The sequence below is a fragment of the Hordeum vulgare genome, chromosome 1H (assembly GCF_904849725.1).
Source record: "Hordeum vulgare subsp. vulgare chromosome 1H, MorexV3_pseudomolecules_assembly, whole genome shotgun sequence".
In the NCBI taxonomy this organism is placed as follows: domain Eukaryota; kingdom Viridiplantae; phylum Streptophyta; class Magnoliopsida; order Poales; family Poaceae; genus Hordeum; species Hordeum vulgare.
In genome coordinates this window covers 278,415,201-278,559,379 of record NC_058518.1, presented here as the reverse complement: position 1 = coordinate 278,559,379, position 144,179 = coordinate 278,415,201, and the positions used below count along the sequence as shown (strand labels likewise).

General features: G+C 44.9%; 1 protein-coding gene across 4 annotated transcripts; it reads left to right on the top strand.

Annotated features, from left to right (window-relative positions):
- The first annotated feature begins 141,415 nt into the window (after window positions 1-141,415).
- On the top strand, window positions 141,416-143,029 carry LOC123409615 (protein G1-like5). Of its 4 annotated transcripts, none has more exons than XM_045102490.1 (2): window positions 141,416-141,664; window positions 142,010-143,029. In XM_045102490.1, the coding sequence occupies exon 2, from the start codon at window positions 142,014-142,016 to the stop codon at window positions 142,632-142,634; it is 621 nt and encodes a 206-aa protein (XP_044958425.1). In that variant the 5' UTR covers window positions 141,416-141,664; window positions 142,010-142,013; the 3' UTR covers window positions 142,635-143,029. The 4 variants fall into 4 exon arrangements, with proteins under 4 accessions (XP_044958425.1, XP_044958420.1, XP_044958408.1 ...); XM_045102485.1 differs by having other exon boundaries at window positions 141,416-141,765; XM_045102473.1 differs by having other exon boundaries at window positions 141,417-141,755.
- The last annotated feature ends 1,150 nt before the right edge of the window (window positions 143,030-144,179 follow it).

Genomic DNA, 144,179 nt, shown 5'->3' with positions numbered 1-144,179 from the left:
GGCGCACTATAGGTGTGCCACTATTATCACGCCACTACTAATAAATAGTAATGGCGCACCCCTGGTGCACCGTTGTTAATATACATAACAGTGGCGCACCACCTGGTGCGCCATTACAATCCAGACACTAATGGCGCACCACCTGGTGCGCCACTAAAGTGGAATTTGGTGCGCCACTACTATGAATATTAGGATTTTTTTTGCTTTTCTGATATTTGCACAGGTTACAAAATACATTATAGCACAGAATATAAACAGCACAACATATAAACAGCTGATTTATCGAATACAATAGAAGATTAGTCTCCGAATACAATTCAACATATTAGTCTCCGAATTCAAAATAGCGAACAAAATTAGAGCATTACAAGTCTCGAGACCGCGAGTAGCGAGTTTGTCTTCACATTACAAGTCGATATCTAAACTACCATCACGTAGAAGAGGGTTGCGGTCATGATGAGCATCATCATGATGAAACTGATCTTCATCCGGTTCCTCCTTCGCTCCCTCCTCTCTCCCGCTAGATAGCACACGTATCTAGCTTCCGCCTCCGCCCTAGTGGTGTACCCTTTGTAACTGTTACCGCTGAAACGGTGAACCTGTCTCCGACACTCCTCCCAGTCATCGTAGACTCCGGAACCTCACCCTTGTACACGACATACGACAGCATCTCTATGCACTAGACAAACAAAACGTTAGTAGCAATTCACAGATAATATATAAGCAATATATAAGTATGCAACAAAAGGATCGGAAGAGAAAAGCAACACATTAATAGCACGATTCATGGTCCTACTAATAAATAGCATCGACTACATATAAGTTGAACGACTGTCCAAACTAAAGAGATATACAAGTTCATTAAAGTTTAATTACAACATGAGCTAATCGATATTTCAGAACTACATAGCATCAGTACTTTCGACTCGACTCTGGGACCAGAGCATGGATGAAGCCGCCGTCTTTCGTGATGGTCATGAATGTGCAGTAGTTGTGAGCCTGCATTTGTAGCGTTGTGTCAATTTCACTGTTGGACGGTTGACAGTTAAGGTAGAACTTCCCCGATCTAGGAAGGACATCTTGATAGATGATTTCCGCATACACCGACTGGATGCAAAAGAATTCTTGTCTGATGTCCTCGTCCTGGATTGCCGACAAGCGTGCGGCCCATTCTTTGAGATCATTTGGTAGCATACGGTTATGCTGGTCCCGTACGATCGCCCGCATGTGATGAAGGGCATAGTAGGCATCCTTCTGACTGCCAGGCGGCTGCCTGGCGCACGAGAACATTGTTATGTGGGTGAACACGTGCTTGTCGTACCTAACAATTGGCCTCCTGAAGGTGCCTCCAGATTTGGTGTAGCTGGGGAGGACATCATCAAGAACTTTCTTGATATTTGTGTAGTCTTTCTTCGACTGACGGTCCGAGTCGAAATATGTGGCCATGGAATATTTCGGGCTTAAGAGGATGAGTGTGCAATGTGTGTCACTGCACAAAACACGAATTTTAGAAAAAAAAGAACGATCGAAATCTAAGAAATCATATGTTACGGGGCGATGAGGGGATGACTTACTCGGAATAATAAGGCATGAGGAAGTTATCCTTAGCTGCGTATGCCAGAATGACGCCTTCAAGGTATGAACTCGCGACTTGCCGGTCCCCAGCGCTGCCCAAGAGCTAGGCACGCATGTAGAAGGGGTCGATTATCACGATGTCCGGGGTCTTGTCTCTAATGATCCGCATCTCCATACTGAGCGAAAATAGCCGAATGAAGGTGTAGTGCAGCGGATAAAGGTTAAGCATAGCGAAGATGTCATCAAACCGCAGGACGATCATATGCCCAATGGTGCTATCAACAAAGCCCTGGCCCTCTAGCACCTTGGCCACGAAAACCGGGTATGTCACATCATTCTCGGAGAGATGCCGCTTCTCCATATAAAGAACGGCTTCATGCAGACACCGCATAGCACCGGTTGCAGCATTGAGCAGATTAGTTGGTAGCATTGGCCTACCTGCCACATGCACCCTCCTCTCAATATCCTTAGATATTGGTGGCCCGTCCTGAGCACGGATCGTACTCGGTGCCGGCTGGCTCGCACCCTTGTTATTTTTTCTTTTCCGTCCCTTCTGCTTCTTCTGTTGTAATGGGATCGAGTTCTACTCAGAGACCACCTTCTTGAGTGTGTTAGGGCTGATAATATTTCGCACCTCGGCTATTCGAGTCTCGGTGAAGGCGGCAGCTGGAGGCGTCTCCTGAGAACTGAACAAACGACGCCTGTTGCAATTGGGTTTCTCCGCGGTACCAGCTAGATCGCCATTGTCTTTTGCAGGGTTGGGTTCTTGAGAAGGAGGCCCGAACAATTTGTCACCGTACCCATGTTCGTTGATGTACTTATCGACGTTGGAAAATGTATCGTCGTCATCGTCCGGATCCTGTGCCATATGCATGTCCGGATCAGCTGACGGCGGTAGCGTTGCGGCGGTCTTGCCATGGCTTGGCGCAGGCACGACTGGCGGTGTTGTCTGTGGGGTGGTGTCCCCCGCCCCCAAACGAATCTGGCTCTTCGGCCAAAGCATGGACCCATTTAAGCAGGCGCTGAGGGTCATCACATCATCTTCGTCCGCCCCAGGGGGTCGATACGGAGATAACAAGTCATCGCAGCCCCGCAGCACCCGAACCAGTTGAACCCTATACACGGTGGGTGGCGTCGCATTACCATGGAACACGCGGTTGCCCGGTTCAACGATTTCGGCCTTGGCGACAATGATCAACTCGCCGTCCACAAAGTGCAGGAGAGTGCATGGAACGTTGACACCACCCTGCAAAAACATGTGGAGCGTCAGGGATGCCCAGTCAAAGGCAAGGAGATGAAGTCATCGGCCGAGGCTTAGTAACTGTGATGGCGTCGAGCTCGGCTAATGTCGAGACACCGCCAACGGCGGGCGTGCAAGTGATGGAGGGGCCACTTGCTGCCGAGGTGTCGGCCGGCGTATTCTTCCCACACACGGGTGCATTAATATCCAATACCGGCGCCGACGCCGGAGGCACCTGCAATGCCGCCTCCGTCGGAGACACCGATGTTGGCGCGTTGTGCGAGTTGCTGCCCGTGAAGCTGGGAATCGGGGGCGGCCCATGTTGGCCGCCCGCAATCAACCCCTATAGCCCCTCAAGCAAGGAAGGCATAATGGCGGTGATCGTCGCTCCCAGTTGGTCCCACACTTGCTCTTCGACTATCTCTAGAATCCGCGCCACTTGTGCCTTGAGTCCTTTAACCTCGCGCTCCTGGCTTTCCGAGCTGGTCTTTCTCTCCTTTTGCCCAACCTTATAGTATTCCGACCATTTTGTGGACAAGCCTTCGCCGGCCACACGACCAGCTGACGATGGCTTACTGAGCTTATCTTTGTGTTTCATTACGTTCAACGCCCTATTTAAAGTGGTGTCCCAAGCGGTAGACGGGGAGCTCTGAGACCCCGCGCTACTGCTTTCAGTTTCCTGCGGAAGGAACGTGAACCATTTAGAAATTTGGCTTCATTAATTAGAATGCAACCATATGGAGCTAATTACGCGGGGGTGTATTTCTTACTAGAACACGCTCAAGCTCCTTCACCTTCGGATCCGTGGTAAGCTCCTTTGTTACCGGGTCCACCTTGTATCGGGCCCTGACATAGTTCATGGTCTGCTTTTCGTGGTATTTATCGAAGAGGGGCGGTAGGCCTTGCTCGGCACGCTCTGCGTCCTCCTTGTCCCATTTAGGTTCCGCCACTCTGTAACCACCGGGACCGAGTTTGTGGACCCCTAAGTTCAAGTCCCGCATATCTTTCCCCCACTGACTTGATTCTACGGATGTGTTGCTCTCACACTTGATCTTGAACTCCAGGTAGTCAGCTTCGCTGATTGAAGGATTTGTCTCCTTGATCTTCTCATAACTATCACCTCTTAGAATCCTTCTCTTCACCGAGGCTCTCCAAGTAGCCAGGGCCGTGCTCAACTTAGTGAGGGCGACATTGTTCACTTTATTCCCTGAGAGGCGTGTGTTTGCGACATCACCGGGGAACTTGTATCGTTCGTGCAGCTTCGTGAAGGGGAGGTTGCGCAAATTCGCTCGGACTTGATGCCTTAGGTTCTCGGTGTTGATCGAGACGGTGCTCCAGAGAATGCACCCGAGTTGTCTCGCGTACCCACCGACTAATTCTTTGGGCGCCGTTGGATGCCCACTGGAGGACACTTCAGTAAATTCCTCCTTGATGGTGCCGAGCACGTTCGGGCGCCGGTCCTTCCGTTGCTTCTTCGGTTGGCTTCCATCTGTGCGTTCGCTGCCATCATCAGTGGTGGCATCCCCGGCGGCACCATCAGTGGTGTAATCCCCGACGCCACTAGGGGTTCTGTAGTCGGGATCGGTGTCTTCCGCAGCGTCCTCATAGCGGTGAGGTTCTTCCTCCAGCTCCTGGGACAGCTCCCAGAATGGCTTGCCCAAACCGCCGGCCTCATCGTTGTTGGTCATGTTCGCTCTAAATAGGAAAAAGGCTACTAGAGTTATTGGATGAGATCAGGGTAGTATCTGTTCTTCTCAGATTTAGAGAAAAACTGAGAATAAAACATGCAAATTGATATGATGAAGATGAAGATTTGGGAGCAGAGCTTAGGTTGGAGTGATGAGAGTGTTGTTATCATTTCCTAGCTCACTGCCTTATCCATTATTTGGGCTTAGGAGACATGGGGACAAACAGATGTGTGGGTTTGCACACTCATACTTGGCTTGGAGAACAGAAGGGTAGATCTTGTGTCTACAATTATCAATTAGCAGGAAAGGCAAATGGACGTTGAATTCCCTTCTTTTTGAAAAATGGACGCTTAGAAATATTTGCTTTGTAGAAATAACGTTGTCTCTAAATGTTGATTAATTTTTGTTTCGATTGAGAATCGGGCACCTTCTAGGTCAAGAAAATTGGGCATGACCTTTGCTAATTTTCTTGACCTAGCAGTGCCCCATTCTCAACTAAAACGGAAATTAATCAACATTCCAGGAGATAGGGGTAACCTTCAGAACACAACCAGTAAGTTCAAAAGGTGATACCCACCGAAATAAGCAGTAAGCTCATTATATATAGATGATAACCACCAGATGATTGATGTTTGTTGTGTATCCCTTGCAACGGCGCCAGAAATAGTTGTGTCGACGGCACCAGGAATCCTTCAGCTATGGCTACGCCTTAAGGGACTTCCTAGGCAAGTATGCAAAGGATTTCCCCCGTGGTCTTGGAGCCTTGCATTGGTGTCCCCTCGAAGCGGAAAGGGTGATGTAGCACAGCGACAGTAAGTATTTCCCTCAGTTTGAGAACCAAGGTATCAATCCGGCGGAAGAGTATCTCAAGATCCTGCACAAACACAAAAGCTTGCACCCAACGCTATGAAGGGGTTGTCAATCCCTTATAGATTGTTTGCCAAGTGAGAACTGAAAGCAACAAAGTAACAAAGCAAAGTAAAAGCGGAGATGTAAACGATGGATGTGAATAGACCCGGGGGCCGTAGTGTTTACTAGTGGCTTCTCTCATGAAAGCAAGTAGGCGGTGGGTGAACAAATTACTGTCGAGCAATTGATAGAACTGTGTAGAGTCGTGACGATATCTATGAAATGATTATTTCTATAGGCATCACGTCCGAAACAAGTAGACCGATACTTTGTGCATCTACTACTATTACTCCACACGTCGACCGCTATCCAGCATGCATCTAGTGTATTAAGTCCATAAGAATAGAGTAACGCCTTAAGCAAGATGACATGATGTAGAGGGATAATCTCAAACCAATGATAAAAACCCCATCTTTTTACCCTTGATGGCAACTGCTTGATGTGTGCCTTGCTGCCCCTACTGTCACTGGGAAAGGTCACCACATGGCAGAACCCAAAACCAAGCATTTCTCCCATTGCAAGAATCATAGATCTAGTTGGCCAAACAAAACCCAAGACTTGGAGAGACTTACAAGGATATCAAATCATGCATATAAGAAATCAGCAAAGACTCAAATATATATCATAGATAATCTGATCACAAGTCCACAATTCATCGGATCTCGACAAACACACCGCCAAAGAAGATTACATCGGATAGATCTCCATGAAGACCATGGAGAACTTTGTATTGAAGATCCAAGAGAGAGAAGAAGCCATCTAGCTACTAACTACGGACCCGTAGGTCTGAAGTGAACTACTCATGAGTCATTGGAGGCGCGATGATGTTGATGAAGAAGCCCTCCAACTCCAAAGTCCCCTCTGGCAGGGTGCCGGGAAGGGTCTCCAGATGAGATCTCGCGGAAACGGAAGCTTGCGGCGGCGGAAAAGTATTTTCGATGCTCCCCTGATTTTTTTGCGGAATATTTGGGAATTTATAGGCCAAAGACCTAGGTCAGGGGGCGGCCAGGGAGGCCACAAGCCTGCCCACCGCCGCCACCCCCTGGTGGCGGAGTGGGGGCTTGTGGGCTCCCTGGAGCCCACCTGGCTTGGCCCAGAAGCCCCCTGGACTTCTTCCGTTCGGGATAAAATCATTTCGGGGTTTTTCTTCCGTTTGGACTCCATTCCAAAATTAGATCTGAAAAGAGTCAAAAACACGGAAAAAAACGGAACTGGCACTTGGCACTGAATTAATAAGTTAGTCCCAAACAAGATATAAAAAGGTACACAAAACATATAACAAAGGCAAGATAACAGCGTGAAAACATCAAAAATTATAGATACGCTTGAGACGTATCAATCATCCCCAAGCTTAACTCCTGCTCGTCCTCGAGTAGGGAAGTGATAAGAATGTATTTTTGATGCTTTCATGCTACCTAGCATAGGTGTCCTTTGTAATTCCTCTTATGTGACGTGAATGCTCAGATCCATTAGATTCAAAACAATAGTTTGCTATTGACATGGAAACAATAATAATTCAAGCAAACTAGCAAAGTAATCATGAACTTTCAAAATAACAAGGCCAAAAGAAAGTTATCCCTACAAAAGCATATAGTCTGGCTATGCTCTATCATCATTGCACAACGAGTTTAAATCATTCACAACCCCGGTATTGGCCAAGTAATTGTTTCACACCTTTACTTTCTCAAACATTTTCAACTCTCACGCAATACATGAGCGTGAGCCATGGTTATTGTTGGAATTATGCCCTAGAGGCAATAATAAATAGAGTTATTACTATAATTCCTGTATCAAGATAATCGTTTATTATCCATGCTATAATTGTATTGAATGAAGACTTATATACATGTGTGGATACATAGACAAAACACTGTCCCTAGCAAGCCTCTAGTTGTCTAGCCAGTTGATCAAAGATAGTCAGTGTCTTCTGATTATGAACAAGGTGTTGTTGTTGATAACTGGATCACGTCATTAGGAGAATCACGTGATGGACTAGACCCAAACTAATAGACGTAGCATGTTGATCGTGTCATTTTATTGCTACTGTTTTCTACGTGTCAAGTATTTATTCCTATGACCATGAGATCGTGTAACTTACTAACACCGGAGGAATACTTTGTGTGTATGAAACGTCGCAACGTAACTGGGTGACTATAAAGATGCTCTACAGGTATCTCCTAAGGTGTTCGTTAAGTTAGTATGGATCGAGACTGGGATTTGTCACTCCGTGTGACGGAGAGGTATCTCGGGGCCCACTCGGTAATACAACATCACACACAAGCCTTGCAAGCAATGTGACTTAGCGTAAGTTACGGGATCTTGTATTACGGAACGAGTAAATAGACTTGCCGGTGAACGAGATTGAAATAGGTATGCGGATACTGACGATCGAATCTCGGGCAAGTAACATACCGAAGGACAAAGGGAATGACATACGGGATTATATGAATCCTTGGCACTGAGGTTCAAACGATAAGATCTTCGTAGAATATGTAGGATCCAATATGGGCATCCAGGTCCCGCTATTGGATATTGACCGAGGAGTCTCTCGGGTCATGTCTACATAGTTCTCGAACCCGCAGGGTCTGCACACTTAAGGTTCGACGTTGTTTTATGCGTATTTGAGTTATATGGTTGGTTACCGAATGTTGTTCGGAGTCCCGGATGAGATCACGGACGTCACGAGGGTTTCCGGAATGGTCCGGAAACGAAGATTGATATATAGGATGACCTCATTTGATTACCGGAAGGTTTTCGGAGTTACCGGGAATGTACCGGGAATGACGAATGAGTTCCAGGAGTTCACCGGGGGGGCAACCCACCCCGGGGAAGCCCATAGGCCTTGAGGGTGGCGCACCAGCCCTTAGTGGGCTGGTGGGACAACCCAAGAAGTCCCTATGCGCCATAGGAAGAAAATCAAAGAGAAAAAAAAAGAAGAGGTGGGAAAAGGGGGAAGGACTCCTCCTTCCAAACCTAGCTGGACTCGGTTTGGAAGGGGAGGGTTGCCCCCCTTGGCTCGGCCGAACCCCTTGGGGGTCCTTGGACACCAAGTCAAGGCTCCCCCTCTCCCCCCCCTATATATACGGAGGTTTTAGGGCTGATTTGAGACAACTTTGCCACGGCAGCCCGACCACATATCTCCACGGTTTTACCTCTCGATCGCGTTTCTGCGGAGCTCGGGCGGAGCCCTGCTGAGATAAGATCACCACCAACCTCCGGAGCGCCGTCACGCTGCCGGAGAACTCATCTACCTCTCCGTCTCTCTTGCTGGATCAAGAAGGCCGAGATCATCGTCGAGCTGTACGTGTGCTGAACGCGGAGGTGACGTCCGTTCGGCACTAGATCGTGGGACTGATCGCGGGACGGTTCGCGGGGCGGATCGAGGGACGTGAGGACGTTCCACTACATCAACCGCGTTCACTAACGCTTCTGCTGTGCGGTCTACAAGGGTACATAGATCGAACATCCCCTCTCGTAGATGGACATGACCATGATAGGTCTTCGTGCGCGTAGGAAATTTTTTGTTTCCCATGCGACGTTCCTCAACATTGGCATCATGAGCTAGGTTCATGCGTAGATGTCTTCTCGAGTAGAACACAAAAGTTTTTGTGGGCGGTGATGTGCGTTTTGCTGCCCTCCTTAGTCTTTTCTTGATTCCGCGGTATTGTTCGATTGAAGCGGCTTGGACCGACATTACTCGTACGCTTACGAGAGACTGGTTTCATCGCTACGAGTAACCCCGTTGCTCAAAGATGGCTGGCAAGTGTCAGTTTCTCCAACTTTAGTTGAATCGGAATTGACCTAGGAGGTCCTTGGATGAGGTTAAATAGCAACTCATATATCTCCGTTGTGGTGTTTGCGTAAGTAAGATGCGATCCTACTAGATACCCATGGTCACCACGTAAAACATGCAACAACAAAATTAGAGGACGTCTAACTTGTTTTTGCAGGGTATGCTTGTGATGTGATATGGCCAACGATGTGATGTGATATATTGGATGTATGAGATGATCATGTTGTATTAGATAATATCGACTTGCACGTCGATGGTACGGCAACCGGCAGGAGCCATAGGGTTGTCTTTAAACTAACGTTTGTGCTTGCAGATGCGTTTACTATTTTGCTAGGATGTAGCTTTAGTAGTAATAGCATGAGTAGCACGACAACCCCGATGGCGACACGTTGATGGAGATCATGGTGTGGCGCCGGTGACAAGAAGATCGTGCCGGTGCTTTGGTGATGGAGATCAAGGAGCACGTGATGATGGCCATATCATGTCACTTATGAATTGCATGTGATGTTAATCCTTTTATGCACCTTATTTTTCTTAGAACGACAGTAGCATTATGAGGTGATCTCTCACTAAAATTTCAAGACGAAATTGTGTTCTCCCCGACTGTGCACCGTTGCTACAGTTCGTCGTTTCGAGACACCACGTGATGATCGGGTGTGATAGACTCAACGTTCACATACAACGGGTGCAAAACAGTTGCGCACGCGGAACACTCGGGTTAAGCTTGACGAGCCTAGCATGTGCAGACATGGCCTCGGAACACATGAGACCGAAAGGTCGATCATGAATCATATAGATGATATGATTAGCATAGGGATGCTTACCACTGAAACTATACTCAACTCACGTGATGATCGGACTTGAGCTAGTGTAAGTGGATCATGAACCACTCAAGTGACTAGAGAGATGTAATTTTTGAGTGGGAGTTTAGCGAGTAATTTGATTAAGTTAAACTCTAATTATCTTGAACATAGTTTAAGTCCAATTTGAATATATTTGTGTTGTAGATCATGGCTCACGGGACAGTCACCCTGAATTTTAATTCGTTCCTAGAGAAAGCTAAGTTGAAAGATGATGGAAGCAACTTTGTAGACTGGGCTCGTAATCTTAAACTAATCTAACAAGCTGGGAAGAAGGATTATGTCCTTAATGCTGCGCTAAGAGATGAACCACCCGCTACGGCTGACCAGGATGTTAAGAACGCTTGGTTAGCACGTAAGGAGGACTACTCAGTAGTTCAATGTGCAGTCTTGTATGGCTTCGAACCGAGACTTCAACGTCGCTTTGAGCGTCATGGAGCATTTGAGATGTTCCAGGAGTTGAATTTTATCTTTCAGAAGAACGCCCGGATCAAGAGGTATGAGACCTCCGATAAATTCTATGCTTGCAAGATGGAGGAGAACTCGTCTGTCAGTGAACATGTGCTCAAAATGTCTGGGTACCCAAACCTTCTAGCTGAGCTGGGGATTGAACTCCCGCAAGAGGCTATCACTGAAAGAATCTTTCAATCACTGCCGACAAGCTATAAAGGCTTTGTGTTGAACTACAACATGCCAGGGATGAACAAGTCACCCGGCGAGTTGTTTGTGATGCTAAAAGTCGCAGAGTCTGAACTCCGTAAAGAGCATCAAGTGTTGATGGTGAATAAGACCACTAGTTTCAAGAGAAACGGCAAAGGCAAGAAGGGTAATTCAAAGAAGAGCGGCAAGCCTGTTGCCAATCCGACGAAGAAACCCAAAGCTGGACCTAAGCCTGAAACAAAGTGTTACTATTGCAAGGGTATGGGTCACTGGAAGCGCAATTGCCCCAAGTATGTGGCTGATAAGAAGGCGGCCAAAGAAAAATCAGGTATATTTGATATACATGTTATTGATGTGTACTTAACCGGCTGTCGTAGTAGTGCCTGGGTATTCGATACCGGTTCTGTTGCTCATATTTGCAACTCGAAACAGGAATTGCGGAATAGACGAAGGCTCGCGAAAGATGAAGTGACGATGCGCGTAGGAAATGGTTCCAAGGTTGATGCAATCGCCATCGGCACAGTTTCACTGCAGTTACCATCAGGATTAGTTATGAACTTGAATCATTGTTATTTAGTGCCTGCGTTGAGCATGAATATTATATCTGGATCTTGTTTATTGCGAGACGGTTACTCTTTTAAGTCAGAGAATAATGGTTGTTCTATTTCTATGAGTAACATCTTTTATGGTCATGCACCCAATGTGAGAGGATTGTTCATATTGAATCTTGATAGTGATACCCACATACATAACATTGAGACCAAAAGAGTTAGAGTTAACAATGATAGCGCCATATTTTTGTGGCACTGCCGCTTAGGTCATATTGGTGTAAAGCGCATGAAGAAACTCCATGCCGATGGACTTTTGGAGTCACTTGACTTTGATTCACTTGAGACGTGCGAACCATGCCTCATGGGCAAGGTGACTAAAACTCCGTTCTCTGGAACAATGGAGCGTGCAAGTGACTTGTTGGAAATCATACATACCGATGTGTGCGGTCCAATGAGCGTGGAGGCACGCGGCGGATATCGTTATTTTCTCACCTTCACTAACGATTTGAGTAGATATGGTTATGTCTACTTAATGAAGCACAAGTCTGAAACATTTGAAAAGTTCAAGCAATTTCAGAGTGACGTTGAAAATCATCGTAACAAGAAGATCAAGTTCCTACGGTCTGACCGTGGGGGTGAATATCTGAGTTTCGAGTTTGGTGCTCACTTAAGACAATGTGGAATTGTTTCACAGTTGACACCGCCTGGAACACCACAGCGTAATGGTGTGTCCGAACGTCGTAATCGTACTTTATTAGAGATGGTGCGATCTATGATGTCTCTTACCGATTTGCCGTTATCGTTTTGGGGTTATGCATTAGAAATAGCTGCATTCACATTAAATAGGGCACCATCAAAATCCGTTGAGACGACACCATATGAACTGTGGTATGGCAAAAGGCCAAAGTTGTCGTTTCTTAAAGTTTGGGGATGTGATGCTTATGTCAAAAAGCTTCAGCCTGAAAAGCTGGAACCCAAAGCGGAAAAGTGCATCTTCATAGGTTACCCAAAAGAGACAGTTGGGTACACCTTCTATCTCAAATCCGAGGGCAAAGTGTTTGTTGCTAAAAACGGAGCTTTTCTCGAGAAGGAGTTTCTCTCGAGAGAATTGAGTGGGAGGAAGATAGAACTTGATGAGGTTGTCGAACCTCTCATCCCTCTAGATGGTGGCGCAGGGCAAGGGGAAACGTCTGTCGTTGTGACGCCGGTTGAGGAGGAAGTTAATGATGATGATCATGAAACTCCGGTTCAAGTTTCTGTCGAACCACGCAGGTCGACGAGACCACGTGCTGCTCCAGAGTGGTACGGTAATCCCGTCTTATCAATCATGTTGTTAGACAACAATGAACCTGCAAATTATGAAGAAGCAATGGTGGGCCCAGATTCCAGCAAATGGCTAGAAGCCATGGAGTCCGAGATAGGATCCATGTATGAGAACAAAGTGTGTACTTTGGAAGTACTACCTAAGGGCCGCAAGGCTATTCAGAACAAATGGATCTTTAAGAGGAAGACGGACGCTGACGGCAATGTGACCGTTTATAAAGCTCGACTTGTGGCAAAGGGTTTTTCACAAGTTCAAGGAGTTGACTACGATGAGACATTCTCACCCATAGCGATGCTTAAGTCCGTCAGAATCATGTTAGCAATAGCTGCATTTTTCGATTATGAAATCTGGCAGATGGATGTCAAAACGGCGTTCCTTAACGGTTTCCTTAAGGAAGAGTTGTATATGATGCAACCCGAAGGTTTTGTCGATCCTAAGAATGCTAACAAAGTGTGCAAGCTCCAGCGATCCATTTATGGACTGGTGCAAGCATCTCGGAGTTGGAACAAATGCTTTGATGAGGTGATCAAAGCATTTGGGTTTATACAAGTGGTTGGAGAATCTTGTATTTACAAGAAAGTGAGTGGGAGCTCTGTGGCGTTTCTAATATTATATGTGGATGACATATTGCTGATCGGAAACAACGTAGAGTTTTTGGAGAGCATAAAGGATTACTTGAATAAAAGTTTCTTTATGAAGGACCTAAGAGAAGCTGCTTACATTCTAGGCATTAAGATCTACATGGATAGATCAAAACGCGTGATAGGACTTTCACAAAGCACATACCTTGATAAAGTTTTGAAGAGGTTCAAAATGGAACAGTCCAAGAAAGGGTTCTTGCCAGTTTTACAAGGTACGAGATTGAGTAAGACTCAGTGCCCAGCAACTGATGAGGATAGAGAGCATATGAGCACCGTACCCTATGTTTCAGCCATAGGTTCTATCATGTATGCAATGTTGTGCACTAGACCGGACGTTAGCCTGGCCATAAGTATGGCAGGTAGGTTCCAGAATAATCCAGGAGTGGATCACTGGACGGCGGTCAAGAATATCCTGAAGTACGTGAAAAGGACTAAGGAGATGTTTCTCGTGTATGGAGGTGACGAAGAGCTCGCCATAAAAGGTTACGTCGATGCAAGCTTTGACACAGATCCGGATGACTCTAAGTCGCAAACCGGATACGTATTTATTCTTAATGGGGGTGCGGTAAGCTGGTGCAGTTCCAGGCAGAGCGTCGTAGCAGATTCTACATGTGAAGCGGAGTACATGGCTGCCTCGGAGGTGTCTAAGGAGGGTGTCTGGATGAAGCAGTTCATGACGGATCTTGGAGTGGTGCCAAGCGCACTGAATCCAATAACCTTGTTTTGTGACAACACGGGTGCCATTGCCCTAGCAAAGGAACCACGGTTTCACAAGAAGTCCAGACACATCAAACGACGCTTCAACCTCATCCGCGACTACGTCGAAGGGGAGGACGTAAATATATGCAAAGTGCACACGGATCTGAATGTAGCAGACCCGCTGACTAAACCTCTTCCACGGGCAAAGCATGATCAACACCAGAACTGTATGGGTATTAGATTTATTACAATGTAATTCGCATGATGATGTGAGGGCTAGATTATTGACTCTAGTGCAAGTGGGAGACTGTTGGAATTATGCCCTAGAGGCAATAATAAATAGAGTTATTATTATAATTCCTCTATCAAGATAATCGTTTATTATCCATGCTATAATTGTATAGAATGAAGACTTATATACATGTGTGGATACATAGACAAAACACTGTCCCTAGCAAGCCTCTAGTTGGCTAGCCAGTTGATCAAAGATAGTCAGTGTCTTCTGATTATGAACAAGGTGTTGTTGTTGATAACTGGATCACGTCATTAGGAGAATCACGTGATGGACTAGACCCAAACTAATAGACGTAGCATGTTGATCGTGTCATTTTGTTGCTACTATTTTCTGCGTGTCAAGTATTTGTTCCTATGACCATGAGATCATATAACTCACTGACACCGGAGGAATACTTTGTGTGTATCAAACGTCGCAACGTAACTGGGTGACTATAAAGATGCTCTACAGGTATCTCCGAAGGTGTTCGTTGAGTTAGTATGGATCGAGACTGGGATTTGTCACTCCGTGTGACGGAGAGGTATCTCGGGGCCCACTCGGTAATACAACATCACACACAAGCCTTGCAAGCAATGTGACTTAGTGTAAGTTACGGGATCTTGTATTACAGAATGAGTAAAGAGACTTGCCGGCAAACGAGATTGAAAGAGGTATGCGGATACTGACGATCGAATCTCGGGCAAGTAACATACCGAAGGACAAAGGGAATGACATACGGGATTATATGAATCCTTGGCACGGATGTTCAAACGATAAGATCTTCGTAGAATATGTAGGATCCAATATGGGCATCCAGGTCCTGCTATTGGATATTGACCGAGGAGTCTCTCGGGTTATGTCTACATAGTTCTCGAACCCGCAGGGTCTGCACACTTAAGGTTCGACGTTGTTTTATGCGTATTTGAGTTATATGGTTGGTTACCGAATGTTGTTCGGAGTCCCGGATGAGATCACGGATGTCACGAGGGTTTCCGGAATGGTCCGGAAACGAAGATTGATATATAGGATGACCTCATTTGATTACCGGAAGGTTTTCGGAGTTACCGGGAATGTACTGGGAATGACGAATGGGTTCCGGGAGTTCACCGGGGGGGGGGGGGGCAACCCACCCCGGGGAAGCCCATAGGCCTTGAGGGTGGCGTACCAGCCCTTAGTGGGATGGTGGGACAACCCAAGAAGTCCCTATGCGCCATAGGAAGAAAATCAAAGAGAAATAAAAAGATGAGGTGGGAAAAGGGGGAAGGACTCCTCCTTCCAAACCTAGCTGGACTCGGTTTGGAAGGGGAGGGTTGCCCCCCTTGGCTCGGCCGAACCCCTTGGGGGTCCTTGGACACCAAGGCAAGGCTCCCCCTCTCCCCCCTATATATACGGAGGTTTTAGGGCTGATTTGAGACAACTTTGCCACGGCAGCCCGACCACATATCTCCACGGTTTTACCTCTAGATCACGTTTCTGCGGAGCTCGGGCGGAGCCCTGCTGAGATAAGATCACCACCAACCTCCGGAGCGCCGTCACGCTGCCGGAGAACTCATCTACCTCTCCGTATCTCTTGCTGGATCAAGAAGGCCGAGATCATCGTCGAGCTGTACGTGTGCTGAACGCGGAGGTGACGTCCGTTCGGCACTAGATCGTGGGACTGATCGCGGGACGGTTCGCGGGGCGGATCGAGGGACGTGAGGACGTTCCACTACATCAACCGCGTTCACTAACGCTTCTGTTGTGCGGTCTACAAGGGTACGTAGATCGAACATCCCCTCTCGTAGATGGACATCACCATGATAGGTCTTCGTGCGCGTAGGAAATTTTTTGTTTCCCATGCGGCGTTCCTCAACAGTTATAACACTATAGATGGTGTGGAATGTGGTGGGGGTTGCAAGACAAAAAGGAGAAGATAGTCACATTAACTAGGCATATCAATGAGCTGTGGAGATGCTCTTCAATAGATATCAATGTGAATGAGTAGGGATTGCCATACAAATGATGCACTAGAGCTGCGAGTATGTGAAAGCTCTTAAATAAAACTAGTGGGTGTGCATCCAACTTGCTTGCTCACGAAGACCTAAGGCAATTTTGAGGAAGCCTATCATTGGAATATACAAGCCAAGTTATATAATGAGAATTTCCCACTAGCTATATGGTGGTGACAAAACGAGAGACTCTCAATCATGAAGATCATGGTGTTCCAAATGCACAAGTCTGGAAAAAGTGGTAGCATTGTCCCTTCTATCTTTTTCTCTCATTTTTTTTATTTTGGTGGGCTCTTTGGCCTCTTTTTTTTATGGGCTTATTTGGCCTCTTTTATTTCCTCACATGGGACAATGATCCAATAATGATGATCATCACACTTTCAACTCAAAACTTAGAGCAACTATGACTCTACATGGAATGCCTTTGGTAGTGTACCGTGGCAATGATCTAGCATGGCATAGACATCAATGGAAACATCATGCTAGCTATCTTACGATCATGCAAAGGCAAAGTAGACGTGGTGGCACATGTCACGGTGGTAGTTGCATGGCAATATATCTCTGAATGACTTTAAAAAAGCCATAGTAGGTAGGTATGGTGGCTGTTTTGAGGGGGGCTAATGGTGGGTTTTGTGCACCGGCGAAAATTCTACGACACTACGAAGATAGTGATGGTGGAAGGTGAAAGTGCATCTAAATCATGGACTCAACATTAGTCATGAAGAACTCATATACTTGTTGCAAAAGTTTTATTAGTAATCGAAACAAAGCATTCGACGCATACTCCTAGGGGAAGGGTTGGTAGGTATAAACCATCGCGCAATCCCGACCGCCGCGCAAAGGATGACAATCAATAGACTAATCATGCTCAGATTTCATCACATAGCGGTTCACCATACGTGCATGCTTCGGGAATCACTAACTTCAACGCAAGTATTTCTAGATCCACAACACCTTACTAGCATGACTTCAATATTACCATAACCACAACTCAAAACTAATTGAGATGAATCAAACTTCTCTAACTATTCAATGCACATGAAGGTGGAAGTTTTCGTACCCCTTTGGATAACTACCCCTTTTGAGACTACTTTCAAAGCATAGATCAACTACCAAGCCACGCGCCGCTGTGCTCTAAAAGATATAAGTGAAGCACATAGAGCAAAAGTATCTAGCTCAAAAGATATAAGTGAAGAACATGTGAGCTGAATTGTCTTCCAAAAGATATAAGTGAAGCTCGACAAAATCACGGTGAGTGCATGTATCTCTCTCTAGGTGTGCAGCAAGGATGATTTTGACAAAAAAAAAGACTCCTACGATACAAGACGCTGCAAGCAAAAACACATAACATGTGGTGGATAAAAATATAGCCCCAAGTAACGTTACCGGTGGATTGAAGACGAGAGAGGGGATGCATTCCCGGGGCATCCCCAAGCTTAGGCTTTTACGGCATCCTTGAATCTCTTGGGGTGCCTTGGGCATCCCCAAGCTTGAGCTCTTGCCACTCTTTATCTCTTTGTCCATAAGAACTTCACCCAAAACTTGAAAACTTCACAACACGAAAGTTAAACAGAAACTCGTGATAACATTAGTACAAGAAAGCAAACCACCACTTCCTTAGTTACTGTAGAAAACTTAAATTCTACTTGTGCTGATGTTGGGTTACTGTACTTTCAATCTTCCATGGCTAATACCCCCCGATACTATCCATAGTTTCATCAAAATAAGCAACCAACACAAAAAAAACAGAATCTGTTAACAGGAGACCAGTCTGTAGCAATCTGTATGTTTCGTATACCTCTGGTACTTCAAAAATTCTGAAAATTTGCGACAGTCTGAAGAATTTGCGTAGAAATCAGCAGCACAAATAATCAAATCAAAAGGTCTTACATAAAAAACATGAAAATTCTTTTCGTGAGCAGAAAGTTTCTGTCTTTTCCAGCGTGACCAAACGATCATCCTCAAGACTAATCATAACGGTTTTGCTTGGCACAAACGCAAAAAGAAACACAAAAAACACAATCATAACAGAATTATTAAAGTGTGGAAAACAAAAAACAGAAAGAAAAAGGATAGATTCGTTGGGTCGCCTCCCAACAAGCGCTTTTGTTTAACGCCCTTAGCTTGGCGAAAGTGATGGAATCACGTATAGTCATCTTTGGTGCTCAAATCATAGGTAGCCCTCATCATAGATTCATAAGGCAATCTTATTTTCTTTCTAGGAAAATGCTCCATGCCCTTATTTAAGGGAAATTGAAATCTAATGTTCCCTTCCTTCATATCGATGATAGAACCAATAGTCCTTAGGAAAGGTGTACCAAGAATAATGGGACATGAAGGATTGCAATCTATGTCAAGTACAATGAAATCCACGGGTACATATTTCTTATTTTCAACAATAAGAACATCATCGATCCTCCCCATGGGTTTCTTGACATTAGAATCGGCAAGATGAAAATTAAGAGAACACTCTTCAATCTCATGAAAACCAAGAATATCACATAAAGACTTTGGAATCGCGGAAACACTAGCACCCAAATCACACAAAGCATTGCACTCATAGTTTTTTATCTTGATTTTGATAGTAGGTTCCCACTCATCATGAAGTTTTCTAGGTATTGAGACATCTAGTTCGAGCTTCTCTTCAAGAGATTTTATCATAGCATCTACGATAGGCGCGGTAAAGGCTTTGCTTTGGATATAAGCATGTGGAGAGTTTGCAATGGATTGCATCAAAGAAATGCATTCAAACAAGGAGCAATTATCATAATTGAATTCCTTGAAATCCAAGGTGGGAGTTTCATTACTACCCAAAATTTTGACTTCTTCTACTCCACTCTCCACACCTTTATCATCAAGATAGGTGGACTCCGAATCATTGGGGCGTTTTTCAACCAAAGTGGATTCCTATCCAGCCCCTCCATAAGTAGGTTTGACATGCGAAAACAAAGATTCAAGAGGAGACACACCGAGCACTTTAAGATCTTTGTGATTTGCATCACTAGAACGCACCCTTTTAAACCATTCATGTCTACCGCGAATTTGGGCGGTTCTTTCTTTGCTCTCATTCATGGAGATACGCATAGCTTTCAAAGTTTCATCCAAGTTGATCTTGGGAGGAGCGCATCTAACTTTCAAAGCATCAGTATCACAAGACATCCTATCAACGCTCTTAGCCAAATCGTCTATTTTGAGTAGTTTTTCCTCAGTGGACGCATTGAAAATCTTTTGAGAGTTGATGAACTCTTTGATATTACTCTCTAGATCAGTTGGTAATTTGTTATGATTTCCATAAGTGTTGCCATAGGAATTGCCATAATTGTTAGAGTTACTAGGAAAAGGCCTAGGAACATAGTTTCCTCTAAAAGCATTGTTGTTGCCAAAATTGTTCCTACCAACAAAATTCACGTCCAAACTAGCGTTGCTACTCTCAATCAAATAAGATAGTGCATGTCATTAGGATCTACGGTAGCGTTTCTACTAGCAACCAAATTCATCAACTCGTCCATGTTAGCACTAAGCGAGTTAATCTCTTCTATAGCGTTGTAACATCCCAAAATTATAAATTTTGGAATGTTAATATAATTATTAGATTGATTGTTTGTTTGTTTGCTTGAGTGATTGAAACTTGTGTGAAATTTGAAACTTTTTAAAACTTGCGAATGAGAGGGAATAAAATGACTTTCCCCTTCTCCGGTGAATTCAAATTCAATCTTTTAAAAGCAAAGAGAGAAGATGACATGACTTCTTCAACTATAAAGAATTTGAACGGAGATATTTGCATTGAATTCTTTTGCATTTCCATTCGTTTTCTTCGTACAAGAAATGCCGGGAAATACATTCTAGAGAGGAGGAACATGACCCTCGAACCCACGGGCAATTTGAAAGTTATTTGAACCCCAAAACTTAGAGGGCCATTTGAAAATTATTTGCAAAAGAAAATAAACCTTTTAGGCAATTTTGTGAAAATAATTTTTTCTGAAGTTTTTATTTTTGCCGTGGAAAAATGCCCATCATTTATATTTTATTTTTATGATAATTTAGTATATAAAAACTCTTTATTCCGAATTGATTTGATTTCCTTTTTATCGTTTTAGTTTCCTAGTTTTAAAAATAGGAAAGGAATCGTTTTTATTAGGAAACTCCAGGTGGCCCATTAAGACTTTCCTATTCTGGCCCAACAAAGATCATCTTCTTCCTCTATTCTCTTCTTCACGTCACAGGAACTTGCCTTCCATGGACAGAGGATCTCCACCTCCGGGATTCGCGACGTACCTTCCCTCCCAGCGCCTGCCGTCGCCTCTATAAGAACCCCCATGAACTCCTCGTTCCATTCCTGTTGAAACCATCCCCTCTCCTCGCCTCTAGCTCGCGCGCCACCCTCGCCGGAGTCGGTCACCAGTGAGCTCGCCGTGCACCTCCACATCGCCCCTGCAGTCCTCCTACACCTCGCTGCACCTCCCCTCCCTGCCGAGCCCACCCCTCCACCCTTCGGCCCCCCTCCACCACCCCTTCCGTCGGCACGCCACCCCTCCACCTCGCTGCACTCCCTCCCCATCACCACGACCAGGAGCAGCCAGGAGCTTTTCCTCCCGTCGCCCCCCCTGCAGGCCCTCCCTCCACCTCGCCTCCCTCCCCTCCCTGGAGCCCCACCGCCCCCTGCCACCCCACCCCCTCGCCGGCGACCCCACCCTCCCCGGAGCTCCACCACGACCCAGCCACCATCGGCCATTGCCAGCACGGGAGCTTCCCAGCCACGGTAAGGCTCTCTCCTTTCTTTTTTTTTCTTTTACTTGTTTTGCTTTTTTTGTATTACCGTTAGATTTAGATCCCACGGTGTAGATTAGAGTAACTTACCCTTTCGGTTTTTAAACAAAAACCACTGGTTTTTATTTACTTAACTTTTAGCCAGTAAGTTTTAGTTAGATTTCCGCCATCCGCTGTTTAGCCTATGCAGCAAACACCCTTAGCCAATCAGTGGGCGCCACGTGTCTGTAGCAATTATTCTCTTTTTCTGTCTAGTTCCAAAAACAGCAAAGTTTCTGTATTGTTTTGGCCATAACTTTTGATCCCGAAGTCCAATGATAGTAATTCTTTTTCCAGTAGCTCAAAAATTTCCTGTAGTTTTTAAAAATATATAATTTGTCTATGTTTGAAATTTTCAAATATAAGTCAGATCAGATTTAGTTTAAACCTTGTTTTTCCTATTCCAGGAGTTTAAAAATAGCTTTTAATTTGATTCCTTTTGGTACTGATCACTAGTGATCTTATTTTTAAGTGGTAAGAATGTCAGATATGTTTGAGTATTTTAGCTCACTGTTTCTTGTGAAACAATTTATGTTTCACCTCTTTTAGGATTTTGGCTAATTCCTTTTCTATCTTTGTTTTAAAATATTTTCTTTATTATTTCAGAAACATTATTGTTTTGTTTATGTTAGTTAAACATTAGTTTTGCAACAAGTTTTTATTTTAATTTTATTTGTTTTCCTGAAATCAATTCTAGTTCCTTAGTAACTTGCAATTGGTTTCACCACTGTTTCAAATCCCGTTTGGGAATACTTTCAAAAGGTTTTGTGACAAATACCTTATTTTATCTTAGTTAGATTTATATCTTAGTTCCTTGTTATTATTTTCTGTTGGACAAAAATCATTTAGTGCTTGATGTAGTAGAGGACTCCCTAGTCTTATTTGAAGTTTCTTTCGAAATTCCTATTCGCTCTCTCTTTTGTTTTGATTGCTAGAATGATTGCTAGTATGAGTGCTTATGTGAATGATATGTTTGCTATATAGATTTCATCGGAGAGTGACGAGTAGTCTATCAAGTTATTTCTCGAGAAATTCTTCTTCGTCAACATCACCAGGCAAGTCACTTTGATCATACTATCACCTATGTTTTATGCATCATAGTTCTACCCTCCTATGCCCAATTGCATGCTGCCTAGGTACTTGGAATTTTTAGTATAAGTTGTAGTATCTTGTGGTAGTCACACAACAACCCCGATACTTGGCCCCGGGACGACGATTTCTTAATGCTATGCTTGAGTAGATGGGTTTTCGGTTGAGTGCATAACACGAGTGATGTGAGGTTGATTAAATAATCAAGACCGGTTAAGACAAGATTTTCAAGACCTCGGACGCAATGCAACTCTGGGTGCAGGACGGTTGATCGGCTCCCTGGAGAACCCAGTGGATGCCCGGGATGCTGGGGACGGCCATGACATCCTGCGGAAAGCTTCACCCAGGCTCGAAGAGACGGACGGGGACTTCAAGACTCAAGGCTTACCTGCACAGCCACAAGTCATTATGGGCTCTGGCTTGGTTGGACAACGCGGCGACTCTGGACAGGCGGTGCTAGCAGATGTAGAAGAACGGTAGGAATGGATGGGCACCGACAGGGATTTAGAGGGACCCGTTGAAAGACCATGTTTTGATCATCCGGTCTTCAAACACATTGAAGTGCGAGGACATACTCGGAGGCGATCAAATCTTGTGGGGAACGTGTGCAAAACTCTGCAGAGTACTCAAACCTAATCGATTAGCCGTGTCCACGGTCATGGATAACTTGAGACAAAGGAAACTGAAGTTATCTGGATTTCTCAACACCATTAAATATATTTGATGAGGGTAATTATTGACAACTCGGGTACGAGAACTGGTTGGCGGAACCATCTCGTTAACAACAAACAACGTAGTAACATTTTGCTTTTAGCCCTCTCTTGTTGTAGGAGAAAAATTTGCTTTACGCTAAAACTTACAACCCCACCTGCCATATATGCATATAGTATAGATGACATTTTACCCCTCTCTTATGTGACTTGCCGGCATATTCAATATGCTGACCTACACGGCTGCAACGTCTTATGTTGCAGATATTTTTCTTCGACGAGTAAGAGTACGATTCAGGGTTATGGTCTACACTCAACTTGCCGTTGGTGTTTATTGGGACTCCACTCCCTTGACTGCTTCCGTTGAAATATTTAAGGTATATATCAGTTTTACGCTTTTTTACATGTGATTGCACTTTGATATATACATTGATATATACATTGATGTATTGTGTGTGCCAGCATACTGATCCAGGGATGGCACAGAAACACAGAGGCTTGACTCGTTTTGAGTCGGGTCGCTACAAGCGTGCACCTTTTTGCTAGTAGGCGACCTTTCAGTGTGCCACTAAGAGTAGTTTGTCATGATATTTTCTAGGAATTTTGTAGCGTCTCCTAACGTGATTTCCATGAAAGTTCCACCTGAGGCGGAGTCCAAGATATTGCGAGTAGCGAAATTCAATCCAGCATAAAAGATTTGTATAATCATCCACAAACTCAAGCCATGAGCAAGACAATTTCTAATCATAAGCTTCATCCTCTCCCAAGATTGTGCAACCTGTTCATGATCAAGCTGCTTGAAATTCATGATATCGTTACGTAAGGAGATGATCTTAGCCGGCAGAAAATACTTGGATATGTAAGCATCTTTGCACCTATCCCAAGAATCAATACTATTTTTAGGCAAAGAAGAAAACCAAGTTTTTGCGCGATCTCGCAACGAGAAAGGAAAAAAGTTTCAACTTAATCACGTCATTATCCACATCTCTTTTATTTTGCATATCACAAAGCTCAATGAAGGTATTGAGATGGGATGCAGCATCTTCACTAGGAAGGCCATAGAATTGCTCTTTCATAACAAGATTCAGCAGAGCTGCGTTGATTTCATACGATTCCGCACTAGTGGCGGGAGCAATCGGAGTACTAATGAAATCATTATTATTAGTGCTCGAGAAGTCGCAAAGTTTGGTGTTTTCAGACATGATGTCTTCAACAAACAAACAAGCACACAAGCAAGCAAGAAACAGGCAAAGGAAAACGGCAAGGGAAAAAGAAAACGGCGAAGGAGAAAGGCGGATGAAAACGGCAAATGTGAAGTGAGGGAGAGGAAAACGAGAGGCAACTGGCAACAAAAGTAAATGCAAGAGAAGAGTTTGTGAGACCTACTTGGATAGATCTTGATTTCTCCTCCCCGGCAACGCCGCCAGAAATACTTCTCATGTTTGTTGTGTATCCCTTGCAACGGTGCCAGAAATAGTTGTGTCGACGGCACGAGTAAGCCTTCAGCTACGGCAACGCCTTAAGGGACTTCCTAGGAAAGTATGTAAAGGATTTCCCCCGTGGCCTTGGAGCCTTGAGTTGGTGTTCCCTCGAAGCGGAAAGGGTGATGTAGCACAACGACGGTAAGTATCTCCCTCAGTTTGAGAACCAAGGTATCAATCCAGCGGAAGAGTATCTCAAGATCCTGAACAAACACAAAAGCTTGCACCCAACGCTATGAAGGGGTTGTCAATCCCTTATAGATTGTTTTCCAAGTGATAACTGAAAGCAACAAAGTAACAAAGCAAATTAAAAGCGGAGATGTAAACGATGGATGTGAATAGACTCGGGGGTCGTAGTGTTTACTAGTGGCTTCTCTCATGAAAGCAAGTAGACGGTGGGTGAACAAATTACCGTCGAGCAATTGATAGCACTGTGCAGAGTCGGGATGATATCTATGCAATGATTATTTCTATAGGCATCACGTCCGAAACAAGTAGACCGATACTTTCTGCATCTACTACTATTACTCCACACGTCGACCGCTATCGAGCATGCATCTAGTGTATTAAGTCCATAAGAACAGAGTAATGCCTTAAGCAAGATGTCATGATGTAGAGGGATAATCTCAAACCAATGATAAAAACCCCATATTTTTACCCTTGATGGCAACTGCTTGATGTGTGCCTTGTTGCCCCTACTGTCACTGGGAAAGGTCACCACATGGGAGAACCCAAATCCAAGCACTTCTCCCATTGCAAGAATCATAGATCTAGTTGGCCAAACAAAACCCAAGACTCAGAGAGACTTACAAGGATATCAAATCATGCATATAAGAAATCAGCAAAGACTCAAATATATATCATAGATAATCTGATCACAAGTCCACAATTCATCGGATTTTGACTAACACACCGCCAAAGAAGATTACATCGGATAGATCTCAATGAAGATCATGGAGAACTTTGTATTGAAGATCCAAGAGAGAGAAGAAGCCATCTAGCTACTAAAAACGGACCCGTAGGTCTGAAGTGAACTACTCACGAGTCATTGGAGGGGCGATGATGATGATGAAGAAGCCCTCCAACTCCAAAGTCCCCTCCAGCATGGTGCCGGGAAGGGTCTCCAGATGAGATCTCGCGGAAAAGGAAGCTTGCGGCGGCGGAAAAGTATTTTTGAGGCTCCCCTGATTTTTTTGCGGAATATTTGGGAATTTATAGGCCAAAGACCTAGGTCAGGGGGAGGCCAAGGAGGCCACAAGCCTGCCCACCGCCGCCTCCCCCCTGGTGGCAGAGTGGGGGCTTGTGGGCTCCCTGGAGCCCACCTGGCTTGGCCCAAAAGCCCCTAGACTTCTTTCGTTCGGGAAAAAATCATTTCGGGGTTTTTCTTCCGTTCGGACTCCGTTCCAAAATCAGATCTGAAAAGAGTCAAAAACATGGAAAAACAGGAACTGACACTTGACACTGAATTAATAAGTTAGTCCCAAAAAAGATATAAAAAGGTACATAAAACATACAAAGAAGGCAAGATAACAGCGTGAAAACATCAAAAATTAGAGATACGTTTGAGACGTATCAATGATACCCACTGACATGATAACAGTATGTGTAGTACATTATTACCATTCATCCTTTGATGAAACCATTCATCCTTTTGAATGACATCATGCTGTGCAGGAACGTCGGCCCGAGTTGGATGATATCCTCCACGATATGGACCAGCAGATGCACCATAACGTCAAAGAATGCGGGCGGGAAGTACATCTCAAGCTCGCATAGTATGACCACAATCTCTTCCTGTAGCCTTCTGAGTTGCCTCACGCCAGCTGACTTGTGAGAGATGACGTCGAAAAAGTTGCATAGGCTAAATAGCATTTCACGACGTGCGCGTCCATGATCCCACGAATTGCAACTGGAAGTATCTGCGTCATCGGCACGTGACAGTCGTGAGATTTCATCCCACTGAACTTCTGCTTCGCTGAATCTAGGTATCTTCTTATCTTCCCCGCGTAACCGTAAGAAAGTTTTACTCCTACGAGGCAGGTGAAAAACTGCTCGATCTCCTTCTGACTTAGAGTGAAGCACGCGGGAAGGCAGTCATATTCGATCTTCTTGGCCTTTTTGCCTTTGCGACGACTTTCCGTGTCCTTCGCCTCATCATCATCATCATCATTAGGGCGTTTTGCATGAAGCTCCTCCCTGATGCCCATTGATTGCAAGTCTGCCCTTGCTTTCGGCCCATCTTTGGTCCTTTCCGGCATGTTGAGCAGGGTACCAAGCAGACTCTCGCACACGTTCTTCGTGATATGCATGACATCAAGGCTGTGAGGCACACGGAGGATCTTCCAGTATGGCAAGTCCCAGAAAACAGACCTCGTTTTCCATACCTTCAGCAACAGCTCTGGCGCCTTTCGCTTCTTTCCAAGCGGTGGGCACTCTTTCCAATTTTTCAACAGCTCGTCTATTTCCTCGCCGCTCCTCGTACATGGGGGTCTTCAGGGTTCGATTTCACCATCGAACATATCCTTGCGTTTTCTCCATGCGTCATCGTCGCGAAGCCACCTTTGATGTCCCATGAACATGGTTTCAAAGACGCAGGATCTCTATCTAGCTGGCGATACGTTGTGTCATCCATGCACCTGACGCATGCACAAAATCTGTAGACCACCTGCCCCGCGACATATCCGTAACCGAGATAGTCGTGCACCATCGTGAGCAGTGCAGCTCTCATAGGGAAATATTGTTTCGCTGCGGCGTCCCACGTATTGGCTGGCATTTTCCATAACATGTCTAGCTCCTTTTTCAGCAGCCCCAAATACATATTGATGTCGTTCCCTGGTTGTTTTGGCCCTTCAATTAGCAAACTCATGTGAATGTACTTCCTCTTCATGCACATCCAGGGTGGAAGGTTGTACATCCACACAAACACAGGCCAGGTGCTATGTGTGCTTCTCTTGCTGCCAAACGGATTGACTCCGGTGCTCGCACCCAGCATGATGTTCCTTGGATCGTCCCCAAATTCTGGGTGTTCGAAGTTCAACGCTTGCCACTGGCTCGCATCCTTAGGGTGACTCAGCATCTTGTCTTTTTATTTATCTCTCGATCATTTCCGTCATCTTCTCGCTTCTTCTCCTCCCTATCCGTGTGCCAACGCAGGAGCTCTGCTTGCTTAGGGTCCGCGAAATACCGCTGCAGATGAGGAGTGATCGGAAAGTACCACACCACTTTTTGTGGAGCTTTCTTCCTCTTCTTGTATCGAGTGACGCCGCACACCGGACATATGGTAGACTCCGCATGCTCGTCCCGATAAATGATGCTATCGTTCATGCACACATGGTATTTCACGTGCGGTAAATCCAAAGGACACACGATATTCTTCGCCTCCTCGAAACTGGTCGGGCACTTGTTCCCCATGGGAAGGCGTTTGTGCCATAATGACATGTTCTCATCAAAGCATGTGTCGGTCATTTTTTGTTTTACCTTCATCCCCAGAGCCATGAGCGTTACTTTCAGGCGGGTATCCTCGGTCCTACATCCTTCATACAATGGAGTAACCGCGTCTATCTCCAGTTGATCTAGCTTGGCTTTCTCTCGGGCGACAGCTCTTGCGTTACCCGTCTGTTTGAGAAGCAACTCTTGAATATGAGGGTCCTGCACCCAGCCCATCGATGGTCCATCTTCGTCTGCTCCGGCATCTTCATCTTCATGATCATTCCCTTCGTCTTGATCTTCCTCATCATCATGTCCGACATCTTCTACATGATGACTGTGTCCTGCATCTACTTCGTGATCATGTCCTGGAGATTCTTCGTCTCTCGCCCGCCCTTGCCGCTATTGTCTTGCTACCCTTGCTTATTTCTTGCCCGACCCCCATGGTCGACTTCATAATCGTGTTCATCACCTTGCCACCGATATCCATCCATGAAACCACGCACGAGCAGGTGGTCCCGCACATGTCTGGAATCCGGGTCCATAAGGCTCTCCAGCTTGCATCTTCAACACAGACATCTTATCTCCGTCTCGTTCTTTTGAAGCATCTCGGCCTTCGCGGAGCTCAAAAACCTATTCACGATGCCTTCGGTCATCTTGCGGACCATGGTCGCCTGCGGGGTTGAGCAAAACGATATTTTAGAACCAATTTTTTTTTGCATGACTTTGCCTAAAAATAGGACCAAAAAGAACGCATAGTGCCAAATTCTCACCGAAACGGAAATGAATCAACATTCCAGCAAAATATTGGCAACTATCGCATTTCGAATACCGGTACATGCAAACACAAACATATGCAACACCAAAAACATACGTAGATCTAGGCCATAGAAAGTGTGTACACGTTGGAGGGACAAAAAAGTAGATCTAGAACATAAAGAAAGCTTTCCCCTTACTTACCTATCAAAAAAAGGAAATTTGACCACTTAATTTGGGTGAATCTATGGTGCAAAGGAGGTGAGGAGGAGGAGGCAGCCGAGGCCAACAATTGTTGGTAGAGGTGGAGAGAATGAAGTGGGGGGAAAGTGAGTGTGAAGTGGCTGTCAAAAATATCTACTGCTCTCAGGTTACCAACGGCGCACCTTCAAATAATGCGCCATTAGTAACCAGGGTTACTAATGGCGCACCTCGTAAGAATGCGCCATTACTAGCTTTGAAAAAAAACTGGAATTTTTTTTGTTAGTAGTGGCGCACCGTGGATGTGGTGCGCCATTACTACTTAAAACTAGTAATGGCGCACTTCCCCTTGGTGCGCCACTTCTAAGTCTAGGAAGGGTGTGGGGCCAGGACAAAGCTAATGACGCATCTATATCTGGTGCGCCACTGCTATATAGCAGTGGCACACCACATAAATGGTGCGTCATTAATGTCCTATTAGCTATAGCCCTTTTTCTAGTAGTGCATCATCTCCATCACTCACGACCGTGTGAAACAGGTCCTTGGAGATGGTAGTGAAGAACCACCGGATGAGGGTAGCTTCGATCGCGAGCCACTCGGGGTCATCTCCCATGAGGCCCGAGTTAACGGTGCCATCGATGTGATCCACAAGATTCTCCTCACGGGAGAGAAGCGAGAAGTAGGTTTTCCACGTGTAGTACGTGGAGTTGGTGGCGTCGAGGATCACGGGAACTCGGTCTTGGATGGTGATGTTGCGGATGGTAGCGGAATCGGTACCGCGAAGGGATTTGTGTGGGATGAGGCGACGGACATGGTGGTGCCATGCGATGTGAAGGGCGACGCTAGGGTTTAGGGAGGGAGGTTGGCGGCGCGGCTGGAGAGGTGGCGCGATTGGAGAGGCGGTGTGGCTGGAGAGGCGGCACGGCGGTGATGAGTAGTGCGGCTGCAGAGGGGAAGTGGCAGCGGTGGTGGAAGGTATTGGCGGCAGCACGGGGTGGCGGCGACGGCTGGTGGGTGGCGCGGCTGCACGAGAGAAGGTGCGGCGGCGTGGGGAGATGGTGACGACGGCGCGGAGCGGCGGCGGCCCGGGGCGGTGGCTAGGGTTGCCGAAGCTTAGGAGAGGATCAATACGGTGGATGATACCATGTTAGTTTTGAAGAAAAAGGATTGTGTGCATCGATAATTTCATTCATCGTGCAACATGCATATATATATAGATACATGGGATACGACCGGTGTCTTGTCTCATAAGAAACAAGTAAATACAGGAGGGAGAGAGACACTACAGGTACCACATACAAACCCAAACCTACATACGTACAGACATGTTCAACAATGTTTTATTTATATTGTATAATTCCATTGTCCTAGAATTTAAGTACCCAGCTACTCCCTTCGTTTTTAAATATAAGTATTTTTTAAAAGTTTTACTGCGGATCACATTTCGATGTATATAGATATATTTTAAAATGCTGATTCATTCATTCTATTTAGTATGTAGTTCATAATAAAATATTTTAAAAACTTATATTTAAAAGCAAAGAAAAAAGGTTAAATTTTTTTGCCTGTGTTATTGCATGATACAGGCGGATCCATGGCTGGAGAAGCACAAAGATAGAAGCGTGACCACACACGGGTGAGTGGCCGAGCATGCAAATGCTTTTGGAGTGAGTAGCCGATCGATCCAACGGAGTCACCGAGTCAGTAGCCGATCCTCGAAACAAAATGATCTGTTTGATTTGACATGCATGAAACTTGAAGCGTCCGTAAGCCTTCACGCGGGAATAGTCGAATCGGTCATTTCCAGGAAGACAGACTCGAGCGATGTAAAAGAGTGAACATGAATAGCTCTCGTGGTGCAGTTATGTGTGTGCATATTGGATGCACTGTAAGTAAGTTTGCACGTGTTGAGTGCGGACGTTTGGAGGCCGAGCTACATGACTCCCGTTATCTGCTCCAGTCATTGTTACATTGGGATTTGTGCACCCTGCATTTTGCAGTACTATACGCTGGTTGTCTGAAGGAAATACAGCGGTGCCATGAGTTAATGTGCTTGCTTTGTACATGGACGCTCGTTCTCTCTGATGTTTGCACGAACAAGTGGGCGAGCTGTGCTAATGGCTGCGGTGCGTCAGAGCAGGTGCTTGGGTTAAATGCTAAGTGTGACAGGAAATAAATGGTTTGTCAAAGTGAGACAACGCATGCAGATGCCAGACACTTTATGATCCCCTAAGACGGCTAGTATTATGCTACCGGCCACGTAATATTTTTTTGGAAAATTATTAGAAAATAGACACTGTTAATTTTATGAAAATCTAAGAATAGAAAATTAAATCAAGTATAGAAAATTCTAAAAAAAGCATGGTAATTTAAAGATATGAAAAGGTTGTGACACTTGACTGAGTTATTATTTTCTTAAAATTTGAAGTATGATTGCATACTCGATATGATGTACTGACATGCTATAGATCGGAAGAAGGAAATGGCAGCGGGTTTGAAAATGTACCGCATACTTGATATGATGTACTGTCATGGTACAATGAGGAAATGGATTAAATCCCCTAATTATTGGATGCTCGGAGGGAGGAAATGGGCAATGGATTTGCAATGTATTCTAGCACAACAAGGTGTCAATGTCGAGAAAACTGAAATAAGTCAAATAATATGATAATTATTTATGCACGATAAGTTGGCCGGAGAAAATTTTGGTTGGCGTGTTGCCGAGGTCAAATAATTTTGTGTGTATGCTAGTACCACATTTGCATCACCGTTATGGCATTATGCATTGAAAGCCGCACGCATTGGTATTTAGAATACCCAATTAGATGGTGCCACTATTTTAATATGGTTATCGTGATATTAAGCGGGTGTTTTGCTTCTATGCAATTTAAATATAATTGAGAAAAAAAAATCAAAATATGATATGTAGGTGGTTTGAGATTTGTTCTTTCTATTCTTGCATCTATCAAGTGTTGGAACTAAAGCCGGCGGGAGGGTGGGGGTGTTGGTGATAAGGAGGGAAAGGATGCTCTACGCATGAAACATGACATGGTAGTAGCACATGGAAGCGATAATTTTGGCTCAATGGCGAATGTGCCCCGGGTTTGACGGAGTATCATTGGTTAACAATGTTGAGTGCATGTATATAGGATCTTTTAAAACTTTATCACAAATCAAAGCCATAATTCCTTTGTAGAAAAGAGGTTGCCAAGAAGGTATTAAGATCAAAACACACATATGTTTGCTAACTAATGTGTTTTTGAGAATGACCTTTTCGGAAAAATGAATCGTGTGCTGAATATAGAACATTTCTAATACCATCGACATAAAATTTTATTAGTATGACGTGTATTTGATTCATGTGATTTTCCGAATGTTTGTTTTTGACAAATGATGAGCGACTCTTACACGATCGTTATACAAGCAAACATCACCATAAGGGTATCTTATCCATTAAGTAAAATGGGAAAAATTCAGCATGCGTAAACAATGGGGAGATGTTCAAGTTCGCACAGACAAAAAATAACTCAAAAATTATGGAGGCATAATAGTGGCGCGGAGCTGTTACACGTGTTATGTACCTACTGGGCCGGTTTTAGTGTCGCGTGAGTAGGTGGGCTGGTGGGTGATTAATAATGTTTCGATGGGCCCACGTGAACCTGTATATAGCTTCCCATTTTATTTATTTATTTTATAATTTGATTTTGAGGTTCCCTCAAAACAAAACAAAACTTTGACGGTGAGCAACTTTTCTATGTCGCTAAGCTATGTGTGCAACGGGTCTGCATGGATTGTCTGGAGAGAGTCAAATTAGGGTAAGCTGATCTCCACCTGATCTTTCACTTCACGCATATTTTTGTGCTAGAGCTAGGGAAAGTTGTGTCTGATGGAGATATCGCTGTTGTAGAAACGGTCGTTGTTTCAATCCTTGAGGCTCGCCTAGACCGTGAAAGTATCATTTCTTCAGAACCCACAACTGGCGTCTGGCGTCATGGGTGAAGAGCACTCACGCGAGTGGCATCACCTTGAAGGTGCTGCGCTACATGGAGACGAGATTGACTCATACAACGATGCTAGTGAGGCTGTTGTTGATTCAAACGATATGCCTCCTAAGGGTATGAGCGATGCAACCGTCAGAAATGATGGAGATGCAGAAGGCATGTTCGTATCCAACTCAAAAGGTTCCTGCTGGACTAGAAGGTAATCACGTTGATAAGTTCTCTTAGTAATGTATTTTTCTGGCTCGTAGATAATAGCTTGTTTTGGAAACATTTAGCCATCCATCCAAAATGGTCGGAGTACTTGGATGAGGATTGAATATCTATTATTTTTTAGAGTGTGCAACCAGAAAATGCTCTACTCTCTGACAGAACTTACTAAATGCGTGTGCAACATGTTGATGAACTTAGTCAAATCACTGTGCCTACTACGCTATGAACATGTCTGACCGTTTGATGGCGACTCGTGCGAGCTACACTGTACAGAGCCCTCTACATGAGCTGTCACTGTTGATTTAATAGCAATACGGTAGATTGGAAAATGCTTGTTGCTTAAATACATCATATACATGCATGCATGGCGTTGATCAATAAAATGAGCTACGGCACAGATACCGGCCACCAGGTAGCTCGGCCACCAAACGGCATTTCCGGCACGTGTTGTACTTTAATCTCTTAAATTTTTAATCTACATAATGATGCTCTGATTTAAGATAAAGTCTACACAAAAATTTGCACATCGATGTTATGTTTCACTTTCGACAACTTGTTTGTAGTTTGTATTTACAGCTATTCTGAACGAAGATTGTCAAATTCATCGCACATGATCGATCGTTTAAATTTTCCTTTAACGAGTAGCTTCATCTCAATGCTTCACATGACTTCATCTGTACTTTCTCTCCTTTGATGGTTGTACAAGAGTAGATTTACATCCTTATGGTATACTGTAGGAATACATATGTGTAGTGTGTTTTAAGGAGACTTCTAAATCTCTTTCAGTCCGTTTTAATCTGCATAATGACGCTCCAATTTGAGTTTACGTATACACGGAAAAAATACACATCGATGTCGTGGTTCTATTCAAAAGACCGATTCGTAGTTTTGTTGACCGTAAATGCTGAATTTCATGTTCATGTTTGGAGATTTTTTGAATAAATTTCATCAAATTCATCACGCACGGTTGACCATTTGAAAATCCTTTTACTAATAGATTCGCCACAATGTTTCAAACGACTTTCATGTTGTAGTGGCTTCTTTCTGTTCTCATTGACCATCATTAACCTTGCCCCCCACCATCTTTGGCGTCATTCCTCTCGGCCTCCTCACCGTCGGCCTACACTAATGTCGTCATTGGAAGCACATTGACGAGGATATGTACTATAACTATGTGTGCCATGTGTAGATGTTAAGTCTTAATCACGTAGCCTATATGCAGCCAAACACCTCTTCACATGCGTTAGCGCAGCCAAAGATAACAACAAAATACCATGCAAAAATGGCTCCCGTGATGCAACGAGCCTACATGCAGGCAACCAACAATGTTAGGATGGTTGTTTTTTGCCTGTTTTTCCTCATTCAGGCCCAAATAAAACAAATATGCAAAATGTCCAAAACGATGTGGCAACCAAACACGCCCCCTGTGTATGTCTGAGTTTCAGCCAGGAACGCCATTGTGCATCCATGATGCATTTGGTTACTTCCATTAGGTCCTCCACACCCGCGTGGTCCGTTTTGGACTGTTTGGTTGCCCATGTTACATTAAAATTTTATCCCACACGATCTTTAAACACCTCTAAGTCTGACTAGCTCGAAACGCTCGTTCCTTCTCGGAGCGCCATGAGCACAACACACATCATCACCATAACAACGTGCCCCAGTCCCGGTTGTCTTCTATTTGGCGCGTATGTCACCCGTTAGCAGCCTAACCCGTACCCCCTTGCAATACAGAGTCAGATTCCCTTTTGGGTCGACCCATTTCTTTACTATTATTTTTCCTTTTTTGTTTTTGTTTTACATTTTTTGTGTTTGTTTTCTGCTTTTACTTTTTTCATCCTTTTTTCTTTTTCTTTTTGTGACTATTTATAATTTGTGAACATTTTCCCTCAAAACATAATTTTTCAAATCAGGACTTCAAGGACTCCTTAACATTTTTTTAAATTGTGAAATTTTTTATTTGCAATTTTTATTCACAAATTATTGAACATTTTGTAAAATCATGAACATTTTTTGAATTGATGAACATTTCTTACAAACTTATAAATATTTGTTTCAACACATGAAAATTTGTGTTGAATTGGTGAACATTTTTGAATTGATGATTTTTTTTTTGCAAATTGGGGAACATTAATTCATGAACAATTTATTGTGTTGACGAACATTTTTAAATGCATGAAAAACAATTGAATACATGAACTCTTTTTAGAACCAGTGAACGTTTTTTGAATCTATGTACTTTTTTATAATTCATGAATAACTTTTGAATTATGTGAACTTTAAAAAAGAATTCATCAACAGTTTTTGAATTTGCAAATATTTGTTCAATTTCAAAACATAATTTTAATACATTAACTTTTTTCATACGTGGAGATGTTTTAGAATTTGTTTTGAACACGTGAACTCTGTTTTCAAAATCATGAACACTATTGTTCAAACAATTTTGTAAAATCACGCACATTTTTTGATTCCATGAACATATTATTATTTTTTTGAACATTTTTTTCAAATGCACATTGTTAACAAAATCCAAATTATTTAAAGTAAAAATACAAAAAGGAAAAAATAGAAAAAGAAATAAAATTCAATTTCAGAAATAGAGCACCCTGCACATGGGCCTGTACAAAAGGGTGCACTCGGGAGTGAGGGGTGGAGTTGCATCTCCTTTTTCTTCATCTTGAAGTTTCACATGATTTTTGTGTTGGAAGTTTTGTGTTTCGACATCATGGATGATGGGGTTGTACATTAGGGGTAGGCCTACGAACCTACTTCCCTAGGCCCACCTAGAACCCCCTACGGACATGAGTGTGCTTAAAGTCACCGATGTAGCCTCCACCTCACTCGCTTTAGCAACCGTCACTCGGCCTGCCTCGAGTCACTCAGATCACCTTGCGCTAGTCGGATGCATCTTGGCACTCGGACTATAGCAAGGAGAAGGCACCAAAGAGGCTGCAACGGCAAAGGAGTTAATGCATCACATGAAGTGTAGTGAAGACTCGCGTTACGAGTAATGCCTAGAGTTATGACTATCGTTTCTAGCAACTTTCCTGTTTATTAGCATTAATTACATTATAATGAAGCTCGATCGGTGGTGAAAGCAACAATATAAGCCACTCCCGGGCTCCAGCTCAAGGGTTCAACACTTTGGAGTTTTTCATACTCCATAAGAAAACATCAACCCCATGGCTCGAGACGTAGGGTGTTACCACTTCCGAGTGGGGCCTAAACTCGTACATCCGAGTGCATCCACTGCGCCTAGTTAGACTTCGCCCCTTCGTTCGTACCCCTAGGTACTATTGTCAGGGTCATTCCCACGACAGTCGGCGCCCATCTTGGGGCTGCGCGTCTAGCAAATCCAGCGCACTTGGAGATTTATCGCATTTTTGTCAACATGATGACACTCGGCGGAGAGATCCTCTTCGGTTCCCTCAGCTTCATCGTCGATGACTCGACGTGGGTGCAGGATGCGCCATTAGACACTGACGCCCTCCCGGCTTGAGCTACGTCACATTTCAGCGCAGTCGTGAACGGAGTCCTGATCCGGCAGCCGTCGGTGCCGTATCACTCGACACCCTCGCGTCCCGCTGCTCTTCGCCGCAAGCGCTCTGAGCGCTCGCGGATGCAGCGGTGGATCAAGCACGCCATGGCCAAACAGGCCATTTCCGGGCAGGTGGCCATGCTTCGCCTTGATGAACTCACCATCAGCCTCTTCCCTTCATCAAGCGAGGAGTTACTCGGCGATTCCGACAGCGAAAGAAGCAGGGGTGCCGCCAAGATCCTGATGACCGACACCAACATGAGAGGCAATGTAGATTACGCCGCGGAGAATTCTTCGGTATGTGACGGCGGGGAGCATCGCCACGGTGATGTCAGCCACCATGTTCTGTAGCCGCTCATCAAGCAGCAGTGGGAGGAACTTCGACGGAGGAGCGATCAAGTTCTCCGCACCCCCATCACCAGGAACACCCCGGAGGAGATCGCGCTGGAGAACGTGCATCTGGCCAATCTGGCCGAACCAGTGACTCGAGCGACTCCAGTGGTCACTCGACGCCCAGGCCGCGAGGGATCAGCCGAGCTCCAACCGAACTCGCACGCAGTTGTTTCCGAACGTCCGCTAGCGACACATCGAGGTGATGTGGACACCTCTGCTAAACCTGTCCGCCGCCACTCGGATCACTGATTCAATCCAGCCGAGTGACAACGCTGCCGGAGAAGGCATTCGACATATCCATGCTCTGTTGAAGACTGCCATGCAGCGGAATTCAGAAGTGTGGTGTCGTGGGTATAAGCCTGACAGTAGATGTGTAGGGTACGAAAAGGATGGGCAGAGTCTCAGCTACGGTGAGGATGTATGAGTTCGGGCCCCTCTGCGGCGGAGGTAATAGACCTACGTCTCAGTGCTCAGGGAGCTTTGTTGTCGAGTGGATAGGGAATACAATGAGTTGCTAACCCCTTTACCAGTAGGGAGGGTGGCTTATATAGAGTGCACTGCCCTCCACAACGGTTCCGGTACATGGGTGGAGTAGTGGCGATTGAATGTGTACGTTATAGGTAACGTACGCCCTAAATGCTAATAAATGCACCTGGAAACGTATGACCGTTTCCCTCCGAGGGGGTTACGATGTACCGAGTGGTATACAGTCGGTTAGCCCGATATGCTCCGAATGCTAGTCGCCGACTGGAGCACCGAGGGTATGTTACCGACTGGACGACAGGGATTCCTTAATTCAGTCGGAGTTGACTAAGGGTCTCGTCTTTTGCGAGGGGTAGTCCTTGGGTAGGACCTACAGGGCAGGCCTATGACCCTACCCTAGGACTATAACCCCATCATTAGTCCCCGAATGGATTGGGGTTGGAACGACGAAGCGATGTTTGAAGTTGGATCCGACTGGAACAGACTTGGCTTGGGCGTTGCTTGCCTCCGTCCATTTCGACTTTTCTGATCGACGATCCGAGTGGAAGTACTCGCGAAACAGACTGTCGGGAGGCGAGTGCTTCGGCGGCATCTTCTGACGCGACCGGTCAACTGACAGCGGCGGATTTTCCGGGATCCTCAAATTTCGGTTTCCGCACGCTCAGCGGGGATGACGCCAGCACGCTCAAGTAGCGCCTGACGCCTCGATTCTCGCGCCTTCAACCTCTCCACTAATATCGCCACGGTGGGTCGGGAGGATAAGGTTTCGGGGCCACCTGCCAGCGACCCAGTCGGAACCCTATTTAAATCTCGGTGGCGAGGCTTCTCCGTTACGCTCGCCGAATCCTTTGCTCTCGCTTGCTCCACCCTTCTCGCCACCTCCAGCGCTCCTATACTCCTCCCTTCTCCTTCCTCCCGAGGGCTCGCAGCTGCCGCCATGACCAAGGGTCAGACCAGCAAGATGGAGGCGAGGAAGAAGAAGGGGAAGACGACGGCACCTGCTCAGCGGCGGCAGCGGCCGCTGCCGGCGGGATGGATCCAGGGCGACTTCCTCCCCTCCACGGTGACGGAGGGGGATCTGCTGCAGCTGGTGGAGCACGGGATGATCGTGCACAAGTCCTGGAGGCTGCCGGCGGAGAACAAGGTCGAGCGAGCGCCTCGGGAGGGGGAGCGCGTCCTGCTGCTCAGCCACATCCACTGAGGTTTTTCTTTGCCCCCGCATCCTTTCTTCAAGGGCATCATGAATCACTTCGGGGCCCAACTTCACCATTTTCCTCCGAATGCCATCGCCCATCTTTCTGCCTTTATAGTTTTGTGCAAGTGTTTCATCGGCTACCCTCCCCATTGGGGTTTGTTCAAACACATCTTTTCCGCCAGATCCCAAACCATCAAACGACTTAGCCAGTCGGATGATAAGACGCATCTCCTCCAGCTCTGCGGGGGCTTAGGTTTCCAGAAAAAGAGTCGGAGTAGTTATCCTGCTCTTCAGTTAAGTGAGTCGGTCAGGAACTGGCAGTCGACGTGGTTCTACTGCCAGGATATCGCCTGTCCGAATGCGTCGACCGGGCTGCCTCCCTTTAGTTTAGATCGGCCCGCCCCACCTAAGCAGCTCGCGCTCACGAAGGCGGAGAAGAACGACATCCAGCCTTTCGTTGAGGCACTCGTGGATGTCGTCAGGAGGGGGGGTCACCGGCATAGACTTGCTGGAGGTCTTCCTTGGTCGGCGGATCCAGCCCCTACAGGCTCGCGACCATGCCATGTGGCATTACACGGGGCCCGAAGACTCCACTCGGACAAACGTGGTGGGCGTGACTGAGGAGAGGGTCACCTCGTGGGTGCTCCAAATCACGGGCCCCTGCGAGAATCCCAAAGGATCTCGGCGAGTGAAGCCTTACAGCGCGGATCATCCTCCACCGAATCAGGTGAGTGACACTCGTCGAGTGCACTGAACTGTCTTAATTCCTGTCGTTTGTTTGTATCTCTGTGTGATGTCTGATATTGCCGACTGAAATTTATGCAGGCGTGGACCAACTGGTTCTCCCCCGTCTCGAATGGGAATCCGACCGAGGAAGAGGAGGAAGGTAGCCAGGAGGGCAGCGTGGAGAGCGCCGAGTACGTCTCCGACAGCGGGGAATCGGAGGAGGAGACCAACGAGGAGGAGGAAGAAGGTGAAGAGCAGGACTCGCCACCTCTCCAACTAGAGCATCGGACCAAGCGCCGACACGAGCCCGCCGTCCCCTCGGCTCCTCTTGCGTCTTCGAGTGCTCCGCCCACTGCTCCGGTGGTCCCGAGTGTTCGAAGCACTAAGAGGACCAGGGATGCCGCTGCTGAGCCTGCGGGTCAGTCTTCTAAGGCGGCCAAACCGAGTGGGCCTAAGCCTTGGAAGGCTCTGTCGCGAATGAGGGTTGCTGTCCCTGTCACCTCCACGTAAGTGTATCCAGCTTTCAATTCTTTCTGATATCCGAGTGAACTTCTGTTTACTGGCCGACTGGATTTCACTCGACAGGGTCGCTACTTTTGCCACCTCTCTGGCGTGCCAGGAAAAGGATCCCATGGACACGGACAACGTCGTCTTGTCCCAGCCAGGTGCGTTGTAGAGACGTCGAGTGTTTTATACTATCGCGTCTCGAATTCTATCATAGGTCCTGCTTCTTTCTTTTCCTGAGACCTCGTGTCATTCGGCCTGTCACGGGCGATTTGCCTGGACGAGGGCGACCAGGGGAGAGCCGACCCAGTTGTGGAGCCTGTTCTTGAGGCTGCTCCTCCTGTTGCCGCTCTCGCCGCCAACGTGCTGCCGACTGAGGCGCTGCCACAGACTGAACCAGTGCTGGTGGATGAGAAGCCGACTGGGGCGGACCTTGGAATGCCTCAGGAACCTCCGACGATTCCAGGCTCGTCGAATGCTGAATTCAGCATCCAACGTCTTCCGGAGGAGCAGGTGGGAGCGGCCAAGGGAGCTATGGTGCAGGCGGAGCTGATGGCTGGAGAAGCCAAGAGGGCCTACGACTCCGTTGCGGCCTTGTACCAGCGAAGCTTGGAGCTGCGGGATGATATCCGAGTAAGTGGTCTAGTAAGTATTTACTTTTCTCTTGTAACCCACTGGGTGTTCTTGAGTAGCAGCTGTTGTTTGCAATGGGTTCACTCTGAGTGAACCCAGTGGGTGTAGTCCCTGAGACTTCTGTCGAGTGCTTGCACCGACAGTTGTCTTTATACATATTGTCTTTACTTTGGTTGTGTCTGTAAATAGTATGACCGAGTGCGAGTAGTTGTTGCAGTCGGAGTGCACTTACTGTAAGAGTCCCCGAGAGTAAGTTGTACTCAGGTCGGGTAGTATTGGCCTCGTAGGTGTAGGTGATAACATGCATCTCAATAGGGCAGGCCTGCTTGAGCTGCATGCCAGTGGGGTCACTCTCAGTGAACCCACTGGGTGTAGTCCCCGAGACCGCTGTCGACTGCTTGCACCGGCAGGGGTCTGAAGAACTTAGACTTTTAACTGTTGAACTTTCTGATTGTCCCTTGGTGCTTGTTGGCAGAAAACTTGTGAAATGGGGACGGCCTATGAGGCTCTCAGAGCGGAGAGGAACCAGTTCGCTGGTGAGCTTGATGCGGCTATGCTCGCAATGGCCGGCATGAAGGATGCCCTGGAGGGACGAGAGAAGTCCTTGGAGGAGGCTCGAGAAGCGAACAAGGTGTTAACTGAGGAAGTGGAAAAGATGAAGAAACAGAGGACTGCTCTCACAAATCAGATGGTCGTCCTGAATAAACGATACATAGCTCAGGAGAAGTATGTCAGCGACTGGGCTGGGCAGATGATGACGCGTCTGGCTGGTAAGTCTTATGTTTTGCCGAGTGCTTGGACTGTGTGCGTGACACTCGGTGTTGATTGTATGCTTGCCCTTCTGTTGCAGATTTTTGCATTGACGCTGAAACTGAAGCAGCGGACGTGGAGCGGTCCATTCGCGACAACGTGCCACTCGGCGAGGACGCCAATCGGGATCTGCTCCGGGCGCACATCCGCGTGGGCAAAGTGGGTCCTTTCATCGGTGGACAGAGAGAGGTCGTCGGCCGAATTGACAAGGAACTTTGGCCAGAAGATGAGTCGCGGCAGGAGATGGAGAGTTTGATGGCACGACTGGAGGAGATTCCGAACCGAGTGCAATCGTGGAAGAAATCTACAGCGCGTTGCGGTGCAGATGTTGCTTTGTCCTTGGTCCGAGTCCATTGCAAGGAGGTGCGTGAGGAGAAACTGAAGACACTGAAGGTCGCCAACACGAATAAGCTTCGATTCGAAGACTTCATGGAGACGTTCCTTGAGAGTGCTACCCGCATCGCCGACGGAATCGACTTGGACACCTTCGTGGAGCCCTCCAGTCCTGGCGCCGAGCCAGCTGACGCGTAAGAAAACTTTATCCTCGGTATGCCGAGTGTTTATCTGTAAGGTACCTTGGCCACTGATGTTGGCCGTCACATTCTTAAATCGGTGCGGGTAAGCTTGATCCGCACCGAGTTAGCTATCTTTGCGAGAATTTTGGAATCCAAATCAAAGCGTTTACTCTTGTGTTTGAATGTTGTTTCGAGTGCGACGTTTAGTGCACACTCGGAGAAAGTAATTACTTAGGTGACTCTTGATCACAGCAAAGTCCCTGAGTGCGACGTTTAGCGCACACTCGGAGGAAGTTATTACTTAGGTGATTCTTGATCACAGCTAAGTCTCCGAGTGCGACGCTTAGTGTACACTCGGAGGAAGTTATTACTTAGGTGATTCTTGATCACAGCAAAGTCTCCGAGTGCGATGCTTAGTGTACACTCGGAGGAAGTTATTACTTAGGTGATTCTTGAGCACAGCTAAGTCCCCGAGTGCGACGCTTAGTGTACACTCGGAGGAAGTTATTACTTGGGTGATTCTTGATCACAGCTAAGTCCCCGAGTGCGACGCTTAGTGCATACTCGGAGAAAGTTATTACTTAGGTGATTCTTGATCACAGCTAAGTCCCCGAGTGCAACGCTTAGTGCACACTCGGAGAAAGTTATTACTTAGGTGATTCTTGATCACAGCTAAGTCCCTGAGTGCGACGCTTAGTGCACACTCGGAGAAAGTTATTACTTAGGTGATTCCTGATCACAGTTAAGTCCCCGAGTGCGACGTTTAGTGCACACTCGGAGAAGGTTATTACTTAGGTGATTCCTGATCACAGCTAAGTCCCCGAGTGCGACGTTTGGTGCACACTCGGAGAAGGTTATTACTTAGGTGATTCCTGATCACAGCTAAGTCCCCGAGTGCGACGTTTAGTGCACACTGGGAGAAGGTTATTACTTAGGTGATTCCTGATCACAGCTAAGTCCCCGAGTGCGACGTTTAGTGCACACTCGGAGAAGGTTATTACTTAGGTGATTCCTGATCACAACTAAGTCCCCGAGTGCGACGTTTAGTGCACACTCGGAGAAGGTTATTACTTAGGTGATTCCTGATCACAGCTAAGTCCCCGAGTGCGAAGCTTAGTGCGCACTCGGAGAAAGTTATAACTTAGGCGATTCTGAATCGCAACTAAGTTTTTTTTGTGTGTGTGTGACCGGAGTCTGCAACTGCGGAAGAATTCTGAGTCTGCAAAAACTGAATCCGCTTTATATTATTCCATCAATACTAGTTCTTTACACTGCTTCAGTCGACGATCACGTGTAGAAGCGCTTCAAGAGGTCTCCATTCCATGCACGTGGCTCGTCTATCTCCCTCTCGATGTTGTAGAGTCTGTATGCTCCGTTGTTCAGCACCTTGGAGATGATGAAGGGTCCTTCCCAGGCCGGGGCTAACTTGTGAGGTCTTTGCTGATCCACTCGGAGCACCAGGTTGCCTGCTTGGAACGTGCGACTCCTGACGTGGCGTGCATGAAAACGCCACAGATCTTGTTGATAAATTGTTGAGCGAGTCAGTGCCATCTCACGCTCCTCCTCTAGAAGGTCCACTCCATCTTGCCTTGCTTGTTCTGCTTCAGCTTCGGAGAAGAGTTCGACTCGTGGAGCATTATGAAGCAAGTCACTCGGAAGGACCGCTTCTGCTCCATAAACGAGGAAGAACGGCGATCGCCCTGTAGATCTGTTCGGGGTTGTGCGAAGACCCCAAAGTACTGAAGGTAACTCGGTGACCCAAGTGCCAGCGGCATGTCCCACCTCTCGCAGAAGTCGGGGCTTCAAACCCTGAAGAATAAGTCCATTCGCCCACTCTGCTTGTCCATTGGATTGAGGGTGTGCTACGGAAGCAAAATCCACTTGGATACCTTGGCTTGCACAAAAACCTTTGAATCTGTCCGAGTCAAAGTTTGTCCCGTTATCCGTGATTATGCTGTGAGGTACACCGAATCTGGAGATGATGTCCCTGACAAACTTGACGGCTGTTGAGGCGTCGAGTTTCTTTATGGGCTTGGCTTCTATCCATTTTGTGAACTTGTCGACTGCCACCAACAGATGAGTGTAGCCTCCTTGGCCTGTCTTGAATGGTCCGACTGTATCTAATCCCCAAACTGCGAATGGCTAGACAAGCGGGATTGTCTTCAATGCAGAAGCTGGCTTGTGGGACTTGTTGGAGTAGAACTGACAGCCCTCGCATCGGTCGACCATATCTTTAGCCATCTCATTCGCCTGTACCCACATAAAACCAGCCCTGAATGCCTTGGCGACGATTGCTCTTGAAGAGGCCTGATGACCGTAGGTTCCGGAGTGAATTTCTTCCAGGATCAACTGCCCCTCCTCTGGGGAGATGCAACATTGGAGAACGCCCGAAACACTCTCCCTGTACAATTGGCCATCAATGACAGTGAATGCCTTCGACCTGCGGACTATCTGCCTGGCGTGGGCTTCGTCTTCTGGTAGTTCCTGTCTCAAGATATATGCAATGATCGGTACAGTCCACTCGGGGACGGCAGCAAGAATCTCCATAACCAGATCAACCACAGCAGGTGCATCGACTTCAGTTGGATCTGTTGAACTCTTTGGTTGTACTGGCTCTTCTGTAAAAGGATCTTCTTTGACTGAAGGGAGGTGAAGGTGCTCGAGGCAGACGTCACTCGGGACTGGTCTCCGAGTGGAACCGAGTTTTGCCAACTCATCAGCTGCTTGATTCTTTAGTCTCGGGACATGGTGAAGTTCTAGACCTTCAAACTTCTTCTCGAGCTTTCTTACTGCATTGCAGTATGTGGTCATGGTGGGGTTCCTGACGTCCCACTCTTTCATCACTTGATTGACCACCAAATCTGAATCGCCGTAGACCATCAGGCGACGGACGCCGAGTGAGACGGCCATACGCAACCCGTAGAGGAGAGCTTCATACTCTGCCTCGTTGTTGGAGGAATCGAAGTGTATCTGCATCACATACTTGAGTTTGTCGCCCTTTGGCGATATGATCACAACGCCAGCGCCGGAGCCATTCAACATCTTGGACCCATCAAAGAACATTGTCCAATGGGCCGAGTAGATGTGGGTCGGTTGCTGTTGTTCTACCCATTCTGTTATGAAGTCAGCCAGGGCTTGAGACTTAATAGCTTTCTTGGCCTCGAACTTGATATCGCAGTACAGCATCTCCATCGCCCACTTCGCCACTCGGCCTGACGCATCTCGATTGTGGAGAATTTCCGACAATGGAGCATCGGAAACGACAGATACCGAGTGGTCTTGGAAATAATGAGCCACCTTCTTCGCAGTCATGTAAATCCCGTAGATAAGTTTTTGATAGTGGGGATACCTCTGCTTGGAAGGAGTCAGGACCTCGGAGACGTAGTACACTGGCCGCTGAACTTTTTATGCTTTGCCTTCTCCTTCTCGTTCGACTGTAAGAACAGTACTGACGACTTGATTTGTAGCCGCGATGTACAGAAGAAGGGGCTCTTTACTGAGCGGAGCAGTAAGAACCGGCTGGGTGGAAAGTAGGACTTTGAGGTCATCGAATGCGACTTGGGCTTCGTCTGTCCACTCGAAAGTATCTGCTTTCTTCATGAGTCGGTATAGAGGGAGTGCTTTCTCTCCAAGTCGACTGATGAACCTGCTCAAAGCCGCTAGGCAACCTGTGAGCCGTTGAACGTCATGTATTCTGACCAGCCTCTCCATTCGAACGATGGTCCTGATCTTTTCGGGGTTGACATCGATCCCTCGTTCGGAAACGAAGAAACCGAGTAACTTCCCGCTGGGAACGCCGAATGAACATTTGGCGGGGTTGAGCTTGATATCGTACCTACGAAAGTTGGTGAATGTTTCTGCCAAGTCAGTCAGCAGGTCGGAACCTTTGCGTGACTTGACTACGATATCATCCATATATGCCTCCATATTTCGACTGATCTGGTCGAGGAGGCATTTTTGCATCATGCGCATAAAGGTAGCTCCTGCATTCTTCAAACCAAATGGCATAGTGATGTAGCAGAAGCACCCGAATGGGGTGATAAAGGCTGTCTTTAATTCATCGGGACCATACAGACGGATCTGATGATAGCCCGAGTAGGCATCAAGGAATGACAAATGCTCGCACCCTGCAGTCGAATCGACAATTTGATCTATGCGGGGGAGCGGAAAATGGTCCTTCAGGCAGACCTTATTGAGGTGCTTGAAGTCGATGCACATCCTGAGTGACTTGTCCTTCTTGGGCACCATAACAACATTGGCGAGCCACTCGGAGTGGTGAACCTCGCGAATGAAGTTGGCTGCCAGCAGCTTGGCCACCTCTTCCCCGATTGCTTTCCTCTTGTGTGCGGCAGACCGGCGCAAGCGCTCTCGGACAGGCCGAGCGACGGGATCTACATGTAGTCGATGCTCAACCAACTCCCTGGGTACACCTGGTATGTCAGAAGGTTTCCATGCGAAGATGTCCCAGTTCTCACGGAGGAATTGGGTGAGCTCGGCTTCCTATTTAGGATCGAGGGTGGTGGAGATTGTCGTCGGGGCAGCAGTGTCGTCCGTCGGGTGGATGTTGACCTTCTTCGTCTCTCCCGCCGACTGGAATGCGGATTCTGAAGCTGGCTTCTTTGAGCGCATTAGGTCGGCGGGGTCGACTGTTTTCTTGTACTCGTCGAGCTCGAGATCGGCCATCTGCTGGTCAGCGATTCTTGATCCTTGCTGCAAGCACTCTTCGGCTCGCTGCCGATTGCCCGTGATGGTGATCACGCCCTTTGGACCTGGCATCTTCAGCTTCAAGTATACGTAGCATGGACGGGCCATGAAGCTCACATATGCTGGGCGGCCCAGAATTGCGTGGTAAGCGCTCTGAAAATCCACCACCTCAAATGTGAGCTTTTCCTTGCGAAAGTTCTTGTCGGAGCCGAAAACGACGTCCAACGCGATCTGGCCGAGTGACTTGGCCTTCTGTCCATGGACGACTCCATGGAACTGCATACTGCTCTCGCTGAGTTTGGACATCGGAATGCCCATTCCCTTGAGAGTGTCGGCGTACATGATGTTCAAACCGCTGCCGCCGTCCATGAGGACTTTGCGAAGTCGGACTCCTTCTACCACTGGGTCGACGACCAGAGCTTGTCTTCCTCGGGTGGGAACATGCGCTGGATGATCCGACTGGTCAAAGGTGATCGCAGTCTGAGACCATTTAAGGAACTTGGGGCTGATCGGAACGGCCATGTTGACCTCCCTGTTCACCAGCTTCAGTCGACTCTTGCTTTCGACGTCAGCAAAAATCATGAGTGTCGCGTGGACTTGGGGGAACGGATCCTCCTTATCCTCCTCATCTTGTTCACTGAACTTCTCACTCGGTTGCCCTTCGCCAAATCCCTGGATCAGGAGTCGGCACTGCCGAGTGGTATGCTTGGGATATATGGGGTTGCCCTCTTCGTCCATCTTCGTATGAACCGGGCATGGTTGGTCCAGGAGGGGATTATTGAACGACTTCTTCTTGGGGGTATACTGCGCCTTCCCTTTGCCTTTGAACTTGGCATTGGTCACGACTGCAGCTTCTGCCTGCGGAGTGGATGGAGCTTTTTGCTTTTGCTTCCGAGTGTTGCTCCCTTCTCCGTCGCCGACTGTCTTGTGCTTGCCGCTTCGGATGCGGTCCTCTTCTTCGCCATTGGCGTAGCGAGCTGCTATCTCCATCATCTTGCTCATGGAGATGTCGCCTGTTCGGCCAAACTTCAGGTACAACTCCCTGTACCGCACACCTGCGTTGAAGGCGCAGACTGCTTGATGCTCGGTGACGTTCTCCACCGTGTGGTAGAGAGTCGTCCAACGCTGGATGAAGTCGCGCAGGGGCTCATTCGGCTTCTTGACGCATTGCTGGAGCTCCACGAGGCCTGCAGGGCGTTTGCACGTCCCTTCGAAGGTCCGGATGAACACTCGGGCCAGATCCGCCCAACTGTAGATGCTCGAGGGGGCTAATTGATTCAGCCACGCTCGTGCCGAGCCATCGAGCATCAGAGGGAGGTGCTTCATGGCGGCGTGGTCGTCCCTCCTCCGATCTGGACTGCCACTCGATAGTCGTCTAGCAATGTTTCTGGCTTGGACTCTCCTGTCAACTTACTAATTCCCGCTGCCAATCGGAAGTTGGGCGGGATGTCAGCCGAGCGAATGGCTCGACTAAAACACTCGGGACCGGACACGATGGTCCTGCTTCCACTTGGACGGTCCATATCGTGACCATCACGGTGGGCTCGACCCCCGTCGACTCGTCGCTGGGCGATACGCCCTCTTGCGTCGGGTCTTGGGTCGTAAGTGTCGCCGACCGAACGCCGATCATCATGATGTCGGGACCCATAGGGCCCACCCGCGGAGGGGTGCGTGAGCGGTGGCGATCTTCATGAATCACAGAACGGTTGCCTCCCCTGTGGCGCTGATGGGAACCAGGGATGTGAACCGACCGATGCGTATTCGCATGAACGGAACTATTATAGATCCGGTTGTGTGACTGAGAGACCGCCGAATTCTGCTGCTGCGCCGTGTGCAACAGGGCTCGGATCTGCTCGATCCCCCTTCCTTCCTCTGAATCAGTCAGCTGGAGGGAATCGGCTATCTTGGCAGCCGCAGCCAAGTTGAGGAGGGGCGTGCGGAACAACTCCACGTTGCTACGTCGAGTGTGCCGACTGGCAGAACGGCGAGGTGGACGGCGCGCACCAGATGCTTCACCGACCTCGCGCTCGCTTCGGCCAGCTTGACGGGGATCTTCATGGGAGTTGGCCATGTGAACTTCTGCTGCGGGCCCGCGACCCGCATACTCGGAAGGAAACTCAGTCGGAACCGAGTCCGAGTGCTGGGACAGCGGGGCAACCACAACGGACTCAAGAACCGCCACTTGCGAAGACGCGTTCTAGCGCGCTTGGGCATGCTGCACCCAATGCTGGAGCCGCGGACGGCGGGACCGCTTGCTGCGGCGCGTGACGGCGGTGCAGGTCGACACCCGAGTCGACTGTTGGAGAAGAAGAATGCCGCGAGCACCGGCACGGAAGTGCGTAGCCCCGCGACGGGGAAGTGCCTTGACGTTGAGAGGAGCATCCCGAAGCCACGCTGAATCGTCGACGATGAAGGAGAGAGCACCGAAGAAGATCTGGTGACCCATGCTCGAACCTCCACCGGACGACATGACAAAAGGAAGTAGTCGCAAACTCCCCGGAAGTCGCTTAGACGCCTGCCCCACGGTGGGCGCCAACTGTCGTGGGTATAAGCCTGACAGTAGATGTGTAGGGTACGAAAAGGATGGGCAGAGTCTCAGCTACGGCGAGGATGTATGAGTTCGGGCCCCTCTGCGGCGGAGGTAATAGCCCTACGTCTCACTGCTTAGGGAGCTTTGTTGTCGAGTGGATAGGGAATACAATGACTTGCTAACCCCTTTACCAGTAGGGGAGGGTGGCTTATATAGAGTGCGCTGCCCTCCACAACGGTTCCGGTACAAGGGTGGAGTAGTGGCGATTGAATGTGTACGTTACAGGTAACGTACGCCCTAAATGCTAATAAATGCACCTGAAAACGTACGACCGTTTCCCTCCAGGGGGGTTACGATGTACCGAGTGGTATACAGTCGGTTAGCCCGATATGCTCCGAATGCTAGTCGCCGACTGGAGGACCGAGGGTATGTTACCGACTGCACGACAGGGATTCCTTAATTCAGTCGGAGTTGACTAAGGGTCTCGTCTTCTGCGAGGGGTAGTCCTTGGGTAGGACCTACAGGGCAGGCCTATGACCCTACCCTAGGACTATAACCCCATCATGTGGCAATCGCGGTATCACATTCACAGCAAGTCCGTCCAGGCGGACACCATGCAGTCGGCTCATAGCCCACACGTGCATAGACGGCGCCAAAGGTCTCCTCCTCTTTCGATAGGCCCGGATGGAGACTGGAGGAAAGGTCACCGAGACCGAAGCAGGTCACCGCCCCTTGGGAGTGTCTTACTCGGTAACCGTCCTCATGACTCCAGGCCAAGCGCAATCGGCGTCGGGGTAATGAAGGCGACGACTACCGGGCTCCCGAGTTCAATGCTCTATCTATAATCACGCAACACGTGGTTGATCGATCGCGAGATGGCCGGGGAGTGTCGGGCCTCGAGTGCTTCAGCCGACACATTCGGCACGCCAAAATCCCCTCCAACTACGAGTTGGCCACGGGAATCGGTAAATTCAATGGCAAATCTAAGCCAGAGACCTAACTGGAAGACTATCGAGTGGCCGTCTAGATCGGCGGCGATGATGATTACGTCGCTATGAAGCATCAGCCCCTCATGCTGGAGGGGTCCGCGAGGGCATGGTTCAACTAGCTACCCTCCAGCAGCATCGACAGCTGGGGCGATCTCGCCCGTGTGTTCGTCAAGACCTTCGAGGCCACATACAAGCTGTCATGCGGTTTGATGGAGCTACAGCATTGTGTCAAAAAGAGCAACGAGACTCTTAGGGAGTACATCCAGCGGTGGACCACACTTCACAATACCGTTGAGAATGTCACCAAAAACCAGGCCATGTGCGCTTTCAAGGCGGGCAGTCGGTATCGGGAGCTCATTCTCAAGTTTGGACGATCAGGGGACCTGTCCCTTAGTCGGGCCATGGAGATCGCCAATTGGTACATGAATGTCGAAGAAGAAGACCTCCTCCGAAGCACCAAAGCCGAGCCAGCGAAACCCCTTAGTCGGGCAACGCTGGGAAGAAACAATAGCGAAAAGGCGACCATTCGGGCAAAGCCGAAGTAGCTGCTGTCCCAGGGCAGAGCCAAAAGAAATCCAAGAAGTAAAAGGGTTGGGCTGGCAAAAAGAGAACCGAGTCCAAGAGCAGCCTTTTGGACAAGCCGTGTCCGATTCATTCTCGCAAGGACGAGGAGGGGAAGACCATCCCCGCCAAACACACAGCTCGGGACTGCCGTCTGCTCCACAAGGAGATAGGTGGAGAGACCTCCGGGGACAAGGTGGATGATGACGACCAAGCGGATGCCTACGGGTACCCGAGCATTCAGGTGACCCTCATGATCTTTGCGGACGTTGAGAGAAAGAGCCGATTGAAAGTTGTCAACCGGGAGGTGAAAATGGCACCCCGGCTGTCACAACGTACCCCGACTAGGCGAAGACTCCCGTCACATTCGATCAGTCGGACCACCCTACCAACATAGCCACCCCCAGGAGGTAGGCGCTGGTGGTCGATCCCGCAGTCAATGGTTCCGACTGCGGAAAGTCCTCATGGACGGAGGCAGCAGCCTCAACATCATCTACGTGGACACTCTCAAAGCCATGGACATCCCGTTGTCCTGGCTGCGCAAGAGTAACATACAGTTCCATGGATCAGCCCCGGTAAGAAGGCCGAATCACTCGGCCAAATCACTTTGAGCATCGTATTTGGCAACGAGAATTTTTTCGCAAGGAGAGGTTGACCTTTCAAGTGGTTGACTTTCGCAGCGCCTATCACGCCATCCTAGGTAGAACCGCCTTCTACCTCTTGAGCTTGCGTTAGTTTTTCCCTTGAAGAGGAAAGGGTGATGCAACACAGTAGCAGTAAGTATTTCCCTCAGTTTGAGAACCAAGGTATCAATCCAGTAGGAGTATCAAGGCAAGTCTCCAAAGTACCTGGGCAAAAACATCAAACTTGCACCCAACGCTACAAAGGGGTTGTCAATCCCTTCACGATTGATTGCAAGGTGAGATCTGAAGGCGGAAAGTGCAACAAAGTAAAAGTGTAAGGCTGAGAATATGATGTGAAGTAGACCCGGGGGCCATAGTGTTCACTAGAGGCTTCTCTCATGATAGAAAATATTACGGTGGGTGAACGAATTACTGTCGAGCAATTGATAGAACCGCGCAAAGTCATGACGATATCTAAGGCAATGATCATACATATAGGCATCACGTCCGAGACAAGTAGACAGATACTTTCTGCATCTACTACTATTACTCCACACATCGACCGCTATCCAGCATGCATCTAGTGTATTAAGTTCATGACAAACGGAGTAACGCCTTAAGCAAGATGACATGATGTAGAGGGATAAATTCATGCAATAGATATGTCGGGACCCCGATCCTGAGTCATAAGCACCTAGCCTGTAACACATCACATCACTTTGCGGCCTCACGCACGGTAAACTCCACGGCTGCCACCTTACCTTGGCCGGGACCGTTTGCGTCTTTTGGCTCACGTATATGAATATGTTGCTAGCGTTCAAATGACAAAGAACCCGGGTCGACATGACTAGTTATAAACCCCAGCGGTACAACCGTACAGGGATAGGCATACATAACCCAGCAAAGCAGGTGTCGGTCATCAGCGTGTGTAGACGAGTCGTAGCAAGCTACAAGGACTCCATTACACCGCGTGACATTTCCCCGAGGGGACAGACACATCAGCAAAGAAGGATACATGCCGGTCAATCATTGTGTTCCGAGCAGTAGAAAACTACCAAGGCTCGATGGAATCACAAAGAGGCATTTCCCTGTAAAGAGTACTACTAAAGGCAAACAACTAGGTGTCGAATCCCACACATATAATGCATTTCAAACATACACACATTATGCACGATATGTGTAGATACAACATGGCATCACAACATAACTCTATGACTCAAGCATTTATTAAAGACTCATAAGAGTCATCATAGTATGATATTACAAACAGGGGTCTCGTGACCCGACACTCAAGTCATACAAACAACAAGCGGAAGAAAATCATGTCTGGGTACAGACATCTACTAAAAGTGGCTGGAAGAGCCTGAAAAGCTACTACGACCCTACCAAAGGAGCCAGACCTCTGTCTGGGATTCCCAAGCTATTCCGGTCAACATCAAACACATCGCGTAGAACCTTTAATGACTCTAAGTCTTCTCTGCAAAAACATAAGTAAAGCAACTGTGAGTACAAAGGTACTCAGCAAGTCTTACATCAGAACTATCTACATATGCATCATGTTTCAATGAAAGGATTGTGGGGTTTGATTGCAGCAAGCCAGCTTTGACTCTTGGATAACCTGTACTACGACTACAAGTTCTTTCTTTGAGGTGGGATAGCGCACACGAGTTCACATATTCACCAATTCAATACACCACTATGGATCCATTCTCGTCTCCCTACGAGAAGGCCTTCCATAGCACTCACACTTATCTTGCATGTATTAGAGTATCCAGTTAAATTGTCTATGTACCACGTAATGTTTCCAAGTAGTCCATAACCGAGGACGCGGCTATTCGAATAGATTAAATCACCCTGCAGGGGTATACTTCTTCACACACGCTCCCACCACTTATCACCATATGCACGTCATGCATCTCGGCAACCTTCAAGCGGAAGCACTGGCGTGGGTGTCGGCCACGACCGTTAACCACACAAGACCCTAGTCCAGGTTTATCGCCTATTTGAGACTGAACCCGCAAGGAAGTCCGGCCGAGGTTTCCTCTACGGCCCCAAACGATGCGCGCAGGGTTCCCAAGCCCACCATCTGGGTGCCACTTGGTACACCGTGCCACTGTGTATCTACCGTACTGAAGCCTACCCCGTCGGGCAGAGCTAAACACGGCTGCCAACACTTTTCCTACAAACACCAGAAACTAATTGCAACTCCTGGACAGAGATCTAGGCGATTAATAAGACGAGAGGGTCAATTAAGTATCCCAATGTGTGGTAGTATCTTCTCTTGGATAACACACACAGAACTCAGTTCTTAAGGACGGTCCCAATGAGACAACCCGCCATGTACTCCTACATGGCCTTTCATCGCTACCTTTACCAAATCAGATTCACACCTTTACTCTCACACTGTAGAACATGATCACAACCATTCCGATTCATCATCCAGATGGATCAGACCCGACACGACTCTAAGCATAGCAGGCATTGTAAACAAGCATGGATGAGTAAGCACAACAGGGCTCAAGCAGTTGCTACTCATGCTAAGTGGTTTCAACTATTTACTGTGACAAAATCAGGTCATGCAAAGGAATGGGTTCAACTACCGATAACATGTACAGTTGAATCGTGTTTGTCCTAATGCAGTAAAAGAGAGCAGGAGCGAGAGAGTGGGTTTATTTCAATATGCTCAAGGGGGGTTTGCTTGCCTGACACGTCTGAATATAGCAATGAGTCTTCATCAATGTCAACGATCACATCGTCGAAAACATCGTTTAGCGAGGGGAAACTACACCGACAAACAAGAAAAAACAACAATTACTTCACGGAAATGCAACACTATGATGCATGCTCAAGACATGAAATGAAAGGTGGCAGGGCTAATGTGGCTATCATTTCTTAAGTTGAAGTTGGTTTGAATTAGGATCCAAACATCACTTCAAGCCGGGTATCTTTCCAAGTACCCTTATAATTGATTCGACCTGATGCTCATAACAATTATTCCAACATGTATGGAGTTAGTATTTTGAGGTACTGATTTGCATTGACCAATGTTTGGTCATAACAATTGAAGTGGAATTCAAATAAGTATCAAATTCCATCTCCAAACTAATTATGAAATTTATCCTATTCATCATTTTTCCTATTTGGTGATGTTAACTTTTTCGAACATTCATGAGAATGCCATTATCAAATTCCTTGGATTTTTCTGATACTTTTTCATATATAAATTATTTCCATCTGAGTTATATTTTAATTTCTATGATTTTTACAAGTTTTGCTATTATTCTGGAATTTATTTTATATAAGAAAATCCTTTATTGCGTCATAGTGACGTCATCACTGCGTCAACAATCAACAGCGCCTGGGCCAGGTCAAACCTGACCAGTGGGGTCCACTGGTCAGTGACCCAGGGCTTAATCCCGCGTTGACCCGCACTAATGGGAGTTTGACCCACGCGTGGGGCCCTCTGTCAGTGGCTCTAAGGCCTGATTAGTGGCGGGTTAAGGTGGCCATGTCGGCCCCCACCGGACGGTGGTCGCCGGCGACCATAGCCGCGGCGGAGGGCTCGCCGGAGTTGCGCTAAAACGCGCTAGAGAGCACCAAATCGAGCGGGGGTTTGCTGCTATAGGTTGCTGGCGAAGCGCGTGATCGACCAGGAGGCTGCAACTTGATTCCTTCGGCGTGGAGAAGCTACTCGTCGTGGCGGAGAGGATGGACTGCTCGGGGAGGCTTCGCTGCGGCCGGAAATGCGCCGGTGAGCTCAATCAGAGCTCGGCCATGGCGGGAGGAAGAGGAGAGGGAAGCAGGAGGAGGAAACGGTGCTAGGTGAGGGGGAAAATATCCATGGGCTCATCCACATCGTCTGCATACGCGGATAGGGACGGAGGTGGTGCCTCCAGCGCGAAGCAGGAGGTGGCGAGGGGCGCGCCGTGTCTTCCTTCTCGTGTGCCTTCTCGCACGAGGAGGAAGACTACAGGGGGAACCCGCTTGGTGGGCTGGGCCAGCAGGTGAGCACAGGTTAGTTTCCTTCCTTTTTTTCCTTTTTCTGTTTTGTTTTCTTTGTGACATTTGTTTTTTATTTGTTTTGGCTCCAACTAATTCAAAGAAAATAGCTAAACAACTTTGGGGTGTCATTTGGAATATTTCCAACCCCATGTGAAGTTTTCAACATTTTATAAAACTAGGAAGTATTTTAGATCAATTAATTAATTGATTTCAGTGGCTTTTGAGTTTAAAATAAAATGCCAAAAGTATTTTGAAAATATATATCACCCTTGATATTTTCTTTCCAACATTTATGAAAAATGTGGACTTTTATGAATACCATTTTGGTTCATTGATTTGCCACCACTTTTGAATTGTTTTGCATATAGAGTTGCTAGGGTTTTGTTTTGAATATGGAGTACCTAGGACTTTTCTCTTGTTGAACCTATTTGGATGTTGTTTGGTGTTAGAGTTTAGTCATCCCCATTTGAAGAACATCCAAATTTCAATCAAATTGATTTGAATGCATTCATGAATGCTTACTGATGCAACTAACTACAATCTATATTCTAGGGTTGTGACAACTCACCCCGACTAAACAAGAATCTCGTCCCGAGATTCAAGCGTAGTCGGGAAGAGGAGGAGGGGCACTAAACTATCACAATCTTCACGATCAATTTGCTCCTCTCGAGGACGTTGATTCATCGCACCTTGTTGATCTTGACATCTTTGCCCTTGAGGTCTTCATCTAGCTTGATGACAAAAGAACAGGGAGACTACACAAGATTCGATCTCCTCAAAGATCGAGCAACTCAAGATCAACTCATAGAATAAGACGTAGGAACGTCCCTTGAGCTGAGACACAACACTCATGCTGGAAACAAGGAAGTGAGGCATAAGACAAAGGTTCAATTGGTAGGCAACAAATCCAGGCTTAAAACAGATGGGGACGAGGTTTCAAAGTAGCGAGAATTAGGTTGCTCTTCATACCACAATGGGGCACCTTAGGAAGGTGACTCTTAGAGTTATTCCCCTTAAGTGGCAAAAAGAATTACTTTTGATCCTAAGATCATTGAAACTCTTCGTATCAGGAAAGACAATTCCCAAATAATTGTTTGAAGCAATTTGAAAGAATGGCATACTCAGGTTGGAAAGAAACTAGGGTTATAGAACAACTCAGTGAACGGATGGCACATTCCAAATATTATCGAGGATATAACCTAGTGTCTGAGCGTGCTCTCAAGAACTTGAGCATTTCCATATTCATCAAGGTTTACCAACATCCGTGCCAAGGATCCTGGTGACACAACATACTACCATGATGAACAATGATGGAGGATGTGGATGCAAAGGAAGACAACACCTCCTCAGATTTCACCTTAGTTGTGCCAAGGGAACGAAATCTGGTTGATCGACCGAAAGACATTTAACACTCTGCTTCTAATGTTCTCCTTGATGTACTAGCACAACCCATTTATAAGTCATTCTTTATATCTAGCACATCAAATATAGATCGGACTTCAGGCTCAAAGGGGATCCATGAGGAACAACTTATAAAATAGGTCATACAAAACCTCACGGGGAGATGGCTAAGATTGCTGATACAAGATATTATAATATCAAGTCTTCCGGCTAGGTGTGTTAGCCATTTCACCACTTTACCGGGTTACATAGAGACCAATATTATAATTCTTGGGGAAGTTCCAACCATTATAACTGCCTGAGATTCAGCTCCGGTTGGTGACACGATGCTTCATACTCAGCATGTCTGAAAAGGAAGTTTGCAACACAAATCGACGAGATAACGTTGCGTGATTCTCAGGAAATGAACTACGGAAGACAACTCCAAAACATGAGCTGGATTGCAAGACCCACGTGAACACACTGCCCAAGACAACTGTGAACACATATAAATCTTACAACAAAACACTACTGAGTTCTGATTTGGGAACCATCATTGCGGATATCGAAGCCATGTGCAACTCCGTCTGGGCCCTTCGGAAATGACGATTAACTTCTTTTCCTTGAACAAATCAATAAGTGGCTTGGTGTGCTAGGAGATACATATGGAATGGAGGTAGCTAATCTCTCAGACCATAAAATACTTCGCACGTGCATGACTGACTTGAGATGAATCCGAAGAAAACAAATTAACTTTTCTCGAATTCACGACGACAACTTGCATCAGATGCACATGAATTAGAGGAAGTCACTTCTTACACCTAACATATACCTCGTGCACGAGACACGAAGACAATGTCTACAAAGTTTCCAGCACTAGCTTGATGTCCAACATAGATCATGGAACAAATTAGAATGTTGCCGATGGGCTCAACAACAATTCATCAAGATACCCATATAAATGGATTTCCACAACTATGTGAGCAAGATAGTAGCATTGGTCAGCTCAAAGAATATAATGGTGTAGGCTCAAGGACAACCCTGAGTAAGACACCGTTACGAAAATCTTTGGCTCTGAGTTTTATTTGACAATATCCCATACTCAAATCAAAATTGAACAAGGTAATATATGCAACAATTGATCACACGAATCAGCCGATGATAATATCATCTTTCTTCAGACTCACTCAACATAAAGATATCCCTTTTAAACGAGTTGAGTTGAGGCAAAGCTTTTATCTTCCAACTCTCCAAGTTGTTGTTTAGCTTAACCAACTAGCTCGGGGTATCCAATACGGATTCTTGGAGAAGGGGTTGGTTTATAGAAAACCAACTTGATCACGAGCTCTATCATAACAGTCAGGAAACAACCTGGTAATACTTCCGAGAAGATGTTCGGAAAATCACGAACCACCTATATATTATTAAGCTCGGGAACAATCTTGCTTTTCAGGGCAAGATGATGTGATCAATAGAGCGAGGGATTAGCACAATCCTAACCCATCGATCGAAAAGTGCACCATGAAACATGGACTAGGTGGCACGGTCAATCCTAGGATGACGATTCAATCATCATCACCATAAGAGTGAATTAATTGTCCATTAACTACCAAGAAATAGCATTGCTAGGAGTATTGATTTCACACATCATGGTTCACTAGTCGATATTCCGATTACAACCAACACGAAAACCGAGGGATGAACAATGATAGCGAGAAGTATCGCTACCTCAAGAGCTCATAAGAGATGGTGCAATTCTCATAACACTCTTGACAAAAAGAGGGTAATACTCCAAGATATAACAGAACAAAAGCTGGTTTAGCATTTCTTTCTGCGGAATACAACTACTTTGACCCAATCCAAGAAATGGATGAGGTACTGCAGTTTGCTTCTCCCAGTCATTGGAGAGTAGAACAACTTGACAGACCACAAAATAGAAGACATCGATGACATGAATGCACAACTACTCTTGACTATCCTCTCATGGATGAAGGTTAGAATACAACTAGATAGGGCCAGCTCAAGAGCACATAATTTCTTGAATTATGGATGCATGGATTAGAATGTCGAACGAGTTCAACATAATTCTTCCAGATAACCCATGCAGAAGGGGAAGTAGGCAGAATCACGATATGAAGTAGAGAACTCATCACGAGCACTCTTGTTATGATCTTTAGTTCACGGGGAACTACTACCAAAGATGATTCATGGTGTTGGAAGAATGATATACCATGAACCTTGGGAGCCACAACAAGGTTACTAATCATTATATAGGAACTAGTAACACTACCAACAGAGATGAGCAGAATGATCCTTGGATTCAAAAGACCCAGAAATAGAAATACCTAAAAACTAAATAACATCACGAGATGTTTTTTTTTTTGAAAATGATGGCCAGAACTATCACACTAGAAGACATAGCACACGTCTAGACTATTGGGTAGTTATCAGAGTAACATGTTTTCCTAATACCTCAACAAAACATCGAGGTAATAAAGTACCTCAACACAATTATTAGTGTGCTTTGTCCGGCCAAAAGACATTGGGAAAAAGGAAGGAATTTGCAATCGCATCAGATTATTTGGAAACTTTGGAAAACTCGGACAGCATAACGGCTGTACGGGCATGAAATATGAGGCAACCTGCAAGAAAACTAACAACATAACAATTGAATTCTTATGGAGACACTAATCCAGGAAGTCAACAACTTTTCTATAAGTCTCCAGCATGGTAACTCGTCATCCTAATGAATAGATGAGAAAGCCTAATTCTTAAACCCCGTAGAATAAAGAAGAGGGTGACTCAGAATAAGAATGACACAAGGAAAGGAGTAAAAGACCCTTACGTTCCCTTCCACAAACAATTCCCTTATATAACTAAAGATTTGCTAGACTCAACATCGACCAGTTTGGCTTGGTTATCCTATAGGAAGTCAAGCTCTGATACCAAAGCTGTCGGGACCCCGATCCTGAGTCATAAGAACCTAGCCTGTAACACATCACATCACTTTGCGGCCTCACGCACGGTAAACTCCACGGCTGCCACCTTACCTTGGCCGGGACCGTTTGCGTATTTTGGCTCACGTATATGAATATGTTGCTAGCGTTCAAACGACAAAGAACCCGGGTCGACATGACTAGTTATAAACCCCAGCGGTACAACCGTACAGGGACAGGCATACATAACCCAGCAAAGCAGGTGTCGGTCATCAGCGTGTGTAGACGAGTCGTAGCAAGCTACAAGGACTCCATTAAACCGCGTGACATTTCCCCGAGGGGACAGACACAGCAGTAAAGAAGTATACATGCCGGTCAATCAATGTGTTCCGAGCAGTAGAAAACTACCAAGGCTCAATGGAATCACAAAGAGGCATTTCCCTGTAAAGAGTACTACTAAAGGCAAACAACTAGGTGTCGAATCCCACACATATAATGCATTTCAAACATACACACATTATGCACGATATGTGTAGATACGACATGGCATCACAACATAACTCTATGACTCAAGCATTTATTAAAGACTCATAAGAGTCATCATAGTATGATATTACAAACAGGGGTCTCGTGACCCGACACTAAAGTCATACAAACAACAAGCGGAAGCAAATCATGTCTGGGTACAGACATCTACTAAAAGTGGCTGGAAGAGCCTGAAAAGCTACTACGACCCTACCAAAGGAGCCATACCTCTGTCTGGGATTCCCAAGCTATTCCGATCAACATCAAACACATCGCGTAGAACCTTTAATGAGTCTAAGTCTTCTCTGCAAAAACATAAGTAAAGCAAGCGTGTGTACAAAGGTACTCAGCAAGTCTTACATCAGAACTATCTACATATGCATCATGTTTCAATGAAAGGATTGTGGGGTTTGATTGCAGCAAGCCAACTTTGACTCTTGGCTAACGTGTACTACGACTACAAGTTCTTTCTTTCAGGTGGGATAGCGCACACGAGTCCACATATTCACCAATTCAATACACCACTATGGATCCACTCTCGTCTCCCTACGAGAAGGCCTTCCATAGCACTCACACTTATCTTGCATGTTTTAGAGTATCCATTTAAATTGTCTATGTACCACGTAATGTTTCCAAGTAGTCCATAACCGAGGACGTGGCTATTCGAACAGATTAAATCACCCTGCAGGGGTATACTTCTTCACACACGCTCCCACCACTTATCACCATGTGCACGTCATGCATCTCGGCGACCTTCAAGCGGAAGCACTGGCGTGGGTGTCGGCCACGACCGTTAACCACACAAGACCCTAGTCCAGGTTTATCGCCTATTTGAGACTGAACCCGCAAGGAAGTCCGGCCAAGGTTTCCTCTACGGCCCCAAACGATGCGCGCAGGGTTCCCAAGCCCACCATCCGGGTGCCACTTGGTACACCGTGCCACTGTGTATCTACCGTAGTGAAGCCTACCCCGTCGGGCAGAGCTAAACACGGCCGCCAACACTTTTCCTACAAACACCAGAAACTAATTGCATCTCCTGGATAGAGATCTAGGCGATTAATAAGACGAGAGGGTCAATTAAGTATCCCAATGTGTGGTAGTATCTTGTCTTGGATAACACACAGAACTCAGTTCTTAAGGATGGCCCCAATGAGACAACCCGCCATGTACTCCTACATGGACTCTCATCGCTACCTTTACCAAATCAGATTCACACCTTTACTCTCACACTGTAGAACATGATCACAACCATTCCGATTCATCATCCAGATGGATCAGACCCGACACGACTCTAAGCATAGCAGGCATTGTAAACAAGCATGGATGAGTAAGCACAACAGGGCTCAAGCAGTTGCTACTCATGCTAAGTGGTTTCAACTATTTACTGTGACAAAATCAGGTCATGCAAAGGAATGGGTTCAACTACCGCTAACATGTACAGTTGAATCGTGTTTGTCCTAATGCAGTAAAAGAGAGCAGGAGCGAGAGAGTGGGTTTATTTCAATATGCTCAAGGGGGGTTTGCTTGCCTGACACGTCTGGATATAGCAATGAGTCTTCATCAATGTCAACGATCACATGTCGAAAACATCGTTTAGCGAGGGGGAACAACACCGACAAACAAGAAAAAACAACAATTACTTCACGAAAATGCATACTATGATGCATGCTGAAGACATGAAATGAAAGGTGGCAGGGCTAATGTGGCTATCATTTCTTAAGTCGAAGTTGGTTTGAATTAGGATCCAAACATCACTTCAAGCCGGGTAGCTTTCCAAGTACCCTTATAATTGATTCGACCTGATGCTCATAACAATTATTCCAACATGTATGGAGTTAGTATTTTGAGGTACTGATTTGCATTGACCAATGTTTGGTCATAACAATTGAAGTGGAATTCAAATAAGTATCAAATTCCATCTCCAAACTAATTATGAAATTTATCCTATTCACCATTTTGCCTATTTGGTGATGTTAGCTTTTTCAAACATTCATGAAAATGCGATAATCAGATTCCTTGGATTTTTCAGATACTTTTTCATATATAAATTATTTCCATCCGAGTTATATTTTGATTTCTATGATTTTTACAAGTTTTGCTATTATTCTGGAATTTCTTTTATATAAGAAAATCCTTTATTGCGTCACAGTGACGTCATCACTGCGTCAACAGTCAACAGCGCCTGGACCAGGTCAAACCTGACCAGTGGGGTCCACTGGTCAGTAACCCAGGGCTTAATCCCGCGTTGACCCGCACTAATGGGAGTTTGACCCACGCGTGGGGCCCTTTGTCAGTGGCTCTAAGGCCTGATTAGTGGCGGCTTAAGGTGGCCATGTTGGCCCCCACCGGAGGGTGGTCGCCGGCGACCATAGCCGCGGCGGAGGGCTCGCCGGAGTTGCGCTAAAACGCGCTACAGAGCACCAAATCGAGCGGGGGTTTGCTGCTATAGGTTGCTGGCGAAGCGCCTGATCGACCAGGGCCATCAGAAGGAGCTAGGGTCGCCGGAGAGAGTGCCGGCGACGAGCATGCGCGGCGGCCGGAAGTGGAGCTCATCGGGGAGATCTCTGGAGGGCGATTTCTAGTGGGAGAAAGAGGGGAAAGTATCGCAGGCTCACAGGGGTTCCATTCCTGGCATCGGCGAAGTTGGAGGGGTTCTCTGGCAGTGGATCGACGACGGCAAATCTCGATGACCGGAGATGGGGAAGACGGAGGTGGCGACGCTTCAGGAGGCTGCAACTTGATTACTTCGGCGTGGAGAAGCTACTCGTCGCGGCGGAGAGGATGGACTGCTCGAGGAGGCTTCACTGCGGTCGGAAATGCGCCGGTGAGTTCAAGCAGAGCTCGGCCATGGCGGGAGGAAGAGGAGAGGGAAGAAGGAGGAGGAAACGATGCTAGGTGAGGGGGAAAAGATCCAGGGGCTCATCCACATCGTCTGCATACGCGGATAGGGACGGAGGAGGTGCCTCTAGCGCGAAGCAGGAGGTGGCGAGGGGTGCGCCGTGTCTTCCTTCTCCCTTGCCTTGTGGCACGAGGAGGAAGACGACACGGGGAACCCCCTTGGTGGGCTGGGCCAGCAGGTGAGCACAGGTTAGTTTCCTTCCTTTATTTTCCTTTTTCCGTTTTTTTTTCTTTGTGACATTTGTTTTTTATTTGTTTTAGCTCCAACTAATTCAAAGAAAATAGCTAAACAACTCTGGGGTGTCATTTGGAATATTTCCAACCCCATGTGAAGTTTTCAACATTTTATAAAACTAGGAAGTATTTTAAATCAATTAATTAATTGATTTCAGTGGCTTTTGAGTTTGAAATAAAATGCCAAAAGTATTTTGAAAATATATATCACCCTTGATATTTTCTTTCCAACATTTATCAAAAATGATGGACTTTTATGAAAACCATTTTGGTTCATTGATTTGCCACCACTTTTGAATTGTTTTGCATATAGAGTTGCTAGGGTTTTGTTTTGAATATGGAGTACCTAAGACTTTTCTCTTGTTGAACCTATTTGGATGTTGTTTGGTGTTAGAGTTTAGTCATCCCCATTTGTAGAACATCCAAATTTCAATCAAATTGATTTGAATGCATTCATGAATGCTTACTGATGCAACTAACTACAATCTATATTCTAGGGCTGTGACAAGATATAAACCGCATCTTTTTACCCTTGATGGCAACAACACGATACGTGCCTCGCTACCCCTTCTGTCACTGGGTGAGGTCACCGCACCGTATGAACCCAAAACTAAGCACTTCTCGCATTGCAAGAATTATTGATCAAGTTGGTCAACCGAAACCCACAACTCGAAGAGAATTATAATGATACGAAATCATGCATATAAGAGATCAGAAGAAACTCAAATAAGATTTATAGATAATCTGATCATAAATCCAAAATTCATCGGATCTCGACAAACACACCGCAAAATAGGATTACATTGGATAGATCTTCGTGAAGATAATGGAGAACTTTGTATTGTAGATCCAAGAGAGAGAAGAAGCCATCTAGCTATTAGCTATGGACCCGAAGGTCTATGATGAACTACTCACGCATCATCGGAAAGGCAATGGTGTTGATGAACAAGCCCTCCGTGTCCGAATCCCCCCTCCAACAGGGCATCAGAACGTGCCCCAGATGGGATCTTGCAGAGATAGAAGCTTGTGGCGGCGGAAAAGTATTTTCGTGGCTCTCTCCCGTGCTTTCAGATTTTTAGGGGATTTATAGGCGAACGAACTAGGGCAGGGGAGCCACAGGGGTCCCACAAGCCTGCTAGGCCCGACCCCCCTAGGTCGGGCCTGGGTGGCTTGTGACCTCCTCCGAGGTCCCCTGCCTTGGTTCTCAAGTCTCCTGCGTGTCTTCTGTTATGGAAAAAATCATTCCGCAGGTTTTATTCCGTTTGGACTCCGTTCAATATTCTCCTCTGAAAAAGGTCAAAAACACGGAAAATATAGGAACTTGCACTTGGCACTGAGTTAATAGGTTAGTCCCAAAAAAGATAAAAAATAGAATATTCATGCATACAAAACATCCAAAGATGACAAGATAATAGCATTGAACCATCAAAAATTATAGATACGTTGGAGACGTATCACCGCCTACGCACGTTTCATGGCCCGCCCATGTTGCATGTATCTTAAGATTAAGATGCCAGGGATGAAAGGCGTGATCACGGTGACTGGCAATCGGAAGGTTGCCAAGGAGTGCCTCTAGCAAGGCTCTAGGATCGCCAACGAGCAAGTCCTTGTAGCGAGCTTGATGGGTACAAGAAGGCAGTGGACACCGCAGATCTGCTAAAGTCGAAGAGGCCAGCTATGGACTCTGCTTTTCAGTCGGCCGGTGAGACGAAGTAGGTTCACGTCCACCCCACCGATCCGAGTGTTTCTGCGACCAACATCTCCATCTCACTCGGAGACAAATAGGAAGCCGAGCTCATCCAGTTCCTCCGTGAGAACTGGGATATCTTCGCATGGAAGTCGTCTCACATGCCGGGGGTTCCCACGGAGCTGGCTGAGCATTGCCACCGAGTGGACCCAAAGGTCAAGCCCGTAAAGGAACCCCTACGCCGCTCCTCCATGGAGAAGCGCTGGGCAATCGGTGAGGAGATCGCTTGGCTCCTAGCTGCCGAGTTCATCCACGAGGTCTACCACTCTGAGTGGTTGGCGAACGTGGTCCTGGTGCCAAAGAAGAACAATTCACTCTGATTGTGTATTGACTTCAAGAACCTCAATTAGGCCTGCCCGAAGGACCACTTCCCTCTGCCTCGCATAGATCATATCATAGATTCCACTGCCGGATGTGCATGCTTGTCGTTCTTGGATGCGTATTGCGGGTACCACCATATCCTAATGTATGGACCTGAAGAAATAAAAACAGCCTTCATCACCCCATTCGGGTGTCTTTGTTATATTACGATGCCATTCAGTTGCAAAAACACTCGAGCTACATTCCAACATATGATTCAAAAATGTCTGCAGGAATAGATCAGTCAGAATGTCGAAGTGTACATGGACAACATCGTGGTCAAGTCCAGGAAAGGTTCCGACCTCCTATTCGACCTTGCCAAAATCTTCATGAACCTTCGACGCTTCCGGATTAAGATCAACCCGGCCATACGCACCTTCGGTGTACCGTCTAGTAAGCTACTCGGTTTCCTTGTTTCCGAACGAGGTATCAATGCCAATCCCGACAAGATCGGAGCCATCATCCAGATGAGGCGGCCGGAGCGCATCCACACGTGCAGAGGCTTACGGACTACCTTGCGGCCAGGAGCAGTTTCATCTATAGACTAGGTTAGAAGGCCATGCCTCTTTATCGATTGATGAAGAAATACGACAGATTTGAGTGGACTCGTGAAGCGCAGGTCGCATTCGACCAACTCAAAGCTCCGCTTTCCACCCAGCCAGTGTTGCTTGCTCCGAACATCCGGGAGCCCTTTCTCCTGTACATAGCTCCCACTAGCCAAGTGGTTAGCACCGTACTCACCGTAGAGCGTGCAGAAGCGGACAAAGCATACAAGGTACAACGGCCTATCTATTACATTTCCGAAGTGCTGACCCCTTCAAAACAAAGGTATCCACACTACCAGATGCTGGTCTATGGGATCTACCTGAATGTGAAGAAGGTGGTCCACTATTTTCAAGATCACTCGATCACTGTCATAAGTGACGCTCCCCTAGCAGAAATTCTTCTCAATTGGGATGCAACCGGCCGAGTGGCCAAATGGGCGATTGAGCTCCTACCACTAGAGATCAAGTTTGAAGCCAAGAAAGCAATCAAGTCTCACACCGTGGTAGATTTTCTTACCGAGTTGGTGCAGCAAGAACAGTCGGCTCCGGTCGTTGCTCAGCATTGGACCATGTTCTTCGATGGATCCAAGATGCTCCGTGGCTCGAGGGATGGAGTAGTTCTCTTTTCCCCCAGGAGAGGTTGATTGAGCTATGTGCTCCAAATTCATTTCGATTCATCCAACAATGAGGCCGAGTACGAGGCCCTCCTGTATGGGCTCTGCAAGGACATCTCACTCGGCACCTGCCAATTGATGGTTTATGGCGACTCGGATCTCGTTGTCAACCAAGTCATGAAGGAATGGGACATCCGAAGCCCAACAATGACAGTCTACTGCAACGTGGTGAGAAAGCTGGAGAAAAACTTCGAAGGGTTGGAACTAGACCATGTGCCCCAAGCCAAGAACCAAGCGGCCGACGACTTGGCAAAGATCGGGTCCACTTGGAAGATCGTTCCGAAGGGCGTGTTCCTCGAGCACCTACGCGCCCCCTCGGTCAAGGAGGATCCCTTCACTAAAGATCCCCCACAAGCAAATCGGTCCGTCTAATCCGACTGAGATCGACGTCCTGGCCGTGGTTGACCTCGTCCACGAGATGCTGGTCATCACTCCCGAGTGGAAACAACCTTATCTGGCTTACTTGCTCTGGCAAGAGCTTAGCGAGGACGAAGAGGACGCCCGTCAGATCGTTTGGCGGTCTAAAGCTTTCAAAGTACTCGGGGACAAACTGTACAAGAAGAGTGTTACACAAGTCCTCCACAAGTGGATCTCTCCGGAGGAAGGACTACAAATCCTGCACGAGATCCACTCGGGAACCTGTGGACACCATGTGTCCTCTCGGACCTTGGTGGCCAAGGCCCTCTGAGAAGGTTTTTATTGGCCTCTAGCAAATGAGGCAACAAGGGATTTGGTGGACCTGTGTGTCGCGTGCGAGTTCTACAAGAATCATTCGCACAAGCCTGCATCCACACTGAAGATGATTCCGCTCACTTGGCCATTCGCCGTATGGGGCCTTGATATGTTCAGCCCTTTGTGCACCCGCTCAAGCGGATTCACCCACCTGCTAGTCGTGGTGGATAAGTTCACCAAGTGGGTCGAAGCTACACCCATCAAAAACTTGGATGCAGCGCCTTCCGTGAGCTTCATTTGGCAGATTATCTTCATATTCGGAGTCCCTCATGATATCATCACACACAACGGAACCAACTTCGACTCAGATGAGTTCCGTGAGTTCCGCCACTCCCAGTGCACTCGGGTTAACTACGCATCCATGTTGCACCCGGAGTCAAATGAGAAGGTGAAACGGGTGAATGACATGATACTGCAAGGACTGGAGCCCCAGCCAATGAGAGACCTCAAATATGCCGCTCACACTTGGGTTGAAGAATTACCATCCATCCTATGGGGTATGCGAAGGACTCTGAATCGTTCAACCGGGTGTACTCCATTCTTCATGGTGTATGGGTCGGAAGCCGTCCTGCCAAGTGATTTACGTCACAATTCTCCCCGAGTGGAGCACTACGACGAAGCCGAAGCTGAAGCAGCGCACCAAGAAATTTTGAATCTTCTGGAGGAAGAGAGGGAACTAGCACTCATTCGATCCACGGTGTACCAGCAAGACCTTCGACGCTACCATGACAAACAAGCCAGGGGCCGAGCGTTTCAAGAGGGGGATCTAGTCCTCCGACTGGACCAACAGAAACCCCACAATCTAACACCCCGTGGCAAGGGTCATTCGCCATCTCCAAAGTCCTGTACAATGGAGCTTATCGACTCGAAAACATCAATAACAATGTAAAGAAACCGAGAACCTGGAACTCGGATCTGCTCCGCAAGTTCTACACATAGAACTTTTTTTCATTCATATAAGGAATCTGAATGAATAGAAGAATAAAGTGCTTACTTTCTTCGACTATCTGGAGACACTTCATTCCGGTGAAACACACCCCTAGTGGATCAAAAATCCTTAACTGTGAACCTGTCTTCGCATAAGGTAAAACCTACCTCGAGTGCGGACAATCTCCTCACTCAGGAGGCTTAGGTCCGAACCAGTTTTAGCCTAAGCCATGTTTGTAAGAACAAAACCATATTGGTAGCGAACCTTCTTTCTCCTAAGGAAGACCCTTCATCAAGTGAGGACAGCCTCCACGCTTGGAGACTTAGCTGTGAACCAGATTCGCGTAAGTTGAAACGGTTCCGAATGGAGGCAAGACTTTCATACGGATGCCAAGATGAACAGGACAATCATTCCTTAGCAGCGAATCCATTTTCTCCTAGAGAAAATCCTGCCCTGAGTAGAGATAACGTCCACACTCGGGGCCTTAGCTGCGGACCAGCTTTCGCCTAAGTAAAAACGGTTCCTAATGAGGGCACGATCTTCATTCGGATACCTTGATGGACAGGACCATCAACAAGTTCGGAAGAACTATCATCTTGTTAGCGAACCTATTTCACCAAAGGTAGACACTTCCACGAGTGATCGTGGAAACCTCCACACTCAGGAGCCGATAACCCACAAGTGTAGGGGATCGCAACAGTTTTCAAGGGTAGAGTATTCAACCCAAATTTGTTGATTCGCCAAAAGGGGAAGCGAAAGAATATTCTCAAGTATTAGCAGTTGAGTTTGTCAGATTCAACCACACCTGAAAGATTAGTGTCTGCAAGCAAAGTATCAGTAGCAAAGTAGTATGATAGCAACGGTGCCAGAAACACATCTGTTGACGGCAGACTATTCCTAACTGTTGTATCAATGGCGCCAGTAGGCTGCACGTGGACGGGGAACTATTATTCCCCGCCAACAGAGACGAAAAAGGATCTTGCAACAAGTAATAGCGAAGTAGCAAGGAACAACAGTAGCAACAGCAGCAGAGTAACAACAGTAGCAACAGTAGTAGCAAAGTGGCCCAATCCCTTTTGTAGCAAGGGACAAGTCTGGACAAAGTAACGTAGCAAGGACCAGAAGTAAAAGACTCGTAGGCAGTGGATCCGTGATGGATGAGTATGACGGATGTGATTCATAATGTAACAGCTATAACACGGAGAGATATGTAACTAGCTCCCGTTCATCAATCTAATGTAGGCATGTATTCCATATGTAGTCATACGTGCTAGGGAAAAGAACTTGCATGACATCTATTGTCCATCCCTCCCGTGGCAGCGGGGTCCTAATAGAAACTACGAGATATTAAGGTTCTCCTTTTAATAAAGAACCGGAAAAACGCATTAACACTTGGTGAATACATGAACTCCTCATACTATGGTCATCTCCGGGAGTGGTTCCGGCTATTGTCACTCCGGGGTTGTCGGGTCATAATACATAGTAGGTGACTACAACTTGCAAGATAGGATCTAAAACACACATATATTGGCGACAACATAATAGGTCCAGATCTGAAATCATGGCACTCGGGCCCTAGTGATAAGCACTAAGCATAGCCAAGTAGTAGCAACATCAATCTAGAACATAGTGGATACTAGGGATCAATCCCCATCAAAACTAACTCGATTACATGATAGATCTCATCCAACTCATCACCGTCTAGCAAGCCTACGATGAGATTACTCACGAACAGTGAAGAGCATCATGGAATTGTCGATGGAGGAAGGTTGATGATGATGATGGCGACGATTTCCCCTCTCCGGAGCCCGAAACGGACTCCAGATCTGCCCTCCAGATGAAGAACAAGAGGTGGCGGCGCCTCCGTATCGTAAAATACGATGAAACCTTTTCTCTGATTTTTTCCCGGGTGAGACATAAGATATAGAGCTGAGTTTAGGGGCGGTGGTGCCACATGGGCCCCACAAGCCCTCACGGCTCGGACTAGGGGGGGTGGCCGCGGCCTGTGGGCTTGTGGCCCACTAGCACGCCCCCTCCGGTGGATCTTTGCGCAGGTATTTTTCTTTTATTCCGGAAAAATTCTCCGTAAATTTTCAGGACATTCCGAGAACTTTTATTTATGCACTAAAACAACACCATGGCAATTCTGCTGAAAACCATGTTATTCCGAGTTAGTTCCATTCAAATCATGCAAATTAGAGTTCGAAACAAGGGCAAAAGAGTTCCGAAAAGTAGATACGACAGAGACGTATCAACTCCCCCAAGCTTAAAGCCTTTCTTGTCCTCAAGCAATTCAGTTGACAAACTGAAAGAGACAAAAGAAAAACTTTGACGAACTCTGTTTGATCTTGTTGTTGCAACTATGTCGACCTCACCACCAGAATTTCAGCAAGATCACAAGCAAACCACATAAGCAAATCACATCTAGGTCTCATTTTAAACTCATATCAATGGCATAATAAACTAGCGAGCAAATAATAATAAGCCTCAAATGTCAACACTTCAATCAAAACAACACAAAGCAGTACGAATAGATGGTATCTCGCTAGCTCTTTCTGAGACCACAAAACATAAATGCAGAGCACCTTCAAAGACCAAGGGCTGACTAAACATTGTAATTCAAGGCAGTGAAGATACAGTCACAGTCATACTCAACATAGTTAAAAGCAAAGCATAAAAATGACAGAGGTGCTCTCTAATTGGTGCTTTGTAAGAGGAGGATGACTGAACAGGAACATAAATAGACAGGCCCTTCGCAGAGGGAAGCATTGATTTGCAGAGGTGCCAGAGCTCAAGCTTTTAAAACAGAGATAATAATTTTGGGTGGCATGCTTTCATTGTCAACGCAATGACTAAGAGTTCTCAACATCTTCCATGCTACACATGCTATAGGCGGTTCCCAAACAGAAGAGTAAAGTTTTGACTCCCCCACCACCAATCAATCACACTCCACGGCAAGCCAAATCCTCGGGTACCGTCCATACCAACATCAATCCTCAGGGAGTTTTGTTTGCAATTATATTTTCGATTTGAGCATGGAACTAGGAATTCTAATTACCGGCCCCTTTCTCGTGAATGATAGTGAATAAACACATATCGAGGATAGCACGCCTAGCATGGAAGATACCAATAGCCCTCTGTCACCACATGAGCGGTTCGGGCATGCAAAACAGACTATTTCTTGAAGGTTTAGAGAGTGGCACATGCAAATTTACTTGGAACGGCACGTAGATACCACACATAGGTAGGTATGGTTGACTCATATGGAGCAACTTTGGGTTTATGGAAGTGGATGCACAAGCAGTATTCCCGCTTAGTACAAGTGAAGGCTAGCAAAAGACTGGGAAGCGACCAACTAGAGAGCGACAACAGTCATGAAAATGCATTGAGATTAACTAACATTGAGTGCAAGCATGAGTAGGACATAAATCACCATGAACATGAACATCATAGAGGTTATGTTGATTTTGTTTCAACTACATGCGTGAACATGCGCCAAGTCACGCCGCTTGAAACATTCAAAGGAGGATACCATCCTATCATACTACATCATAGTCATCTCAACATTCATGTTGGCAACCAAGGAAAACCATTATAAGCTCCTAGCTAAGTAAGCATGGCATAAGCAACTATGATCTCTAAGTTGTCATTGCAAACATGTTTCTCTCACAACAAACCTGAGTCAGGCATGATGAGCTAGTCATATTTACAAAAACAAAATAGATCGAGTTCATACCAGCTTTTCCAGGCTCAGTCACTTCATCATATATCGTCATTATTGCCTTTCACTTTCACGACCGAACGATCTGAACAATAATAAGAGTGCTCGTGCATTGGACTAAAGCTGGAATCTGCAGGCAAACACAAAGGAGAAGACAAAGTAATATGGCTCTTTGAAAGCTAAACAGGTATGCATGCAAGAGCCACTAAACATTGTAACCATTATCTTCTACCTTGACCCAAAGAAAAAGAAAACTATATACACGGGAAAGCTCCCAACAAGCAAAAGAAGAAAAGAAAATCTTTTTGGGTTTTCTCAAACTAGACAAACACACGAAAAGACAACTAGAAAAAGAAAATAAACTAGCATGGATGATACAGTGGCAAAGTGTGAACACCGGCTAACAAAGTGTAAGCATAAGCAAGAATGTAAAGTCCGTGAGAACACGTACTCCCCCAAGCTTAGGTTTTTGGCCTAACTTCGTCTACTCCCAAGGATGGTCCCGGCGAAACCCAAAATCATAATGGGGGTTATACGGGAGCGCTGCATCCACTGCCTGAATAACTGCCACATGGAGACGAGCAGCCTATGCCTACCTCTCATACTCCTCTGCCTCTCCTCTGGTTATGTAATATCTCTGTCTTACCTGAAAGTAAAATATGGCAGGAGCAGGAAGGGTAATATGGAAAACACGTTGCCGGTTAAATATCAAACGGTATAGGAGGGATTCGTCATCCCTCTCAAGGAACTGGTAGCGTGTCAAAGCGACGCGGCCAAGGAAAGCTGTATGGAGCGGGGGATCCCTTCGCCGATGGGTACTCCAAGAAAATTTGCTATGCGAGTGGCATAGATCCCACCAAAGAAATCTCCTTCAATAGCATTCTTATTCAGCCTCCTTGCTACTATAGCTCCCATGTTGAAGCTTTTGTCACCCGTCACTACGCTCTTAAGGATACTAAGGTCGGGTGCGCAGAGCTGACAATGCTCAATCTTGCCATTAATGCATCTGCCTATGAAGAGGGCAAAGTAATGCAAGGCAAGAAAATGAATACTCCCCATGGTAGCTTGCGTAATGTCTCTAGTTTCTCCAACCGTAATACCAGAGCAAAAATCTCTAACCGAAGATTTACGAGGATCATTGAGGCTACCCCAAATAGGTATTTTGCAAATTCTATTGAAATCCTCTAAATCCATGGTATACGATTTATCATAGAGATCAAACAGTACCGATGTTTCACGGCCAGCTGAAAATTTGAATCTACGAACAAAAGAGGCACTGAGAGCAACATACTGTTCACATTTATCGGAGATGAATTCTTCGAGTCCGACGTTGCGAACAAGGGCGTCAAAATCATCTTTGAAACCTACATCAATCATAAATTTATCAGAAGGCCATTCACATGGTTGTACCTGCACGTCCCTTGGTTGGTAAGGATCAGGCTCCCGAATCGCAAGACGGGGACCTCTCTTGGTTGAGGAACCACCATCATAGTTTCTCCTCAACATCTTCCTTTTCTGAAATTTTCAGTGACCCAAAGGAAAAATGAACAAGGCTCAACTAAACTAGTAGCAACTACTCCCACAAGTGCCTAGAGGCCATATTACGCATCAAAACTACTTGGGACCAGCTAGAATCAGCATGCAAAGCTCAAGAACATGGTCACCAAGGCAGCAAAAATATGTGGAGTATAAGGCACTAGAGAAAAAACTAATTGGACCAATGGAGGAGTCACTTACCAAGGAGTAATTTCCCCAAAACAGTTCGGAGAACGGTGATTTGAGCAAAGAGATCGAAAATCCCAGCAAGAGGAGCAAGATCACGGGTTTGAGCTGCGAAACGATTTTTTCTGGAGGTAGGAGAAGGAGATAAGAGCAAGAATGAGTGGAGGGAGTGCCTGTTGGCCCCACCAGCCTGGGTGGCGCGGCCAGGGGGTGCCCGCGCCCCAAGGGCTTGTGGCCCACTGGTGTAGCCCCCAGACAAGCTCTTTGTCTCAGAATTTTTCAAAAATTCCAGAAAAATCATACTTGATTTTCAGGACGTTCGGAGAACTTTTATTTTCGGGGTACTTTTATACCGGACGCAAAAACAGAAAACAGGGAAAACTAAACTAAATCTATCATTTTTCTTCTAAGCAACCTAAAGAGAAAGCTTGGAACAGAGGTTTGTGACTCCTCGATTCATCCATCTCATGGTCATCGAAAGAAAACCCGCCAATGGGGTTGATCAAATCCCCTCGACAAAACTTTCTCGAATCGCAAAAGAAGACAGAGAATTTCTGAATAGTCACTAGGTCACCTCAATGGGGATGTGTATCTCCCCAACAAGCAAATCATACTTCATCTTGACACGAGGAATAGGGCATTCAAAGCTCCCAATAGTAATCATGAAGTTTTTTCGATAGCATTGATGCAATGTACTCGATATTGCTTCTTTGGAAAGTGACATTGCCTTTGCTGAAATCTATAACAGCCCCTTAAGTGTTTAAAAAGGGTCTTCCAAATATGACTACCATGGCATCGTCCTCAGGAATATCCAAAATAACAAAGTCTCTTAAGATGGTGACGTTGGCAACCACAACATGCACATCCTCGCAAATGCCGATAGGGAAAGCAGTTGATTTGTCGGCCATTTGCAGAGAGATTTCAGTGGGTGTCAACTTATCCAGTTCAAGTCTACGATAAAGAGAGAGAGGCATAACACTAACACCAGCTCCAAGGTCGCATAAAGTAGTTCTAACGTAGTTGCCTTTAATGGAGCAAGGTATAGTGGGCACATCGAGACCACCTAGTTTCTTAGGACTTCCACCCTTGAAGGTATAGTTAGCAAGCATGGTGGAAATCTCAACCTCAGGTATCCTCCTCTTATTAGTCACAATATCCTTCATGTACTTAGCATACAGAGACATTTTGAGCATATCTGTCAAACACATTTGCAGAAAGACAGGTCTGATCATTTCAACGAAGCGCTCAAAATCCTCATCATCCTTTTTCTTGGATGGTTTGGAAGGAAAGGGCATAGGTTCGTGAACCCATGGCTCACTTTCTTTACCATGCTTCCTAGCAGCAAAGTCTTTCTTATCATATCTTCTATTCTTAGGCTGTGGGTTATCAAGATCAACAGGTTCAATCTCCACATCCTTATCATTGCTAGGTTGAGCATCTTCATGAACATCACTATTGATATTATCATTAGGCTCATGTTCATCACTAGATTGTGTTTCAGCATCAGAGACAGAGGCATCGTTTGGACTAGATTGTGTAGCAGAAACAGGGTTGCTAGCGTGCAAGTTCCTATCATCTTTCTTCTTCTTTCTAGGATGACTAGGTGCATCAGTGCTAACTCCTTGAGAATCTTGTTCAATCCTCTTCGGATGACCCTCAGGATACAAAGGTTCGTGGGTCATTCTACCGCCTCTAGTGACGACTCTAACGAAATTGTCATTCAACTCATTGAGCAAGTCATTCTAAGCTTTAAGTACTTGTTCTACCTGAGTAGTAACCATAGAGGCATGTTTAGTCAGAAGCTTAAGATCATTGACATTTCTGTCCACACAAGCACTTAAATGACTAAGCATACGAGCATTCTGTTCCAATTGTCTGCTAACATAATCATTGAAACTTTGTTGTTTGGCAACAAAGTTTTTAAATTCATCCATGCATAAGCTAGCAGGTTTATCAAAAGGAATATCACTCTCACTGAACCTACGCAGAGAATTTACTTCTACTACCTGTATCGGGTTATCAAGACCATGGATCTCTTCGATAGGTGGCAGAATTTTGACATCTTCAAATTTAATGCCTTTCTCTCGCATAGATTTCTTGGATTCTTTCATATCTTCAGGAATGAGGAATAGAATACCTCTTTTCTTCGGAGTTGGCTTAGGAGGTGGTTCGGAAATAGTCCAAGCATTCTCATTGCACAAGATGTTATTCCGTAGAATCTAAGTTTGTTATACGGTTCGTTCCCTAAAAACACAATCGGCACAACTATCTAGGTGGTCTTTGGAAGCATCGGTAAGTCCATTATAGAATATATCAAGTATTTCATTCTTCTCAAGAGGGTGATCAGGCAAAGCATTCAGTAGCTGGATGAGCCTTCCCCAAGCTTGTGGGAGACTCTCTTCTTCAGCTTGAGCAAAGTTGTATATTTCCTGCAAGGCAGCTTGCTTCTTATGGGCATGGAAGTATTTTTCAGAGAAGTAGTAGACCATATCCTGGGGGCTACACAGACAACCAGGAGCAAGAGAAGTGAACCAAGTCTTAGCATCATCCTTTAGCGAGAAAGGAAACAACTTGAGGATATAGTCGTGGCGGATCTTTTCCTCACTAGTGAATAGGGTGGCTATATCGTGCAGTTTGGTAAGATGGGCTACAACCGTTTCAGACTCATAACCTTGAAAAGGATCAGATTCGACTAGAGTGATTAACTCAGGGTCGAGAGAGAATTCATAATCCTTATCGGTCACAAAGATAGGCGAAGTTGCAAACTTTGGGTCGTATTTCATCCTAGCGTTCAGAGAATTTTCTTTCCACTTGCGCAGTAGTTTCTCAACATCATAGCTATCCTTACACGCAAGAAAATCCTCAGCTATCTCTCCCTCCATAACATAACGCGTACCAGGCATATCAGGCAATTCAGGCATAGTAGCAGGTTCTACTTCAATAGTATCAGCAGTTTCAGAAGTATCATCACGTCTAGCAGCAACTCTAGCAATTTGTGCATCAAGGGCACCTAGTGGAAAAGCAGTATCAGGCATAGTATCAAGCATAGCATCATCATAAGCATCATGGGCAGCAGAAGTAGCATCATCAAGCACAGGCGACATATCAAGATTTCTAGCAGGAGGGGATGTCGCAAACTTACTCAAAACTGAAGGTGAATCAAGTGCAGAGCTAGATGGCAGTTCCTTACCTCTCCTCATAGTGGAAGGCAAGATTTTAGTTCTTGGATCTTTCGGATTCCTCATAGTGACCAGTAGACGTCAATCCCAAGTGACTCAGAGAATATAGATGTGCTTCCCCGGCAACGGCGGCAGAAAAAGGTCTTGATAACCCACAAGTGTAGGGGATCACAACAGTTTTCGAGGGTAGAGTATTCAACCCAAATTTGTTGATTCGCCAAAAGGGGAAGCGAAAGAATATTCTCAAGAATTAGCAGTTGAGTTTTTCAGATTCAGCCACACCTGAAAGATTAGTGTCTGCAAGCAAAGTATCAGTAGCAAAGTAGTATGATAGCAACGGTGCCAGAAACAGATCTGTTGACGGCAGACTATTCCCAACTGTTGTATCAATGGCGCCAGTAGGTTGCACGTGGACGGGGAACTATTCTTCCCTGCCAACAGAGACGAAAAAGGATCTTGCAACAAGTAATAGTGAAGTAGCAAGGAACAACAGCAGCAGCAGAGTAACAGCAGTAGCAAGAGTAGTAGCAGAGTGTCCCAATCCCTTTTGTAGCAAGGGACAAGCCTGGACGAAGTAACGTAGCAAGGACCAGTAGTAAAAGACTCGTTGGCAATGGATCAGTGATGCATGAGTATGACGGATGTGATTCATCATGTAACAGCTATAACACAGAGAGATATGTAACTAGCTCCCGTTCGTCAATCTAATGTAGGCATGTATTCTGTATGTAGTCATACGTGCTTAGGGAAAAGAACTTGCATGACATCTATTGTCCATCCCTCCCGTGGCAGCGGGGTCCTAATGGAAACTACAGGATATTAAGGTTCTCCTTTTAATAAAGAACCGGACCAACGCATTAACACTTGGTGAATACATGAACTCCTGATATTATGGTCATCTCCGGGAGTGGTTCCGGCTATTGTCACTCCGGGGTTGCCGGGTCATAACACATAGTAGGTGACTACAACTTGCAAGATAGGATCTAAAACACACATATATTGGCGAAAACATAATAGGTTCAGATCTGAAATCATTGCACTCGGGCCCTAGTGACAATCATTAAGCATAGCCAAGTAGTAGCAACATCAATCTAGAACACAGTGGATACTAGGGATCAATCCCCGTCATAACTAACTCGATTACATGATAGATCTCATCCAACTCATCACCGTCCAGCAGGCCTACGATGAGATTACTCACGAATGGTGAAGAGCATCATGGAATTGTCGATGGAGGAAGGTTGATGATGATGATGGCGACGATTTCCCCTCTCCGGAGCCCGAAACGGACTCCACATCTGCCCTCCAGATGAAGAACAGGAGGTGGCAGTGCCTCCGTATCGTAAAACGCGATGAAACCTTCTCTCTGATTTTTTTCCGGGCGAGACGGAAGATATAGAGCTGAGTTTGGGGGCGGTGGTGCCACGTGGGCCCCACAAGCCCTCACGGCACGACCTAGGGGGGTGGCCGCGGCCTGTGGGCTTGTGGCGCACTCGCACGCCCCCTCCGGTGGATCTTTGCGCAGGTATTTTTCTTTTATTCCAGAAAAATTCTCCGTAAATTTTCAGGACATTCCGAGAACTTTTATTCTGCACAAAAACAACACCATGGCAATTCTGCTGAAAACAGCGTTAGTCCGGGTTGGTTCCATTCAAATCATGCAAATTAGAGTCCAAAACAAGGGCAAAAGTGTTCGGAAAAGTAGATACGACGGAGACATATCAGGAGCTTAGCTATGAACCAGCTTTCGCCTAAGTTAAAGTGGTTCTGAATGAAGGCAAGATCTCCATTTGGGCGCCAAGATGAACTAAACAATCATACCTTAGTAGCGAATCCGTCTTTGCCTAGGGTAAATCCTGCCCCGAGTAGAGATAACGTCCATGCGCGGGGGCTTAGTTGCGGACCATCTTGCTCCTAAGTGAAAACAGTTCTGAATGAGGGCACGATCGTCATTCGGATACCTTGATGGATAGGAACATCAACAAGTTCGCAAGAACTATCATCTTCGTAGCGAACTTGTTTCGCCTAAGGTAGACCCTTCCCCGAGTGATCGTGGAAACCTCCAGACTCGGGAGCTTAGCGACGAACGAACTTTCGCCTGAGTTAAAGTGGTCCTGAATGAAGGCAAGATCTCCATTCGGGCGCCAAGATGAACTAAACAAACATTTGTTGGTAGCGAACCTGTTTCGCCTAAGGTACACCCTTCCCCGAGTGATCATGGAAACCTCCACACTCGGGGTCTTAGCTGAGAACCAGCCTTCACCTAAGTTAAAGTGGTTCCAAATGAAAGCAAGATCTTCATTCAGATACCAAGATGAACAGGAAAATCATCCCAAACTGCGATTCTGCTTTCACTTAGGGAAAATGATACCGAGTGAGGACGACCTCCACACTCGAGGGCTTAGCGATGAACCAGCTTTCGCCTAAGTCACAAGTGATCCCGAGTGAGGACAATCTCCATACTCGGGGGCTTAGCCACGAACCAGCTTTTGCGTAAGTTACAAACAATCCCGAGTGAGGACAACTTCCACACTCGGGGACTCGGACATGAACCAGCTTTTGGCCGAGTATAAATGACCCTAAAAAAAGACGACCAATCAAACAAGATCCAAAATCAATTGCAGATAAATAGGATTGAGTCAGGTAATGGTACGTAGAAGAGAATGCCCAGAGCCCACTCGAAGTTTGAGGTTACATAAAATAACTCAGCATACCGAGGCAAATTAAAGCTTAAGTGTTTTTCCTCCGAGCATCACTCAAAGGACGAAGACACCACCGCTTGGATGAAGGTGTCAAGGTAGATTCCCCCTGCGATCTGTGTGGTCACCGCCATGAACATCTCCATGAAGTCTTCAAACTTGGCGCTTTTGCGGTTGACGACCAGAAGGTTCTTGAGCTTCTCTTCATCTACCCCCTTGCAATGGATGCGGACGAGCGAAAGGGCAATGTCTGCTCCGACCCTTGCTGATGACTTCTTCCACGACTTGAGTTCATTGGGAATGGCCTTCACATGGTTCAAAATGGACTGGGCATCCTTCACGGGAGCATCTTCACACGCCTTCACCTGGTCAATCTCTCGAACGATCGACTGAAGCAGCTTGAAGAAAGCCATTACATAATCGACGTGATCCTCCAGCCCGAGGAGAGACAAGGCAACACTGTCCTTCAGAAGCCCTATCTTGGGATCAAGCTTCTTCTCTATTCGCGTCGTCTCTTCTTCAACAACGGCAACAAAGGTTACACTCACCGGAAAACAGAGGATGAGAAACATCAATCAGAAATTTCAAAATAATCTATTGAAATATGCCCTAGAGGCAATAATAAATTGGTTATTATTATATTTCCTTGTTCATGATGATCATTTATTATACATGCTAGAATTGTATTGATTGGAAACTCAAATACATGTGTGGATACATAGACAACACACTGTCCCTAGTGAGCCTCTGAAGAAATAGCTCGTTGATCAAAGATGGTCAAGGTTTCCTGACCATAGACATGGGATGTCATTTGATAATAGGATCACATCATTAGGAGAATGATGTGATGGACAAGACCCAAACTAAGAACGTAACATATGATCGTGTTAGTTTATTGCTACTGTTTTCTGCATGTCAATTTATCTGTTCCTATGACCATGAGATCATGCAACTCCCGGACACCAGAGGAATACCTTGTGTGTATCAAACGTCACAACGTAACTGGGTGACTATAAAGGTGCTCTACAGGTATCTCAGAAGGTGTTTGTAGGGTTGGCATTGACCAAGAGTGGGATTTGTCACTCTGTGTGACTGAGAGGTATCTCGAGGCCCACTCGGTAATACAGCATCACAATAAGCCTTGCAAGCAATGCAACTAACGAGTTAGTCACGATATCGTGTAGTACAGAACAAGTAAAGAGACTTGCCGGTAACGAGATTGAACTAGGTATGGAGATACCGACGATCGAATCTCGGGCAGGTAACATATTGATGGACAAAGGGAATATCATACGGGATTAACTGAATCGTTGACATAGAGGTTCTACCGATAAAGATCTTCGTAGAATATGTAGGAGCCAATATGGACATCCAGGTTCCGCTATTGGTTATTGATTGGAGAGTGTCTCAGGTCATGCATGCATAGTTTTCGAACCCGCAAGGTCTGCAACTTAAGGCTCGGTGACATTTCAGTATTATTGAATTATGTATGTTGGTGACCGAAGGTTGTTCGGAGCCCCGAATGGAATCCTGGACGTCACGAGGAGCTTTGGAATGGTCTGGAGATAAAGATTGATATATAGGAAAGTGGTTTTTGAACTCCGGAAATGTTTCAGACATTTCCGGGAGTGTACCATGAGTGACGAATGGATTCCGGGGGTCCACCTGGTGGTACCACCCACCCCAAGAGGTCTCATGGGCTATGGGAGGACGTGTACCAACCCCTAATGGGCTGGCCGAACCCCCCACTAAGGCCCAATGCGGCTAGGAGGTGGGAGGGAAAGAAACCCAAGTGGGGAAGGGAGGAATCCTACTAGGAGTAGGATTGGATGTGGACCCTTGCACCTCCTCTACTTCGGCCGAACCCTTTGAGGGTTTTGAGGCCGCCTCCTGCCCTCCCTCCCTCTTATATATACTAGAGGATTTGAGGGCAGCCCCAACCCTAATAAGCCATGTGATACCCCTCTCTCTCTAGCCCTCCTGGATTAGTTCACCACCACCACCAGCACGCCACCATGCTGGAGAATTCATCTATCTCTCCACCCCTCTTGCTAGATAAAGAAGGCGGAGATCATCATCGAGTTGTACGTGTGCTGAACGCGGAGGTGTCGTCCGTTCCGCACTAGATCAGGATGGATCATAATGGGATCGCGGGACGGATCGTGATGAGATCGCGAGATGGATTGTGATTGGATCGCGAAGACGTCCAACTACATCAAACACGTTATATACGCTTCCGCTTAGCAATCTACAAGGGTATGTAGATGCACTCTCCCCTCTCATAGATGGTCATCACCATGGATAGATCTTGTGTCCCATGCGTCATTCGCCAACAGTGTTATCAGAGCTAGGTCTATGTGTAGATGACATCTCGACTAGAACAGGAAGGAGTTTGTGGCCGTTGATATTCAGATTTCTTCCCTCCTTAATCTTTTCTTGATTCGATGGTATTGTTGGATGAAGAGGCCTCGACCGACATTACTCGTTCGCTTACGAGTGACCGGTTCCATCGACTGACATGCAACTTGTTGCATAAAGATGGCTGGTGGGTGTCTGTTTCTCCTACTTTAGTTCAATTGGATTTGCTAGAGGTGCTCCTTGGAGAAGGTTAAATAGCAACTTGTGTATCACCGTTGTGGTTTTGCGTAAGTAAGATGCGATCATGCTAGATACCCATACCAGCCACGTAAAACATGCAACAACAAATTAGAGGACGTCTAACTTGTTTTTGCAGGGTATGTTGTGATATGATATGGCATGATATGATATATTTTATGTATGAGATGATCATGTTGTAATAGTTAAATATCGACTTGCATGTCGATGCTACGGCAACTGGCAGGAGCCATAGGGTTATCTTTTATTATTTTGCGCCTCGTGATGCTTTGCTTTATCGCTAGTTCAGTAGCTTTAGTAGTAACAGAATAGTTGGCACGACCACCTCGATGGCAGCACAATGATGGAGATCATGGTGTGGGGCCGGTGACGATGGAGATCATGCTGGTGCTTTGGAGATGGTGATCAAAAGCATAAGATGATGGCCATATCATGTCACTTATGATTTTCATGTGATGTTAATCCTTTTATGCACCTTGTTTTGCTTAGTACGACGATGGCATTATAAGATGATCCCTCAATAAAATTTCAAGATAACATTGTGTTCTCCCTCAGTGTGCACCGTTGCTAGAATTCGTCGTTTCGAGACACCACGTGATGATCAGGTGTGATAGACTCTACGTTCACATAGAACGGGTGCAAGATAGTTTTGCACACTTGGAACACTCAGGTTAAACTTGATGATCCTAGCACGTACAGACATGGCCTCGGAACACGAAAGGTCGAACATGAGTCATATAGTAGATATGATCAACATAGAGATGTTTACCATTGAAGCCAACTCAACTCACATGATGATCGGACTTGTGTTGGTAAATTTGGATCATGTGTCACTCGAATTACTAGAGGGGTCTCAATTTGAGTGGGAGTTATTAAGTAATATGATTCATTGAACTTATTATCATCTTATATCTAATCTTATATTAACTAATTGGATGCACCATATGATTTTCCATCTTAATCCATGATGTCCCACAAGCGTATGGGATCGCAACAGTTTTCGAGGGTAGAGTATTCAACCCAAATTTATTGATTCGCTCACAAGGGGAAGCTAAAGGATATTATCAAGTATTAGCAGCTGAGTTGTCAATTCAACCACACCTGAAAGATTAGTGTCTCCAAGAAAAGTATCAGTAGCAAGGTAGTATGATAGCAACGGCACCAGAAAAAGCTTTGACAATCCCCGACAACGGCGCCAGAAAAAGCCTTGTTGAGGGGATGTTAGCGCCAACAAAGTCTTGCAACAAGTAACAACGGAGTAGCAAGGAACAGTAATAGTAGCAGCAGCAAAGTAACAGCAGTAGTGACAACAGCAAAGTGGCCGAATCCCTCTTGTAGCAAGGGAGAAGCCTAGGCAAAGTAACGTAGCGAGGACCAGTAGTAGAAGACTCGTAGGCAGTGGATCGGTGATGGATGAGTGCGACGGATGTGATTCATCATGTAACAGCTATAACGCGGAGAGATATGTAACTAGCTCCCGTTCGTCAATCTAATGTAGGCATGTATTCCGTATGTAATCATACGTGCTTAGGGAAAAGAACTTGCATGACATCTATTGCCCATCCCTCCCGTGGCAACGGGGTCCTAATGGAAACTACAGGATATTAAGGTTCTCCTTTTAATAAAGAACCGGACCAACGCATTAACACGCGGTGAATACATGAACTCCTCATACTATGGTCATCTCCGGGAGTGGTTCCAGTTATTGTCACTCCGGGGTTGCCGGGTCATAACACATAGTAGGTGACTACAACTTGCAAGGTAGGATCTAAAACACACATATATTGGCGACAACATAATAGGTTTAGATCTGAAATCATGGCACTCGGGCCCTAGTGACAAGCATTAAGCATAGCCAAGTAGTAGCAACATCAATCTAGAACATAGTGGATACTAGGGATCAATCCCCGTCAAGAACTAACTCGATTACATGATAGATCTCATCCAACTCATCACCGTCCAGCAAGCCTATGATGAGATTACTCACGAACGATGAAGAGCATCATGGAATTGCCGATGGAGAAAGCTTGATGATGACGATGGCGACGATTTCCCCTCTCCGGAGCCCGAAACGGACTCCAGATCTGCCCTCCATATGAAGAACAGGATGTGGCGGCGCCTCCGTATCGCAAAACACGATGAAACCATCTCTCTGATTTTTTCCAGGCGAAACGGAAGATATAGGACTGAGATTGGGGGCGATGGTGCCACGTGGGCCCCACAAGCCCTCATGGCGCGGCCATAGGGGGTGGCTGTGGCCCAGGGGCTTGTGGCCCACTGGCACGCCCCCTCACGTGGATCTTTGCGCAGGTATTTTTCTTTTATTTCAGAAAAAATCTCCGTAAATTTTCAGGACGTTCCGAGAACTTTCATTTATGCACAAAAACAACACCATGTCAATTCTGCTGAAAACAGCGTCAGTCGGGTTAGTTCCATTCAAATCATGCAAATTAGAGTCCAAAACAAGGGCAAAAGAGTTCGGAAAAATAGATACGACGGAGTGGTATCAATCCACATCAGCAAGATTATTGTAGCCATCAGATTTTGAATTTAATGGTGGAGATCGGTTAACGGATGCTACCTTGTCGGTCAAAAAAACGGATGCTACCTTATTTTGTTTAAAGATGTACCATGTACATGAAGTATAGAAAACCCAACACGTACATGGAAAGAAGTCATGTGTTCAAGAAAGAAAAAAGAGAAAGAAGTCCTAAGCACCCACGACACACTTCTAAGGAAACAAATCCATCCTTAAAGCACTCACACAAAAAAATCAACCTGCATGTACACGGTAAAAAAAGTCCTCAACACCAACGTACACATGTATAAAACAAAACCCATCCCTAAAGCGCCCACCAAAAAAATCATCGTGTATTGTTTTTTCTTGGGTAGGTCGTGCCTTCTCTCTTGATAAAAAAAAGTCACATAGAAAGAAGTTCTCAAGCCCCATTAAAAAACATCAACATCACATGTTCTTAAAAAGAGACGGACATGTTCCCTTCAAAAATTGAACATATGTACAAATACAGAATCTTCAAGCCTCACGTTACAAAAATAGTCTGTACATATCCAGAAAAGAAATTTAAATCTATCTGTGTAGAAAGACAAGTCAAGAAAAAATAAATAAGATGGAAACTTACAAAATCTGTCGGTAACGGCTCACAAATATCAGCATTGCCAAGATCATTAACTTCATAAGTCAAACCTATTTATTACAACCCAACTATGTAAATACGTATCAGACATAGAATTTTTTTATACGAACATAGACCTGTTAATAAATATAAAGTAAAGGAATGATATTTCTTTTTGTGCTAGGGGATGGCACATACTTTTGTGGATTCCAAATAAGGATATTTTAGAATGACCTACATTAAATTTAATATTCATACTTTTCCAGTTATTATGAAAAGTGTATTGTTTAATTTGATACTTTGTAGGTAAGAATATCATTTTGTTTTCCATGCGAAGAGAGGAGCGTAGCCGAGTGCATTAGGAAGAAATGTATATTATGTAAATGAGAAAGTAGCATTGTAGTAGTGGTAATACATATACGTCAACCATGACAAAGCAATACATCCTTAGATAATAGAATCAAAACCAAATGAAAAACATATCAAACAAAGCTGTAACTACCGGGATTATCTTTCAAGAACATTTGATACTGTTCTAATAATTTAGTTTATGCAATAATTTTTTATTTTTGACATATATGTCACCTTTCAAAAATATCTGGCTCATGGTGCGTATGCCTCTCACACTTTTCAAATTTTGTTGAGCACTAAGTGTGTGTATGCATGTTCGTCCAATATTTGTTGAGCTGGGCTATATAACCTACCATGTCGATCGTATTCGTAAATATTTTTTTCTATGTCAGGAATATGGACCAAATTAATACATAATTTCTCCATACGTCCATCACTTAATATGTGGCATAAAATTCATAAGGATATGTAGTTGCCACAATGTTAGGAAGAATTCATTCAAACCAATAATGACAGTTTTTGAAACATAAGGGGAAAATGGATACAATTTGTCCTATCATGAAGCCTATATATACTTGTGTGTATTTTTTTCTTATCATTGTGTGAATAAAGAAGACTTATATGTGAGTATGATGTCCGTAACTTATACTCATGCATTTAAAAAATTGCTACAATTGAGTCTGTAATTGTGAATCTATATAATACCTAGACCGTGCAGACGCACGGGATGACGACTAGTGAACATAGTCAAAATGTTTTTGAAAATTATGTTGTAGCTTGCGCTGTAGCTCTAGTGTTTTTGATATGTACCTAGAGAAAACTTAGTTGAAAGATGATAGTAGCAGTTATGCGCACTGGGTCCGTAAACTAAGGATTGTCCTCATTGCTGCACAGAAGGGCTATGTCCTTAATGCACCGGTCTGTTTGCTACACCCCCCCCCCCCCCGAGTGTCGTGTGTGGATGTTGCGAACATCTGACATACACGTTTTTGATGACTACGTGATAGTTTAGTGCGTCATGCTTTACATCTTAGAATTGAGGCGCCTAGGACGTTTTGAACGTCACAGAACATATGAGATATTCCGAGAGCTGAAATTAGGATTTCACACTCGTGCCCGTGTTGAGAAGTATGAGACCTTCAACAAGATTCTTTGCGTGCAAAGTGAGGGAGAAAAGCTTAGTCTGAGCAAGTGCTCAGATTGTCTGGGTAGTACAATCACTTGAATCGAGTGGTAGTTGATCTTCCATATCACATAGTGATTGACATAGTTCTCCAAAGTCACTACCACCAAGCTACTAGAGCTTTGTGATGAACTATAGTATATCAAAGATGCACAAGATGACCCCTGAGTTATTCGTGATGTATGACACCGCGAAAGTTGAAATCAAGTAGGAGTACCAATTGTTTATTGTTAGTGAAACCACTAGTTTTGAGAAGGGCAAGGGCAAGAAGGGATACTTCATGAATGGCAAACCAGTTGTTGCTCTAGTGAAGAAACCCAAGGTTGAACCCAAACCCGAGACTAAGTGCTTCTATTATGAGGGAACGATCACTGAAGCGGAACTACCCTTGATACTTGGTAGATAACAAGGCTCACAAAGTTGACAAAAGGGTATTGGATATACATGATATTGATGTGTACCTTACTAGTACTCCTATTAGCTTCGGGGTATTAGATACCGGTTAAGTTGCTAAGTGTTAGTAACTCGAAATTATAGCTACGGAATAAACGGATACTAGCAAGGGTGAGGTGATGATGTGTGTTGGAAGTCATTCCAAGGTTGATGTGATCAAGCCTCACACGCTCCCTCTACCATAGGGATTAGTGTTGAACCTAAATAATTATTATTTAGTGTTTGCATTGAGCATAGACATGATTAGATTGTGTTTACTGCAAAACATTTATTCAATTAAAGAGAATAATGGTTACTCTGTTTACTTGAATAATAGATCCAATGGTCTTGCACCTAAAATGAATGGTTTATTGAATATCGATCGTAGTGATACACATGTTCATAATATTGATGCCAAAAGATACAAAGTCGTAATGATAGTACCACTTACTTGTGGCACTGCCGCTTGAGTCATATTGGTATAAAACGCATGAAGAAGCTCCATGTCGATGGATCTTTGAACTCACTCGTTTTTGAATCGTTTGAGACATGCGAACCATGCCTATTGGTATAAACGCATGAACAAACTCCATGCAGATGGATTGTTTAGACTCATTTGATTTTGAATCACTTGAGACATGCAAATCGTGCCACATGGGCAAGATGAGTGAAGGCCTCGTTTTCAATGAGATGGAACGAGCAAGTGACTTGTTGCAAATAATACATTATGGTTCAATGAGAGGCACACAGTGGATATCGTTATGTTCTTACTTCACTGATGATTTGAGTAGATACATGTGTATTTGCTTGATGAATCACCAAGTCTAAAATATTGAAAAGTTGAAAGCAATTTTAGAGTGAAGTTGAAGATCGTCGTGACAAGAGGATAATATGTCTCCGATGTGATCGTGGGGGTAAATATATATCTGAGTTGTGAGTTTGGTACACATTTAAGACAATGTTTAACAACTCATGCCACCTTGAACACCATAGTGTGATGGTGTGTCCGGACGTCATAGTCGCGACCTATTGAATGTGGTGCATACTATGATGTCTCCTATCGAATTACCACTATCGTTTTTGGGTTAGGCATTAGAGACAACGACATTCACTTTAAATAGGGAATCCCGTAATTCCGTTGAGATGACACCGTATGAAGTATGGTTTTGAGAAACCTAAGCTCAAACCACTATCATTTCTTGAAAGTTTGGGGCTGCGACGCTTATGTGAAAAGTTTCATCCTGATAAGCTCGAACCCAAAGCGGATAAATGAATCTTCATAGAACACCCAGAACAGTTGGGTATACCTCCTATCTCAAATCCTAAAGCAAAGTGTTTGTTTCTAGAAACGGGTCCTTTCTCGAGAAAAAGTTTCTCTAAAAAGAATTGAGTGGGAGGATGGTGGAAGTTGATGAGGTTATTGAACCATCACTTCAACCAGAGAGTAGAAGGGCGCAGGAAGTTGTTCTTGTGGCGCCTACACTAGTTGAAGTGGAAAGGTGATGATGGTGATCATGAAGCTATGGATCAAGTTGCTACCAAATCTCGTAGGTCGACAAGGAAACGTACTGCTCCAGGGTGGTACGGTAATCCTGTCTTGGAGGTCATGTTGCCAGATAGTGGGCCTGGATTCCGACGAATGGCTGGACGCCATGAAATCCAAGATAGAATCCATGTATGAAAACAAAGTGTAGACTTTGGAAGAACTACTTGATGGTCGTGAGTCTATTAAGTAGAAATGGAGCTTTAAAAGGAAGAAAAACGATGATGGTGAATGTCACCATTTAGAAAGCTCGACTTGTTGCAAAGAGGTTTCCGACAAGTTCAAGGAGTCGACTACGATGAGACTTTCTCATCCGTAGTGATGCTAAAGTCTGTTGGAATTATGTTAGCTGTTGTTGCATTTTTTATTCTGAAATCTTACACACAGGATGTCAAGACATTGTTTCCTCGACGGTTTCCTTGAGGAAAGGTTGTATGTGATACAACTAGAAGATTTTGACGATCCTAAGGATGCTAACAAGTATGAAAGCTCCAACAATCCTTTTATGGACTCGAGAAAGCATCTCAGAGTTGGAATATACGCTCTAATAAGATGATCAAAGTTTTGGGTTTATACAAAGCTTATGAGAAACTTGTATTTTCAAAAAGTGAGTGGGAGCACTATACAATTTCTGATGAGTATATGTGGTTGGCATATTGTTGATCAGAAATAATGTAGAATTCCTCGAAAGCATGAAGGGTTGTTTGAAATGAGTTTTTCAAAGGAAAACCTGAATTAAGCCTACTTGAACATTGAGCATCAAGATGTATGGAGATAGATCAAGACGCTTGATATAACTTTCGATGAATGCATACCTTGACAAGTTTTGAAGGAGTTCAAAATAGATTGATCAAAGAAGGAGTTATTGGCTGTATTATAAGGTGTGAATTTGAGTAAGACTCACAACCCGACCACGGCAGCAGAAAGAGAAAGGACGAAGGTCGTCCCCTATGCCTTAGCCGTAGGCTCTATAGTATGCCATGTTGTGTACCACACCTAATGTGTGCCTTGGCATGAGTTTGTCAAGGGGTACAAAGAGTGATCCTGGATTGAATCACTGGACAACGATAAAAGTTATCCTTAGTAACTAGTGGACTAAGGAATTTTTCTCCATTATGGAGGTGATTAAAGAGTTCATCGTAAAGGGTTATGTTGATGCAAGCTTAGACACTAATCTGGATAACTCTGAGTAGTAAACCGGATTCATATAGTGGATCAGTCATTTGGAATAATTCCAAATGGCGCGTGGTAGCAGTATCTACAGGATGGCATAGAGATTTGTAAAGCACACACGAATCTGAAATATTCAGACCCGTTGACTAAAAACCTCTCTCACAAACAAGACATGATCAAAACCCAGAACTGTATGGGTGTTAGATTCATTACAATCACATAGTGATGTGAACTAGATTATTGACTCTAGTGCACGTGGGAGAATGTTGGAAATATGCCCTAGAGGCAATAATAAATTGGTTATTATTATATTTCCTTGTTCGTGATGATCGTTTATCATCCATGCTAGAACTCAATTGATTGGAAACTCAAATACATGTGTGGATACATAGACAACACACTATCCCTAGTGAGCCTCTAAAGGACTAGCTCATTTATCAAAGATGGTCAAGGTTTCCTTGCCATATACGTGGGATGTCGTTTGATAACAGTATCACATCATTAGGAGAATGATGTGATGGACACGACCCAAACTACGAACGTAGCATATGATTGTGTCAGTTCAATGCTAGTCTTTTCTGCATGTCAATGTATTTGTTCCTATGACCATGAGATCATGCAACTCCTGGACATCGGAGGAATACCTTGTGTGTATCAAACGTCACAATGCAACTGGGTGACTATAAAGGTTCTCTACAGGTATCTCCGAAGGTTTCTGTTGGGTTGGCATGGATCAAGACTGGGATTTGTCACTCCGTGTGACGGAGAGGTATCTTGGGCCCATTCAGTAATACAACATCACAATAAGCCTTGCAAGCAATGTGACTAAGGAGTTAATCACAGGATCTTGTATTACGGAACAAGTAAAGAGACTTGCCCGTAACGAGATTGAACTAGGTATGAAGATACCGACGATTGAATATCGGGCACGTAACATATCCACGGACATAGGGAATAGCATACATGATTAACTAAATCCTTGACATAGAGGTTTGACCGATAAATACATTCATAGAATATGTAAGAGCCAATATGGACATCCAGGTCCCTCTATTTGTTATTGACCGGAGAGTGTCTCAGATCATGTCTGCATAGTTCTCGAACCCATAGGATCTGCACATTTAAGGTTCGATGACGTTTCGGTATAATTGAGTTATGTATGTTGGGGACCGAAGGTTGTTCGGAGTCCCGGATGAAATCCCGGACACCACGAGGATCTCTAGAATGGTCCAGAGGTAAATGTTGATATATAGGAATTTTTTGAACTCTGGAAAAGTTTCGGGCGTTTTCGGTATTGTACCGGGAGTGACGAATGGATTCTGGGGGTCCACCAGGTGAGCCCACACACCCCAAAGGGTCTCATGGGCTGTGGTAGGATGTAGACCAGCCCCTAGATGGCTTGCCGAACCCCCCACTAAGGCCCAGTGCGCTTAGGAGGTGGGAAGGAAAGAAACCCAAGTGGGGAAGGGAGGAATCCTACTAGGAGTAGGATTGGAGGTGGACTCTTCCACCTCCACTTCGGCCGAACCCTTTGAGGGTTTTGAGGCTCCCTCCTATATATACTATAGGATTTGAGGGCAGTCCAAACCCTAATAAGCCACATGCTGCCCTCTCTATCTCTAGGTCATTTTCTCCGCTAGATTAGTTCACTAGAGCTTGGCGAAGCCCTGCTGGATTAGTTAACCACCACCACCACCATGGCCACCATGCCTTCAGTAGAACTCATATACCTCTCCGCCCCTCTTGCTGGATCAAGAAGGCGGAGATCGTCATCTAGCCGTACGTGTGCTGAGTGCGGAGGTGCCGTATGTTCGGCACTAGATCAGGATGGATCATGATGGGATCGCGGGACAGATCGTGATGAAATCACAGGACGGATCGTGATTGGATAGCGAAGACATATGACTACCCCAGCCGTGTTATATACGCTTCCGCTTAGCGACATACAAGGGTATGTAGATGCACTCTCCCCTCTCGTAGATGGTCATCACCATGGATATATCTTGTGTGCACGTAGGAGAATTTTTGTTTCCCATGCGACGTTCCCCAACATGATCATGGGGAATTATTCACATGCTCGACGTACCTTTGAGCTTCTCACAGAGCAGCACGCTGAAGTCCTTGACGAACTTCTCCAGCTCAATTTCTTGGTCGTGGCTTTCTCGAGGTTGGTTTCCCACTTGGCGTAATGCTTCTTCAGGTCGGAAAGCTCCGTCGTCGTCTTCTCCGCACCGACTTTCAGAAGCCGATTCTTTTCGTCCAAAGTGCCAACCGACTTGAGTTTGGCCTCAGCCGCCAGGGTTTTATGCTTCACATCCTTCCAAGCGGATGCGAGTTCTTCATCCGTTTGCTCGAGGGCTTCTTTCATGGTCACTAGAGAAATGGACTTCTTTAGCCTCTCAGAAAGGCGATGTGACTAGGCAGCCTCAGTTGAATAAAAAATACAACTTAATGGAGTGTTAGTCGGATGGTGAAGACATACCTTCACCTGTTCGCTTTTCCTGCTCTAGTCGCTTGCTCTTGGCTTTCTCCGCCTCAAGGCTCAGTCGGACTTCCTGCAACTGTTTTTTCCATGGTGTCATCGCGGCCCACGGGCCCACAAGGAGTCTACAATCAACAAATACAAGAAAGGCATAACATTATGTCGTGACTCTAAGACTACCACCGACTGCCACACCGACGGTTGCCTCACGGACTACACCCAGTGGGAGCGCACCCCACTAGAATAATAGAGGATAAGGGATCCATAACCGACCGACCTCTTTCAATCGAAACAAAGAAACTGAGACTACTGTCGACTGCTTCAGTCGACAATAGCCTCCGGGACTACACCCAGTGGGTGCGATCAGCGCGCCCCCACTGGAAAGATGGAAGAAAGAAAAGGGTTGTGCACCCTACTGGACTCTATCAAACATACTAAGAAAAAATACGGATGCACTCAGCGCGTCCCCACTAACAGCCAGTGGGTGTGCCCCTCGGCATGCCCACTCATTATTCGTACTAAGGATTTGATTCAAAAATGAATACGTGCGTAAAGGACTTACATGAACGTTCTTTGCCATGGCTTCACTCGTGTCGTACGCCTCCTTCAATCGCCCAACCATCCCGCGATTGAGCTCAGGCCTCCTTGCGCGCCCTCCTAGTCCTCTGGGGTAAGGTGGAGCTGGAAGATGTTGCGATCCATGGGGTCAGACGATGAAGTGGTTAGCGGATATTGTCCAAGTGACGCTCCAGCCGAAGTGACCTACTGCACCACAGGAGTCTTGGCCTTGATGTTCACTCGGATAGGAGTTGGAGATTGCTTTAGCATTTCTCTAGCTGTAGAAGGGACATCAGCTTCGAGTTCGATCACGTTCCACGGCTCTGCACATGTCCAAAAGACAGTCCAAAGACCACTCGAATATCCAAAGCCCGAACTTTGAATGGATTACTGGAAAATCTCAAGGGTTACCTTTGATGAAGAGACATCAACGTCAGCACTTCCTTTGACAGAGGTCTTGGGATCCAGTGAAGTAGTCGAAGTGTCACACCTACAATAGAAAGAACAAAGCCCGATCATCACTCAGAAGATATTATTCAAACCAGGACAAACCATTCGGTAAAAATACTTACGCAGAAGCCACAAGCATGTCGACCTTGATGCATGGTAGAACGGCCTTATGAGTTTTGGAGCTCAAGATCTTGGGTTGCTTGGCGGCCTGCTCCGGCGGCGCTTTAGGCTCACTCTGACCCCGCTTGGAGATACGATTTGGCATGGCTTATACACTCGACTTCACCATCAACAGAGTCTTTGGGGCGCATGTGCAGACTCCAAGGTCCTGGCGCGCCTTGGAACGGGCCTCGACCTGTTTCTCGACATGGACTTTGTCGGACGGAGAAGATTCTGCCTCTTCTCCAGGCTCCTCCTCACTCTCCTCCATCTCCTCGTCGCCGCCTTCATCGTCTTCGTCGTCCTCCATGCCATCTGGGAGCTCGATGTCTTTATTTTCAGTGTTACTCTCCACATCAATGGGCGAGCGATCGATCGCCGGTTTGGAATTGACCAGTCGTGTGAAAGCATGCCAATGAAGGAAGCAGAATCACAAATGGGAGTTGAAACAATGAAGAAATTCACTCGGTACAGATGCTCGACGACTCAACTCATTCGGCGGATTGTTTGCCGTGAAAGGAAGCACCCGCCTGGAACCCCTCGGGTTATCTGTAGTGCCCCAGATGTAAAACTTGCCATATTTGGAACCTATCTCTTGTGGGTCCACCTTATCAGTGATTTGATGTTTCAATTGTGTCATGACTTCATGTGGTGTCCCTTGTACTTTCCTTCCTTCCCATGCATGCATGCATAGCATATCATGGTATGCCTTGTCTTGTGTTGTGTTATAGGATCTTAGCATTTCATGTGATGTGGTGATCTTGTGGTTAGCTACCTTGTGATGTTCTGTATGTGTTGAGGTGCTCTATGATTTCATGTGATGTTAGTACTAAATGTAGTGAGCTTGTCATGTTTGCAACCTCTCTCTCTCTTTTATTTCTCAAGCCAATATTCACTTGTCCCAACCTTGATTAAAAAATGCCCATGATTTAGTATATTTTGTGGAGGATGTCAAGATGTGTTTTTGCTGTTTTGTATCTTAGTTTTAAGGGTGCAAATAAATCCAAAACAGTAAATAAATTTCTGTTTTGCATTTATTCAAGTTGCTCAAAAAATTCCCTTTGCATTTTATTCAAATAGGTTAGATGTTTTCAAGACCAGGGGCATTTTTATTTTGTTTTTATCTCCTACAGAAAACCCTATGTTATTTCTCTCTTCTCTGTTATTTCTGTAAAAGAAAAAAAGCACTCGGTCTTTCTTTTCTTTTAAGTGCCACGAAGGTGGGTCTCTCTCTCACATGGCAGCCCACCTCCTTCTCTCTCGCGCAGCAGGAGCCCAGCTCGCTCCTCTTCTCCCACCTGACGTCGTTCCCTCCAAGTGCCTTCTTTCCATCAGTACCTGTGAGAGAAGGAAGTTGACGCCATGCACGAACGTCGAGGTCCCCCCCATATAACCTGGGCGTCCGAGCCCCCCCCCCTCGGCCTAGGGTTCCTCTCCATCCCTCCTGCCGCCGCCACCTCTCCTCTCCCCCATCTCCATCTCTCTTCTTCTTCTTTTCCTGGTAAGTATCTGTAGGGTTAGCAGAGAGAGAGAGGTCCTCGCCGCATCTACCCCCGCTATCATCGACGACCTGCGCCATCCGCCATGTCCAGGAGCTCGGGCCTCGACCCCGCGCTCCATTCCCATCATCGGTAGGGTTGGGAAGCGACCACACCGACGAGCTCGACCTCGTCAACGGCACGCCCGCGGTGCTCCTTCCCCTACCTCGGTTCTGTAGATCAGGGCGTCCTCGTCGCCTCCGGCCGGGCCCTCTTCTCCGGTCGGCATCCCCTTCTCCTCCCCTAGGTGCGGATGACCTCTTCTCTCCCTTCCCCTCGGCTAGGTCCGTCGATGATCGTCGCCGTGCTTCTCTGTTCAGAGAAGAGGACGGTATGTCTTGGCTGTTCTTGTGTGATCTGTGTAGTGTATGTGCTCGGGTAGATGCAGTAGCAGTGCAGAGGACTTCCCTCGCAGCAGTAGGGTAGCAGAGGTACCCCACGCAGAGCGACCGTAGTGGTAGAGGCCATACTCCGGTGAACATTGATGTCGCCGTCCCGGTGTGCACGCAGAACAGAGAGGCTCGTGGTAGCTTACCTTGTGGTTCACCTTGTCAACGCACCCTGTTCTGTCACGTATCGTAGCGTAGCCTAGTGGTTGCAGTGTGGTGCGTTGTCCAGTCGATCTTGGGTTCGATCCCAGGGGAAGCCCCCCCTTTTTGTTGCATATATTTCGGCATAGTGCCTTGCGCAGCAGAGCAGGGTTTTCTTGTCGTGTATCCCTGATCTGTCAAGTGCCTGATCCTTAGCAGAGTGGTAGTGGTGTTGATGATTAACAAAGGAGGTGCAGGGTTCGATTCCCCCTCACACCCTTTTGTTTTTTTGTTGTTTCTTTGCTGTTTTTTCTTGTGTTTCTAGGTGTGATGCTATAGTGTTACGACGACATGTGGTTGCTTAATTTTTTTTTCTCCTTTCAAGTGCAGCTAGTGGTGCTATATCTTGTGCTCCAAGTTACTCATATGTGGGTGCTTGTGAGTAGCTATCTTTGATCCATGTTGTGCAAGTGTGTGTGTGGTGCCTCCATTGTAGCTGTTGCAAGTGTAGGTGGTGTGTGTTCTTTTGCTTGTGTGTCTAGATAGGTGGCAAGATATGTGCATGTGTGTGTGAGTGTTGCACACACATGAGGTGTTGCTAGTATAAGTATGCAAGTGTGTGTTTTACTTGTGAGTTTACTTGTGTGCCTTGCTAGGCTAGATCATGTGGATGCTAGTCATCCTCATGATGGTGGCCTTGTGCAAGGTTGTGTGTGAGTGAAGGGTTCCCTCCCTCACCACATATATCTTGTGTGTGTGAGCTTGTTCTAGTGTTTATTGCAATCATAACATGTGTAGGTATGTGATTTGATCTAGAGCAAGATGTGCTTGTGGGTGATGTGGAGTAGATGTGTGTGTGAGAAGCATTCCACCTTGGCAAGCAAATCTATGCACCTTCACATGTCCATATGTGAGAGGGCATGGTGATTTGTATGTGTGGGTAGCTTGGTAGAAGTGGTTGTGAAGTTGATGTGCATGACACAAACATGGGGTTCAAACCCCCATGTCACTTTGTCATTGTGCACATGAGCTCAACCATGTAGTAGTTGATAGTGAAACTACATGAAATGATGCACTATTCCCTAGTCATGATTTGGAGTAGTTTCCCCTTCCTTAATTTGTGGTCACTTGTCCCAAGTAAGTGCCCACATATTATATATGATTTTGTGGTAGAATTTCCCAAGGAATCCATTAGTGAACTTATATTTGCCATTGGAGCATTTTTCTGGAAAGTCATATTTGCATTTTCTTCTAAGTTTCGAGCTTGGTTCCATGCATGTTGATGTGCTCTTGTATTTGATTCTTGGTTGTGGCAGTAGAGGGTGACCCCCTCTACCACATGTGGGTTTCAATTCATGATTTGGAATCCATGTGTGCAAGTGGTTCCCATCCAAAGTAGACATGTGGCTGGAAATTCCAGCTTAGTGAAATCTGGAATTTCACGAAGTCTGGGAATCTGGAAACATTTTCTTCTCCTGTAGATGAGGTTGTGCTGGTCATTGTGTTGTGATCTAGCCTTAGTTCAGTGCTAGGAATTTGGACCTGATATGTTTGTGAAGCTCCCTGTCAAATTTCATCCCATTTGGAATCCTTTAGGTTATGTTTTGGTTGCTGTCAAAAAGCTTCAGAACAAAGACAGAAAGTCAGGTGCAGGAATTTTCACTAAGTCCCTGATACCTGATGGTTTTGGGAAAGTTTGTAGCCTTGTATCTTCTTGTGTTTAATTCCTTTTTGTGTGATTCTTGCTTGTGCTAGTAGTATTCTTGGCTAGATACAGCCACATATATTATTTGTCATATTTGGAGGGCTGTAGCTATGTTGCATGTAGCTCACAAAGAGCTAAGTTGCAGATTATGGCAGATTGTGTAGTATAGTCATTTTGATGATTGTGGGTGCTTAGTTGATGTTGTGGTGTTCTTCCTTGCTCCAATCCATTCATGTTGGGTTGTTATATGTCTTGGCACCCTGGGAATACCAGATTTGTGCCATTGGAGTGTGTGATGTTGTTTTTGACACGTAGGGCTTCATATCTTGTTTCGTTGATTCCCCTTGATCCGTAGCTCCGATTGTAATGTTCTTTATATGGTTTTGCATAGTTTTCACGAGACGCATCTGATCATGTCATTCTCATGCATGTAAAAATATCTTAGTGTACAGTTCTGTCCAGAAACTTGTAGCAACTTCTTTTGCTTGTGCTAGTGATAGAAATAGTGATGCATGCTCATCTTTCATCTCATGCATCATGTGCTTGTTGCATCTTGAGGTACTGTTGTTCATTGGATGTTATTCTTATGTTTGGTAGCATCGGGATCGGAGAATGAGTACGTGGATTCGGGAGAGTACGTGCAGGACGAACAAGAACCATTCCAAGCTGAGGATATCACAGGCAAGATGATATGACCTTGATTCCATCTCTAGACTTGTTATGCTAGTTTGCGTTTCCATGTCATATTGCTCGCTGCCTACCACTGCATAAAAAATTGCCTCTTGTTATGCCATGAACCCTTCCTAGCAAAACTTGAATGGCTAAGTAGGCTTTGCCCAGCTACTAATGTTAGCGTTGCTAGATGCAGGTGCTTTGACTCATGTGATAACATGAGCTTGATATCATTATCTTAGATTCTGTTATTTACTTAATGCACCTATATACTTGGTAAATGACAAAAGGCCTAGCCTTTTGCCGGGTGCTTTGTTCCGTTATTGCCGCCTTAGTTACCGGCTACCGGTGTTTGATTCCATAATGATCGCTCCTAACACGTTTGGGGTTGTTATGGGGACCCCCTCGATAAATAGCGTAGTGCTAAGGCTTGTCCGGCAGGACCCAACATTGGTTTTATTTGCCAATCACCTAATAACCTACATAGGGAATAGCTACCCAGAGGAATTTAATCCACAACCCGGGCCAGTGCTCCTCATGAGTGTTGGTCCAATCACCTAGCAGTCGGCAAGACCACCCCAGGGAAACTTGAGGTTTGGTCCTTGTCCACTTTGCATAGACGGTGTTGTCCTGAGACTGAGATACGAGGCTCTTATCGGGTCGTCGACACACCGAGAGGTCCTGCTAGCCTTGTCTTACCTTAGCAGTATATCTTGCGTACAGGAATCCCAGTGAAGCTTTGGTTTCCCCCAGAGTTGAGGTTTTCCTCTAAGGAATCCAACGAGATCACGAGATTCGTGATAGAGGATGCCTTTGCGGCCTGTGTACGTTTGTGATGGACTAGTTGGAGCACCCCTGCAGGGTTTAATCTTTCGGAAAGCCGTGCCCGCGGTTATGTGGCAACTTGGAATATTTTGTTAACATCCGGTATAGAGAACTTAAACATAAGCTAATAAAATTGCGAAATGTGTGCGTAACCGTGACTGTCCCCTCGAAGATCTCTCTTCGATCGGGAACACGGTGGGGTTATGAATGCCGTAGGCAGGTGTTCAGGATCACTTAGTGATCAAGTAATCAAGACCGCTAGTATAGACCACCTTCATACTTGTTCTACGTAATATAGCCACTAAATCAAGCTTAGGATGCTGCAACCTTACACACTACACCTTACCCTACCTAATAACTTGACTAGTTCTCGCACCAAGGTCTTAGATTGCTGAGTCCCCGTGGCTCACGGATTCCTCCAAAACTCCCAACAGGTACAGGTACCCCAGAGACGGATGATCCCGACAGCACTCAGCTGGCGTGGCAGTATGACGAGGAGACGGACCCCCTTTACGTGAACTATCCAGAGGATTGAGGCGTGGTCGTGATCGTGGGCCTGCAGGCAGGGTAGCATAGCATTTCTATGTTTTGTAGTCTGTAGCGGAACTACCTTGGTTATATGTGTGATGTACTCTGAGTTAATTATGAGAAGACAATTGAATCCCGGATTGTCTACTTTTATTATTATTTGTGCCGTGTTACCTGTTTGCGAAATGCTTCTTTCCTATTTGGGGCCTCGATCCCCAGATCGGAAAGAACCGCATCTTGGTCGTTACATTATCTCTCACTGGGGTCGTGGCCCTGAGTTTATTCTCCACAGCCTCTTCTCCGAGTTCCTCAGGATGAACTCGAGTCAGATCATTCGGCCCTTCATATTTTCACATTGGGTGGACTCTGGCCTGAAGAGGCTGGATCCTACGCTGGAACCCTTCGGGATCAAGGAAACCACCGCTATCATCAAGATCTCTGCATCAGTCTTCTCCCGTGTGGACAAGGTAAAGGTAGGGGCCGAGTGGATCCTATCGATAATATAGGGCAGGAGGCCCAAGTGACCCTCGCCGACTAGGATGTCTCGAGAATAAAACCAAGAGTCCTTCCGGTTCTTCACCGAATCCGGAAAACTCATCTGGGGGAATCTACTCTTGCCCCTCAGGTGAATGCCTAAGCCACCACAAAGCAGCACTACATTGGTCCCCCCCCCCCCGAGGAGGAAGACTTTTTCACGGTCATCACTCGACACGTAAACATGCGCTTGAACAAACACCAATGCGGGTGACACTCGAGGAAGTTCTCGCACAAAGACACAAATGTGGCTAGATACAAGATATCATTGGGGGAGGGGGCAGGAGATGGAGATGAGCCCCGAAGAAAGCAAGAAACGCTCGGAAAAAGGGGTGTGGAGGCAGAGAAAAACATCTCTCGATGTGGGTGACCAAGAGCACTCGCTTGTCGTTCTAGGGTGCCGGCTCTATCTCACCGTCCCTAGGCAGTCGCCAGCTCCCCTGGGTGATCAAGCCTTTGCCCTCCAGCTCCGACAGCTGCCCCTCCGAGACATGGGATGACATCCAGTCGCCCTGGATCCATCCTCGCAGGAGCACTCTAGCGCTCGAGGAAGATCCACGCGGCCCTTTCTTAGCCCGCTCGGCCTTCGACATCGCTCCCTTCACCATGGTGGCCAGCGGAGAGGTCGGGGACATGAATCGATGGAGGAATCCAGCGGTTCTTGCTTTTCGTGGCAAGAGGAGGGAGTGCAGATGGAAAGAACCCGATTCTGGGGCACGGTGATGACGAGATGATGTATATACTTCTCACACCCTGTTGGTTACCCCAAGTGGAAGGTTGAGATGTACTCAGCAACAAGTTTTCCATCACACGGGAAGTGTAAGGTTTATCGAACCAGAAGGACTCCTAGGCTCAACTAGTTGGTGTCTCTTGTCCTGGTCAGCAGAAGACGTGGACCTGCACACACAAGAAATAACTTTGCTCCCAACGAGTACAGAGAGGTTTTCAATCTCTCCGGCCTTGTAGTTTTCAAAAGGATCAAAACACAAGCGGGAAGGTAATAGTGATCGCAACGGAAAAGTAAATAAAAGCGTAAATGATGGAGGTGTAAACAATGATGGTGATATGGACCGGAGTCATATGATGTTCACTAGCGATGTCTCTCTCCCAAAATACGACAAACAACTTTGCTTGGGTAAACAAATCTTAGTTGGGCAATTGACAAAATTATGAATGCACCGCAAAGCTAATTATGCTACTTGATAGTTAGAGGTTCAATAGTAATGGGTAGTAAGCCAAGACAAGTAGACCGTTTATTCATCAACATCTACTTACTAATTATCCACCTTGAGATATCTATCCAGAACATCTCGCCAGTATTAAGTTGCGATCCCCACCCAAAGTATAAACTCAAAGCAACAGACAAGTGCATTAACGAACTATGCGTAAAGGTAAACAATCCTTGCAACCATGGTCACAAGCACCGTTGTTTTCTCCCTGGTAGCAACAAGTACATCCCCTAGTCTCATGTTTCTGTCACTCAAGCTAGACATCGAGGGGCATGAACCCACAATCATGCATAACGCTCCGTCTTGGAGTTACAATCTACTACTCGGCCAAAGCAATAAATAGCAACGGAGAACATGCATGAATCACTAAGGAACATAATATAAAAGGATAGTCAAATATATAACTCATAACGATCTGAATATAATCTCATAATCCATTGGATCCCAACAAACCGAGCATAGCAATAGCAAGGGAATTACATAGATGCCTTGATCATGTAGGGCAGATCACAAGGACTAACCATTGAAGCACAAGATTGGAGAGAAGACATCACATAACTACTGGTCATGGACTCATGGTCCAAGGAGGACTACTCACGACACGTCCGGGAAGCGTCCATGGCGGTGGAGATGCTCCCAGATGTCAATCCTCCCTCCGGTAGGGTGTCGGGAAGAGGTCTCCTGACGCTCCCGGTCTCGGAAGCGTCGCGGCGGTGGAACACTGGAGAAATTCACGATTGTAGAAGTTGTGGAAGGGTTTCCTCTCGGGCCTCTAAATATAGGCCAAAGGAGGGCACCGGAGGAGGTGGGACCCACCCAGGCACCCTCCTGGCGAGGCCTAGGGCCTGGTCGCGCCATCAGGTCGCCTGGGAGGCCCATAGCCCCGCTATTGGCCATCTTCGGTGATCCGGAAGCTTCTATTTCGCTGGTTTTTATATATTTTCTGGCATTTTTCAGGCTTCGGAAAATTGAGTAAAAGCCCCTGCAAAATAGACATCAGCAAATAGAAACTGGCACTGGGTGCATTGAGTAAGTAGGTTAGTCCAAATATGTGTAAAATGATATAAAAGTGTAGCAAAACATATAACAATGTCACCCAAAAGATCATGGAAGAATCAAAAATTATAGATACGTTTGGGATGTATCAACATCCCCAAGCTTAATTGTGGATAAATGATAACACAATAATTTCTGTGGTGACATGCTAACACACATATAAGAACTTCAAAGTAAAGCAAGTGAGATATGCAATTCAATTCAAGACAATAACAAGCAAGAGTCTATATCTAGTATTGAGTTTAGCAAGGTAAGAACATAAAGGTGCAAGAGCTTTCGTTGTCCGTGACTCGAATGTCTCCAAATGGTGTTTGCGTGCAAGAAGTGGGAGATCGGTTGAGATCATAAAATATATATATATATATTAATTGATAACTCAATCTACTAAAATTTCACACTATATCTCCTTCCGAATCTTATTTTGACTCATACCGAGACCACTAGACAGGCACAAATCAAAATGATCCTCTCCCTTTCGACTTTGAGCACTCATGCAATGGATGAGCGTAAGCAAGATATGTTGGCACTTAGGATGGCAAATAGAATAATGATGGGGAAGGAAGACAAAAAGGTGTGATAGCCTCACATCAATGAAGACAATCATAGGCGAGAGAAAACCAAATGATAGATATGATGTGAGGAGTAGGGATTGCCATGTAACGGATGCACATATGAGCTAAGGTAAGCTCTCCAATGGAACTATTGGGGGTGCATCCAACTTGTTTGCTCATGAAGACCTAGAGCTCATTTGAGGAGGCTCATCATTGGAATATGCAAACCAAGTTCTATAGTGTAAGGGTTCCCACATAGTTATGCATGAAGGATAATCTCTATGTAGTACCAATATAGCAATGGAGTACGAGTGTGGATCTTTCAAAGGAATAGTAGTGTTGCCCCCTTCTCTCTTATTTCTTTTTCTTTTTCTTTTTCTTTTTTTATTTTTTTGTGGCCTCTTTGGCTATTTCTTTTTATCTCTCATTTGTCCTCTTTGGGATCTTTTGCTTGTGCTCTTTGGGATCTTTTCCTCACTTAAGGGAAACACTCTATGTTTTACATGAAGAAAAAGAAAAATCATCACACTTTATAAGAAGAACTCAACATAAAGACAAGTGAAAACTATCATTATGTATGCAAATGTATGCCTCTGCCAGTGTAACAGGATATGCAATGATACTAGCGCATCATGTAGCAATAATTGGAGCAAGGCCCAACTATCATGCAGCTCTACGATCTAGCAAAAGCATGTATGACATGAAGATCAAGTCATGAGATGGTGGATGTTGCAGGACAATGTATCTCGAAAAAGCTATGGAAATGCCTTAATAGGTAGGTATGGTGGATGTTTTGAGGAAAGATATAATGAGGCTTATGTATGACAGAGCGTATCATGTCATGGGTTTGGATGCACCGGTGGACTTTTCACCAAGTCTCAATGTGAGAAAGGGAACTGCACGGTATCGAAGAGGCTAGCAAAATATGGATGGTAGAAGTGCCAACAATCGAATACTCACATTAGTCCAAAGAAACCATACACATATTATCGGTAACTCTCTATCCACTTAGGAAATTCACAAAGAGACAAGTACCCCGAGGAGGAGTGTTTGGGGGTTTGGTTATCCTTGCGCATCCTCGACTCATGCTAACGTGAGGGTACTCTATATATTCCAACTTCTCCAGAGGTTAGCGATCAATTTAGTAGCTAGAGTTCTCATCTAATTTTTAGTTTTTGGAAAACACACGGATTTCCAAAAATATGACACCTATCACTAATAGGCTTAAGCTTTTGGCACCAATAGTCCAAACATTACTCAAATCAATACCTCAAAACTATTGCAAGTTACTATTATACTTAAATAGCAACCTCAATTACCTACTCATGCAAGACACACAACTCAGTGCAACGGGCCAACTCTCTAAATAAGATAAGCATGATAACTCAAGAGAGTTCCAAGAGAAACCTAAATAAAAGGTCTTAAAAAGATAAGCATGAAAACTAAGATCTAAGCATGACACTAGCTATGGAAAGATGAAGAACACACAAAAAAGATAAGCATGAAAACCTATGTTGTGTTCTAGAGTGGAATGGAGCGTCTCTCTCCCAAACAAGGTAGGTTAGGTTCCGACTTGTTATGAACAGCAAGCAAAACTAAAACAAACTAAAAAGCAAATAGCGGGACACTCCAAGCATAGCACATAACATATGAAGTGATAAAAATATAGCATGGAGATGGACGAACTGATGATTGTTGATAGAGAAGAGGATGCACGGGGGAATCCCCAAGCTTAGATGCTTGATTTTCCTTGAATATTTCTTGGGGTGCGTGGGGGCATCCCAAGCTTGAGAGCTTGACACTCCTGTATCTTCTTTCATCATCTCCCATCGCATACTTGAAAACTCCCTTCATATATAACTCATCATAAGCTGATTAGAGTGGTTAGTACCCTTAATAAAATAATTCATTACCTGCTGGAAATAAAGATTTTCATGAAAATCTACTTCTTCTCATCATTGCCAAAAGGTTTTTTGTAAATAAAAAGTAAGCTTAGGATTTGCAAAACAACGAAAACGCAAAACAAGGAAGAATCTATGAAAAACAGAACAGCAGGTAGTAAATAATTTATTTGGGGTACTTATGCAACTCAAATAAAAAAACTCAGAACAGATTCCAGAAAGAAAATTATATAGAGCATGCTGTATAAAATATTCAGATAAAAAATATGATCTGGTGATATTTGGCGAATACTTCCGTCAAGCAGACAGAATCTGTCTCTGGACAACATTTCCCAACTTTTGAACTTTCTTGCAATCGTAGGCTATAACTTGACACAAAGCTTAAAAAAATATACAATGATGTTGCTACAGCAGTAACAAGCATCAAGACCACTAAAACATAAATTAAAAACAAATTGGGTTTCCTCCCAACAAGCGCTTTCTTTTATGCCTTTGAGCTAGGCATAATGCAAGAAGATCAAGTGTTATAAACTCCAAAAGAATAACTTGCCCGAGTAACAGACTCATAAGGTAACTTAATATTATTTCTAGGTAAGTGTTCCATTCCCTTTTTAATAGGAAATTGGAATTTAATATTTCCCTCTTTCATGTCAATGATAGCACCAACGGTGCGGAGAAAAGGATGTCCCAAAATAATTGGACATGAAGGATCACATTCAATGTCCATAATAAGAAAATTCACGGGCACATAATTATTGTTGAAAATAATAAGCACATCATCAATTCTCCCTTAAGGTTTCTTTATGTAAGAATAAACAAGACGAACACCAAAAGAACATGGATCATAAGGTTATTATACATTCTTTTGGGCATAACGGAAGCACTAGCTCCAACATCACACAATGCAAAGCAAGAGATATTATTCAATTTAATTTTGACCATAGGATCCCAACCATCTTCGAGTTTTCTAGGAATAGAAGTCTCTAGCTTGAGCTTGTCCTCCTAAGCTTTGATAAGAGGATTGGCAATATGCTCGGTGAAGGCAATATTGAGTGTACTAGTTTGGGTTTTTTTAGCCATTCTTCGCAAAAAAGGTGATAACTTCGGAGAGACTATAATTTTCAAAATTAATAATATTGCTATTGAGTAAAATTGTAGTGTCATCCTCTACATTTGATTTGCTCTCTATTATAAGAGTTTGGACGTCTTCCCAAGTTTGGGGACGTTTAGGAGCAACTTCAAACCAAAGATCTTCTGGCTTCCCGACGCAACCATGCCAAGGGCATAATTCTCCATAATGACTAGTATAGTCACATGGTTTACTTGTAAAAAGACCCTTAGTGGTAACTCGAGCAATAGAGGAGAAGGTATAATCATTGTTGTTGTGACTAGTGGAGTCACCCAAAATGGTGTTCTCAATGGAACCCATAGCAACAACAACACGCAAGAACAAAGAAACTAATTTTTTGTGGTTTTTGGTATAAGATTCTAAAGCAAAAACTAAAAAGCGAACTAACAAGACTAAAAAGCAAAGGTAAAGGATAGCGTGCAACTCCCCAATCTTGAAGACTAGAGTCCCCGGCAATGGCGCCAGAAAACTTAGCTTGATGACGAGATGATGTATATACTTATCGCACCCCGTTGGTTACCCCAAGTGGAATGTGGAGATGTAGTAAGCAACAAGTCTTCCCTCACATGGGGACTGTAAGGTTTATCGAGCCAGAAGGACTCCTAGGCTCAACAAGTAGGTGTCTCCTGTCCTGGTCAGCGGTTGTCAATATCTCCGGCCTTGTAGTTTGCAAATGATCAAAACACAAGCGGGAAGGTAATAGTGATTGCAACGGAAAGTAAATAAAAGTGGTAAATGATGGAGGTGTAAGCAATGATGGTGATATGGACCGGAGTCATATGATGTTCACTAGTGATGTCTCTCTCCCAAAAGACAATAAACAACTATGCTTGGGTAAACAAATCACAGTTGGGCAATTGATAGAATTATGAACGCACTGCAATGCTAATTATGCTACTTGATAGTTAGAGGTTCAATAGTAATGGGCAGTACGCCAAAACAAGTAGACCGTTTATTCATCAACATCTACTTACTAATCATCCACCTTGAGATATCTATCCAGAACATCTCGTCGGTATTAAGTTGCGATCCCCACCCAAAGTGTAAACTGTTGGAAATATGCCCTAGAGGCAATGATAAATAGTTATTATTAGATTTCCTGTTTTAAGATAATCGTTTATTATCCATGCTATAATTTTATTGAATGAAAACATAGATACATTTGTGGATACATAGACACAAACATGTCCCTAGCAAGCCTCTAGTTGGCTAGCCAGTTGATCAAGGATAGTCAAGGTTTTCTAACTATGTGCAAAGTGTTGTTGCTTGATAACTGGATCACATCATTAGGGGAATCATGTGATGGACTAGACCCAAACTATGAATGTAGCATATTGATCTTGTCGTTTTATTGCTATAGTTTTCTGCATGTCAAGTATTTGTTCCTATGACCATGAGATCATATAACTCACTGGCACCGAAGGAACACCTTGTGTGCATCAAACGTCACAACGTAACTGGGTGACTATAAAGGTGTTCTACAGGTATCTCCGAAGGTGTCCGTTGAGTTAGTATGGATCAAGACTGGGATTTGTCACTTCGTGTGACGGAGAGGTATCTCGGTGTAATGACTAAGATGCGGTCCTTTCCGGTTTAGGGGAACGAGGCCCCAAAGAGGAAAGAAGCGCATCTAAGCGTTCCACAAGCACGATAACATAGCACATACATAATAATAGAATGACAAATAGGGATTCATCTGCCATCTCATAAATAATATCAAAGTTTACATCATGCATTTATTCAAACAAGGTAGTTCTGCTACGGACTACATAACATGAGAAAAGGCTATGCTACCCTGCATGCTTGCCCACGATCTTGACCATGCATCATCACATGTGCTATTCACTAGAACAATACCTACACAAGCACTTGCACTCTAACAACACTACATTGGTGCACATGAGGGGTAGACCTCATGCTCATGTGCCTTAGCACACCACCACACACATCAAGCACTAGCAAGAAAGTACCTACACATGAGAAACTATATAAACACACCAACAAGGTATGTGGAGGGGGGGGGGAACCCACACACACACACACACGACTTGCACCAGCTAGTACTTGAGTTCATCACACAAGCACATAGTCACACACCTCATACATCACTATACTAGAGCAACTACAATCTAATACAAACTCACATGCATGATTTCTAGCTCACATAACACATACTCACATGTAGCTTGCACAAACACATATGCACCTACACATACTAGTGCAAAACACAAACTACACACTCATCTACATGGTGTAACTCATACCTACACTCATGCACACAATCATCATCACCTGGTGCCATATGCTCACAAGGTGCACACACACACATGAAACTTGCACACACATATATAGCCTACACATGCTATCTAACATAGTAGCAAAAATCTAGAGGCCACATGCTGTAAGAGAGCTACAAAATATGCCACACATGCTACCTAGTGCACCACAACATCTACAAGCAACCAAGGAAACAACACAAGAAAAGAAATACACAGCAAAATAAAAGGAGGGGGAGAGGGGATCGAACCCAGGATCCCCTGGAGCACAACACTTCAACACACCACCCTGCTAGATGCCATATGTTTGTCAGAACAGGGGGTGCCACCAAGCTATACTGTCTCTACTGCTGCTAAGCTACTATGCCGCAAAAAGAGAAATAAAAAGGGGGGTTGTCAACCTTGGGACTCGAACCCAGCCCCTCAGGCCAACACACACAACACCACTACACTTCAACCACTTGGATACGCTACGGGGACTCGACTGAACAGAGAGGGTATACTAGGTATACTACCAGGCCTCCCTGCTCTGCTCTGAGCACAGAGAGACGCCGGTGACACGGACTCTCACCGGAGCGTGCTCTCTACTCGTTACTGCCACTACCACGAGTCACCTACATATGCTACAGCTGCGAGGGAAACTGTTCCTTCAGCACGTCGAGCAGGGCACACCACAACAAGGAATAACACCACAACAACCAAGAACTGTGTGCTCCTCTCTGAACAGAGAAGCATGGCAACTACTCCGACGAATCTAACCGAGGGGAAGGGAGGAAGGAGGCTTGCTCTCACCTAAGGAAGGAAGGAGAGGCGCCGATCCGCTTGGAGGATAAGCTTGGAGAGGATCGACGACGATCTGACGAAGTCCTGCTACAGACCGAAGTAGTGGAACAAGGTCGCTGGGTGCACGCCTTAGACGAGGAGCTGCCCGTCGGTGCAGCCCCAAGCCCCTGGACATGGCGCCGGTGCCGGAGACGACGGGAGCAGGGTAGACGACGACGGCTATTTCTATGCCTCTCTCTGTTTTCGATCTGCAGAGTCTTACCAAAGGGGGAAGGAGAGAAGGAAGGAGATGGAGGGAGGAGTGGCGGTGGCAGATGGGGAAAGGAGGAACCCTAAGGAAGGGGGCACGCATGCCGAGGCTATATGGGGGGCCTCGACGTCCGTAAGCCCTCATGACGCTCTCTCTCTCTCTCTCGGTTGTCTGACGGAAAAGTGTGCACCGGGGAGAAACGACATCAGGAAGGAGAAGAGGGACGCGCAGGTGGGCTGCCGCGCGGTGGAGAGGAGAAATGGGCCGCACAAGGGGAGGGAGCCCACCTGTGGCGCCACATAAAGGAATAAAACCCTGGGGCTGCTTTCTATTTTAAAATAAACCGCAGAAAGATATTAAACCAAGGCAAACTAAAGGGGTTTAAAATAAAACAAATTACCCCTGGTCATAAGGGAATTATGACCCAACTGAAAAAAATATGAGATAATTATTTGGGACAATAAAATATTTACAAAATAGCATTTATAATATCTGTTTTGGGAATATATGCACCTTCCAAATATGGATTTAAAACAGAAAATATAAAACTTCTTGACCACCACAAAATATCCTAAACCATGGACATTTTTAAAAATAGGGAAGGAGCAAAAGAATATTTGGGTTTGAGAGAAAAGAGAGGGAGATGGTTTTGAAACCCTAGTCAATCCAAATTATATACTTACTACCAAGCAACACCCACTTCATATCACACCTCCAACATCACACCACCACATCACATGCACACCAACACATAAGAACACAAGGCAACAAACACAACATGGGATGGATGGGATGCATGCATGCAAAGGGAAAACAAAACAAGGTGACATCACATGAAATCATATGCAAAGGATAGCTCTCATATCAATGACAAGTTGGACCCATATAGACAAGGTTCCAAAAAGGGAAAGATACACTCTTGGGGCATTAAAATTTGGTCACCGACAAGTGTTCGGGCATTACCAGCAGTGTACCGGGAGTGGCGAATGGCTTCCGAGTATTCACCGGGAGGGGGCCACCCACCCGGGAGTGAGCCTAGTAACCCTAGGATGTCGCACCAGCCCTTAGTGGGTTGCTGAGGCCAGCCCAAGAGGGCTATGGCGCCACAAGTGGAAAAAATGAAAGGAAAAGAAAAAACAAGGAAAGAGGGAGGTGGGAAGGAAGGAGTGGACTCCTTTCCCCAAACCGAATTGGGGTGGGAGTCCACCTCCTCCCATCGGTCGGCGCCCTTGGGGCTCCCTTGAGCCCAAAGTCTAGCTCCTCCCCTCCTCCTATATATACTGGTGGTTTTAGGGTTTTTGAGACACAAATTTTGCCACGTGCAACTCAAACCTATACCATGTAGTTCTACCTCTACATCGGATTTCTGTGACGCTCAGGCGGAGCCCTGCAGGAGTAGATCATTACCGCCACCGGCACGCCGTCATGCTGTCGGAGAACTCATCTACTTCTCCGTCTCTCTTGCTGGATCAAGAAGGCCCAGATCGTCACCAAGATGTGTGTGTGCTGAACGCGGAGGTGTCGTCCGTTCGGCGCTAGATCAGAACGGATCGTGGGACGGATCGTGCAACGACGGTGATTTGAATCGCGAAGCTGTACCACTACATCAACCGCGTTTCTTAACGCTTTCCGCTTAGCGATCTACAAGGGTATGTGGATCTAATCTCCTCGCATAGATGAACATCACCATGACAGGTCTGCGTGTGCGTTGGAAAATATTTGTTTCCCATGCAACGTTCCCCAACAGTGGCATCATGAGCTAGGTTCTGCATAGATGTTATCTCGAATAGAACACAAAAGGTTTTGTGGGCGTTGATGTTCGATTTGCTGACATCCTTAGTATTTTCTCGATTCGGCGGTATTGTTGGATTGAAGCAGCCCGGACCGACATTACTCGTACGATTACGAGAGACTGGTTTCATCGACCAACATGCAACTCGTTGCATACAGAAGACTGGCGGGTGTCGGTTTCTTCAACTTTAGTTGAATTGGATTTGACCGAGGCGGTCCTTGGAGAGAGGTTAAATAGCAATTTGCACATCTCCGTTGTGGTTTTTGAGTAAGTACGATGCGATCATACTAAATACCCATAGCAACCACGTAAACGTGCAACAACAAATTAGAGGACGTCTAACTTGTTTTTGCAGGGTATGCTTGTGATATGATATGGCCAAAGACATGATGTAATATATTGGATGTATGAGATGATCATGTTGTAATAGTTAATATCGACTTGCACGTCGATGCTACGGCAACCGGCAGGAGCCATAGGGTTGTCCTTAAACTAACGTTTGTGTTTGTAGATGCGTTTACTACTCCCTCCGTCCCAAAATAACCGTCTCAACTTTATACTAGCTCTAGTATAAAGTTGTACTATGCTTAAGACAGTTATTTTGGGACGGAGGGAGTATATCGTTAGGTTGTAGCTTTAGTAGTAATAGCATAGATAGCACAACAACCTCGATGGCGGCACAATGATGGAGATCATGGTGATGGAGATCATGGTGTGGCGTCGGTGACAATAAGATCATGCCGGTGCTTTGGTGATGGAGATCAAGAAGCACAAGATCATGGCCATATCATGTCACGTATGAATTGCATGTGATGTTAATCCTTTTATGCACCTTATTTTGCTTAGAACGACGGTAGCATTATAAGGTGATCCCTCCCCGACTGTGCACCGTTGAGATAGTTCGTTATTTTGAGACACCGCGTGATGATCGGGTGTGATAGACTCAACATTCACATACAACGGGTGCAAAACAGTTGCACACGCGGAACACTCGGCTTAAACTTGACGAGCCTAGCATGTGCAGACATGGCCTCGGAACACAAGAGACCAAAAGGTCAAGCATGAATCGTATAGGTGATATAATTAGCATAGATATGTTTACCACTGAAACTATACTCAACTCACGTGATGATCAGACTTGACTTAGTGAATTTGGATCATGCACCACTCAAATGATTAGAGGGATGTACTTTTTGAGTGGGAGTTTATTCAGTCATTTTGACTAGTTAAACTCTAATTATCTTAAACATAGTTTAAGTCCACTTTGCAATATTTTATGTTGTAGATCAATGGCTCACGCAGTAGCAACCTCAAATTTCAGTGCGTTCCTAGAGAAAGCTAAGTTGAAAGATGATGGAAGGAACTTTGTAGACTGGGCACGTAATCTTAGGCTCATCCTACAAGCTGAGAAAAAGAATTATGTCCTTGATGCTGGCTGTGAGATGAACCACCCGCTACGTCTGACCAAGATGTTTTGGACGCTTGGCAATCGCGTAAGGAGGACTACTCAGTAGTTCAATGTGCAGTCTTGTATGGCTTGGAACAGGGACTTCAACTTCGCGTTGAGAATCATGGAGCATATGTGATGTTCTAGGAGTTGAAGTTTATCTTTCAGAAGAACGCCCGGATCGAGAGGTATGAGACCTTCGATAACTTCTATGCTTGCAAGATGGAGGAGAATTCGTCTCTCAGTGAACATGTGCTCAAAATGTCTGGGTACTCAAACCGTCTAGCTGAGCTGGGGATTGAAATCCCGCAAGAGGCTATCACTGATAGAATTCTTCAATCACTGCCACCTAGCTATAAGGGCTTTCTGTTGAACTATAACATGCAAGGGATGAACAAGTCACCCGGCGAGTTATTCGCGATGCTGAAAGTCGCAGAGTCAGAACTCCGGAAAGAGCATCAAGTGTTGATGGTGAATAAGACCACTGGTTTCAAGAAAAACGGCAAAGGCAAGAACGGTAACTCCAAGAAAAGCGGCAAGCATGTTGCCAATCCGACGAAGAAACCCAAGGCTGGACCTATGCCGGAAATAGAGTGTTATTATTGCAAGGGGATGGGTCACTGGAAGCGCAATTGCCCCAAGTATTCGGCTGATAAGAAGGCGGACAAAGAAAAATCACGTATATTTGATATACATGTTATTGATGTGTACTTAACCAACTCTCGATGTAGTGCCTGGGTATTTGATACCGGTTCTGTTGCTCATATTTGCAACTCGAAGCAGGAACTGCGGAATAAACAAAGGATAGCGAAGGATGAAGTGACGATGTGTGTGGGAAATGGTTCCAAGGTTGATGCAATCGCCGTCAGCACAGTCTCACTTCAGTTACCATCAGGATTAGTTATGAACTTAAATATTTGTTATTTAGTGCATGCTTTAAGCATGAACATTATATCTGGATCTTGTTTATTGCGAGACGGTTACTCGTTTAAGTCAGAGAATAATGGTTGTTCTATTTCTATGAGTAATATCTTTTATGGTCATGCAACCAATGTGAGAGGATTGTTCATATTGAATCTTGATTGTGATGACACACATATACATAACATTGAGACCAAAAGATGTAGAGTTAACAACGATAGCGCCATGTTTTTGTGGCACTGCCGCTTAGGTCATATTGGTGTAAAGCGCATGAAGAAACTCCATTCTGATGGGCTTTTGGAGTCACTTGGTTTTGAATCACTTGACACGTGCGAACCATGCCTCATGGGCAAGATGACTAAGACTCCGTTCTTCGGAACAATGGGGCATGCAAGTGACTTGTTGGAAATCATACATAGCGATGTGTGCGGTCCAATGAGTGTGGAGGCGTGCGGCGGCTATCGTTATTTTCTTACCTTCACTGACGATTTGAGTAGGTATGTATATATCTACTTGATGAAGCACAAGTCTGAAACATTTGAGATGTTCAAGCAATTTCAGAGTGAAGTTGAAAATCATCGTAACAAGAAGATCAAGTTCCTACGTTCTGATCGTGGGGGTGAATATCTGAGTTTCGAGTTTGGTGCTCACTTGAGACAATGTGGAATCGTTTCACAGTTAACACCACCTAGAACACCATAGCGTAATGGTGTGTCCGAACATCGTAATCGTACTTTGTTAGAAATGGTGTGATCTATGATGTGTCTTACCGATTTGTCGTTATCGTTTTGTGGTTATGCATTAGAGACAACTGCATTCACTTTAAATAGGGCACCGACAAAATCCGTTGAGATGACACAATACGAGCTGTGGTATGGCAAGAAACCAAAGTGGTTGCTTCTTAAAGTTTGGGGATGTGATGCTTATGTCAAAAAGCTTCAGCCTGAAAAACTGGAACCCAAAGCGGAAAAGTGCGTCTTCATAGGTTACCCAAAGGAGACAGTTGGGTACACCTTCTATCTCAAATCCGAGGGCAAAGTGTTTGTTGCTAAGAATGGAGCTTTTCTTGAGAAGGAGTTTCTCTCGAAATAATTTAGTGGGAGGAAGATAGAACTTGATGAGGTTGTCGAACCTCTACTCCCTCTAAATGGTGGCGCATGGCAGGGGGAAACCTCTGTCGAAGCAACGCCGGTTGAGGAGGAAGCTAAAGATGATGATCATGAAGCTTCAGATCAAGTTCCTATCGGACCTCGCAGGTCGACAAGATCACGTACTGCTCCTGAGTGGTACGTCAATCCTGTCTTATCAATCATGTTGCTAGACAACAATGAACCTGCGAATTATGAAGAAGCAATGGTGGGCCCGGATTCCAACAAATGGCTGGAGGCCATGAAGTCCGAGATAGGATCTATGTATGAAAACAAAGTGTGGACTTTGGAAGTATTACCTGAAGGCCGCAAGGCTATTCAGAACAAATGGATCTTTAAGAAGAAGACCGACGCGTACGGTAATGTAACCGTTTATAAAGCTCGACTTGTGGCAAAGGGTTTTCCACAAGTTCAAGGAGTTGACTACGATGAGACATTCTCATCGGTAGCGATGCTTAAGTCCGTCCAAATCATGTTAGCAATAGCTGCATTTTTCGATAATGAAATCTGGCAAATGGATGTCAAAATGGCGTTCCGTAACGGTTTTCTTAAGGAAGAGTTGTATATGATGCAACCCGAAGGATTTCTCGATCCAAAGAATGCTAACAAAGTATGCAAGCTCCAGTGATCCATTTATGGACTGGTGCAAGCATGTCGGAGTTGGAATAAGCGCTTTGATGAGGTGATCAAAGCATTTGGATTTATACAAGTTGTTGGAGAATCTTGTATTTACAAGAAAGTGAGTGAGAGCTCTGTGGCGTTTCTAATATTATATGTGGATGACATATTGCTGATTGGAAACAATGTGGAGTCTTTAGAGAGCGTAAAAGATTACTTGAACAAACGTTTTTCTATGAAGGACCTAGGAGAAGCTGCTTACATTCTAGGCATTAAGATCTATACGGATAGATTGAGACGCCTGATAGGACTTCCAAAAAGCACATACCTTGATAAAGTTTTGAAGAAGTTCAAAATGGAACAGTCCAAGAAGGGGTTCTTGCCAGTGTTACAACGTATAAAGTTGAGTAAGACTCAGTGTCCTGTAACTGCGGAAGATAGAGAAAAGATGAGTATCGTCCCCTATGCTTCAGCCATAGGGTCTATCATGTATGCAATGTTGTGCACTAGAACGGACGTCAGCCTGGCATAAGTATGGCAGGCAGGTTTCAAAGTAATCCAGGAATGGATCACTGGACGGTTGTCAAGAATATTCTGAAGTACCTGAAAAGGACTAAGGAAATGTTTCTCGTTTATGGAGGTGACGAAGAGCTCCTCGTAAAGAGTTACGTCGACGCAAGCTTTGACACTGATCCGGATGACTCTAAGTCTCAAACCGGATACATATTTATTCTTAATGGGGGTGCAATAAGCTGGTGCAGTTCCAAGCAAAGCGCCGTAGCATATTCTACATGTGAAGTGAAATACATGCTTGCATCGGAGGCATCTAAGGAGGGTGTATGGATGAAGCAGTTCATGACGGATCTTGGACTTGTGCCGAGCGCACTAAATCCAATAACTCTGTTATGTGACAACACTAGTGCTATTGCTTTAGGAAAGGAACCAAGGTTTCACAAGAAGACCAGACACATCAAACGACGCTTCAACCTCATCCGCGACTACGTCAAAGGAGACGACGTAAATATCTGCAAAGTGCACATGGATCTGAATGTAGCAGATCCGCTGACTAAACCTCTTCCACGAGCAAAGCATGATCAACACCAGAACTGTATGGGTGTTAGATTCATTACAATGTAAATCACATAACAATGTGAGGACTAGATTATTGACTCTAGTGCAAATGGGAGACTGTTGGAAATATGCCCTAGAGGCAATGATCAAATAGTTATTATTATATTTCCTGTTTCAAGATAATCGTTTATTATCCATGATGTAATTGTATTGAATGAAAGCATAGATACATGTGTGGATATATAGACAAAACAATGTGCCTAGCAAGCCTCTACTTGGCTAGCCAGTTCATCAAGGATGGTTAAGGTTTTCTGACCATACGCAAGTGTTGTCACTTGATAACTGGATCACATCATTAGGAGAATCATGTGATGGACTAGACCCAAACTATGAACCTAGCATGTGATTGTGTCATTTTATTGCTATTGTTTTCTGCATGTCAAGTATTCATTTCTATGACCATGAGATCATGTAACTCACTGACAACACAGGAATACCTTGTGTGTATCAAACGTCACAACGTTACTGGGTGACTATAAAGGTGCTCTACAGGTATCTCCGAAGGTGTCCGTTGAGTTAGCATGGATCAAGACTCGGATTTGTCACTCCGTGTGACGGGGAGGTATCTCGGGGCCCACTCGGTATTACAATATAACACACAAGCCTTGCAAGTAATGTGACTCAAGTGTAAGTCACGGGACCTTGTATTACGGAATGAGTAAAGAGACTTGCCGGTAACGAGATTGAAATAGGTATACGGATATCGGTGATCAAATCTCGGGCAAGTAACATACCAAAGGACAAAGGGAATGATATACGGGATTATGTGAATCCTTGGCACAAATGTTCAACCGGTAAGATCTTCGTAGAATATGTAGGATCCAATATGGACATCTAAGTCTCGCTATTGGATATTGACCGAAGAGTGTCTCGGGTCATGTCTGCATAGTTCTCGAACCCGCAGGGTCTTTACACATAAGGGTTGATGATGTTTTAGTATAGTTGAGTTATATGTCTTGGTGACCGAAGGTTGTTCAGAATCCCGGATGGGATCACAGACGTCATGAGGGTTTCTGGAATGGTCCAGAAATGAATATTGATATATAGGATGGTTTCATTTGGTCACCGAAAAGTTTTCAGGCATTACCGGCACTGTACAGGGAGTGACGAATGGGTTCCAGGTATTCACCAGGAAGGGCCCACCCACCCGGGAGTGAGCCCAGTAACCCTAGGCTGGCGCACCAGCCCTTAGTGGGTTGGTGAGTCCAGACCAAGAGGGCTATGGCGCCACAAGTGGAAAAAACCAAAGGAAAAGAAAAAACAAGGAAAGAGGGAGGTGGGAAGGAAGGAGTGGACTCCTTTCCCCAAACCGAATTGGGGTGGGAGTCCACCTCCTCCCATCGGTCGGTGCCCTTGGGGCTCCCTTGAGCCCCAAGGCTAGCCCCTCCCCTCCTCCTATATATACTGGTGGTTTTAGGGCTTTTGCAACACAACTTTTGCCACGTGCAACTCAAACCTATACCACGTAGTTCTACCTCCAGATCGGATATCTGCGGAGCTCGGGCGGAGCCCTGCGGGAGTAGATCATCACCACCACCGGCGTGCCATCACGCTTCCGGATAACTCATCTACTTCTCCGTCTCTCTTGCTGCATCAAGAAGGCCGAGATCGTCATCAAGTTGTACGTGTGCTTAACGCGGAGGTGTCGTCTGTTTGGCGCTAGATAGGAACAGATCGTGGGATGAATCATGGGACGACGGTGATTTGAATCACGAAGCTGTACCACTACATCAACCGTGTTTCTTAACGCTTCCCGCTTAGCGATCTACAAGGGTATGTGGATCTAATCTCCTCTCGTAGATGAACATCACCATGACACGTCTTCGTGTGCGTAGGATTTTTTTGTTTCCCATGCTACGTTCCCCAACAGAAAATGCTCTAATAATGATGATCATCACATATGTATTTACTTACAACTCGATATGGTGAATGAAGCAACATGACTCCAATATGAATGCCTATGGCAGCGTACCAAGATGTGCAATGATCTAGTGTGGCATGTATTCATCATATGGAATTTGGTGGCTTTGCCACAAATGCTATTATGAATGGTGGCTTTGCCAAAATACTATGTCATCTCTATATGATCATCCAAAGCAATATGATGATGAACAAACTAGTCATGTGAAGTGACTATGGAATTTTCATGGCAATATATCTTGGAATGGCTATGGAAATGGCATAATAGGTAGGTATGGTGGCTGTTTTGAGGAGGATATAATAAGGCTTATGTGCAACAGATCATATCATGTCACGGGGTTTGGATGCATAGGCAAAAGTTGCACCAATCCTCAAGGTGAGAATGGGTTATGTGTAGTACTAGAGAGCCTTGCAAATATGAGGAGGTGAGATTGTGTATGTCCATGGTGTCACATTAGTCATATAGAACTCATATACTTATTGCAAAGTTGTATTTGTCTTATCACAAATCAAAGTACTACTCGCATGCCCAGAGGGAGAGGGTTGGTAGGAATTAACCATCGCGCGATTCCTACTCGAAACAACACTAGGTTTTCAACAAGGAATAGAAATGCTCCCACATCATCACCATACCCTTTTAATCTTTCAGATGTTCAAGAAGTTTAACATCTCTTAATATCAACACATCTTTGAATTAATGATTATGCATTCACACCTTTTCATATCACCACATCAATATCATTAACCACAATTTTTCTATATGTGCTACATGACGGTTTTGATTATCACCTATTGAACACTCATTATTTTTATCTAGTCTTATGACCCATGGAAATTACCGACACCATTTACTAACTCTCAAACAAATATAAGTGAATAATGAAAGCATCTTATTTCTATAAAATCTACACGCCACCGTGCTCAAAAAGATATAACTGAAGTACTAGAGCTACTGCTAAGCTCAACAGATATAAGTGAAGCATATAGAGTATTCTAACAAATCATGATGATGGTGTCTCTCTGTCATATAAGTGTGTCCAACAAACAATGAGTGTGGAAAACTGAAAGTAAAAAAGTAAACAAAAGCAAATTACGCTCCAAGCAAAACTCATATCATGTGATGAATAGAAATGTAGCTCCAAGTAATATACCGATTGTTTGACACGAAAGAGGGGACGCCTTCCCGGGGCATCCCCAAGCTTAGATAGATTTAGTTTTCCTATAATATTACATTGGCGTGCCTTGGGCATCCCCAAGCTTAGGCTCTTTCCACTTCTCATTCCTTCCTCCATCGAGATAATATCCAAAGCTTGAAAAAATCAACCACACAAAACTTTGTGAGATACGTTAGTATAGGCAACATAATAAACACTTTTAGGTACTGTTAGAAATTGATTCTTATTTTATTTTAGCATAAGGTACTGGATTCTAACTTCTCCATGGCTTATACCACCCGATATAATCCATAGCAGAATCAAAACAAGCAAACTATGAATGCAAAAACATAATCTATTTATACCAGGAGAGTCTAGAGATATATATTTAATTTCCATACTTATGTAACTCCAAAAATTCTGAAAGATTAGGAAGACCTGAGGAATTTGTACATCAGTACCCTGTAAATAAATTCTGCTTAAAAAGGCATTCCAGTAAAATCAAAAAAATTCTACACTCGGCGTCAAAGTTTCTATTTTTGCACTGTATCAATTCTACTCATCATGTAAATCATCCTAAAGGATTTACTTGGCACTAGCACTACTTTAAACATAAAAACACAATCATTACAGAGGCAATAATCATGTTATCACATACTCAGAGAAATAAATGATAATTATTGGGTTGTCCCCCAACAAGCTCTTTCTTTATAGCCATTAAGATAGGCTTGAAATTTCAATGATGCTCACATAAAAGAAAAGAACTGAATCACAAAAAGAGCATAATTAAACATGTCATAACAACATGTAAGTCTAACATACTCCCTATGCATAATAATTTTATAAGAAAACAGTTTATCAAGACAAAAAATGCCAGCATACACAACTAGGAAGAATGAAGCATTAACAATTTGAATATCAAGAGAGGTAAGAGAGTAACATGAAAATTTCTATAACCATATTTTAATCTCTCATAATTATTACATGTAGGATCATATTAAAATTCAACAATATAGCAATCTTGCTTTTCATTAAAGGAACTATGATTTATCACTTTATAAGTTCACAAATTTTGGATTCATGATTTTCAAGCAAGATCTCATAAATATAATCTAGTGCACTTTCACTAGAAATTGTTTCAACATAGACAGGTCTTTTGAAAATATTAGCTAGTGGATGAGGATCCATTTATCTTTATTTTTTCATTTTACTTTCTCTTAGTGTGTGACAAAGATAAAGATACCATAGCTAGGCAAGTAAACTAGGGAGCGAAGATGCAATCTAGTGACAAGCTAAACAAGCCAAGATAAGTATTTTTGTATTTTAAATTTTTTATGAGACAAACCAAATATACTAACATATAAAAAGAGGAACAAGTGAATACAATTTTGTGTGGAGTTACTTGATAGTTGGTGATGATATTCCCCAGCAAAAGTGCTAGAAATCCTTCCTGATACTCGTGATCTGCGTTGGGTTTTCCATGAAGAATAAGTGGTAATCGCAGCAGAAAATGGGTAAGTATTTCCCTCAGTTATGGAACTAAGATTTATCGAACCAACACTACTGAAATCATAGATTTTTCCATCTGCTGCTTCTTTGCCGTCTGTTGGCTGATGGCAAAGACCCTCTTTGCCATCAGCTACCAAAAACCAAACGACAAAGAGCAGGTTGATGCCAAAGATACTATTTGCCATCAGCCAGCTCTTTGCCATCTGCCAGCTCACGGCAAAGAGCATTCAGGCAGACGGCAAAGAGCATGGGCGGCCCACCCCGCAACCCCTCTCTCCCCCTAACGGCCTCTCTCTTTGCCATCCATTTTCTCATCTGTGCCGTCGGGAGGCGGACGGCAAAGAGGGTGCCCCACTAACGGCCATTAGCCCCACCCTCACACGCCTCTCTCTCACCCCTAACAGCCACCCCGACACCCCTCTCTCTCACCCCCGACACCACCACCGTCGCCGCGCCCTCCTCCGGCCTCCCTGCACCGCCGCCCCTCCTCCTCCAGCCTCCCTGCGCCCCCTCCTCCTCCGGCCTCCCTGCGCCCCTCCTCCTCTGGCCTCCGGCCTCCCTGAGCTGCCGCCCCCTCCTCCTCCGGCCTCCCTATGCCCCGTCCTGCTCCCTCCTCCGGCCTCCGGCCTCCCTGCGCTGCCGCCCCCTCCTACTCCGGCCTCCCTGCGCCCTCCTCCGGCCTCCCTACGCCCCCTCCTCCCTGCGCCCCCTCCTCCACCACGCCCCCTCCTCCTCCCCGGGACCTCCTCCTCCACCACCGCCGTCGGAGCTCGCCCCTTCTCCACCACCACCCCCTCCGCCACCACCGCCGTCTCCTCCACCGCCACACCCTCCTCCCCCCCCCTCTGGTGAGTCATTTTTTTTTATTTTTTTTCTAATTTACAGATTTAGTTTTGTTTTGTTAATTAGTGGTAGCTAGATTATTGTTAGTAGTTTTAGTGGTAGATTTAGTTAGGTTAGTAGTTTTAGTTAGGTTAGTTAGTTAGCTTGGTTAGTTAGGTGGAGGAGGAGAAGAGGAGAAGAGGAGGAGGTGGAGGACGAGAAGAGGAGAAGAAGAAGAGGAGTAGGAGGAGGAGGAGGAGGAGAAGAAGAAGAAGAAGAAGAAGAAGAAGAAGAAGAAGAGGAGAAGAAAAAAAAAATAAGAAGGAGAAGAAGAAGAAGAAGAAGTAGAGAAGAAAAAATAAGAAGGAGAAGAAGTAAAGAAGAAGATAATAAGAAAAAAATAAGAAGGAGAAGAAGAGAAAAAACAAGAAGAAGTTTATTTTTTATTGTTTGGTATTTAGTGGTAGCTAGATTCTTTTTTAGTTACTTAGTGGTAGATTCTTTTTTTTGCTATTTAGTGCTATCTAGGTTTAGCGATAGGTTTAGTTAGCTTGGTTAGTTAGGTTAGTTAGTTAGTTAGATTAATAGAAAGAATAGGAAGAAGAACAAGAAGAGGAGGAGGAGAAGAGGAGGAGGAGTAGATGAAGAAGAAGAAGAAGAGGAGGAGGAGAAGACAAAAATAAGAAGGAGAAGAAGAAAAGAAGAAGAAAAGAAGAAGAGAAGAAGAAGAGAAGAAGAGAAGAAGAATACCTTCTCCTCCTCCTTCTTCTCCTCCTTCTTTGCTCCTCCTCCTTCTCCTTCTTCTTGATTTCTTCTTCTTCTTCTCCTCCTACTCTTTCTTCTCCTCTATCGTATTCTCCTAACCTTATTTTCCCCCAACAATGAGATAATTAGCCCATTTAGCTACAGAATGGCATAAAAACCTTGGTTAGCTCATGAATATTATATTCTTAACTTGTTTTCCTCTAAAATGACATAATTAGAATATTTGTGTTGATCGAGTGGATTTACATGTGATAGTTGTCTCGTCGCTGTGAGGTCTGCTGTGCGAAGACCTGCCCGTGCGTTGTACGAGCTCCGACCCTGCATTCGTGGGTCAGTACAAATTTCATCGCCTCCCCGCCCCTTCATTTACTGTGGCTCGGTTTCCGAATGAAACTTTCTAGATTTAGGTAATTAAATGAATTTATCAGTATGTGTCTCCCGTTCGAAAGGGCGACATCTATAAATATGCATGTCTTTGCATATTTATAACCGCCATCCTTTCGAATTGTCCAACATTATCCATGGACAGCCCGAGTATGTGTAGATTGGGTTCGTTTTCCCGTATGTTGTGCTCTGGTTCCGATGCGGAATTTCGTCAGTGCCTCCCTGTTGTTCTCCGGATGCACATCCTCTCTATTTATTGCGGAGACGTGTATCAGGAGAACAGCAGGGAGGTGCTGCCGAAATTTTGCGTTGGATCCGGAGCAGAGCATGGGAAAACAAACCCAATCTACACATACTCGGGTGGGATTAGGACCTATCTTTACCTATTAGCGTGTAGGTTGCCTGGACATAATAAAAATGGCAAACCTGATTAACCGATGAATATAAATGCTAAATTATATATAAATACATTTCTTCTGTCTTTAGTAGCTACGCAAGATGAGTGATCGTGCGTGGATGTATACCCGTCACCCTAGTCAGAAAGAGATGATGAAAGAATGGTTTGTAAAAACAAAGGAATTTGTGAAAGCCGCATTTGCAAATGGCCAGGAAAGAAACTATTGCCCCTGTCCTGGATGCGACAACTATAAAAAGACAACAGAGGCTGTAATGATTAAACAGCTGCAGAGGAGGGGTTTTAAGCCTAATTATACGGTGTGGACATTTCATGGCGAGTCTATACAACGCACAAGAGCTGAGGTGGTCCGTCGTCGCACGGACGAGCATGGTACCGGGATCGAAGACATGGTGCAAGACTTTGATGATGCTCGGGATTCGGAAGATGAGATAGAGGAATCTGCAAAGGCCTTTGATGAAATGTTGGAGTCTTCAAAATGTCCTCTCCATGAGCACACTGAGCTCTGTCAGCTGGATGCAATTGCACAAGTAATGGCTCTAAAGGCTCAACTCAACTTGGGAAGAGAATGCTACGACGCGATGACGACATTATTTGGACGCTTCCTACCCAAAGGCCATGTCATGCCTGCAAACCTGTACCAGTCGGACAAAATACTTCGTGTACTTAAGATGCCCTATGAGAAGATAGATGCATGTGAGAAAGGATGTGTCTTATTTAGGAAGGAGTATGCACACTTGGACTATTGTCCCAATTGTGAGTCTTGCAAGTATCTTGTGGTAGACAACGGTATGGGTGAGAAGAGGCAGACCAAAATCGCAGTTAGTGTTCTTCGGTATATGCCAATCGTACCAAGACTTCAACGTCTTTTCATGGTCGAAGAGATAGCCAGACAGATTACATGGCACAAATTGGGGAAAAGAACCGAACTAGATGCGGATGGGAATAAGATGATGGTACACACATCGGATGGGGAAGCGTGGAAACATTTCGATGGATTGCATCAGGATAAAGCGGCAGATCCAAGGAATCCTCGAGTCTGCGCCGCCACGGATGGTTTTAATCCCTTCGGCATGACGACAACCCAATACAGTTGTTGGCCTGTGTTTGTCGTTGCACTCAATCTCCCCCCCCCCTCGGGGCAGATTATGCAAAGAAAGAACATATTTCTGACGTTGATAATTCCAGGGCCCAATTATCCGGGTAAGAATATGAATGTGTACCTGCAACCGCTTAAGGATGAATTGGAAGAAGCTTGGGATAATGGGGTCAAGACATACGATGCCGCTAGAAAAGAAAACTTCAAAATGCATGTGTGGTACATGTACTGTATGCATGACTTGCTAGCGTATGCGCTATTTTCTGGATGGTGTGTGCATGGAAGGTTCTCGTGCCCCCAATGCAAGGCAGCTCTTCAGTTTCATTGGTTGCAGGAGGGTCGGAAGTATTCTTGCTTTGACTTGCATGGACAGTTCCTGGATCCTGACCATCAGTTTAGAAAAGACAAGAAGAACTTTACCAAAGGTAAAGTTGTCAAAAACTTGGCACCACCTGCGTTCACAGTCCAATAGATCCTAGATCAGTTAAATGCCCTCGAGCCTGATCCAGAGCGTCCAGGGTATTTCAAGGGGTATAATTCAAAACACGCGTGGACTCACAAGTCATGCTTCTGGGATCTGCCTTACTTCAAAGACCTCCTTCTTCCACACAATACCGACATGATGCACACTGAAAAGAATATTGGAGAGGCTATTTTTGGTACATTGTTCGACATAGATGGGAAGACAAAGGATAATATTAAGGCTAGAGTCAATCAAGAGACACTATGTCATAGACCGTTACAAAACATGCGAGAAGGCAAAGGAAAGCAGAAGTGGTCGAAGCCAAAGGCCTGGTTCAATCTTGGAAGGCCAGCTATGAGGGAAATTATCTTGTGGGTCAAAATGCACTTGATGTTCCCCGATGGGTATGCAGCGAATCTAAAGAGGGGAGCGAGTCTTGAAAAATTAAAAATCTTTGGTCTCAAGAGTCATGATTGGCACATATGGCTAGAGCGGGTAATGCCAGTGATGTTACGTGGCTTTATTCCTGAGGATGAATGGCTAGTACTGGCGGAGCTGAGCTATTTCTTCCATGTTCTTTGTGCGAAAGAATTGTCGCCTGGCATGGTAGAAGACATGGAGGAGTTTGCACCGGAGTTGTTGTGCAAGTTAGAGAAGATCTTTCCAACGAGCATCTTTAATCCAATGCAGCATTTGATTTTACATCTACCGACCGAAGCAAGATTGGGTGGTCCCGTGCAAGATCGTTGGTGCTATGCAACTGAGAGGATGCAGAAGACCCTTCGAGCTAAATGTAAAAATAAGCATAGAATTGAAGCATCGATGGCTGAGGCATTCATTACTGAGGAGGTGGCAAACTTTGTGACAGCACACTACAAAGCCAAAAATCATCATTTGCATAATCCGAAGCCTCGACACAATGATGCAGACCCTAAAAAAGGTGGGTCCAACCTCAGCCTATTCAAAGGGAAGCTCGCACATGCCGGTGCTTTGAAACCAATAACGTTGGATGTCGAAGAATGGGGGAACATTTCGTTGTATATCTTCAACAACCTAACATAAGTGCGGCCGTACATCGAGTGAGTTCTCAGCACATTTTCCCGTAACTTCTAATTCATTTGAACTGCTCTGATTCCCGGATATTTCAAACAGCCGTTACGTCGCCAAATTCTCGGATGGAGCGGTGATCGAAAATGATTCCGTCAAAGAGTATGAGCTTCTGTCAAAGACAGGAGGCGGCTATCCCGGTTTCATCTCTTGGTTCAAACAAACGGTAATTATCAATAATGGACCATTTCTTTTCTTGGTCTAACTTGTGGCTAATGCAACAATCGTTTCGTATTAAACTTGTAGGCTAATTCAGAGTCTATGGACGCAGAATTGAGACAAGTCGCTAATGGTTTTGACTATAAGGTCCGTTCATTTGAGAAATACAACATCAACAGGTATCTCTTTCGTACCTTTGGCAAAGAGCTATCTATGCCCGACCGGAAATCTATAAATTGTGGTGTCTCTGCTATCGGCGACGGTGTTATCAAGTATTATGGAAGAGTTGAAGCAATTTATGAAGTTCAATTCTATGGTGAAAACCCACTGAACGTCGTAGTCTTCAAATGTTATTGGTTCCAGCCGAAGAAGACTAGAAGGACTCATGAACATATAGGACTAGTCGAAATCAATCCAAACACCCATTTAGATGTTCCCGATGTCTATATTACGGCTCAACAGGCGACCCAAGTTTTCTATCTACCGTGGGCATGCCAAACGAATAAGAATCTGGAAGGTTGGTATGTTGTTTATGAAGTGCCGCCACATGTCAGACCACCTCTCCCAAATGAACAGGATTATGAACCTCGCATTAACCAAAACACATATGATGGAGAATTCTTCCAAGAAACACGTCTTTCCAAGAAACATTTCAAGAACCACTGTGCTTCACCCAATAACATGGAAGTAGAGAGAGACAATGAATCTGACTCCAGCCCTGAGGCGGAACCAGAAGACCTGGAACTCGTAGAGGTTACTGATGCGGATGACGTGTCAATGCTTCAACGATTAAAGGAAGGCCTTTCACAACTTCACGCCATTCAACCCGACGAGCACGTCATTCATGAAGACATGCATGATAGTGATGATGATGATGCATTTATTGATGATGATTATTAGTTTGTAAGATTCACAACTTAAATTGTATATATTTTAATCTTTATTATTCATGTGAGTTATTCAATTTTTTATGTTGTACTAATTTCTTTTAATCTTTATCATGGCAGGTCACCACGTGTGGAAAGATGGTGGGCGCTGGTCCAGATCGCTCGACGGTTTCTTCCCAGGCGCCCCGCACGAGGAGTGGTACTTCCCTTCCACCCCTATCTCTCCGTAGAGCGTTGGCAGACAGTCTGTCGACACCACCAGTGGGTTCTTCTTCGTCGGCGGCATTGCCCACTGGGAGAGGTGCTGGTCGGGTAGGGAAGAAGGGGAAGGGTACAGGGAGAGGTGGTGGCCGCAGAAGAACTAGGAGGACTGTTGAGCCGTCCTCGCCACCACCACCAGCTCATTCACCCGAGCATAGGACTATTATGGTCGACCCGTTTGCGGAGGAGGCTACGGAGACTCCGTTCCAGGAGCCTGGTGTTCACGGGCATTCGTCCCATGAGACTCCGATCCAAGAGCAGCCTCGGGTTGAGGTGCATTCGGCCCACGAAACTATGGTTCTGGAGGCTTCACCCGACGTGGAGAGGCACGGATGGGAGACCTGGCCGGATCGTATCGAGTTGCTGGATTGGACCGAGGGTCCGGGTGGCTCAGGGGGCGGGGATGGCGGGGATGAGCTTATGGATAGTGAGGGAGATGTGCAGGTGGACGGGGCCACCGTGTACAAGCGTGGTAGTATACGTCTCCCGGTTGCGTCGGCTACCCGCGAGCAGAGGCTGGTGATTAAACCTGAAGGAGATAGGTAAGTACATTTACTCTTTTTTTAGCTTTTGCCTTCAAGTTTGTTCAAATATCTAATGCGTTGACCTTATCATACTGCAGGGGATGGGTAAACCCTCTTGGAGTCCGCAGGCCGAACTCCGTCCTTGGTGTGCTTTGCCGGACAAATTTCCCGGGGTTTGTCACGTAGCCTCGTGAGGGTCAGGTTCCTACACTAGGATTTTCCTGGGAGCACTACCAGGCTGCGCAGGCCCTGCTGGAGGAGATTATAGATCGTGTCTTGTGCCACACGAGGGCCGAGATGGTGATCAAGAGCTTTTGGGTAAATTATCCTTTTATAGAATCTAAAATTAACAATATAGCTAATTATTGTACTAATCGGTGTTTTCACGTTTGATTGCAGACCTTCTATAGGTGTGAGGATGGATATGAGGAGGAGGCGGCCAGGGTTCTCGAGGCCGAGTGTAGGCGGTTACTACAGAACTTGCGCCACGAGGCTCGGCCGCATGCTATTCGAGATTACTACGCCACATGTGGTATTAAGAAGCAGAAGAAGGATTGCCGCGGAAAGTTTCTGAAGAAGGAGCAATACATGAAGGTAATTACCTATTCTTAAGTCCTTCTATGTACTTTTCTTGATTTCATTCATAGGCATAGCGCTGAAAATTCTTTCTAATAACTTACAGGTGCCCCCGAGATGGTGTGCGGATAAGATGGGTTGTTGGGAGGCGTTGGTTGATGAGTGGTGCACAGGCAGCTGGCGAGCCGTCCACGAGAATGTGAAGGATCGGCGTAGCCAAATGGTTGGTGTGCCACACCATCAAGGCAGCGCCAACTTACTTCAGTTCGGATGAAACTGGGTATGTGATTTTCTTCATGATTCATGCAATTCATTCTTGATGCTAATATTTTGTTCCTCTCTTTTAGGCGCATCACAATAAGACGGAGATGCCACACTTGTATGACCTTTATGGCATGGCCCATACTGCCTCGTACAAGAAGGCGAAGGCATTCTCTGAGTCTGACCTGGATGATCCCAATAACTTCACCAACATATCATCCCACCAGAAGCTCGTGGCGTACAGGGACGCGGGGAAGGCTATGAAAGGGGATGACTTTAACCCTAGCCAGGAACCTTTGGATCCAGAGTTGGTGATGATATCTGGTGGCGGGAGGCCCCATGGCTCGATAGCCATTGGAGATGGGATAATACGTTATCCACTCACTCTCCCGGAGATCAAGGTGCGCCAGTCGAGCAGCTGTCCTGAGATAATGCGTCATCCATGGCTAGTCGATCTTGCCATCGAGGTTAGTTGTACGGACTAAGAACACTTTCATCCATTTCAGTATGTGTGTCACCATAGATCATTACTATGGTAACGAGGAATGGTGTTTCAGGCTGCTCTTCAGAAAGAGAGATTGGCAAACCAGGCTGCTCTTCAGAAAGAGAGATTGGCAAGCCAGGCTGCTCTTGAGGCTGCTCTTGAGAAAGAGAGATTGGCAAGTCAGTCTCCTCTTGATGAGAGGGACCAGACCACGACACGATTTATTGAGGAGGAGAGGTCCCGGAATGAGGCGGGTCAACGGGCCCTGTACGAGCTTTTTTTGGTAAGTTTTTTTTTCACATTAGCCAAATCATGTGTTTAATGTATATTTCATTACTAACTAATACGACCCACTCTTCATGGTCTGTGCGAGAAGAGCGGTCAAGTCCCTCCGCGGATGCCCGTCTTCTCTTCGATTGGCACGGTGAGTTTAACTATAAACTAGTATTAATAATTGAGTGTCATCATGCTAACTGAGACATTGCAAAATATCTATTCAGCAGAATAAATCCCGAGCGGCATCTCACGATCCTTCTCCAGGTGTTTCTCCTCCTTGATGACCACTACGGTAAGTTTCTCTTCTCCTCTTTCATATTCTCCTTGCCTTAATTTCCCCAACAATGACATAGTTAGCCCATTTAGCTCCAAAAATACATAATTAGCCCATTTAGCTCCAAAATGCCATAATAAGCTCAAAATGGCATAAGAACCTTGGTTAGCTCATTAATATTATATACTTAACTTGTTTTCCTCTAAAATGAGATAATTAGCCCATTTAGCTCCAAAAAGACATAGTTAGCTAATTTAGCTCCAAGAAGAGGAGAAGAGGAGAAGAAATAGGAAAATGAAAAGAAAGAAGAAGAAGAAGAAGATAAGAAGGAGAAGGAGGAAGAGGAGGAGGAGGAGAAGGAGGAGAAAGCCAACGACCTTCTAGTCCTTCTCCTCCTCCTCCTCCTTCTCCTCCTTATTCTTTATTTCTTCTTCTTATTCTCCTCCTCCTCTTTCTTCTCCTATTTCATATTGTCCTTGCCCAAATTTCCCCAACAATGACATAATTAGCCCATTTAGCTCCAAAATGCCATAATAACCTCAAAATGGCATAAGAACCTTGGTTAGCTCATTAATATTATATACTTAGCTTGTTTTCCTCTAAAATGGGATAATTAGCCCATTTAGCTGCAAAAAGACATAATTAGGTAATTTAGCCCCAACAAGAGGAGAAGATGAGAAGAAATAGGAAAAATGAAAAGAAAGAAGAAGAAGAAGAAGAAGAAGAGAAGAAGGAGAAGGAGGAGGAGGAGGAGGAGAAGGAGGAGAAGGCCAAGGACCTTCTAGTCCTTCTCCTCCTCCTCCTTCTCCTCCTTCTTCTTGATTTCTTCATCTCCTCCTCCTCCTCTTATTTCTTCTCCTATTTCATATTATGCTTGCTTTAATTTCCCCAACAATGACATAATTAACCCATTTAGCTTCAAAGTGTCATAATAAGCTCAAAATGGCATAAGAACCTTGGTTAGCTCATGAATATTATATTCTTAGCTTGTTTTCCTCTGAAATGGTATAATTATCCCATATAGCTCCAAAAAGACATAATTAGGTATTTAGCTCCAAGAAGAGGATAAGAGGAGAAGAAATAGGAAAAATGAAAAGAAAGAAGAAGAAGAAGAAGAAGAAGAAGAGAAGAAGGAGAAGGAGGAGGAGGAGGAGGAGAAGGCCAAGGACCTTCTAGTCCTTCTCCTCCTCCTCCTCCTCCTTCTCCTCCTTCTTCTTGATTTCTTCTTATTCTCCTCGTCCTCCTCTTTCTTCTCCTCTTTAATATTATACTTGCTTTAATTTCCCCAACAATGACATAATTACCCCATATAGCTCCAAAATGCCATAATAACCTCAAAATGGCATAAGAACCTTGGTTAGCTCATGAATATTATATACTTAGCTTGTTTTCCTCTAAAATGGGATAATTAGCCCATGTAGCTCCAAAAAGACATAATTAGGTAATTTATCTCCAACAAGAGAAGAAGAGGAGAAGAAATAGGAAAATTGAAAAGAAAGAAGAAGAAGAAGAAGAAGAAGAGAAGAAGGAGAAGGAGAAGGAGGAGAAGGCCAAGGACCTTCTAGTCCTTCTCCTGCTCCTCCTTCTCATCCTTCTCCTCATTCTTCTTGATTTCTTCTTATTCTCCTCCTCCTCCTCTTTCTTCTCCTCTTTCATATTATCCTTGCTTTAATTTCCCCTACAATGACATAATTAGCCCATTTAGCTCCAAAATGCCATAATACCTCAAAATGGCATAAGAACCTTGGTTAGCTCATGAATATTATATACTTAGCTTGTTTTCCTCCAAAATGGGATAATTAGCCCATTTAGCTCCAAAAAGACATAATTAGGTAATTTACTCCAACAAGAGGAGAAGAGGAGAAGAAATAGGAAAAATGAAAAGAAAGAAGAAGAAGAAGAAGAAGAAGAAGAAGAAGAACAAGAAGAAGAAGAAGAGAAGAAGGAGAAGGAGCAGGAGGAGAAGGCCAAGGACCTTCTAGTCCTTCTCCTCCTCTTCTTTCTTCTCCTCTTTCATATTATCCTATCATTAGTTTCCCCAACAATGACATAATTAGCCCATTTAGCTCCAAAATGCCATAATAACCTCAAAATGGCATAAGAACCTTGGTTAGCTCATGAATATTATATACTTAGCTTGTTTTCCTCTAAAATGGGATAATTAGCCCATTTAGCTCCAAAAAGACATAATTAGGTAATTTAGATCCAAGAAGAGGAGAAGATGAGAAGAAATAGGAAAAATGAAATGAAAGAAGAAGAAGAAGAAGAAGAAGAAGAGAAGAAGGAGAAGGAGGAGGAGGAGGAGGAGAAGGAGGAGAAGGCAATGGACCTTCTAGTCCTTCTCCTCCTCCTCCTTCTCCTCCTTCTTCTTGATTTCTTCTTCTTCTCCTCCTCCTCCTCTTTCTTCTCCTCTTTCATATTATCCTTGCTTTAATTTCCCCAACAATGACATAATTAGCCCATTTAGCTCCAAAATGCCATAATAAGCTCAAAATGGCATAAGAACCTTGGTTAGCTCATGGGTATTATATTCTTAGCTTGTTTTCCTCTAAAATGTTATAATTAGCCCATATAGCTCCAAAAAGACATAATTAGGTAATTTAGCTCCAACAAGAGGAGAAGAGGAGAAGAAATAGGAAAATTGAAAAGAAAGAACAAGAAGAAGAAGAAGAAGAAGAGAAGAAGGAGAAGGAGGAGGAGGAGGAGGAGAAGGCCAAGGACCTTCTAGTCCTTCTCATCCTCCTCCTTTTCTCCTCATTCTCCTCGTTCTTCTTGATTTCTTCTTCTTCTCCTACTCCTCCTCTTTCTTCTCCTATTGCATATTATCCTTGCTTTAATTTCCCCCAACAATGACATAATTAGCCCATTTAGCTCCAAAATGCCATAATAACCTCAAAATGACATAAGAACCTTGGTTAGCTCATTAATATTATATACTTAGCTTGTTTTCCTCTAAAATGGGATAATTAGCCCATTTAGCTGCAAAAGAACATAATTAGGTATTTTAGCCCCAACAAGAGGAGAAGATTAGAAGAAATAGGAAAAATGAAAAGAAAGAAGAAGAAGAAGAAGAAGAAGAGAAGAAGGAGAAGGAGGAGGAGGAGGAGGAGAAGGAGGAGAAGGCCAAGGACCTTCTAGTCCTTCTCCTCCTCCTCCTTCTCCTCCTTCTTCTTGATTTCTTCTTCTCCTCCTCCTCCTCCGCTTTCTTCTCCTCTTTCATATTATCCTTGCTTTAATTTCCCCAACAATGACATAATTAACCCATTTAGCTTCAAAATATCATAATAAGCTCAAAATGGCATAAGAACCTTGGTTAGCTCATGAATATTATATTCTTAGCTTGTTTTCCTCTGAAATGGTATAATTATCCCATATAGCTCCAAAAAGACATAATTAGGTATTTAGCTCCAACAAGAGGAGAAGAGGAGAAGAAATAGGAAAAATGAAAAGAAAGAAGAAGAAGAAGAAGAAGAAGAGAAGAAGGAGAAGGAGGAGGAGGAGGAGGAGAAGGCCAAGGACCTTCTAGTCCTTCTCCTCCTCCTCCTCCTCCTTCTTCTTGATTTCTTCTTATTCTCCACCTCCTCCTCTTTCTTCTCCTCTTTCATATTATCCTTGCTTTAATTTCCCCAACAATGACATAATTACCCCATATAGCTCCAAAATGCCATAATAACCTCAAAATGGCATAAGAACCTTGGTTAGCTCATGAATATTATATACTTAGCTTGCTTTCCTCTAAAATGGGATAATTAGCCCATGTAGCTCCAAAAAGACATAATTAGGTAATTTAGCTCCAACAAGAGGAGAAGAGGATAAGAAATAGGAAAAATGAAAAGAAAGAAGAAGAAGAAGAAGAAGAAGAAGAAGAAGAAGAGAAGAAGGAGAAGGAGGAGGAGAAGGCCAAGGACCTTCTAGTCCTTCTCCTGCTCCTCCTTCTCATCCTTCTCATCCTTCTCCTCCTTCTTCTTGATTTCTTCTTCTTCTCCTCCTCCTCCTCTTTATTCTTCTCTTTCATATTATGCTTGCTTTAATTTCCCCTACAATTACATAATTATCCCATTTAGCTCCAAAATGCCATAATAACCTCAAAATGGCATAAGAACCTTGGTTAGCTCATGAATATTATATACTTAGCTTGTTTTCCTCTAAAATGGGATAATTAGCCCATTTAGATCCAAAAAGACATAATTAGGTAATTTACTCCAACAAGAGGAGAAGAGGAGAACAAATATGAAAAATGAAAAGAAAGAAGAAGAAGAAGAACAAGAACAAGAAGAAGAAGAAGAGAAGAAGGAGAAGGAGCAGGAGGAGAAGGCCAAGGACCTTCTAGTCCTTCTCCTCCTCCTCCTTCTCCTCCTTCTCCTCCTTCTTCTTGATTTCTTCTTCTTCTTCTCCTCCTCCTCCTCTTTATTCTCCTCTTTCATATTATCCTTTCATTAGTTTCCCCAACAATGACATAATTAGCCCATTTAGCTCCAAAATGCCATAATAACCTCAAAATGGCATAAGAACCTTGGTTAGCTCATGAATATTATATACTTAGCTTGTTTTCCTCTAAAATGGGATAATTAGCCCATTTAGCTCCAAAAAGACATAATTAGGTAATTTAGATCCAAGAAGAGGAGAAGATTAGAAGAAATAGGAAAAATGAAAAGAAAGAAGAAGAAGAAGAAGAAGAAGAAGAAGAAGAAGAAGAAGAAGAGAAGAAGGAGAAGGAGGAGGAGGAGGAGGAGAAGGAGGAGAAGGCCAAGGACCTTCTAGTCCTTCTCCTCCTCCTCCTTCTCCTCCTTCTTCTTGATTTCTTCTTCTTCTCCTCCTCCTCCTCTTTCTTCTCCTCTTTCATATTATCCTTGATTTAATTTCCCCAATAATGACATAATTAGCCCATTTAGCTCCAAAATGCCATAATAAGCTCAAAATGGCATAAGAACCTTGGTTAGCTCATGGGTATTATATTCTTATCTTGTGTTCCTCTAAAATGGTATAATTATCTCATATAGCTCCAAAAAGACATAATTAGGTAATTTAGCTCCAACAAGAGGAGAAGAGGAGAAGAAATAGGAAAATTGAAAAGAAAGAAGAAGAAGAAGAAGAAGAAGAGAAGAAGGAGAAGGAGGAGGAGGAGGAGGAGAAGGCCAAGGACCTTCTAATCCTTCTCATCCTCCTCCTTTTCTCCTCCTTCTCCTCCTTCTTCTTGATTTCTTCTTCTTCTCCTACTCCTCCTCTTTCTTCTCCTATTTCATATTATCCTTGCTTTAATTTCCCCAACAATGACATAATTAACCCATTTAGTTCCAAAATGCCATAATAAGCTAAAAATGGCATAAGAACCTTGGTTAGCTCATGAATATTATATTCTTAGCTTGTTTTCCGCTAAAATGGCATAATTAGCTCAAAAACATCATATTTTGTTCTTCTTCTGACTTTCTTATTCACATTTTTGTAGATTGGATATACTACATGCATGGAAGCTTGTATTCATGGAGTTGAAGAATGTCGATGGATGAACTTTATATGTATATAATCTAGTTTTCATTTGAGTTGATGAACAATGTCGAACTATATGTATATGTTTATGGATAAACAGTGCAATACTTTGTATGTTGGTTCTTTCGATATATGGGGATGTACATTGATTTATATGTATATCATATATGTGTGGTGAATTATATATATGTGTTGTTAAGTATATGTGTGGTGAACTATATATCATATATGTGTGGTGAATTATATAAATGTGATGTCAAATATATATATATATATAGATATATGTGCCGTGAAATAATATTAAAAAAACAGGTACTATATGGGCTCTTTGCCGTCAGCCAGCTCATGGCACATGTCTTTGCCATCCGCTGGCAAACGGCAAAGGTGCCACATGGCACCCAGCTGTGCATCCTGGGGTGTCTATATAGGTTCTTTGCCGTCTGCTTCCAGGGCGGGCAGACGGAAAAGAAGAGGGCACAGAGGAGGGGGAGGAGGAGGAGGCAGACGACAAAGAGTGGAGGGGGGAGGAGGAGGAGGCAGATGGCAAAGAAGAGGGGGGAGGCAGACGGCAAAGAAGAGGGGGAGGCAGACGACAAAGAAGAGGGGGAGGCAGACGGGAAAGCCTCCGTTAACCCCTAACGGAGGCAACGCCTGTCGGTTGCCGTCTCGAGCACTTTGCCGACTGCTCCTATGAAAAGCTGACGGCAAAGCTCTTTGCCGTCTGCTTTGGGGAGACAGACGACAAAGAAGGTACGATGCCGTCGTAGGCTGACGCAGAAATTTCGCCGGCCGTGAGATTCTTTGCCGTCTGTGGTATTCTCTTTGCCATCCGGGATTTACTCTTTGCCATCTGTGATGGCAGACGGCAAAGAAGTTGATTCCTGTAGTGCAATAGGAATATCAATCCACAACCATCTTTAGTGGCTGCACACAAAATAACAAACAACTTGCATCCAACACGGGCAAGAGGGTAGTCAATGTCCTTGGTCTCGTTATTTGCAAGCGAATGTGGTGTGTAGATAATTATAGATAAATATAAAATGAAAAATAAAATAAAAAGTAAATAAATGGCAGCATGGTGTTGGAGCTTTTAGCAATATTTTGTCAATAAACCGTGGGCCATAGTTTTCCCTAGTGGCATCTCTCATCAAAATAAGCATACGATGGGTAAACAAATTAATGTTTGGTGGTTGATAGAAGAGTGGATAGTTATGCAATTTGCATGGCAATGATCATGTAAATAAAGGCATCACGTCCATAAATAAATAGGCTGAATCCTGACTGCACCTATTACTCTTACTTCACTTCAAGAGCGCTTCTATACTTGCCTCTCTACGTATTAAGTTCATGACAAATGAAGTAATGCTTGGAGTAAGATGACATGATCCAGACAAATTAAACTGAACCAATATGAATAAAGCCCATCGTTTTACCTTTAGTAGCAACAACACAAAAAAACAACTTGTCCCATTCTATGAGTGTGATATAGAAACACGCCAGGTTGAACCTACTACAACACACCTCTCTCACCGAAGATATATCAATCTAGTTGGCCAAAGTAATTCAATAGATCTTAGAGAATTACGAAGCTATCATAATAATTCACTTAATAATCATATTATATATCATAGGACACTTAAATATTTATCATGATTAATCTGAACGTAAACCCACAATTCATCGGATCCCAACAAAGGGCACCGTACAAAAGACTTACATCATATGGATCAAAGCGAAGATGCGATGCTCATGTATTGAAGATCAAAGAGAGAGATATGCCATCTAGGTACTGCTACAGACTCGTAGGTTTGTGGTGAAGTACTCACACATCATCACGAGGGCAGAAAGTTAAATGAATAAGCCCTCCGTGATCGATCCCCCCTCCGGTAGAGTGCCGGAACAAAGCTCTAGATGGCCTCCTCTAGAGGTTTTTAGGGTAAATAGGAATTTATAAGCCAAAGAACGGGGTCGGGAGAGCCACGAGGCTCCCACAAGCCATCAAGCTACACCCCCAGTCTGCACCCTGCTAGTTTGTGGGGTCCTCGTGTGCCTGCCGGCCTTCTCCGATGCTCCACGGTCTTCTTTTGGTCCAGAAAAAATCCACAAAAAGTTTCAGGTCAATTAGGCTTTGTTTGGTACTGGAACCTGAAAAGTGGAAAAACACTCAAAAAACAACAAGTGGCACTAGGCATTGGGTCAATAGGTTAGTGCTCAAAAATAATATAAATTGGTAGATAAGTGCCTAAAAAGTGTTCTAGAATGATAACATAATAGCATGGAACAATCAAAATTTATAGAGATGTTAGACACGTATCACAGAGCGTCTACCCGGGCGCTTCTGGGGGAGAGGGACCGAGTGGCGGTGGAGAAGGAAAGGTTGGCGGAGGAGAAGACGGCTAGGTTGTTGGAGGAGAGCGCATGACATGGGATGGCTCATCGGGCCATGTACGAGCTCCTCGTTGTAAGGTTCTTCTCCATATTAGCCAAATCATGGACGTAATGTTCGTTTCATTACAAACTAATATGACTGACACGTCAAAACCAAATGTTCAGTCTATGTGCGAGAAGACCGGTCAGACCCCTCCGCTGATGCAAGTAATTACTTTGGTGGGAAACATTGAGTTTCATTTGAATGGTCACTAAGTACTAGTCTTAACATTTGAGTGTCATCATGCTGTTGAGACATTGCAAATGATCTTTGGTGCACCATAACTCCCAAGCCGCATCGCACAACCCTTTTCCAGGGCAACATTCTCCACGTGAAATCGGCGAGAGCAACCCCGGTGCTTGACTTCTGTGATGACGACAACGGTAAGTTTTCTCTAGTGTTTTGCTTAACAAATGCATACTTAGCTTCGTACGTGCTAGTTAGCCCTAATATGCCACATACTTAGCTTATTTTCCCCAAAAAAGACATACTTAGCTAATTATCCTCCAAAATGACATAATTATCTTATTTAGTTCATTTACGACATAATTAGCTTGATTAGGTCAAAAATGGCATAATAACCTTGGTTAGCTCATAAATGTCATATACTTAGCTTATTTTTCTCCAAAATGATCTAATAGGCTAAGTTAGCTCAATAATGACCTATACTTACCTAAGTTAGCACAAAAATGATCTATACTTACCTTCTTTTCCTCCAAATTGACATAATAAGCTTAGTTAGTTCTAAAATGTCATAATTACCTAAGTAAGCTCTAAAATGACACAAATAAGGAATAAGAAGAAGAAAAACAATGAAGAGGAGAAAAGAAAGAATACAAGAAGAAAGAGAAGAATAAGAAAGAATAAAAGAAGAAGAATGAGAAGTAAAAGGATAAAAGGATAGAAGAGAAGAAGAAAGATGACAAAAAGAGAGAAGAAGAAGAAAACATATCCTTATTCTTCCTTTTTGTCTTCTATCTTTTTCTCCATCTTCTACTCCTTCTTCTTACTCTTCTTCTTCTTCTTCTTCTTCTTCTTCTTCTTCTTCTTTCTTCTTTCTTCTTCTTTCTTTCTTCTTATTATTTTTTTCACTTTCTTCTTCTTCTTCTTCTTATAACTTTCTTATTCCTATTTTGCAGATTTGATTCACTTCATGGAAGCTGGCATTGATGGAATGCTAATGTTTATTTTTTTGTTTTGATTTGTATTGATGCACAATGTGAAACTATGTATGTATATATGGATGAACAGTGTGAAACTATGTACGTATTGGTTCTTTTAATACCCTATGTGTTCTCTTGTTCAATATTTCACGATGATATTGGATGGTACATACTATTTGTTGGAATACATGGCCTATGCTTCAGCTTGAAACTATATATATCATATATGTGTTGTGAAAATGTAGGGAAATAATAGAAAAAAGATAAAGACCTCCCTCGCAGACGACAAAGACAAAGAAGGAGTGACGTATAGTTAGAGGCCTGCTAACATCACATGGCAGACGACAAAGACAAGTGTTTGTTTGCCGTCCACCGGTAGAGGACAAAGTCTCTCTTTAGCCACCTAATGGGAATAATAGCTATACTGTGCCTTCCAGGACCTTTGTCATCAGCTAGGCCAGGAAGGTGGACGAAAAACATCTTAGCCGTCCACTTAGCTTCTCCAGACAGCAAAATGATCATTACTGTGACTTCTAGTGGTAAAGTGGGACGTCAGCGAGCACACGACAAAGTTGTTTACCGTCCGTGGCTTGGTCCTTTGTCGTCTGCTATGGCAGGCGGAAAAGTAACTGATTGCTATAGTGGGAACGACTCTTGCCACTTCTGTTCGAGGTGAACATACCCCAAACAAACCTCCCAAAGGAGTACTTGCCATAGTAACAAGTAGAGATAAATTGCAGCACCCGATGTACATGTTTTGTAACATATTCCTCTTACCAAAGGTGCATCACTCCCCGTTAATGATGCTAGAAAAGAGTCTTGATGACCTACAAGTATATGGGATCAATCGTAGTCCTTTTGATAGGTACGAGTGTCAAACACAAGTATAGGGGATCAATCGTAGTAGAGTCTAATTTCATAGCAAGATATTTCGTAACATGTAACATGTAACAATAGTAACAAGGTGCACCAAGGTAGCCAACTCCTTATCATGCAAAGGACAATGCCGAAAGTGTTTCTTAGAGTGAGCAAACGTTATCGATGACATATGGAAATTCTTTCTAGTCATGCTTATCATGTTTAGTTGATTTGCGTTCACTACTTTGATAAATTGTAATGTCGGTGGACTGGTGCCAAGGTGTTGTTCTTACTTGAACAAGCAACCTTTTTATGATTAGCTCCCTTTTCAAGCATGCGTAACTACGAACGAAGAAGTAAGATAAATCTAACCATACCATAAAATATATGGAACCAAATTAGCCCCTTAAGAAATATTAAAAAAAATCTGGTTTAAATTTTAGTCACTCTCTCAACCCATCAACTACTTGCTATTCCACAATGATTTCCGCTAGGCCCAAATCTGATGAACTGTCATGTAGTCGACGTTCACATGACACAATTACAGGAAATATAACATACATGTCACCAAATTATTGAACGAATACTAACTTCACATGATAGTTTATAATAAGACTTCTCCTATGTCCTCAAGAACAATAGTAACTACTCATAAATCATGTTCAAGTTCAAGATCACAGGGGTATTGAATATGATTAAGGATATGAAGATGTAATCAAACTACTAGCAACCCATAGACACAAATGTGAGATTTTCAGACAAATATTGAATATAAGAGAGATATTAGGGTTTGATGAGATGGTGCTCGTGAAGATATAGATGGAGATGAGTCCTCCCACGATGAAGGAAGCGTTGGTGATGATGATGGCTTCGAATTCCCACTTTCAAAGGGAAGTGTCCCAGACAAAATTGCTGGGATGAAGAGAAAAAGTATAGTGCTTCTGCCCAAGGTCCGCCTCGTGACGGCGGCGCTTCGTCTCGAAAGTGATCTCTTGAGTTTTTTAGGGTAAATGCCACCATATAGAAGAAGAGGGCTAGACAAGCCTACCAGGGGTCCCACAAGATCACATGGCGCCCCTAGCCCACTCACAGCTCCCTGATGATTCGTTTACAACATTTTTATTTATTCTAAAAAAAATACTCCGTAAATTTTTAGGTCATTTGGAGATTCGAAGAATATCCATCTCTGTTGTAGCTTTTTCAGGTTCAAAATTACAGTTGCCGGTAATTTAACTCTTGAGAGAAATCTTGCGAATTAGGAAAGAAAGGGCATACAAATTGCGTCATAATGATAGAAAAATGTTTTAAATAATAGTAGAAAATCATGATACAAAATTGACATACTATCCGCGTGTGAAAAGAAATCAACGACATTGGGATCGGGGATTTTTTACTCTACACTTGACCACATGGTTGACTATGGGCCGAAAATTGACTAAGTCGCGGGACATTAGGTGCACATAGTTGAATCCATGGCACCAAACTGGCTATCCTGTGAGTTTTTTCTGTCAACGCACAACATAAATGTGTATTCCTGGCGTGTATGTTTGGGCCAACGGTACAAGCCTATTTTCCTATGCGATAACGCTGGCTCAACATGAAAAATTAATGGCACACAAAAAAATCCTAGTTTCGGATAGTGATGTATGATTGATGTTGTGGTGATTTTTTTCAGACATGCGGTTGTATGTTGTGATTGTCCATGTTTTCATTGATGAAAGATTCAGGTGGTATATATAGTTGCATGTTAAAATATTGGGATCACTTTAATTTTTATTTAGTTGGCATATTGGCTTTGACCAAAGTCAAACTTTATAAAGTTTGGATAAGTTTACAGAGAACAATATAATTATTTACAACAACATATGTATATAATGTGAAAACATATTTAAGGATAAATCTAATGATATTGATTTATTGAAATTTAACTTCAGATAAAAGCGAATATGTGAAGTAAATGAAAACAAAGTGAGTATATAGAATTCAACAGATACATAATTCCAACGGCTGTATACGTGCGCCATTCCTCCTCCCCCCTTCAACTCAACATTTTCATTTAAAATCCTCCAGCCGTACAGACGATATTTCACCGCCCATTTTCTAACTTTTCGCCGGTCCATCCATCCCGTCACATCACCTTTCACCTCCCACTGTCTCCTCCCCGGCCCATTCACCAGCCACCCCTCCTCCTTCCTTCTCTTCAAGAGCTGGCTAGGTAGCCACACCATTAATACTCAACCCCAAGCTTCGCTTTCTCAGCCCTACCATTCTCCCCTTCCATCGGCGTCCCAGCATGTAGCTGCAGCTCCCAGCCATATCCCGCATCGGTTACTTAGTTGTGGCTTCGGATAGTGATATCTCGATCGATCTTGGGGGTGAGATTTGTTCTCCGCTACAGTCCTACCTAGCTGCGTCTCTCCTATTCTTCACCAGCTGCCGCGAGACAGGAGCAGCTAGCAACGTGAGGTGAGGTGAGGTGAATGCAAGCTGCTCTTGCACTCTCGTCTGGGATGGAGTAGAGCATTATTTATAGTCTAGATACCACCACTCTCTCTCAACTTGCTCCATAGGACCACCGCGCCACGGCTCCCCAAGAAGCGTCTGCGTGCGCGCGCTAACTCCTAAATAGATTTCCCATTCTTCTTCTTATCGCGCTCTCTGGATCGGGCGTTTGGTGCTTACTGAATACTGACCATCTGCATGGTTTGATTGGTTGCCAGATCAATGGACCTGGTACCACAGCCGGACAGCCCGCACTCGGACGGCAGCGCCGGCGCGACATCGGGGCCTTCGTCGGTGGTGTCGTCGCTGTCGTCAGGGTCCGTGGTGTCGCCGTCACCAAGCAGGTACGAGTCGCAGAAGCGGCGGGACTGGAACACGTTCGGGCAGTACCTCCGGAACCACCGTCCCCCGCTGTCCCTGGCGCGGTGCAGCGGCGCGCACGTGCTGGAGTTCCTGCGCTACCTCGACCAGTTCGGGAAGACCAAGGTACACGCCGCCGGGTGCCCGTTCTTCGGCCACCCGGTGCCGCCGGCGCCATGCCCGTGTCCTCTCCGGCAGGCATGGGGCAGCCTCGACGCACTCGTCGGCCGCCTCCGTGCCGCTTATGAGGAGAACGGCGGGCGACCGGAGAACAACCCCTTCGGCGCCCGGGCCGTGCGGCTCTACCTCCGCGAGGTCCGGGAGCACCAGTCACGCGCACGCGGAGTCAGCTACGACAAGAAGAAGCGTCGGAAGCCACCCCACCACCCCGGCTCTGCCGACATCACCTCCCTCGAAGGCAGCAGCAACGGCCACCAGCAGTACCACCAGATGCCCCCGCCACCTCCGGGCGCCGCGGCCTGAGCCAGTGACCTCCGTCCGCCGGAGCTAGCTAGCTGCAACGACTTCCCCTACGTATCCCATGTATTCCCACCATCTCTCCGGCTAGCCACCGAGCTCTTGCTTACTACAAGTCCCTAGCTAGCTAGTCCGCTCCTACTAGTGCAAGCGCGGATTAAATTCCTCTATGAATCCATCCCTTGCTAGACCCAGCTACTAGTCTACTACTCTTTAATGGGATCATTTCCAAACTTTGATCATATGATCCCTGCTATTCGCTGGTATTTCCCCCACCCTCTACTACTGTGCGTTGTTTGTGATGAGCTGATGCTATGTTTAGCTAACTAGCTAGCTCAATGCCTCGATTTAATCCTCTATGTAATCGATTTGGTACAATTAATTTGTTAGTCCTCTTGTAACCTCTCGCATCTTGTTGTTGATCAATCTCTTGGTCTTGCAATTGATGAGCAATGTGATCGATGTCCTGTTGCATCTTGTGGGAGGTGTGATCGTGGAGTCATGTCAGTGTGTGTCGTCCAGGTCCAGTTGGGGGAATCTAATGTACTGTTCTTCTGGGGAGGGGAGGGGTCACGGACGGACGGGCGATGGACATGATACGACGCCTCTTTTAGGGCGCTTTTGCATTGCTTTTTATGGTAATAATAGTACTACTAATACCACATGTAGCTAGGCTAGGCTATCTTGACCACCTCTGCCTGCAGCGTCTCTGTCAGGCTAAAACAGCTGAATCGGAATGTATACAGAAATGGTAGCAGCCTAGGTACGCTCAATCTACTCCGCCACCTCTGCTAGTTTCAGCTTTGCACCCATAGTACACATGTACATGCAGCACTAGAAAAGCCTCAGTTTTCATTGGTAAAATAAGCATAAATATACAGGTACATGTGATTTCTCTGGTTAATGTACTATGAGTACAGTTTTTTACAAGTTTTGTCTCTCCGAAGCTTTCACTCGTTGATTCTTGAGCATCTACTCCCTGTGTTCCTAAATACTATTAGTTCTCCCAACAACAAATATTATGATACAGAAGGAGTACAATGGACGATGAAAAATAACTACTTTTGCATCTTTAAGAGCATCTTCAACAGCCGTCCAATGATGGTTGCGTTAAATTGAATTTGGGTTACGCTCTTTGCCTGTTTTGACGCAGCGGCCTTCACTGGCTCCAGCAGACGTTGTAAAATGCAACATATACATTCAAAACAAAAGCAAACAAAAAAAATCAAACACAAACATACCGTATACCAACATACGTAAAGCGGCTGTCACCTTCTGAAAGGTGCTATGCCCGAGCTATCCGGCGGCATTTCTTCTTTGTTAAAAAAACCGGTCATGGCTTGCTAGTTTCTCTGCAATGCGTCTGAATAATTCGATGCTCATCCTAAACCGATGCGGGAAGTACGACTCGGGATACAAGGAATTATCCGTAAAATAGTGCGCGATCTATCTATTGTGAGCATCGATCATATCCCTCCAAATTTTCTGCCGACCCATAACCAAACCATCGTGCTTCGGTTTTTTATAGGATCATTGCAAGATCCTCCTCTT

What these genes read in the sequence shown, in the direction of transcription:
- LOC123409615 (XM_045102490.1), top strand. Translation starts at nt 142,014, where the DNA reads ATGGACCTGGTACCACAGCCGGACAGCCCGCACTCGGACGGCAGCGCC.